The sequence below is a fragment of the Homo sapiens genome, chromosome 18 (assembly GCF_000001405.40).
Source record: "Homo sapiens chromosome 18, GRCh38.p14 Primary Assembly".
NCBI classification, from domain to species: Eukaryota; Metazoa; Chordata; class Mammalia; order Primates; family Hominidae; genus Homo; species Homo sapiens.
In genome coordinates, this window is record NC_000018.10 from 2,528,578 (window position 1) to 2,645,058 (window position 116,481).

Here is a 116,481-nt window from a genome sequence, read left to right on the forward strand (position 1 = left end):
GGTGAGCAGGTGAGGCTCAGAGATGTCAGTAGGCTTTACTAGGATCAATAATAAATTGTGGCAACTTCAATCCAGTTCTGATTCTTAACACAGTTATTCCACTATACTATTTTCTCTCTGAATAGGTATGCCTGATTCTTTAAAGAATAGCACTCTACTCAATTAGATTATACTATCCCTGGATGATCAAAACCCAGTTAGAGAAAAAGGCACTTATTCCCATAAGTTCTTCCAAGAACTACATTGCTTTATCTGCAATGAAATGGCAAGACTTATTCAAGAAGCTGTTTCCAGTTATTGGCCCATTTTCCAGCCCATTCTTTATAATAAGCCTCCTTAAAAGAGTGATTTATATTCATTCTCTTCATCTTCCTTCCCTCTATTGTCTCTTTAATTCACTCTAGTTAGGCTTTTATCCCACTCTTCCAGTAAAATCACTCGTGTCAAGGTGACCAATAACGTCTCTCTTGCCAAATCTGATGGGCATTCATCTTACGCCAAACATATGCAGCATTGACACAGTTGATTACCTCCTCTTTGTTTAAGCATTTTCTTCAATTGGCTTCAGAAATTTCCATCTGTTTCTTGCCCTCCCATATACCCTTCCTTTTCCATCGTCCCATCTTTTCGCATCTTCTCTTTCTAACTTCCTTACCTGGGGTGGAAGAATTAGTGGCAGGCAGAGGTGGAGGGGTGAAGAGAAAGTATGTGAAGCATCTTGGCAGCCTGCCTACTGGTGTCCAAGGATGTGGGACATGAAGCAATGAGTGAGGGGCGCTACGTCAAGCATGTTTTCAGCATACCTAACAGCACCCAAGAATGCAGGGCCCTGCAGGAGGCAGGAAGGATGATCTCACAGCAGCTACCCGCACAAAGGCACACTGGCAATTTTCCGCAGATTGAGCTACAGATTCCATTTATCTCCGATCAAAACCCAGGAGGCTTTTTTATAGACACTGACAATCTGATCCTAAAATTTATGAGGAAGTTCAAAGTACCTACAATAGCCAAAATGACTTTGAAAAAGAAAAAGAAAGTTTATGGACTTATCCTATCTGATTTCAAGGCTTACTATATAACAGGAGTAATCAAGACTCTGGTGTTGAAAGACATATAAATTAATGGATTAGAATAGAGAACTCAGAAATAAATCCACACAATCATAAGCAAAAAAAAAAAAGAAAAAAAAGAATGACTAGGCGCAGTGGCTCATGCCTCTAATCTCAGCACTTTGGGAGGCCGAGGTGGGCAGATCACCTGAGGTCAGGAGTTTGAGACCAGCCTGGCCAACATGGAGAAACCCCAACTCTACTAAAGATACAAAAATTAGCCGGGCGTGGTGGCGCATGCCTGTAATTCCAGCTACTTGGGAGGCTGAGGCAGAAGAATCGCTTGAACCTGGGAGGTGGATGTTGCAGTGAGCTGAGATCGCACCTTTGCACTCCCGCCTGGGCTACAAGAGCGAAACTCCATCTCAAAACAAACAAAAACAAGAGAACCTAGACTTAAACCTCACACCTCATACAAAAATAATTCAAAATTATTATGGATTTAAATATAAAACATGAAATGTTTATAAAATAGGAGAAAATATTGATGACCTAAGGATAGGCAAAGAGTTCTTAGACTTAACACCAAAAATATAATCAATAAAAGGAGAAATTCATGAATTGGACTTCATTGAAATTAAAATCTTTATTCTGTGAAAGACCCTATGGGTTGCACATGGTGGCTCACGCCTGTAATCCCAGCACTGTGAGAGGCCAAGGCAGGCGAATCACGACGTCAGGAGATGGAGACCATGCTGGCTAACACAGTGAAATCCTGTCTCTACTAAAAAATACAAAAAATTAGCCAGGTGTGCTGGCGGGCACCTGAAGTCCCAGCTACTCAGGAGGCTAAGGCAGGAGAACGGCGTGAACCCTGTAGGGGCGCTTGCAGTGAGCCGAGATGCGCCACTGCATTCCAGCCCGGGTGACAGAGCGAGACTCCGTCTCAAAAAAAAAAAAGAAAGAAAGAAAGACTCCATGAAGAGGATGTAAAATTGGTGAAATCGGAATAACTTCTGTGGGTGATACCAATGTGTATTTCCCAACTTTGATATTGTACAATGGTTATACAAGATGTTACCATGAAGAGAAACTAGATAAAGCAAGACCTCTCTGTATGTACAGTATTTCTCCAACTTCCTGTGAATCTATCGTTATTTCAAAATAAAACTTTAAAGCAAACAAAAGACATTGTTGTGAACATTAAAAGGCAAGTCTGAGGCTAAGAGAAAATATTTGCAAAACCGATTAACTAGAGAATTTCATCAAGTACATATAAAGAGTACTTACAATTCAAAAATATAAAAACCGAATAAAACACAGGCAAAGATTTGAACAGATTCTTCCCCAAAAATACACAGATGTTAAATAAGTACATGAAAGGGTGCTCAAAATCATTCTCACTAGGGAAATGCAAATTAAAACCACAATGAGATATTACTCCCTCTAGTAGCTAAAATGTAAAAGACTGACCATTGTAAGTGTCGACAAGACTGTGAAGGAACAAGAGAGTTCTCATTCACTGCTTGCAGGGAATATAAAATAGTACAACCACTATGAAAAACTCTCTGGCCTTTTTTTTTTTTTTGGAGATGGAGTCTCACTCTGTCACCCAGGCTGGAGTGCAGTGACATGATCTTGGCTCACTGCAACCTCTAACTCTAGCCATTTCTTTAAATGTTAAACGTGCATCCTTCGAGCTGGAGCTGCAAGGTAAAAATTAAAAAAAAAAAAAAATTTAAGGCTGGCCACAGTGACTCATGTCTGTAACTCCAACATTTTGGGAGGCCGAGGCAGGCAGATAACTTGAGGTCAGGAGTTCAAGACCAACCTGGCCAACATGAAATGCCATCTCTACTAAAAATACAAAAATTAGCCAGGCATGGTGGCAGGTGCCTATAATCCCAGCCACGTGGGAGGCTGAGGCAGGAGAATCACTTGAACCCAGGAGGCAGAGGTTGCAGTGAGCTGAGATTGTGCCGCTGTACTGCACTCCAGCCTGGGCAACAGAGCGAGACTCCATCTCAAAAGAAAAAAAAAAACTGTTTAAACTTAGACCTACCATATAACTTGACATTCCACTCTGAGGTATGTACCCAAGAGAAATGAAAGTATAGAGTCACACAAAAACATACACATGACTATTCTTAGACACTTTATTTATAATAGCCCCAGACTAGAACACAAATGTCCATCAACAAAATTAAAGTAGAAAAATTCTCAGAATGGCCCACATCTTAATCCCCTCCCCTTTGATTTGGGTAGAACCTGTGACTATGAAGAAATATCACTCTCATGATTATGTTACCATATATGGCAAAAACGAGATTATCTGATGGGCCCAATCTAGTCACAAAAGCTCTTTAAAAATGGAGCATTTTCTCTGGCTGATAGCAGAAGGCAAGTCAGAGAGATTGGAAGCACAAGAAGAATTTGATACACTCTTAATGACTCTGAAGATGGAGGGGGCACAGCCTCCAGTTGCTGAGAGAAAGCGCTGCTGACAGAAAATAAAGAAGCAGGGACCTCAGTCCTACAACCACATGGAACTGGATTCTGTCAACAACCTGAATGAGCTTGGAAGCAGACTCTTCCCCAGAGCCTTCAGAAAATGGCCCAGCCTGACCAGACTTTGCTTTGGGCCTGGGAGACTCTATGCAAAGAATCTAGTAGTCTGCCTGTCTTACCTAGTGTTTTTGTTTTTGTTTTTGTTTTTTGATACAAGGTCTTCCTCTGTTGCCCAGGCTGGAGTGCAGTGGCATGATCTCAGCTCACTGCAACCTCTTCTTCCCAGGCTCAAGTGATCCTCCCACCTCAGCCTCCCAAGTAGCTGTGACCACAAATGCACACCACCACACCTAGCTAATTTTTTGTATTTTTTGTAAAGAAGGGGTTTCACCCTGTTGCTTAGGCTGGTCTCAAACACCTGAGCTCAAGCAGTTCGCCCACCTCAGCCTCCCAAAGTGCTGGGACTACAGGTGTGAGCCACCATGCCTGGCCCTAGTGTTGTTTTAAAATGACTATGTTTGTGGTAATTTGTTACACAACAATAGAAAACTGTTACATATTTTGGTATCTGGAAATGCAGGGATGTAATAACAAATATGTAAAATATGGTTCTGAATTGGACAGAGGGGCAGAGGCTGGAAGGATTTTAAGGAGCATAATAAATGTCTCTAAAAGACTTAGTAGAAATCTGAATGTTAAAAATGCTGCTGGCGAGGGCTCATGAAGAAGTGAGGAACATGTCATTGGGAACTACAGAAACAGAAATCCTTATCATGCAAAGGCAGAATACTTAGCAAACTTACGACCTGCAGTTGTGTGGAAAACAGAATTCAAAAACAATGAATTTGAATATTTAGCTGAGGAGATCTCCAAGCAAAGTGTTGAGTGTGCTGCCTGGTTTCTTCCTGCTGCTTTTAGTAAAATACAGGAGGAGACAAATTGAGAAAAGAAATGATAAGGTTTCAAGACCTGCTGATTTGGGAAATTCTTGGCCTATCCAGGTGGCAAGAGATGCCAAAAGTAAAAGATTGTTCTGAAAACATGTTATAAAGAAGAGGCTGGGCTCTTCGCTGACACCTTGGAAAACCAAAGGGTCAGAGTGTTCAGCCACATAGAGTATCCTTCCAAGAGATTAAAAGTGTTCCTAATAAATCTGCTCAATCAATACAGAGGACCTATAGGAAATTTAAGGGCACTGGCCCTCAGCCATCTCAGCAGAAAAACAGAGGGATTATCTTGAAAAGATCTGTGGATTTGGCTCTAGGGAGGGAAGAAGGGAGGGGAGAGGAGGGAGGAGAGGGAAATGAAGAGAGAGGTATAGATATAGATATCGATGATATAGATAGAAATTTGTTCTAAGTGTTCTAAAAGAAGCATGCAAAAGGCTCACTTTGACAATAATTACCTGTGCTATAAAATAGGAGGTTTCACAGAGGTTACAGAGGTGGAAAAATAATTTAGAAACTCTTTGGTACTTTTGCATATTTTCTATAAGCCTAAAACTAGTCCAAAATAACAGTTTTTTTTTAAAGTGGGTCATGAAATTAGAGGTGTTGCCAGGAAGACTATAATTTTTTTTAAAATGAGCATATACAGAATACCTGCTAGGTTACTAGGTCCTATGCTAGGCACATTCAGTTATTTCATTTCATCCTCAAAATAATTCTATAAGGCCCAAAGATTAGCCTTCTTGTTCCTTAGAAAAGGAAGTTCAAGATAATATAGTTTAACTAATTGCTGAAAGTCACTCAGAAGCTAAATATATCCAGACTCAACATGTAGATCTAGCTGATCTCAAAGTCTAGCTAGTTTTTTCCTGGCAGAGAAAGTACCATGAGCAAAAGCATAGGCCTCAATCAGGTAACAGCATATAGTCCAGTCTGATTAACATTTAGGGAACATGTGGACAGTGTTGGGAGAAGCAATTTAAAAGCAGGTGGGGAACCATGTTTTTCCTTAATGATATTGACTAAAAACAGTTTTAATACTGCAACCACTCTATTTGCCTTACCCATCATCCAAAGGTATCCCATTGTCACAGCTACCCAACAACCAGGCCAACATCTCATCTGAGAAAATAAATTAAATCGTTTTCCTCATGCTCTCCACTACTAGATATCAATGTGTTTGTATATGGCTCCAGGGACTTGGATGGATACTGAAAAATCTAAGAGGTCCCACTCAAGTTCGCAGAAGCCCCAGGAGGTCTAGGTTAACCCCCCTAAGAATATTTAGGGGGAAAAGGCTGGTTGTGAAGTTATCATGGTAGTTCTGACTTATTTTCAAGCTGGTGCAGACTGGTCAATAGAGCTGTGAATTTAAACAAAACCCCGTCTGGAGTTATGAGTTGGCCCATATATCCAAACACTGGTATCAGATCACCATAAATTATCTACACTTGTGCTTACCTTACTTACTCCCTTTTCTAACTATCCATACAGCTTCAAATCCAGGTGAATATTTTGCAGAAGAGCTTCCTTAAAATGTGAGCTTAAAATGGCTCATCTGATTGAGTTGTTGAAATACAATGGCATGGTAAAAATGCTTATGGCTTATGTCAAAGGGTTTAGCAGCCCATCAGATTCTAAGTGATTCTGAGTTGACTGAGGCTATCAGTTCAACTAATGTCACTAAAATCTCTAACAAAAAATACTGTGTTAATAACACAAGAATGATGATGTGGTATATTGAGAAAGGTATGTTTGGGTGATTATATATGAACCATTCTACATTTGCCCCAGCCTATACAATGAACCTCTCTGATTAGTAGCTGATGGACCTACTATTAAGATCTCAAGTTCATTAGCAAACATGATATAACAAAAAGTGCCTTAATTTAGGAACCAGAATAGAATTCAAGTCTTGGTTATTAACCTTATGAGTAGCCTCTGTGACCCTATTCCCTCATTATACCTATACCTTTGTAAGATTGTTTTGAAGATAAAGTGAAACAATTAAAGTAAAAGAACTCTAATAACCACAGAACAGTGCCAATAGTGCTGTGGTGCTTACCAAGACATGGTAGGCCAGTGGTGCATGACATGAATCAAATGAGGTAAATCGGACAGCATCTTCAGGGAAGGGAAGGTCCTTTGAAGTGATTATAATCCTCTCAATCACATCAGGAGAAAAGCCAGCATCTGCCTGAAGCTGAATACATAAAAGTGCTCAAAAGATATGTGTAAGTTTGAGATGGTAAGATTTGGGGCCCATGATTCTCTTGTGAGAATGAGTTTGCATCATAGAATTTAGAGGACTAGAACAGGACAAGGTAAAGAGAGCCTGCAGCAAGGACAGAGCAAAGGCAGATCTAAAGCTAGGCCCAGATCTAGATCCAGACTTATATCCCCAGTGTCACAGACTAGGCTGAAGGCCACTGGCCCATGGTGATGTTGGCCTCCCTCAAAGGTTGGCATTCAAGAGAAGAAACCTATCCCATTGGTGCCTTTCAGACCATCTGAAGAAACAGGACTTCTTTACTTGGTCTGTGCCTTATCAACTGGAAAATCCCCTGGGTGGCAAATAAAGATCAACTTCCTAACACCTGCAGCAAAGTGTAACACATCTATTTTGAACCAAATTTACATGGCATGGGCCTGAAGTCTCTGAACATAGAAGAAACATAGAAGAAACATCATCGCTAAAAGGTGACCTATTTAGCACCTGTGGAATTCAACAAAGAGCAATGTAGAGTAGCTACACAGCTTAGTCAACATGGCAGGAGGCAATCAAAACACAAAGCCCAAAGCCACATGTGGCCCTTGTTTTAATTTGTTTCTTAGGCAGGACCGCAATAGGAAAGGAGATTTCATAGCTTCCTCATGTATGAAATCAGGTGCAGGTTCTGAACAAGAAAAAGATTAAGAAAAAAAGGATGCTTAGACAGAAAAACTGTATGGGCAGTTTAATAATGCTCAGGCAAAGGGATGGAACTAACATTTAACTTCCAGTGCGTTCCCTGATTGAGAGTCCAGACTGTGGTAAGAACTTTTTGACCTGAAATTTAAAAACAAAACAAAAAAAAAAAAAAAACTTGTCACATTTTTGGAGTGCTTAAAATATTCCAAGCACTATTACAAGTGCCTTGCATGTATTAAGTCATTTAATCCTCATAACAACTCTATGAGGTAGTATTATTATCACCTATATGCATGAATGAACACCAAGGCCTAAAGATTTAATTAACTTGCTCAAAGCCAAAAGCCAGTTGGGTTCAAATCTACACAAGCTGGCTTTAGACTGCACTGACTGTGCCACACTGTACCGCCTTAGGTACAAAAAAGATCTTGTGTCTACAGTGGCCAAGAGAAAAAAAAAAAACTGGGTCAAACTTTGACTAGAGGGTACAAATAAAGGCTGAGGAAGAAAGGAGGACAAATGATAAAAAGATCAGGTTTTTTAAAGAGAATCTGTTTCTAAGAGTAGTTGTGATTTTGTGTGTTTTGTATTCTGTGATTTTACTCTGCCGGATCTCATGTAGAAGGGTGAAAGAGTCAGAGAAAGGCCAAGAATTCCAAGGATATGACGTTATGAGGCACAATTCCCCCAGTTTCTTGAGTGGTGTTAGCAGTTAAGCACACAGAAGCAAAAGAGCTCGAGGGGGAATGCTAGAGTGTAATCCTATCACTTGAGAAATCCTTAGTCATTTGCTCAGTTTTCCACGTTTTTACATAGAATACAGCATGGGCTATGGAGTCAGGAAACTGTGCATCCTAGTTCTGACACTTGCTGTGTGTTTACAGACAAAATAGTCCCCTGGGCTTCAGCTTTCTCAACTATTAAATGAAGGTTGTATCTATCTCTCAGGGTTATACGAGGATTAAATGCAGTAAGTAGAAAGCATACCGGAGTAACATACACTACTCAACAAATGTTAGCCGCACCCCTTTGCCTAAGCATTATTACCAAGAGTCCTAAAAGACCTTAAGCCTGTAAAAAGAATGTGATAGAAAAAAACCCCACAAAATTCTTACAAGTTATAAAAATAATATAGGAAGGTCTGAATGAAAACGCTCTAAAATATGTAAGTCCAACAGGTCAGTTGGCTAAACCAACTGTAGTAATGAAGTCAAAGTTTGATGTTCATCTTCCTTCATTTTTGTTCTACAAGGTATGTTATTAAAATTTGCAGACTCCTTTGTTTAAAAGGAGCCCAATAATTAAACTGGTGTTAAAACAAGGTCCAGAGGTTTCACAACTTCGGAGTAAAGCTAAAACTAGTACTCTTGCAACGTGAATAATAGACTCATTGAATTAAGATTCTCTCTTTTTTCTTTCAGTACCCGTGTTTATGATGCAAAAATAAAAGTCCAAAAACTTGGTGAGGATAAAATGTTCCCACAAAGTATATAAAATCTATAAATACCAAAAGAAGCTGGAAAGAATTCAAATGAGATCATGAGAAGTTTGCTTCAAGTTTAATACCTTTTTCCTTTTAAATAACAAGTTAGAATAGCTCCATAAATACAAAATTAAGCCTCTGATACTATACTCACACACTCAAAGGATGAACAAACTTCAAAAATAACATATTTTTCTTTGACAAAATCAGTAAATTGGCAAGCTTGTCAAAGAATCATTTCAGTCTAACATTTTACTTAGTGGATAAATATTTGTCAACAATCTGTAAATAGTATAAATGCTTTTCTCAAAATGCTACGTGAAAGAAGCCAGGCACAATAGATTACACATTGCATGATTCCATTTATATGAAATTCTCAAACAGCAGAACTAATGATAGAAAGCAAACCAGTGTTTGCCAGGGGCCAAGGATAGGAGCAGGGGATTGACTGCAAAAGGAAAAATGAGAAGTTTTCAGGGTAAAGAAAGTGTTCTGTATCATGATCACTGTGGCAGACAGACAACTGTATATATGTTTTCAAAATTCACTGAATTTGACACTGAAAATTGGAGAATTTTGTGAAAATTATACCTCAATTTTTAAAAAGTCAATACATAATAAATCAATATGCATTTCAAAGAATCATTTCAGTCAAAATATTTTACTTGGTAGACAAATATTTATTTGTAGAAAATCTATAAATAATATTTTTTTCACAATCACACTGTTTACTTGCTGCCATGTTTATTATAAGGAATAGCTTTTCATTTTCTTCTAGAAAAACAAGCAAAACCAGAAAGTGCTTGGAAAGTGACCTTGAATGCAATTTAAAACCCTACAAAAATGCTGTATAAACTCAGTATACTAATGCAGTATTTGGCAGATCTTTGAATATTTTCTCCAGAACATAACAGTATACCAGAGGTTGCAAATTCAGGTCATACAAGGGCCAAGTGGATGACATAAGTGAGCAGCATGGTGGCAGTGGTACTGTGGCAAAGTGGAGAGCACAAGGCTCTTCCCAAGTGAGCCACCACCGCTTGGTCCTGCAGACTGATGCCAGGAAAGAACAAAGGCCTCTGTGTAGCCAGAGCCTCTGATGTTTAAAAAGAAGCAGAAATCTGGACTTTAATGTGAAATAGCCCCATTTTTTAGAATAATGGTTCTAAGTGTTTTTTACAACACTGTATGGGTCACACAAAACACATCCATAGATAGGATTAAGACCTCTGGTCCACGGTGTATGTTTTCTGAACTTTTTCAATAGCATGGTCTTGCCGTCTTTATAACTGCTTACCACTTAATTTGTATAGTCTAGAATAACATAGAATGTTAGTGCAACTCAAGTAAAATTCATCTTAAAATTACATGAAGGCTAGTCACTTCTGGTCCCTTACTGAAAAAAACAAGTCCTGTTTATATTCTAAGAATATGGGTTGGTAACAAAATAAAAAAATGACTTAGAATTAAGGGAAAAGTGGTGAGGAAACAATGAAGAAACCACTACTTTAATCAAGATCATAGTCAGCTTCCAGACTCCACAGCAATAAAATAATCCACATGCTGAAATTTGAGAACTTCATTGCCCCAACTAGTCCAACCTGGCTGTAAATTTCGAGCAAACAACTCCAAATATTCCCCATCTGGCTTGATGTAGTCTTTTAAAACCTCTGTTTAAAAAAGAGAAAAAACACAAAAATTATTATTGAGGAAGGAATCCACTTCCTTTTAGCAGTTAAGAGTAGAAACAGAGAAATATTTCATTTTGTTCTTAAAAGACAGCAAATTAATTTCAAGGATTTCATCACAGGCTTTACTATTTATAGTTAGAAAGCCATTTAAAATAAGTACCCTTGAGACTGGGAACAATATCATCTGAACTTCCATAGTCCTGGTTTACTGGTTTCATTTGTAGATGAGAAATGAGGACTTTAACACCTACTAGGTGACTTTTCAGTTTTCCAATACTGCTGATATATCTCCTGAGTATTAACTTTATTTATTTAATTTTTTTTTTTTTTTTGAGACAAGAGTCTCGCACTGTCACCCAGGCTGGAGTGCAATGGTGCAATCTCGGCTCACTGCAACCTCCACCTCCCGAGTTCAAGCAATTCTCCTATCTCAGCCTCCCAAGTAGCTGGGATTACAGGCACACGTCGCCACTCCCAGCTAATTTTTTGTATTTTAGTAGAGATGGGGTTTCACCGTGTTCCCCAGGCTGGTCTCGAACTCCTGACCTCAGGCAATCCACTCGCCTCGGCCTCCCAAAGTGCTAGGATTACAGGCAGGAGCCACCGCACCCAGCCAATTTATTTTTAATAAATATAACCCATACATGAAAAAGAGCTCTAAAAAAAATTGAAAAACAACCCATTTAAAAAAAAAAAAGACAAAAGTCTGTCTGCAATATAAACTTTAATAAAATAATAATAAATGAAGAGCTGGATAGAGATAGAAATACTGAGAACAAATAACTAACATTTAAATAACTAGCCCCCTTAGCAGTAAATTGGTAGCACTAAAAACATTTCTTCATTTTCAAATTATAGATCCTTCTTTACCTAAAATTTCATCATGGTACTTCCACAGTTAAGTATTCCTTGTATTATTCAATGTATTAATAACTACTGAACATTGTATTTTGTTGGGGAAAGAGCTGTAGGCTAAAGAGCTGTTGTCTACACTAAAAGAAAAGAAGAACACAGAAACTTTTTGAAAAGCACATGTTCACTCAATTGGATGACAAATACTTAAATCAATTTAATCTTGATCATGCTGCTGGTTAGCTATGCTAACCACCTAATAGGAATTTGGTATAAAATTCAGATAAGAAAAATCACTAGAAAAGGTAAAATATGGTTCATAATTGCTATGTAAGATTGCGCTTGGAAGAAATCTATCAAATTTAGGAATGATAAGGGTTCTTTAGGAATACTAGAGACAGGTAAGGTTTAAAAGAGAATATATCAAATATTTTAGGTTTCATCATGTTCTTCAGTTGCTCTCACAGCAAAATACTTGTTCATCTGTCAGAAAGTACTGGTCCTGTTTAGCAAAAATCAAAGAAGAATTAAAAGGTTTCACTGTCTATAATTCAAGTGAACTCAAATTTGGGCTTTGATGGGTTCTAGGAGATACTGGCACGAAGGCTTCTAACCCTTTCCTAAGTGCATAAATTAAATGCTACTAACCTTGAAAGAGAAAGATTTCCCTAGAGTCTTGGAGGAAATAACCCCACATGGAAGAACTTTTCCATTTTCTTCCCATGAATTTAACGCCTCACCAGCCTCAGTTCACTTTAATGTGGTCTCAGGTTACGCTGAAGAAAGGTTTTGTTTGTTTTTGTTTCATTTGTTCAGATTTTTGGTACGAAGATGTTAGCAACCCTATTTTAGAAATTTAAACTGGAGTCAGCCAGTCAAAAATGTTTCCTCTTCTGAGCACCCACTATAATCAGTGTTATAAAACTTAAACAAAGGAAGCAGAATATCCATGTTTTATGAGAGTTTACAATCTAATGGAAAATAATGGCCAGGTACTTGGATGGAGTGGAAAAATACATACAACCTAAACCCATTTACTGCCATCCTATTTTCTCAATGTAGTAAGTTTTTGCATGGTTCTTTTCCTTTCTAGTTAAGAAAAACAGAATATTAAGTTGTGTTTTTATAATGTTAACTACAATTATTTTATTTCAAAATAAGGGAGAAGAAATAAAGGCAAATTAATAAAAATGGATTATTCTGGTTTTTAAATATTAATTTAAAAATAAATGTGAATGTATAAATTTAAACATGAGTATGACACATAAACTTCAACAATTACATAACATCTGGAGTTAGTAAAACACACTTTAACTAATGGAGCGGATGCAATCTGTGCACAGCTAGTCATTTCGTTTTTGCTCTGAAAGCATGGGGCAGGAGTAAGAGAGAAGTGGCCCAAACATCAGTGCATATAATCCCATCAACTAAACTTCACTCTTCAGATGGAAACTGTTAGTATGTAAAGCAGTAAAAAGAAGTGGAAATTCCTCTAAGGTAAAATGTGAAAGCTAAAATTTTGATTTAAATACTTTATTTCATGATTTTCCTACCTTAAATCTTCAAACAATATCACTTTATAATGTTAGGTTGTAAACCATAGCTATTGATAGCTTATCTTTCAATCGGAGAAAATTTCAAAACTTATGCAAATGTATCATTTTGAAATGCCATATGCTACCAATGTGGTCTCCTACATTTTGCAACAGAAATAACCAATTAAACTTAAAAAAAAAAAATCAGGGTGTTTCTAAATACAAAAGAGAAAACATTTCATTTTATTAATTTGCATAAAACAGTTTAAGAATATTTAAATGTAAAAGCTGTAAGCATTATATACAGAATATATATCATCCCAAACCCCTAGAGTTATGATTTCAGGGTAAAATATACTGCAGAAATCTGAGAGATGCTTTCTGAAATATATAGAAACATGAACTATACTAAAAATATATACAGTAACATGAACTCAAAAATAAAATATTACAATATTTCCTATCACTACTTAACCAAAACATAAGATTTTATATATATATGGAGTTATTCAGATGTTTCCTCCAGAATCTAACTTTTGTCTTTAAATGTTTTCAATGCTAAAAATGTGTTTGTGCTGCTCTCTACTGGGAATGAGGAAGAACTGCATTTCAAAGATATAAGCTGTAATGCTTTAGGGCAAGACTCATTTTTTTTTTCTTTTATTATTATACTTTAAGTTTTAGGGTACATGTGCACATTGTGCAGGTTAGTTACATATGTATACATGTGCCATGCTGGTGCGCTGCACCCACTAACTCGTCGTCTAGCATTAGGTATATCTCCCAATGCTATCCCTCCCCCCTCCCCCCACCCCACAACAGTCCCCAGAGTGTGATGTTCCCCTTCCTGTTTATTCACTATTTTAAAACCTGTCTCCTGAGGCTCATCTTTAAATATAACTTTATTTTATTTTAAAGGAATTGACAAATAGTTTACTATCATTTCAGAATGAAAAGTTTATGGTCTTAGCTTTTGAATTTTTAAAAGAAAAAAATAAGGTTTGAGACAAACACTAGCTTTGTTACCAAGTGATAAATAAAATTCAAATGAGAGGAATACATATACATATATAATCAGGTATTACTAGTGCCAAGTATAATTTTTTTTTCATGAGGAACAATGCAATCTCACTTTCACTTGAGTTATATATTAAAGCATTAAAGGTCTATGACAGTCCGAAGCATAAGGCAATCGATTATTCACTGAGAATCCTTCTTAGTCAAAGAATGGATTATCAGGTAGACATCTGTATATGTCTCAAATGAAGTAATACTATAAACACCCTTCTAGAGGCTGGGTGCGGTGGCTCATGCCTGTAATCCCAGCACTTTGGGAGGCCGAGGCGGGCGGATCACTTGAGGTCAGGAGTTTGAGACCAGCCTGGCCAACATGGCGAAACCCCGTCTCTACTAAAAATATAAAAATTAGGCATGGTGGCACACATCTGTAGGCCCAGCCACTCAGGAGGCTGAGGCAGGAGAATCACTTGAACCCAGGAGGTAGAGGATGCAGTGACCCAAGATCAGGCCACTGTATGTGACAGAGTGAGACTCCATCTCAAAAAAAAAAAAAAAAAAATTAAAAAAGGACCCTTCTCCATAAACTATTTAAGATAACAGAAATCCTAAGTGCTAGCAATAAAAATTCTCTAGGAATTTGTATTCACTTTCTCCATTTCCCAGGTCATAAACTGCCTCATATTCTGCAAGGTAACATAAGCTCCTGTAGTTTTCCTGAGTGGTAACTTGTAGCAGTTTTTTGTTGGTAGAAATTACCAAACCAATAAAATATGTATTCCTGAAGAAATCCTTTGAAAAGTAAACTTTGAATATCAAATTCAGTATCTCTCAAGGACTTATATTTCTATGTTTTTAAACTCTGACTTGAAAAATTTAGCATTCATTGAGCTTCTATCACATGCTACGGAACTTTAAATATAACTAATTCTCACAACTCTAGAGGACTAAATATCATTATTCCCTCTTTAAATGAGGACTTTGATACAGAAAAATATTTGAGTGACTTGCCCAACTCCCAGAGCCAGGATTCAAAATCACATTAGTCCATTTCTAAAGCCAAATTCCCCACTATTCCCTGCTGCATAGTTTCATTGAATGATAAACATTATACTAAAGCATTAAGACTAGTGAGAATTTGCAGGCTGCAGCAATTACCTGTCAATGTTCCAGAAAAGCAACACTACCTTTAAAAAAACGTAAAACTGAGAGCCACTAACCAAATATCAAGGGACTTCTGTTTCTCTGACTACTATTCTGAGTTCCTGGTTTTAGAACAAGCAAGGGATACAGCCCCGGTAGTAAAATAAAGGGTCTAGCTGAACTGCATCCTCAGATGCCCATCAGCATTCTTTGTGTCAGCCCAGTGATGGGAAGCAACTGATAGCAAGGGGAATCTGAAAAATGGTATAACTGGAAAAGCTGAGTAACATAAAACTAATCTATTCTCTATTTCATAGAGATAGGCAAATTCTGCTATGAATTCTGCTATAAAGTTTTAGAATATTCATTAACAACCTACGTCTGACTTAATTTCCGAATCTGTAGGCCGTTTAAATACTAAATGTACACTTTTTTTCAAATTTGACAAAAGTGATAACAATTCTATTTTATAAAAACATACCAGCAAGCGGTGGCTTATGTGAGTGAAGAGTACAGGGCACGCTGACAATTAATTTGTGGTCTGGAATGGGGAGCACGTTTACATCTGCATTCCTAATTAAACAGAACAAGAAAGTAAACTATATTTTAAAAAACAATTTTCTATACATAAGCCACAGCTGCATTGATTTTTGTTCTCTTTCTGTATCTGATTTTAACACAAATTTTACAATCAATGAAAGAAATTAACAATTTAAGTATTGAGACATTCCTATAATTTCATTTTCTATAATAATGACAATTACACACTAGATAAAACAAAATATAGTTTCCTGTGCCATACCATCCATTCTTTTCTACACTGGACCATTTTCAGAGTTTCAAAAACATAAACATTTTAAAAAGTCAATGATTACTAATCATTTTTAAAAGCGTAAAAATTAATACATGTATACAATTTTGAAAAATCACCTTTCCTACCTCAATGGTAGAGCAGTTTTTTCTTGAACCCTCCCCAGTATAAGACCTTCGTAGGGCTTTTTGTGTGGAGAATCTAATGGGAACACAAATTCTCCTGAATTGGTTATCTGATAGGAAGGAGCCAACAAAAGAGGGTTATTTTTTCCCATCACTATAGAGCTTCCACACACACACAAAAGAAATTAAACCTCCAGGCTAGTGATATTCAGTAAAAATACTATGTGAGCCACATTTATCATTTTAAATTTTCTAATAGAAACACCAAAAGAAGTAAAAAAAAAAATGCAATGAAATCAATTTTAATTATATATTTAATTCAGTCTAACATACTTGAAATACTGTCATTTCAATATGTAATCAATTCAAAAAAGTTACTGAGATATGTTACATTCTTTCTTTTGTACTATGCCTGAAATCCAAAGTGTATTTTATACTTAACAGTACATTTCAGTTTGGACTAGCCACATTTCAAGTGCTGAAGTGTCACATGTGTTAGTGGCTACCATATTAGACACTGCTTCTATAAGAGATTTTTATTAAATATCATATAAATATTTCAAATATAACTTCATTATCATCTTGCACATAAAACAATCTCTACTCTTAACTAAAATTGATTCCTGGAAACCATGTCATCAGTAATTTATTAGTTCATGCAAATAAACTAATAAATGAATTACTAATGAACTAATAAATGAATTGCAATATGACTAAGTAGATCATAATAACACGTTTCCCTTTAGTTACACGAGATAGTATCATTAAACATTGTCAAAGCCAAAATTAATAAGGATAGAAAGTGGGTGGTTGATAGACAATACCTAGTCCAGAGACTGGCCCTTGGCATTATAAATTCAGAAATTCAATTTCACATTTCACCCTGGGATGATCATACTCTCAAAGACTCATTTAAGCTAATCAAACTAAAAATAATTTAAAATATCAATTCATTAATTTACCATGGGAATATACATTTTCACTGTCAGAATACTGATATCTGTGAAACTCTTTATCCGATATCAATGTACCTAAACAACCAACTCAGTAATCAGAAAGTCTTTTATCTCCTCTAGGGCCAATCAGACACAGCATATCCTACAAAAAGTGCTGTATAAATACTGGCACGTTGGGTAGTTTTTATACTCAATGCACATTACCCCTCCTATCATAACAATATGTATAATTGCCTAATAAATGCTTCATATAACATAATAGATGATATTTATGTTTTAAATTCTGGTCTTATCATACCATCTCTTAGAACTGATAACTACTACGGATTAATAATCTTAGTTTCTATGTATTAACATTTTACTGGGTTTGATTTCAAAAGGTGACCTCCTCCTGACTTTGGTCCCAGTTTCTGACTATAAAAGAACTATCATAATAGGCAAGACGGAACAGGGTAGTATACTCCTATCACGGTCCTATACCAAATCAACCAACACTAAGACCAAAGTACAGCATGAAAACAAAGATACAACTGTAAGTCTTTGTCAAGTCCCATAACATAGGTATAAATAAACAATATACACTTGTCCCCCCTTATCCACAGTTTCACTTTCCAGGTTTTCAGGTACTCATGGTCAACCACAGTCCAGAGATAGGTAAGTACAGTACAGTAAAATATTTTGAGAGAGAGACCACATTCACATAACATTTACAGTATATTGCTATAATATTCTATTTTATTATTAGTTATTGTTTATCTCTCTATTTATAAATTAAGCTTTCTCATAGGTATGTATGTATACAAAAAAAATTATATATGGGGTTCAGTACCATCCATGGTTTCAGGCATCCATTAGGGGTCCTGGAATGTATCCCCCCAAGGATAAGGAGAACTACTGTACACAGCTTTTAGAAGATATTCCAGTAGATGAAAAAGTATACACAAAGCCATAAAAAGTACAACTCCACTGTGTCAAAAATGAGTATGCTTGCAATATAAACATTAAACACTAAAATAATAGCTTGGATTATCTTTTCAAAATTTAGAAAGGCGTTTATAGAAATCATCTAAATAGTCAATGTATCTTTAAAAGGAAACCTGATGAACTCTAAATTGATGCCTTATTTTTCTGTATTTTTTGGTAATCTTGTAGCATGCAGAGATATTAAAGATCATTCAACCAATTCTAGAGTCCAAATCATTTCTTTCAAAAATATGCACAGCAGCACAAAAGGCACTGAGGACCTAAGTTAAGATTTAGAGCATAAAAGGTTCTTGGTTCTGGCATCTTCCCATCCCCTCTACAATGGGTTACTTTGCTATTCCTTGCCCTCATCCCCCACAAAATAAGAAAAAGAAATCACAAAGGGTGGTTGAAACTGTGAGTATATAAAGGGAAGAAGATGAAGAGTAAGACTATTTCTATGTTTGGTGATACACAATTCCCCAAAGTTTTTGTTTGTTGTTTTTTAAACTACAGACAAAATCAGAGCTTTTAAAAATTTTATCCTGATATCTTCCAGACTGACTTCCCAAAGCCAGCAGTTTGAGGCCCCATTACAAAAAGACATACAAAAAAAATATAGCCTTGAGAATAAAAATATAAAAGTGGTAAGCAGCAAAGCAAAAGTCTGAATTAGCCCATGTTGAAGGAGTACAGCAGTGACATGTTGAGCATTACAAAGTAGATGCTACCTTTATGTGACTTCTATCAAGCTGTATTAACAAATAAGCTAACTTCTGAACTTACTTTTACCCAGTGCCACTCAGCAACTACCTCCACAGACCAAGAGGGATAAAGTTCTTCCTTTATAAAACGTAGGTGCTTCTGTCTATTGGTCACCCAAGTAACAAGAAGACAGTTTGGAGCAGCCAATTTAGGGATAGGTATTTGCTGTATTTGCAGGGGTGACAAATAACTGTACCTAAAAATAAACGGAAAAAAGGATGAGCAAAATTCACTGCAAAAGAAGAAAACTAAGCAGGGATAAGACATGCATAACACAGACTCCACAAATGCAAAGCTCTTACTGCTATTTATTTGTGTAGCAAAATATAAAGCCACAGTGACACCCAGTGGACATATTATTACACACAAGACAAAAATCACCTTTTTTTTAACTAGTTTAAAATCGTCAGGCTGTATTTTTTTTTAGTCACTTCTAAATGCATTACATTTCAGTAATTTTACTATTAACAATATTTTTTTCTCCAATTCAAAATTAAGCAAATATTGTTGTTTAGATCCCATACTCTACGTTACACAGGAGCCCTGTCACAGTGAGTCTTGAAACGAGTCTCTCAATAACCTAAGTCAAACCATACAAGCCTTACCTGGCACCAAATCAGTGTTGCAAAATTGGTAATGCTAAAGCCAATCTATTCCAATGAAGCTTCTCCTAGCCCTAGAATCCTCAAACCCTGCACAAAATGCTGACTCCTTCACAGGGAGTCATCTCACCTATCCTCATCTCCACCCCACTGCATTTGCAACCCCTAATCTATCATCTTGCTTTTTGCCTTCTCAGTCAATTCCACTGGGTTCTCTAAAGCCCTCATATTTTCATTTTGTAAAACAAAATCTATAATCTTGTACCTCCTGGCCATAGAGTATAATGGCTAGTTTGTCCTGCAAAAATACTACTTGCTCTACAATACTCAATCAAATGAATATGGCCCCTTCTCCAACATTCAGTGGAAGGGGAGAAGTCATTATTCTCCTGGCTCCCCCATTGCTGCTTCTAGGCTATAACTCATCCACCTTTGCAAAAAAAAACCCTGTTCTCTTTGAGAGGTATGCTATCCAGCTATGTTAACCTCTACTGTTCCTCACTGAATCCATTTCATCCTCAACATATTCAATAAGGACTTAAGCTCTGAGATCCCACTACCTCACCAACACAAAACTGGCCACTATTCTGAACAATTTCAAAGCACAATCCATATAATGTATATACTTCAACTATTCTTCACCTAAACAAATACAACTGCCTTCATCCCACTTCCATAATCCACTCCAATGCCATAACCTGGACCCTGTCATCACTCACACTTGCTCCTTCTCTGAAACCATAAACATCAATCTCTGGCAATAACATGCTATGCCTCACCTACTCTTTGAGCTTATCTAGCAGCTTATTCCTGATTACACTTGCTCTTCTTCCCCGTGGACCGCCAATCGTTTCATTGTCTTCTCACTAGCACTCTCAGTTCCCATCCTCCCTTTACCCTTCAACCTCACAGTTCCTGCAAACCTCCCATCTTAAATCAGTATCACAATTTTATTCCACTTGTTTGTATAGGGAAAATCAGATGAAGAAAATGCGGAAGAACTGGGTATTAAAAGTTTATAAAATCCATTATCAGGATCTTAAAGTACTCATCAATTCTTTTACTCATCCTTGGTCAAGTACCACAAACCCTCACCACTCTTCAGATCCCTTGACCAAACTCTCTCTTAGCAGGTAAAGTTAACTCATACATCAGTAAAACTAAAGGCCGCCAACCTCCCTCAACTACCCAACCCTAACCCCTCTCCTTTATATACCTTTACTTATCTATTTCCATACATTTCCTCTTAAAGGAAATGGCATGATTTCACCTATTAAAGCTTATCCCTCCGGTTGTATTCTCTTAGTCCCATATGCTAGTATCTTGTAATACCAATTATCCCCTCCTTCTCTATTTTCAACTTCTCTAGTAGTTCTTTACCATCAACCTACAAATATGATTATCCTATCTCATTTGAAAAGAAGATGAGAAAAGGAGGAGAGAGGGAGGAGAGAGTAAGAAGAGGAGAGGAAAAGGTGTGGAGGGGAGGAGAGGAGAAAGAAGAGGACAGAGAATACAGAAGAGAAATTCCCTCAATTCCATCACCTTCTATCTACAACTAAGCTAAGGACTTGTATGCAAATCCTACTTTATCTCCTTTATTTTATTCCTTAGTTGACTCCAATGAGACTTTTACCACTATGCCTACTCTGAAAAAAGTAAATGACTTCCTAATGGCCAAATGCAACAAACATTGGAATCCAGCTCTAGCATGTGACAACTGTATGTCAGGGACAATCAATAAGTATTTCTTAAAACAAATAGGGCTGGGTGTGGTGGCTTATGTCTGTAATCCCAACACTTTGGGAGGCCGAGGCAAGTGTATCACCTGAGGACAGAAGTTTGAGACTAGCCTGGCCAACATAGTGAAACCCCATCTCTACTAAAAAAAAAAAAAAAAAAAAAAAAATTAGCCGGGTGTGGTGGCAGACACCTGTAATCCCAGCTACTCAGGAGGCTAAGGCAGAAGAATCACCTGAACCCAGGAGGTGAAGGTTTCAATGAGCCGAAATCATACCATTGCACTCCAGCCTGGGCGACAACAGCGAAACTCTGTCTCAAAAAAAATAAAATAAAATAAAAATAAATAAATAAATAAGCAAAAGAATTCAGATCTCAAGCACCCAAGTTTCCTGCCATCGAAACAAGTGCTCTTCCCGCAGACTAGTATTTCTCATAATCGAAGTGATGAAGGAACTAATTTTGCTACAGTATGAAGAATGTCAGGTCAAAAATTTGAAAGTACATGGTTTCAGTAACTGCAGATTCCTTGATTGCCTTAATTTAATTGGGTTGATTTGTGTGGAGAAAGAGGAAATATTCATATCTCCTCTTCTAGCTCTAATTTCATGGAAATCACTGAGCAAATTCTAAAATATGCATATTTATGTGATGCAATGGAAAGTATGCAAAAAAACAGAAAGAAAATGGTGAGAATGTGGAAAAACTAGACCCCTCATTGCCAGTGGGAATATAAAATGGTGCAGGCACTGTAGAAATTAGTTTGATAGCTCTTCAAAAATTTAAAGATAGAATTACATGGTGTAGTAATTCCACTTCTAGGTACACATCCAAGAGAACTATTAATAAAAATACATCACCCAGAGTTAGCCAAACTGCAAAGTTTGAAGGTGCAGTCCTGAAGACACCTCACTTCTAAAACCAACTGCAAGTTAAGGTAGTTTCCAAAGCCACCCATAGGATCAAAAATTTGCTAAACTAACAAAACTTACTGAAAGCTTTTATATTCATAGTTACAATTTCTCAGGGGTAAGGATACAAATTAAAATCAGTCAAAGAAAGAGAGTCAAAAGATACTGAAGAAGTATGACAACTGAACATGTATAATCCAGACTTTTATTTGCTACAAAGGACATTCCTGGGACAATCAGTGTAGCCTGAATAATGTCTGTACATAATAGTGCCAAATCAATAAGGATATTATATCAGCCGGGCGCGGTGGCTCACGCCTGTAATCCCAGCACTTTGGGAGGCCGAGGCGGGCGGATCACGAGGTCAGGAGATCGAGACCATCCTGGCTAACATGGTGAAACCCCGTCTCTACTAAAAATACAAAAAATTAGCCGGGCGTGGTAGCGGGCGCCTGTAGTCCCAGCTACTCGGGAGGCTGAGGCAGGAGAATGGCGTGAACCCGGGAGGCGGAGCTTGCAGTGAGCCGAGATCGCGCCACTGCACTCCAGCCTGGGCGACAGAACGAGACTCCGTCTCAAAAAAAAAAAAAAAAAAAAAAGAATATTATATCAATGTTGATTACCTATTTTGATAATTACATTATGTAAAACAATTATCTTTGTTTTTAGGAAATACATACTGAAATATTCAAGGCTAACTTACCCTTTCTCTTAATTAATTCATTCTCAAGTAACTCACAAAAAAATTATATAAAGATATAGATATCTGCACACACAGAAAACAGATACATGAATTCTTTGTATGATTCTTGTAACTTTAAAAGAAACAAATCTGGCCAGGCATGATGGCTCACACTTGTAATCTCAGCACTATGGAGGCTGAGGCAGGAGGATCGCTTGAGACTAGGGGTTCAACCTGGGCAACACAGCAAGACACTGTCTCTACAAAAAAAATGTTTAAATAGCCGAGTGTAGTGGCATACACCTGTAGTCCCAGCTACTCAGGAGGCTTAGGCAGCAGGCACATCTGAACCAGAAGTTTGAGGCTGCAGTGAGCTGTGATTGCACCACTGCATTCCAGCCTGGGCAACAGAGTGAGACCCTATCTCAAAATAAAAAAAAAGAAGAAGAAGAAAAAGGAAAGAAAAGAAACAAATCCTACTGGCACAGCTCATAAACAAGAAGCGTAAGAAAGGTGAGGATCACTGAGGAGAAGAAGAAATTTCATATGAAGTTTAAGTCAAGGAAATTGGAATTTTTTCATCTAGAAAACTGAAAAGTAAGAGACAATGTAACTGAAGACATTCATTAGAATTGAAAGGAAAAGGCCAGGCACGGTGGCTCACGTCTGTAATCCCAGCACTTTGGGAGGCCGAGGCAGACAGATCATGAGGTCAGGATTTCGAGACCAGCCTGGCCAATATGGTGAAACCCCGTCTCTACTAAAAATACAAAAATTAGCCGGGCATGGTGGCGTGCGCCTGTACTCCCAGCTACTCGGGAGGCTGAGGAAGAAGAATCGCTTGAATCCAGGAGGCAGAGGTTCCAGTGAGCCAAGATCGCGCCACTGCACTCCAGCCTGGTAACGGAGTGAGACTCCATCTCAAAATAAAATAAAATAAAATAAAATAAGGAATTGAAAGGAAAAAATTGTTTAATGCTATTGAAAGGAAATATCACCTTAGTAAATAACTTATCGCCCTAAGAAGTAACATAAACTAAAAAATTAAAAACAAATTTAAGAATGAATTAGACAAATTCATTCATAACACTTTATTAAGGAAAACTAGAAATATCTTGGCACATATTTCTAAACTTTAGAATTTGATATCAAAGAAGACAAATATGTTGTCCTTTGGTGTTAACAGAAACAGCCCTGAACTGCTTCTGGCATTAATAAATGCACTACTTTTGACATTCTTACACTTATATATAGTTACAGTTCAAGAGAATTAACTAGTTAAGGAAATTAAGCTGTTAAAACTATTGAAAGCATTTTAGTAGTTTCAGATAATCTATATCATAAAGTAATGTCAATAGTATATTAAACTATAATGTACAAAGGACTACAGTTTTTTTAGAAAGCAAATGCTTTCATTTCCACTTACCTATTACTTCTTTTAACTGATTTGTTCTGCCATGGTGGATCTATCACAATTACATCAAATGTTTTCCTATCTGAAAACAAAGATACAATTTCAGAAAATACCTTCTCTATGTGATCACTTTAAAAACTAAACATGTTCTTCAAAACTCAAGTGATTTCACTACGGACACGAATATAATGGAATGCACCAAAGGGATCTGTATATAGCATTTATTCAAACAGAGTAATTTATCATTAAATATTAGATGTTTCCTTTACCTCTAGAATTGTATCATAATGTTACCTATTGCAATTGTTGCAGAGACTATCTGCAGATGACTACAGCTCAGTAAGCTGAACACTAATGATCTGTGAATTCCCTATGCGTCTTGGCAGCCATATTAATATAGTTCTAAGAAATCTAGGTCTTTTTTTTACTTTTTATTTTAAAATAATTTCAGCCTTTACAACTGACTTATTGGCCATAATAAAACTTCCCCAATTATTTACTAATGTACTTTTTCTGACCCAGGATCAAAGCCAGGATCAAACATTGCATTTAGCTGCCATCCCTCCTAACTCTCCTCCAACCTGGAAAAGTTCCTCGGTCTTTCTTCGTCTTTCATGATTTTGAAACTTTTAAAGGCTACCAATTATTTTATAGGATGTCCCTCAATCTGGGTCTAGTATTTTCTCATGATTAAATTTAGATTACTTATTTTTTGCAAGAGGACCACCAAAGTAATGCCTGCCATGCCCTATCAGTGCAACATATCAGGAGATAAAGGATGTTAAAGAGTCTTTGGTTAAAGTGTTGTCTGCTGAGTTTCACCAGTTTTTCCCTTGTAATTAACAAGTATCTTGGGAGGAGATACTTTAAGACCATGAAAATATCCTGTCTCATCTTTTCATCCACTATTTTGACATCCAATTATTATGGTGTTTGTCAGATGGAAATTCTCTAGATCCATCATTCCATTCATTTATTAACTGGAATTTTACTGTAAGGAAGAGCTGTCCTTTCTCCCCCTTTTATAAACATAGGTATATTTTTGTAAATGTGTACAATCTCATAAGTAATCAAAAGAATGCAAATTAAAATAAAGAAGTGACACTTTTTAAGCTATTAGAGTAACAAAGATCAAAAAGAAGAGAAAAAATGTGCATGCATAGAATGGTTTTCTCATTAATTTGTTATCCTGTCATTTACTCTGAAGAATTTATGGCACTGCTACATGGATAACCACTCAAGTGTAAGATGGCTTGATAGCAATTAAAAGAAGCTTTTCATTAGTAAGTTGTGTTGTAGTTGCTCAGTAACTTAAAATTTTGCTATAAAATGTCCAAATAACAATAAACAGCACATTAAATTCAATCTGATCAATATACCTCAAAATGACCCTAAGCAGCAGGTATTATCATGTCCATTTTATAGATTGGAGACTGGGGCTCGGTTTTGTGAAATGAATACCCCAAAGACTCACAGTTAAATAAGCTTCAGAATCTAAAGTCAAATACAGGTCTGTGTGACTGCGGACTTCAATATTTAAATTTTTTAACTTTGTACGGAAATGTTTCAAGAAATTTTAGACAATGAGCTTGAACACTAGCCTAAATGGTATCCTTTATACAAGGCTAGGAATGATGTGGGAATTGATATTCATAACTGAAGTGTTTCTACTTTGCTATGAAAAAAAGTTAAAAAAAAAAGTGATTTGGTTAAACACAACTGCATACCGAATTCCTAAGTACAGAGAAGTAACTATATTTGTTCTCTTAGAAATTAGCTTTTGACTCTTTATTCACAATATTTATTTTTTTAAAAAAAGCAAAAGTCAGCACCTTAAAATTAAACCTAAGAGACAAATAACCCAAGGAAAAGTGTCTACCCTATCCTCATAAATGCTGACCCATCTTCAAATTTCAGACTAGCTCTTAACTTTTCAGCCCACGGAAAAATTATCTTTTTCTAATAACAAACACAATAATTACTTACAGTTTAGAAGTGGTTGCATACAAGAAATGTCAGATAAAAGAAAACTGCTTTTCGGTGGTAGCAGGTATTTCTGTCCCATTAAAGTAATCACTTTTGTAAAGCTAGAGTTGTTTTCAACAACTCGCAAAAATAAATCCTGTTCTGTAACAGATGTATCCTCTTCCACCAATTGTAATGTCTGATGTTCCATTTCATTCAGAGAAGGCAAATGCTTTGCCATTTCACATAATTCTGACAAACTGCAGGCGTCAAGTGGTAAAGTAATGGGCTTACTACCCTTGTCCTGTTTTTCAAAAAGTGGATAAAGAAAACCACTTTTGAGACCTTCCTGGATCAACTGTAAAGATCCATCCAAAATCAGCTCCCTGATCTGTAAGAGAATTTTAAGTACATTAAAAGAACGTTGACATTAAAAAAGAACATTGACTGTGCTTTGAATATCTGAGTTTATAAACTGAAATCAATATCCTTAACACTTACAGTAAAATAATTCTGTACTACAATGAAAAGAATGTGTGAGCACGCCTTTGAACTGCTGTTTCCCAACTGCAGAGTGAAACAACCCTCACAAATTCACTGACAACTAAATAACCAAATACATGTAAGAAAATATATCCTCAAACATGTATAAGGTAAATTTGATAATCTGAATGTTTCTAGAAGAAAATGGGATTTCTAATCTATAGGGATTGCATGAGGAAGTATCTGCTCTTCATTCCTTTGGGAGGAGAAATACATCCATAACATGCTAAATTATAAAAGGAGGTCTCAGGGCTGCCAACCTTTCAATAGAGGTTGAGTGGTAGCATATTACTCCTATATAAGAAAAAAATCATCATCATCTTCTATAGGGAGAATTAAGTTTAAATCACAACACTTAATCTTAGATTTCTCTGGTTATCTAATTTTAAAATAAACATACCTTTTCTTTCACAAAACATAGCTTGAATTATAAAGAAAAACATAACTCTATAAAACAAACATATAAACAAAGTTTTATAAAAATACAACTAAAATAATTATAAAAAATAAAACCCAAGTTCCCCTTCTGGACAAGATGGAGTATCATGGATCAGATTTACCCTTTCATCTGAAATTACTTTTTTTAAATGCACAAAATATGTTTGTTTGTTTTGTTGGTTGGTTGGTTGGTTGGTTGGATGGTTGGTATGTTTAAAAAAAAAAAAAGGCTTTCAGACTTCAGATGCCATGCAGTGTAGAACAGTGGTCCCTAAACAGCAAAAACAAAGGACCACTCCAGCTTACTGCCTTCAGAAAGTTCCCAGGCACAGGGAAGACACATGCAGAGTCCAATAGTCTCTCTGAGTTAAGGAGATGGAGCTTGGAGTCTAGAAAGGCCAAGGAAGGTGCCAGAGAGGAGACAGCACAGACAGAGCTCCTAAGAGCTGCAGGGGATCTGCCCAGAATTCCAGCCGAGTCACGATCAACACATGCATGGGATGAAACTACCAAAGGCAAGGAAGGAAGAACCAGATGAAATGACCCGAGGAAACAATCCTCAGGGCTCACCCAGGGCTGAGAATAGTTAGTGCTCCCCAATGCCAAAATGGAAAACCTCATAACTCACAGAACATCAGGCAGACAATTCACAAGGGCATTGCCTCGGCAATTGGGAAAAAAAAAAATAGCTTTAGACCAAAGTCTGCTCTGATCATAACTAAATGAGCTTAAAGAGAGTCTCAGAAAGATCAACCAGTTGCAAAGAAACTTTTTCTGAGAAAAAAGCTCAAGAATATTTAAACAAATATGAAAATATGAACTACCCAAAAAGCTAAAGTAGAAACATCTTACAAAAAATTTAAAATTATCAGGAATGTAAAGAAGCAGAAAAATTTATTATAAAAGGAAAAAATCACCAAATGGAAACATAGGAATGATACAGATGATAAAATTAGTAGAAAAGGTTAGGTAGGTTTACTTGCAGTCCAAATAAAAATATTGGGAATAAAAGTAAAAAATGATATTAAGGTATTTATACTATATTCATATGATCAAAGATGTAAAGGAAAAAAATGAGCATATTAAGAAGTGACATAGAGACATAAAAAAAGGACCAAATGTGTCCAAAATGAAGACAGAAAAAGTATTTGAGGAAATAATGGCTGAAAATTTCCAAATTTGCTGAAGAGGATGAGGAGGAGGTGGGGGTCAGGGGAGGAGGAAGAAGAGGAGGAGGAGGAATCCGCACTATGTAACATCCTAATCAAATTGCTAAAAGAAACAGTGATAAAGAGAAATGTTCAAAGCAGTGAGAGACTTCCACTGGCTGGAACAACAAAGAGAAACAGTAGCAAGAGCTTTTAAAACATTAGGCAAGGAAGGACAGTAGCCCTAAGCAATGGGAAAGAAATCGATAGCCCCAGCAAATTGCCTGGAGAGAGTTTCCAGGCCATAGAAAGGAAGAATCTGAGCAGAGCCTGGAAGAATCCCTGAGTTGAGGAGATGGAACTGAGAGTACAGTTAACAGTTCACAGGACAGAATATCAGAGAGGAAAGGGCTCCACAGAGAGAGAACTCAGGAAATCTGCAGGTAGGCACACTAGAGAAATTTACCTATGTACTGATCAGTACAAGTGTGTGAAGGAACTATCAGAAGCTGGGAAAATGAGTACCCCAAAAATTTAAAAAATAAAAATAAAAAAAGTATCTGATGCTCCCTAGGGCCAAGAATAGTGCCTGTTTCCACCACTCAGATGGGAACACCTCATGATTCACAGGGCAACTGGGAGACAATTCATCCTGAGTCTCTGAGCAGAGGCACTGACAGCTTTTGTTCCAGAAAAAATTTCCAAGGATATGTATACAACATGGAAGATGGAGTAGTGTCTCCCCAAGGCAGAGGATAGACTTGTATGCTGTCCAGGTTAATAAAGTCTCCCTCTGGGGCAAAAGGTCAGACAGGTTTGTTTGCAACCCACTTAAAAGATGAGAGTTCCCTAAGCTTGGGATCCTTAGCTGTGAATCAAAGAATTGCTGCATGCATAGGAAACCCACTGCATGCACAGCATCTAACTATGTTGATTGCCACTGTCCTCATGTGACATGGGGTGCAAAGGGAGCCTGTGAGCATAAAGCACATGCTGTGCCAGGAGCAGTAAAATCCTTTGTCCCTGACCTAGGAGTCTCCTATCTTCTGCTAGCATCCATGAAACTAAAGCAAGCTAATTTGTTAGCTTCCAAATAGGGTAAAATTTCAGACACTTCACAGTTCTTGACAGGGGTACTGGGTAATTAGACCGATCTTGCATCAGTATAGGGGCATAATTAGCCTTAAACACTATTCTAAACCAACCCAAAAAAATCTACCCAGCAAGTGAGAAATTAATGCAAAAATCTCTAAAGACACAGAAGTTCTGAAAAACACTATCAACTAACTTTATCTGACATTCATAGAACACTGCCTCTAACACTGCATCTGACATTCATAGAACACTGCATCTAACAATTTTTGGAAAGAATATGTATAGACAATACATATTCTTCCCAAAAGCATATAATACAGGCACAAAGATAACTCGTATGCTGGGCCATAAAACAAGGTTCTAGAAATGTAAAAGGACTGAAATCCCAAGCGTATGTTCTATACCCCATTGGATTTAAGTTAGAAATCAAGAACAAGAAGACACTGAGATAAACTCATTACCTGGAAATGAAATAGAACACTTCTAAATAATTCATATAGGTCAAAGATGAAATAATAAGGAAAATCAGAAAATAACTTTTTATTGAATCAAAATGAAAATACAAAATATCAAAATACGTGGAAGGCAACCAAAGCAGTGATTTAGAGGGAAACTTACAGCTTTAAGTGCTTAAGTTAGAAAAGAAAAAAAGATGTAAGTTAACCGACATAACATTCCACTTTAAGAAAATACCCAAGAAAATTAAAAATTAAAAAAGTTAGAAAAAGAAGAGCAAAGTAAACCAAAAGAAATAATAAAAAAAAACACAGAAGTCAATAAAATGGAAAACACAGAGACAGTAAGGAAAATTAACTAAATTAAAAGCTTGTTCTTTGAATATTTGTAAATCATATATCTGATAGGGGGTTAATATCCAGAATATACAAAGAACTTCTAAAACTCAACAAGAAAAAAAACAAACAGCCCAGAAGATGAACAAAGGATACAAACAGACATTTCTCTCAAGAAAATATACAAATGGCCAACAAGCACATAAAAAGATGCTCAACATTACTAACCATTAGGTAAATACAAATCAAAACCACAATGAGATACTACTCCACACCTACTAGGATAGCTATTATCAAAAACAAAAGTGTCGGCAAGGATGTGGAGAAACTGGAGCCCTTGGGTATTGCTGGTAGGAATGTAAAATGATAGAACCACTGTGGAAGGCAGTATGGTGGTTCCTCCAAAAATTAATCACAGAATTACGATAAAATCCAGCAATTCCACTTCTGGGTATATATCCAAAAGAACTAAAAGCAAGAACTGGAATAGATATTTGTACACCTGTCTTCAGAGAAGCATTATTCACAACAGCCAAAAGGTAGAAACTACGCAAAAGTCCATAAACAAATGGATAAACAAAATGTAATATTTACATAAAATGGAATATTTTTCAGCCTTAAAAAGGAAAGAAATTCTGATATATGCTACATGGATGAACCTTGAAGACATAGTGAAATAAGCCAGATGCAAAAGGGCAAGTATTATGTGATTTAACTTACATGAGGTATAGGCAAATTCACAGAGACAGAAAGTAGAATACTAGTTACCAGGCAGCAGGGGAAGGGGGAGTGGGGAGTTACTATTTAATGTGTAGTTTCAGTTTGGATGTGGTAATGATGGCATGACACTCTGAATGTACTTAGTGCCACTAAATTGTACATCTAAAAATGGTTAAAACAGTAAATTTTATGATACGTATATTTTACCTATTTAAAAAAACCACAAATTACTAATAAAAGCAATGAAAAAGTTATCATCACCACAGATCCTACAGACATTAAAAGAAAGCATAAGATAACATGACTTCATGCTAACAAATTTGACAACTAGGATGAAATGAACACATTTCTGTTTTTTGTTTTTTATTTTTTCGAGAGGGAGTCTCTCTGTCACCCAGGCTAGAATGGAGTGGCATGATCTCGGCTTACCGCAACCTCCACCTCCCAGGTTCCAACAATTCTCCTCCCTCAGCGTCCCAAGTAGCTGGGGTTATAGGTGCCCACAACCACACCTGGCTAATTTTTTTATATTTTTAGTAGAAATGGGATTTCACCATGTTGGCCAGACTGGTCTCCAATTCCTAACATCAAGTGATCTGCCCACCTCGGCCTCCCCATAGTGCTGTGATTACAGGCATGAACCACCATGTCCAGCCTGAAATGAACACATTTCTTAGAAAATAAAACTTGTGAAAACTGACATCAATAGAAACAAAAAACCTGAAAATCCGGTTCTCTATTAAAAAACCTGATTTTGTTACTAAAAACCTTCCCCCATGACAATTAAAACACAACACATCGGAACGTACATGATGTTGCTAAAGCTGTGCCCAGAGAAAAAGTCTCATCATTAAATTCTTCTATCAATAAATAAAGAAAAAAGAAAAGAGGAAAAAAGTAAAGTTGCCAAAAAAGTATCCACCACAAAAAGCAACACACTGAGATGGTTACAAAGTGGGGGTTCTATCAAACTTTATCAAACTTTTAAAGAACAAATTATCCCAATTATTTTTCTATTGCTCCAGAAAATTGGAAAGTAAAAAGAAGGAAAACTTCTAGCTTCCAACACGAGAGGGCTAATAAGTTCTCCAGCGTGCAAACATCCTACATATTTACATATATAATTATATATAAGGCCGAAGAAGTAAATATATCAGACCAATCTCTCTTATGACTGTCCCAAATAAAACATTAGCAAATAAAATCCAGTAGAGGCCGGGCGCAGTGGCTCACGCCTATAATTCCAGCACTTTGGGAGGCCGAGGCGGGCAGATCATGAGGTCAGGAGATTGAGATCATCCTGGCTAACACAGTGAAACCCCGTGTCTACTAAAAAAATACAAAAAATTAGCTGGGCGTAGTGGCGGGCGCCTGTAATCCCAGCTACTCGGGAGGCTGAGGCAAGAGAATGGCATGAACCCAGGAGGCAGAGTTTGCAGTGAGCGGAGATGGGCCACTGCACTCCAGCCTGGGCGACAGAGCGAGACTCTGTCTCAAAAAAGAAAATCCAGTAGAACATTTTAAAAATAGTAACATCATGATCATTTGGAATATATTCTGCAAATGCAAGGATGGTTAATTGAGGAAGAATCATAGGAAAAATCTATTCAGTCTCCTTCAATAGGATCAATAGGTTCATGGAAAAAAATTTTTAAAAAAGAAAAAAAAAATCTGTTCAATCTCCATATATGCCTAACATGTTATTTCCAACTCAGTTGAAACCCAGTATTATGCTTAATGATGAAATTATCCCCCTTGTCAAGCACAAGACAAAGTAAATATGCTCACATATATTACTTATGTTTATTATGCACACAAATATTCTTTAATATTGTATTATAATTTCCACCCTACAGAATTAGAGAAGAAATCAGAAACATGATAATTGGAAAGGTATAAGTAAAATTACTACTATTTGAAAGAGTTCTATATCTGGAAAATCCAAGAGATACAACAACAAAAAATTACTACAACTTAACAAGAAACCTGCAAGGCCTTTATAAAGAAAATTTTACACAACGACAAAACAAAACGTGAGCAAATGGAAAAATACATTCATGTTTTGGGGCGGAATCACCAACATCTTAAAGATGTCAACACTGCCCTAATTTAATTTAGAAATTTAACTTGATGCCATAAAAATGGCAACAGGTTTTCTAACTAGATGTTATCATTGATCCTAAAATTTATATGGGGAAAGAAAACAAATTTATTAAAAAGAGGAGTGATGAGAAAAGGATGGGGATGGGCAGGACTGGCACTACCGGATAGTCAAACCTCTAAATCTGATTCAGCAAATATTCTGTCCTACTACTTTTTAAGAGTTTGATTCCATTCTGCAGCACATTTCATAATTTGTATTTATGATTAATACAAGTATTTAGCAATTAGAATATACATGAATTCAAGAAATTCTATTCTCTAATTTCATGTAAACTTTAAAGTGAAAGTAAATCTTATTAATTTTTTTATAGATATAAATACCCTGGATTTTCCTGGTATTTCTGCAGTTAACCTTGCAAGTGTCATTTCCAGAAAATAAGTGTATTTCCAAAATTAACAGATAAACTGCTCACATTGAGGGATTTAACATTTGTGTATTCAGCTGTCTTCAGAACATTTAAAACCCAATGTGTTTACGAAAACCACAATAAGATACCACTTTATATCCGTCAAAATGGCTATGATTAAAAAAAAGGGGGGCAGGGGCTGCATACAGTGGCTCTTGTCTGTATTCCCAGCACTTTGGGAGGCCAAGGCAGGAGGACTGCTTGAGCCCAGGAGTTCAAGACCAGCCTGGGCAACATAGTTAAGACCTTATCTCTACAAAAAAATAAAAAATTAGCTGAGCGTGGTGGCACATGCCTGTAGTCCCATCTACTCAGGAGGCTGAGGCAAGAGGATCACTTGAGCCCAAGAGTTCAAAGCCACGGTGAGCCATGACTGCACCACTGCACTCCAGCCTGGGCAACACGGTGAGACCCTGTCTCAAAAGAAAAAATGAAAGTTAAACATAAAAGCTAATCCAACAATTCCACTTCTGGGTATATACCTAAAAAAAGCAGGGACTCAAAACAGATACTTGTACACCAATGTTCACAGAAACATTATTCATAATAGCCAAAATGTGGAAACAACCCAAATGACCATGAACAAATAAATGAATAAACAAAATGTAGTATATACAAACAATGAAATATTATTCGCCCTTAAAAAGGAAATTCTGATAAATGCTACAACATGGATGAACCTTGAAGACATTATGCTAAATGAAATTAGCCAGATACAAAAAGATGAACATTGTATGATTCCACTTATATGAAATATCTACCATAGGCAAATTCACAGAGACAGTGAGTAGAATAAAGGATACCAGCAGCTGGGGGACGGGGGGATGGGGAGTTATTAAATAATGGTAGAGTTCCAGTTTGGGATGATGAAAAAGTACTAGAGATGAACAGCAGTGGTGTGGTACAACATTGTGAATGTATTTAATGCCGCAGAATTTTACACTTAAAAATGGTTAAAAATGGAAAATTTTATGTATATTCTACTACAACAAGAAAGAAAGGGAAAAAAAACCCAGGGTTCTACCATCACATTAATTCAACAAGACCGAATTCCAGACTGAATTTTGCCATTTCAAAGGTGCTCCATGGAAAAAAAAATTAAGCTTAAAATATTTGTGTTCATTCTGTTTCTTCTCATTTCTTTAACTCTCTGATCTCATTTATCGCTATGTTCTAGAAACATATCCTTCACATTACTCATGCTCTCTTCTGCCACTCTCTTAATATATTGTTTTATCTAGACAATAGGATTTTATAATCTCTAAAATCTCTAAACTTAACCAATATAGCATAAGTTTACTTTGTTAAATATTTAAACTAATAGAAGTACATGAAGTTTCAATAAAAACTGGTTTAGGCTGGATGCAGTCGCTCACTCCTGTAAAATCCTAGCACTTTGGGAGGCTGAGGCTGGCGGATGGCCAGAGCTCAGTAGTTTGAGACCAGCCTGGCCAACATGGTGAAACACCATCTCTACTAAAAATACAAAAAATTAGCAGGGCATGGTGGCACACGCCTATAATCCCAGCTACTCAGAGGAGGCCAAGGCATGAGATTGCTTGAACCCAGGAGGCAGAGGCTACAGTGAGCTGAGATCACACCACTACCACTCCACTCCAGCCTGGGCAACAGAATGAGACTCTGCCTCAAAAAAAAAAAAAAAAAAAAGACAAAACTGGTTTAAACTGTGCATTACTATAAAATTAACAATAAATATATTAAGTGCTAAGCCTGATCAAAATGATTGCTTGATTTTGAAAAAAAATCCTTATTTATGTTGTCCATTTATTTTCTACTACTTCACATTAATCTTCCAATGTGATCAATGAACATTTTACACTTACCTTTGTATGGTATTCCATAGCATCCAATTCACCTTGATTGAAAACAACACATCTTTTACGCTTCTAAAGGGTAGATCAATTACAGGGGAAAAGTTATGTTGCCATTAATATTTTGCTTTTTCATTATAACATTATTTATGTCTTATATCTGTCTAATAATAATTAATAATTAATAGTAGTAATTGTCTACTGAGGTCAAAATCAATGCAAAGGGTATGGAGTGAGGAGGTAAGCTTTCCCAAAGTAAATTAAAAACAACAACATAAACAAAATGGATTGTAAAAGGTCACCTCAGCTTTATCTGCTATTAATAAGAACTAGTTCTGGCCGGGCACGGTGGCTCACGCCTGTAATCCCAGCACTTTGGGAGGCCAAGGCGGGAGGATCACGAGGTCAGAAGATCGAGACCATCCCGGCTAACATGGTGAAACCCCATCTCTACTAAAAATACAAAAAAAAAAAAAATTAGCCAGGCATGGTGGCAGGCGCCTGTAGTCCCAGCTACTTGGGAGGCTGAGGCAGGAGAATGGTGTGCGAGACTCTGTCTCAAAAAAAAGAACTAGTTCCACATGATAAAGTGTAGCATCAGCACCCATGAAATACAAGGAAACTATGACACCGTATGAAGTTACCAGTGCCATCTATCACTTTATATATGGTATAGTTATTCTCAATTTCCTTTATTTCTGAGAAGAGAAACTAGCCAGGTGCTATCATCAAAAGAAATTCCAATGTGCTTATGACTGATGAGGGTTAGGTATGAATCAGATTTATATTGACACTGTTCTATATCTAACAATATAGAGTAAGGACTTAGTACTTTTTATGGCTGAAACTCCAGTGCTTACCTTGTGTCAAACTCTTAGCATGCTAACAATAAATGTCTGTTGGCTAAATAAATAAATGGACTTAATATTGTATAATTTGCTTTAGCATATCAGAAGGTGTCATCAAGATTACATTTATTACATAGGTTCATCTATTTTTTTCCATGTTATAAGAAATTTACCCAACCTGAGAGATTAAACATTAAAAATTAATGCCCATACCCTGTAAACTATAAAGTCCTTTACAAAGGCTTGTTATTATCTGAATTACTTATATTACAACATACTATTTTACTAAGACCTCGGACAATGCTAAATATTTTCTTTTCTGTGTGTGACACGTAGTAAATGATCAATAAATATTTGATGAAAGGAAAAAGGGGACTGGGCATGGTGGCTCACACCTGTAATCTCAGCACTTTGGGAGGCCGAGGCAGGTGGATCACCTGAGATCAGGAGTTCAAGACCAGCTTGGCCAACAAGGTGTCTACTAAAAATACAAAAAATTGGCCGGGTATGGTGGTGGACACACATAATCCCAGCTACTCGGGAGGCTGAGACAGGAGAATTGCTTGAACCTGAGAGGCAGAGGTTTCAGTGAACCGAGATCACGCCACTGCGCTCCAGCCTGGGAAACAGAGCAAGACTCCGTCTCAAAAAAAAAAAGGGGGATCAACACATGAACACACAGAGGGGAGCAACAGATACTGGGGCCTACTGGAAGATGGAGGTCAGAGGATGGGAGGAGGGAAAGGATCAGGACAAATAACTAATGGGTACTAGGCTTAATACCTGGGTGATGAAATAATTTGTACAACAAAACCCCATGACACAAATGTATCTATATAACAAACCTATACATGTACCTGTGAACTTAAAAATTAAAATTAAAATTAAAAAAAAGAAGAATATGCACAAGAAAAAAGTCACAATATTAAAAAGTTCCATTTCAGAAAATGTATTTTCTTTATTACTTTCCTTATTCTAATTCTCAACAAACTTTCGTATTTAATATCTTTCTTCTTCACCGAATTATAAGATCCATCAGGGAGGGATTATGTTTATCTTGTTTCATCACTCTGCATACAATGGCACATAGAAAGAGCTCAAACGTTTGTTCGGTGAGTAATGAATGTTAATCCTATCACTAAAAAAGAAAATGTTGAGGCCGGGTGCAGTGGCTCAAGCCGAGGTGGGCAGATCACGAGGTCAGGAGATCAAGATCACCCTGGCTTAACACAGTGAAGCCCCGTCTCTACTAAAAATACAAAAAATTAGCCAGGCGTGGTGGCAAGCGCCTGTAGTCCCAGCTGCTCGGGAGGCTGAGGCAGGAGAATGGCGTGAACCCGGGAGGCGGAGCTTGCAGTGAGCTGAGATAGCACCACTGCACTCCAGCTTGGGTGACAGAGCAAGACTCTGTCTCAAATAAATAAATAAATAAATAAATAAATAAATAAATAAATAAATAAAATAAACAAATAAATAAAAATAAGTAAAAAAGACAATGCTGATATCAGATATCTAAAATGGACTTTGTAAAATCACCTCTAAATTCCTGAAAGAGATAAAAAGTATTAAAGCATAATTAATTTGATCCTGTATGGCATTCCCAAAACTCTACTAAAAGATTGCACCAGTGTGAATATACAAATACATATACTTTACAAACGGGTATATTTACCACAGGAGCTTTCTACTTGTATCACTAGAAACTTTTAAAACAATCACCCTTCTTACAAACTTTTATTACGTATCTCCAAGGGATAGCTCTCTAAAAACCTCCGAAATACCACTTACTGCTTAGAAATTTTGTAGAAAAACTTTTTTTTTAAAGCAAAAACAGTTGTAAACATATTCAATTAATACAAATGCCTAATCAAGAAAAGGGTTTTGGGGGAGTTTTTTGTTTGGCTTTTTGTTTGTTTTTTTGCTGTCTGGGTTTATTTTCTTTGCTTAATTTACAGAGAATTCACTTCCCAGCCAACTTTGCTTATTTTTGAAATACTATGCAATTTGGTCTTCTAAGAATAGTTGAAGCTAGAAAAAAGCTACAAATTATTTCAGATATGCTAAAGCCTTTTTGGGTTTTACTGATTCTTCTTTATACTTAACGAATCACCAGATATTTAAGACATTTAGATAATAAATCTCAATTATGTTTTCTGGAGAAAAATAAATATTTCTTAAAACTTTCTACCTTCCCAATAATAGAAATGGAGATTTCTTTTTTAACACCATTCATCAGATCTTCCTTTTCATTACTTTGCTGGCATTCTTTATGAACAGCTGGAGTTATATAAGGTTTGGTGACATCAAACAGTTCAGGTCGAAAAACAAATTTTCGTGTGAACATTTCATAATTTCCTCCATCATCATTCTCTGGCTTAGTGGAAGAGTCAGAAGCAATAAATGCAGCACAGACTCCAGAGGAGGACACAGAATCCATTTGAAGAGACTCAAAGTGAACAGAAGTAGTGAACTCCTTTTTACGGCAACAAGGTTCATGATGCTGGTGAAGTTGATAGTTTATCTTGTTGATAAAAGAAAGATGATCCAGTAACCACCCAGCTGACAACTGGTGTACCACAGACATTCCCTTCCTTTAAAAAAGCCTCTGGGAATTAGGAACTAGAATGAAAATCCAACTTTCCAGATCAGCTTCTTAAATATCTTGTATTTCAATAAACATACACTTCATACACACAGATAGATTTGATATACAAGTACAAAAACCTGACATGCACATTGAAGAGAATTTATCATTCATGATGTTAATATATACAGAAATTCTAAGGAAAATTGCAATGTTTTAATATAAACTTTCTTTTTAATTTCAGAGTTGATAATTCAACATTTTCAGCCAAAATTTGGCCAAAGGGGGTTAAAACCTGATCTTATGTCTGGAATCCCAATGTGATCCTCCTGTCTTCCTGGGCCCCCCACGACTTCTTGCTTTGGTCCTTGGGTCTAGCCACTAGGTCCACATCCTCCAAGTCAGGAAGTCATTGAATCCTTAAAAGGACAAAGTAGCCTGTAAAAGCAAAGAACACTACATTAGCTACGTGAATTCACCCTTTTTAATGAGATAAACCTATCTAGAGAGGGGCATAGAATTTCAGAAGGTGCTGTTAGCAGGTAATCCCTCGTTTTTGCAAACTACACTTGTCATAGTAAGTCAGCCCATTCTCCAGTATCATCTTCCCTACTTAATCACTACTACCAATGGAGTAATAAGGTAAAAAGAAAAAATTGTTCTAGTCAGAGAAAATGCAATTTTACCAGCACATCAGAAGCACTAAACCCTAGCAAAACCGCAAGGTTAAGAGTCTAGATCTGTAATTGGTTCTGAGCAGTACCCCTTGGATAACTAGGTTTCTCAGAACTAACCTTTTTTCAAAAGATGGATTAGAGTTCTAGATATTGCTTTCTAAATCCAGTGCAGTGGAGAACTTAAGAGGGGACAGAATAAGAAATAAATGAGTGCTTAATGGCACAATTAATAATCACAGCATTTAGATTCAAATTTCTAACTCCATGAGTGAGATTATGATGTACATTGGTTTTCATCCACAGTTCCTGGCTCACCGCCCCTGTAGCCTTACTGAGTGCAGGGATGAAGGCTGAGTTGATCACCAGTGACCAATGATGTAATCATTCATGTCTGTACAATGAATTTGGGAGATGTGACACTATCTAAAGATAGAAATAGTGTCAGAAATGAATTAGAGGGAAGAAGGGGCGAGCCTAAGAGTGACAGTGACACATGATGGCAGTCACCACAGGCTCAGGAGTAGGAGTACCTCTCAATTTCCAACTGTTGGAAGAACCTGAAGGTTAGAAAGGAGTGGCTGGGCATGGTGGCCCACGCCTGTAATCGCAGCACTTTGGGAGGCCGAGGCGGGCAGATCCCCTGAGGTCGGGAGTTCAAGACCTGCCTGGCCAACATGGTGAAACGCTGCGTCTACTAAAAGTACAAAAATTAGCTGGGCTTGGTGGCATGCGCCTGTAATCCCAGTTACTCAGAAGGCTGAGGCATGAGAATCACTTGAACCCAGGAGGGAGAGGTTGCAGTGAGCCGAGACTGCACTACTGCACTCCAGCCAGGGCAACAAGAGTGAAACTACGTCTCAAAAAAAAAAAAAAAAGGGAGTATGAGATGGCACAGATAGCTAGAGTCTAGAAGATGATAAAGACATGACACTTACCAAATGGACAGGGATGATAATTGGGCCTTCAAGAACAATTTACAAAAACTGAATATACAGCTTTAAAATAGAATGTGGACCTAAATACCCAGCAGCACTCCCCTTTGTAAGATGTGTAACAAAAATTAATGCTATTCTAAAGGAGTGGTGGACTCAAGAGCCATTTCAGTGCTAGCTAAATAGCAGAATTCAGATAGCATCAAAGTTGTCTTGGAAGAGGTTGAACAGCTAATGACATCTAAAGAAAACATGAAACTCCCTCAGCAGCCTGAAAGACACTGTTACAGTAATTAATCAAAAAGAAAAACCATAGTCCCTTTTCCCCACACCCATTCAATTTAAGCAGTCTTCATTTTCAACAGTAGTAAATTTTCTAGATACATCTTGTAGACCTCACAGTACTAGAAAGGATGCTCCTATTCAAAAGAAATGTATCTTAAGATACTGTGAATGATACTAACTTTTTTGTCCATTTGAATTATGTAAGTTGTGCTATAACAAATCATCCTGTCAAGCGACAGGATCAAGCAAGTATATTTAAATTGATTCCCATCATAACTGGTGGGGTACATCTAATTCAACTGTGGAAAGACCACACAATCACCTTGCTTCTCCTTACATGGCCTGGAGTCTCCGCCTTCTCCCCCTACCGCTCTCCCTTCCTCCCACCCCCACCCACTGCAACAGCCCTCTAGCCTGGGAGGCTTGTTAGAGTAGACGTGAAGATCACAGCCTGTGGGACCACTGCTGAGTGTGTGGGCACTCAGTTTAAGTATTCAGTGATGCTCCTTCCAAACCACTGTCCTGTCCCCACCTCTTCCACTCCCACCCTTGGCCAAAGCACAGATCATAAGCCCTCTGCTCCGCTCCCCTCTGAGATTCGCCTTCCATGAGGAATTCAGGGCTTTCCCCATATCTTCTCTTCCCCACCTTTATCAAGAGATGCTGCTCCCTCCCCGTCAAGTCTCTTTTTGCACTGTCACCACCCAACACTTTCCACGACACTTCTTTGCTTTGACCAGAAGCCATAAGGTAAGGTTGGAAGAACATTTATTCACTCTCCACCAGCCTAGGAAATTAATAGTGGGTCCTCAGCCCTGCCACCTTCTGCTGTTATCATCAGCCTTTTAACTCAGGTTTTGATATGGTGAAAAGAGTCACCAGGGTTATTCAGACACCCCGGCTGTCAGGGTCCTTGGTGGTTAAACCTGGGAAAAGGCCACATGAAGACAACTGTAAGCACACATGATCCCTCTGAATTGTTTTCTTTTCCTGCAATTGTGCTTGCTCTTAAAAATTGAAGTTTTAAACAGGGCTCACATGTGATCATCCTTCCATCTATTGGAGTCTAGCTTGAAATGTGACAACCGGAACCAAAAGAACCTTGAATTTGGTGCCTACTTTGGTTTTGGTGCTGCTGCTTCTCAAGATCCTCAGCAGGGATTAAGAAGTTGGGGTGCACAGCAGGAATATCAGGAAATTGGCAGGCTTGACTTCCTGGCAAATTGCTAGCAGGACCACTAAATGCTGAACTGTACTGTGAATGTATACCGAAATACAAGCAATTATTTCTGTACTAAAGGTGTTTTTAATTTTGTATTTGTGTAAAACCACCTTTGGAAGCAGCAACTATCTAGTCAGAAAAGCAAATGATGTTTCCATTAATCTTTTCTGGGGAAAACATTAGTGCTAAGGATTTAACAATCTGTAGGTAAAGTTTAACCTAACAGTATTCCACAAGGAGACTTTTTATTATCAGACGGTTGCCTAATTTTCATATAATTTTTATATTAATATAATCCTTGGTTCCTCCCCATCCCCTTCATAGGCCACAGCTGAGGTGAAAAGGGTCCTGGAATGGCTAGTGAGAGCTAGAAATTCAGACGGGAAAATTGAAACTCAGAGCAGAAAGGCAAGCTGCCCAAAAATAACAACGCTAGTTAATGGCACAATTGCTACCAGACCCAAGTATCCAGACTTCCTGGAGCTGTGAGATCTTTCATCACCACCACTCTCCAGGTACCGGGCAGTGCCTGTTTCTGGATTCAAACTCACAGCAGCGAGGAAATCCTATTTTAGCAAAGTGATCTACTGTTACTGTTGTTAGTGCACCCCTCTCCTGCGTCTCTGCTTCACATCCACTCCCTCGCCGCCCGCCCCCAAACACTTGGATTCTTCCTAGCCTCTCACAGGTCAGCCACCACCAGAGGACCGTGAGCCTCCGGCAAGTGATCAAATACTGAGCCCGAATTTCGGCAGCCGTACCAACGCAATCCTGGGAGCCCATTCCACCCACTCCGCAGCCCCTCTCCCACCTCACCTCTTCCCTTGTCAGAAAAGCGGACGCCGCCTTCCCAGACTCTCCTCATGAAAACAGCACCCATCTAAATAGTGATCATGAAAAATGCCCCTTCCAGTCCACAGAGAAAAAGCTTTCTCCTTTTCTAAGAGTCCATGGGCGCCGCCATGTTGCTGTACGGAAAAACGTTTCCAGGGCGAGTTGAGCGTTCAGGGCACTCCTCGGCGCTCAAGCTGCCCACAGGTCTTCCGACCTAACTTTAGGGGTCGTGCCAGTCTTCGTAGAGACGGCCACACTGGCCCACAGACCCCAGTTCCTGGGGTGACGCAGCTGGGCGCGACCAGCACGCAGCCTTCCAGCGACGAGGCGGTCGCATGGAAGTTACTGCGCGCGTCGTGCGTAATGACGTCAGCGCCGGCGGAGAATTTCAAATTCGAACGGCTTTGGCGGGCCGAGGAAGGACCTGGTGTTTTGATGACCGCTGTCCTGTCTAGCAGATACTTGCACGGTTTACAGAAATTCGGTCCCTGGGTCGTGTCAGGAAACTGGAAAAAAGGTGACTGAATGACATCGGATTAACTTTGTTTCTGCAGAGCTGTTCTGGAGGAAGAAAGTGATGGCGCCAATGACTTAAATTTAGAGGTCCTGAGGCGATGTTTTGGTGTTTGTTTGCTGTTGGGAGAAGCCTCGAGGCCAAAACTGTGCGAGGCGCTGGTTTCACGGGATCTATTAAATTTCTAGTGGCAACGATTTCCCAAGGAGGAAAGGGGAGGGCCTGGGGGACACTGATGAGGAGTGGAGGCTCGGGAGAGGAAACGGGGAAGAATTGAAGGGGGCGGAAAGAGATGGACAAGAGAGGACTCGTTGGGTGGGTTGCGTCTGAATACTAGTGTAGCTTCTTATGGCCGTGTAGGACTGCGTGTAGAAGTCTTCATCTTAAATCATGAGAGCTACATTCTAAGTGGAGATTAAACGTGGACACACAGGTGTGAGTGGAAAAGTTGAATAGATGAACAAGCGCATATTGAAGAGGAAATAGGCGGCCAAAATCAAGAAGAGTCTAATCAGTGTAAAAGACTAAGGAGTACCCAGAGAAGTAAAAGGATTGTCACCTTCCTGAAAGCCAGGGCAGGACCTGAGAAGGCTGGGTGCAGAGATGAGACAGGATCAAAAGTTTTGTCAATCATGTGTATCCTAGGAGACAAATTTTTTAGCAGATGTGAAGGGAGTGACCTGTTAATGTGGTTTGTAAATGGAGGCAGCCTATAGACCATTTTATGGACCGGATGATTTATCCTTGTTGAAGGGGAGATTGATGCCAAAAGGGCAGTAATTGAGGAAACAATGGGTTAAGGACAGAGCAGGAGAGATTGACATTAGGAAAACAGAATAATTCCATTCTCTGAAACCAAAGAAAAGGAAACATTTTGAGGTGAATAAGAGAATTTGAGGTAATTTTTTTGTCTTCCTATTGAAATAGGCACAGCCAACAGCAGTAATGTGGTCTGGGTAACAGACAGGGCTTTAGCTACCACGGATACCCTTGTGAAGGCAAAAACCGTAACTTACTCGTCTTTGCATCTCCTGCATTGCCTAGCACACTCCCCTATATATATAGTGGGCAGTTAATAAATGTTTATGTTGAATATTTTTAAATGGAATTAAATAGATGTTCCTTGCAAATGAGAACTTCAGTGTACATGAACAAAAAAGAGATACCCCAGGGGAAAGATGATGATCTTGAAGAAACAATGAAACCTGACTGTCTTTCTGTTTAAGGATAAATAGTTGCTTAATGTACCATCTCTGTCTGGAAAGTTTTTTTTAAATACTGAATTCGTGAATGTAGGTCATAAGCATGAAGCGCAGTTCAGTTTCCAGCGGTGGTGCTGGCCGCCTCTCCATGCAGGAGTTAAGATCCCAGGATGTAAATAAACAAGGCCTCTATACCCCTCAAACGTGAGTATTTCCCTTGTGGTTCTAATTTGCATGCTTTATCATCTTAGGCAAAGAAATCATAAGAAATAGTTAATATAAAGATGTAATATGAGTGATGTCTTGGTGAATCTTGTCTGTTCCCAGGGGTACCTAATTTTGGATCAATGAAATCTAAAAGTGGGCATGATACTCTGCTAGGTGTTGTTTGTGTCATTTGTTTCACAAATTTCCAAAGCCAAATGCTTTACCAGGCACCCCCTAAAAGGACTGTTAATTCTTGTTCAGTACTCTCTTATTTTTCTCTTTTATTCTAGAGCTACTTGTTTAAGCAGGCTCTGTGCTGTAACTTAGAGTTCACTGAGATATTTCCAATTAGCAAAGCTTCAATCAAATCAGAGCAAAATTATTTGCTCTCATAAGGTATAATATAGTAGCAGCCTACAAAACACCACTCCTCCGAACTCTTTCCTCAAGATTTGCTGGAAAAATATCTGAAAGAACCTGCTGTCATAAACTATAGTTTTTCATTATGAGTGATTATCTTCCAGATAAGAGAAGGCTATTTGTAAGCCATTGTAGAGCTGTATAATTCTTCTCTAGTACCGAGGTACAAGTTACTTGCTAACTGTTTTTAAATTACTTGGATTTACATAGTATGAGCCTATGTTACTTTTAGAAATTTGAAATATTTATATATTTTTCCTTTTGAATACTGTAAACCAAGAAAATGTTTGTGCTGTTATACATTACTTATACCAAAAAAAGTTATGCCTTTAATTGTATTAGAAGCTAAAAGGTCACCATTGTCAATGTTTTTTTGCCTGCAGTTTAGATAATGTAATAAGTGCAGCTACATTCTAATACAGAGCAGGCTCTAAAAAAAAAAAATGTAAATGTGGTTAAGATAATGGAAATCATAATGTAGATAGGGTTTTTGTTCTGCAGAGAAGCAAAAGACTTAAATCTGCATAACAAGCCTTACCTTTGACCATTTTGTCTTAACTGGACTTCCTACCTACACTTTTCTTTCTCTTGGTAAATAAGTGAAATAAGCAGGGAACAGACAAACAGCACATGTTCTCATAGGTGGAAGCTAAAAAAGTTTATCTCATAGAAGTAAAAAATAAAATGGATGCTAGAGGCTAGGAAGCATAGGGAGAAGACGGAAATAGGGAGAGATCTGTTAAAGGACACAAAATTATAGCTAAATGGGAGGAATAAGTCCTGGTGTTCATAGCACTGTATAATGACTATAGTTAACAATAATATATTGTATAGTTTTAAATAGCTAGGAGAATATTGACTGTTCCCAACAAAGAAATGATAAATGTTTGAGATGATGGATATGGTAATTACTCTGATCTGATCACTGTACATTATATGTATCACAGCATCACTGTGTACCCCATAAGTAGGTACAATTATGTGTCAATTTTTAATTTTTTCTGTTAATAATTTAAAATCAGAAAGTAATAATAATAATGATATTTAGGCCTGAAAGTATGTTCTGTGTCTTTGGGCTACAAATTTTCTATCTTGTACTTTACCTTCAGGGTTTTTTTTTAACCTTGTTTTTACTCTTTGGAAATGCAAATTTAGGGTAGAAAATGTTTAGATAGTTATTAAAAATGAGATGAGTAAAACAGACCCTGCTGAGGTTAAAACGAAGACTAAATCTACCAAAGGGTACATACACCAGAGGGACCTCTGCTGGTCCCCCAACATTACAAGCATTATAACTTATAGTACCATGTTTAGCCCATCCTATTTATAACAGCTTTCATGACTGCTAAACATTTTTATGATTTTTGAATTATTTTTATAGCTAGTGGGGAAGAGTTGTTGGTTCTAATATATTTCTAAAAGTTTCTTGAGCTAATTTTAATTTTTATTTTAAAGAGTTGTTTTCTATTTTTCTTAAAGCAAAGAGAAACCAACCTTTGGAAAGTTGAGTATAAACAAACCGACATCTGAAAGAAAAGTCTCGCTATTTGGCAAAAGGTAATTATATTTTTCATTAGCTCTAATAAAGGGATTCTTATAGCCATACGTTGTTGCCCTCAGAGAACAAATACATTAGATGACATGGTTCCTTTCGAGAGAAAAGTTATAATCTAGTTTTCCTCTGATTTTAAATGGTTAAAATTTTAGTTTACATCTGCTGTAGACAGTGTAGCTAACACATTCAGACCACTATTTCATTGTTACAAGTAAATAGTTGATTGAAAATTCTATACCTAGCTTTCAGACACGGTGGAGTCATCGCATTTTAAAATAAGGAGTGGCCAGGCATGGTGGCCATGCCTGTAATCCCAGCGCTTTGGGAGGCTTTGCTTGAGTCCAGGAGTTCAAGACCAGCCTGGGCAACGTGACAAGACCCTGACTCCACATTTTTTTAATTAGCCAGGCAGGCATGCAGACCAGGTGCAGTGGCTCACACCTGTAATCCCAGCACTTTGGGAGGCTGAGATGGGAGGCTGAGATGATCTTGAGTCCAAGAGTTCGAGACCACCCTGGGCAACATTGCAAGACCCTGTCTCTACAAAAAAAAATTTTTTTTAATGAGCCAGGCTTGTAGACCGGGTGTGGTGGCTCACACCTGTAATCCCAGCACTTTGGGAGGCCAAGGCGGGCAGATCACTTGAGTCCAGGAGTTCAAGACCTAGCTGGGCAATATGGTGAAACCCTGTCTCTACAAAAAATACAATGATTAGCCGGGGGCAGTGGCACATGCCTGTAGTCCCATCTACTTGGAAGGCTGAATCAGGAGGATCAGTTGAACCCAGGAGGTGGAGGTTGCAGTGAGCTGAGATCATACCACTGAACTCCACCTTGGGTGACAGTGAGACTCTGTCTCAAAAAGAAACTTTTTTCAATTTAAAAATTAGCCAAGCATCATGGTGCACGCCTATAATCCTAGCTACTCAAGAGGCTTAGGCAGGAGGTTTACTTGAGCCCAGAAGGTCGAGGCTCCGGTGAGCCAGGTTAGCACCACTGCACTCCAGCCTAGGCAACAGAGAAACACCCTGTCTCAAAAAAATAAATGTAAAATGAGGAAACATTATCTAGTCCAACATTTTAGTCATTTTTACAGTCTAAAAGATTAATGAGAACTCCACAGAGCTTTTGTTTTATGGGCTATATCTGTCAAAATTAACCATAGTAGAAATTAAAACTGAGAAAAATTTAAAATATGCATTCAATTTAAAATAACAACCCATTACATGGTAACATAAATAACATGTTTTCAACTTTTAAAAAACATATTTTCAAAAATAAAACAATTTCAGTAAGAAGAGTGACATTGTTTTACGTTTTTGCAAATCTCTTATGGCTTAATAGCAGACAGCTAGATTCTAATACTTGCTTCTGCATTTAATCTGTTACAATATCATACATCATGTTACCAGCCTCTGGAAAACTCCACTGTACACTTGAGAGATTGAAAATGAAAAGAGCAAATAACATCTTAGTTTTATCATAAAAATAGTTTTGACTGCTCAGTGATCCTTAGACAACACTTTGAGAACAACCATCTATCTGGAGTAGGTCAGTGGTTGTCTAGGCTGCAGGTTGGAGAAGGATTAACTGTTAAGGGGCATAAGGAGACTTTGGGGGATGATAGAAATGCTCATATTTTGATTGGCATAAGTGACACAAATGCGTTTATTGTCAAACTTCATCAAACTGTATGCTTTAAACAGGCGCATTTTATTCTAAACAAATTATGTCAATAAAATAGATACCTTTAAAAAAAAGTTCAACCCCAAAATTAAGACAATAAATTATGTTGTTGTCTCACCAAAACAAAATATAACTTTAAGACAAACCTGTTTCTTCCATTCTTTTGAAAATATTTAGAGATGAAGTACTTGTCACCTTTTAAAAAAGTCTCTGCCATGAAACCAATTTGGTTTCATTGGTTTAAACTTCCATTTTTGGTATTTATTTCAGTTGATGAAAAATCTTAAGGTATTTTTGTAATGTAATTCATCTCAGAGCTAAACTTTAGAGATGATAGTAATTACAAAATCTAATATTTGTGGAGCATTCCTATAGGCCAGACATTGTTTTAAGTGCTTTATCTATATTAAATCTTTCAATCAATCCTCAGAACTGCCCTGTGAGAAGGTACTGATACTGTCTGCGCTTTTTTTTTTTTTTTTTGAGATGGAGTCTCGCTCTGTCGCCCAGGCTGGAATGCAGTGGCGCGATCTCAGCTCACTGCAACCTCTGCCTCGCCAGTTCAAGCAATTCTCCTGCCTCAGCCTCCCGAGTAGCTGGGATTACAGGTGCCTGCCAACACGTCTGGCTAATTTTTTTGTACTTTTAGTAGAGACGAGGTTTCACCATCTTGGCCAGGCTGGTCTTGAACTCCTGACCTCGTGATCCACCGCCTCAGCCTCCCAAAGTGCTGGGATTACAGGCATGAGCCACTGTGCCTGGCCAAGTGTGTGTTTATTCTTGCCTCGTTTTACATCCTTATCTTTAACTGCTGTAACCTCATATTTTACTCTTCGTTATTTGCTCCTTTTCTCTGCTTTAAATAAGAGAATTCTGTTTAGTTATAAGAACGTAATGTTTGATGTTGATGTTAAAATGCAAAACTGCCTTGAAATAATTTAGACTTGATCACAGAAGCAAATAGTTTTAACTGGCTGTTTAAAAATATATTTCCAGAACTAGTGGACATGGATCCCGGAATAGTCAACTTGGTATATTTTCCAGTTCTGAGAAAATCAAGGACCCGAGACCACTTAATGACAAAGCATTCATTCAGCAGTGTATTCGACAACTCTGTGAGGTACTTTAGGATTTTAATCTAAACTGTGATTGTTGTCATAGGTATTTTCCAATAATTTTCCATTACAAAACGTTTGGTGGTTCATAAAAATTATTGTAGTTTCTTACAGAAAATGGTTATGCACATAATGTGTCCATGAAATCTCTACAAGCTCCCTCTGTTAAAGACTTCCTGAAGATCTTCACATTTCTTTATGGCTTCCTGTGCCCCTCATACGAACTTCCTGACACAAAGTTTGAAGAAGAGGTTCCAAGAATCTTTAAAGACCTTGGGTATGTATATTTCTTATTAGTTTAGAGACATGACTGGCACACAGAGATGAAACAAATTAAATCAATTTGTAAAAAGTTTGAGTTACAGAAATAATATGTTTTAAGATGACCACTGTGGGCAATATATGTAGGATAAATTGAAGAGAAAAAAAGCAACTGCTTACAAAAAAACAAATAAAAATTGCTAGTGGTAGAAGCAAGAAGGATTAACAAATTGTTAGTAACTGATCAAGTTTGATGATGGGTACAGACGGATAAAATCCACTTTTCTTTGTTTAAAAAAAAACTACTCGTAGATTATTACAGAGCAACAGAAGACAGAATATAAAGCCCTGAACTGCTGAAGTGACAGAGAATAGAAAAGACAGACTGGATACCACAGATTTTACAGAAGCCAAAAACAAAAAAAAACAGGATTCACGCCTGGTGAAAACAGAGTGTGATGAAATTGAAAGTGGGAAGAATGGATTTGGAGGTGTACATACATGTCATTTATTGGGGGTATATTGAATTTGAGGGAACAAAAGATGTTTTGGGAGAGTAGTCCAGCATATTGGTTGTATAGGTCAAGTTCTGCAGCTTCGGGGATAGATGTACAAAGTAATCTACAGAGAAATACACAGAGATAAGATGACTAAGGATAGAATCCTAACATATCTTACCTCTAAACAAGTCAAGACTGAGTGTGTATGTGGAATTTTTTAAATGTAACTTCTTGATTAACCATTATCTTTACTAAATTATAATAACATTAAATTAGCTTATGTTTTTCTGATTTCTCATAGGTATCCTTTTGCACTATCCAAAAGCTCCATGTACACAGTGGGGGCTCCTCATACATGGCCTCACATTGTGGCAGCCTTAGTTTGGCTAATAGACTGCATCAAGGTATTTGATTTGTTCTTTTGAAATGTATACATGGGAAAGGGTTTTTTTCCTCAAAAAAAATATTTTCTCTCCCAGTCTTTTGACAGTATTCTCAAAGTCTGCTTCAGAGTTTTCATTTTTCAAAGCACATTTGATTTTAAGTTTTTCAAACTATTATCACAAGGTAAAAGGAAGAAAGTACCAATTGATAAGGAGATTATTTATTATCATGAGGTTTTACAACTCAAAAAAATGAGTCAATAGGAAATTCATTTTTTATTTTCCCTCATGAAATTCGTTTTTACCCTTTTTAATTAAAATCCATATTCACTGCAAGAAGTTTGGAGAATACAGTGATATAACCATAATCTCCAAACTCAGACAATAACATAAAATGTTTCCTTGTGATATTTTGTTTTGTTTTGTTTTTTGTTTTTGAGAGGGAGTCTCGCTGTGTTGCCCAGGCTGGAGTGCGGTGGCATGATCTCAGCTCACTTCAACCTCCGCTTCCCAGGTTCAAGAAATTCTCCTGCCTCAGCCTCCTGAGTAGCTGGGATTACAGGCATGCACCACCATGCCTGGCTAATTTTCTATTTTTAGTAGAGACGGGGTTCCACCATGTTAGCCAGGCTGGTCTCAAACTCCTGACCTCAGGTGATCTGCCCGCCTCAGCCTCCCAAAGTGCTGGGATTACAGGCCTAAGCCACCATGACCGGCCCCTTGTGATATAGTTTAAAAGTGTGTGTTGCTGTGCAAAGTACTATATGTATGTTTTTTAAACTTTTGATACATACCGACAAATTTTTCTCTAGAAAACTTGTACCAATTAAAAGCTCAACAATGTTTGAGCATACCCATTTTTCCAAACTGTTAGCATTGTTGTTTTAAAATCTTTATCAATTTAGGAGGTGAAAAATAGCTTGTTTATATATAAATGTGTGTGTATATGTGTATATGTGTGTATGTATATATATTTAAACAATTTATGTTTTTATATGGTTATTTTTCTTTTAACTTGCTTGTACATGGTTTTTCAGGCAAGTTTTATTTCACCTTTGCTTTTTGCCATGAATTTGAATCTTTATATATTAAACTTACTGATGGTTTTAATAGTTGGCAACACAACAAGCAAAAAAAATTGACAGCTAATTTTTTCTTATTTACATTTTTTGTTTTTAAAGGTGAATTTTTTACATTTATTATAATATCTACTCTTCTGATTTTTTTTTGTGTTGATTTGCAAGGGTGCCATTTTGCAAGTCAAAAATGGTCGAGTCAGAGAAATTAGTTCCTCTCTATATGGTGCAAGCAATTTTTTTCTCTCTCTCTTTTTTTTTTTAATTTCATGTGCTGTTTTATCTGTTCAGAAATGTGAGTTTTTATCTAATTTAATGCAGTCTCTCCTTTTGTAGCTTCTGAGTTTCCTGTCCTACTTAGTGCTAGAATTCCTAAAGCTAATACTGTTCCCCTGACATTGTCTTGGCCATCAGCAAGGCTTTAACTAAATGAAGGCAGGCACTGGGTATATGGATTTTGACCCAGGAGCCATGCTGGTACATACAGTACCACCCATTGTCAAGAGAGTAGAATTCCAATGCCATAGCCCATTAATAAAAATCCAAGTTTCATTGGACTTTATATATAACATTTATGCATTCAATTTGTCTCTCCCCGGTGATGCCCATGGACATTTGATAACTACTTTTTTGGTCTCACCATCAGATTTTTTTTTTTTTTTTTTTTTTTTTTTTTGAGACGAGTCTCACTCTGTCGCCTGGGCTGGAGTGCAGTGGCACAATCTCGGCTCACTGCAACCTCCACCTCCCAGGTTCAAACAGTTCTCTGCCTCAGCCTCCCGAGTAGCTGGGATTATAGGCACCCGCCATCACATCCGGCTAATTTTTTGTATTTTTAGTAGAGATGGGGTTTCACCATCTTGGCCAGGCTGGTCTCAAACTTCTGACCTCGTGATCCGCCCACCTCAGCCTCCCAAAGTGCTGGGATTACAGGCATGAGCCACCACGCCCGGCCCTCCAAGCCCATTATTTAAGTTGGAATCCCCTCCTTTTTATATTGCTTTGCATGATGTGATGTATTAATCCGTGAGAGACTGCAGGTTTCTTTTTCTAATTTTCTTTCTTACTTAACATAAGCCTAGAAATTAAGCCACATTTAGGAAGGCCTTTTTTCCTCCCCAGTGTTTTTTAAAAACAATTTTACAAATTTTCTCGTAGTATTTTGTATGGCTTCTTTGTGCTGTGTTTAAATCTTAATTCATCTCCAATTTATTTTAGTATAAGAAAGAGAAGGCCTTCTTTTTTAAATAATTCACTCATGTATCACAGTCCCATTTATGGAAAAACTGATATTGGTCGGGCACTGTGGCTCATGCCTGTAATCCCAGCACTTTGGGAGGCTGAGGCAGGTAGATCACCCGAGATCAGAAGTTAGAGACCAGCCTGGCCAACATGACAAAACCCCATCTCTACTAAAAATACAAAAATATTAGCCGGGTGTGATGGTGCATGCCGTCCCGGCTACTTGGGAAGCTGAGGCACAAGAATCATTTGAACCCAGGAGGTGGAGGTTGCAGTGAGCCGATATCACACCACTGCACTGCAGCCTAGGCAACAGAGCAAAACTCCATCTCAAAAATAAATAATATTTTCCCCACAGTTTTGAACTGTCACTAGTATGTTCTTAATTAAACCTATTTCTCTGATCTTTTTTTTCTATCCCTGCTTCATGACCATACTAATTCCTGTCACTTTCTAATATATTTTATCTAGAAGATGAACATTCTTACTTCTTTTCACAATGTTAGCTATTGTCGTATCCTCACTCTCTAAATTATTTTTTCAGATTTTAACAAAATCTTGTGATTTTGTTATTATTGACATAACATTGAATTCATGATATATAAGGGGAAATTTCCATCCTGTCAATATTTAATCTTGTCATATGGGAAAGTGTTAAATCTCATTTGTTCATCTTTTTTGTTCCTTCATTAAGATTTTGTTTTTGTTTTTTCGTTCTATGGTGGTTTTTTGTTTGTTTGTTTGTTTGTTTGTTTGTTTGTTTGTTTTGAAACAGAGTCTTGCTTTGTTGCCCAGGCTGGAATGCAGTGGCATGATCTCAGCTCACTACAATCTCCACCTCCCAGGTTCAAGCAATTCTCATGCCTCAGCCTCCCAAGTAGCTAGGATTACAGGTGCCCACCACCACGCCCAGCTAATTTTTGTATTTTCAGTAGAGACAGCGTGTCACCATGTTGGCCAGGCTGATCTTGAACTCCTGACCTAAGGTGATCCACCTGCCTCAGCCTCCCAAAGTGCTGGGATTACAAGTGTGAGCCACCATGCCTGGCCATGTAGTTTTCTTAATATCAAACAACATATTTTTTATCAATGCCATGTGTTTTGTTACTATGATGAACAGACTCTCTTTTTTTAATTCTATTTCCATGGTGATTATTACTAAAAGAGTTTTTTGTGTTTACTACCCTTATTGAATTGCTTTATTACAACTACTGTTCTCAGTTGATTTCTATTACTAACCACTGTTTTTAAATTAAATATTTTTCATTGTATCGTTTAGTATGATATATTCAGTAGAAGATAATGTTTTGCATGTTGAAGTTTATTCACTTTTATCAAAGAATGATCTTTGAAGGTTATCCTATGCTTTTGCAGGATGTATTGAGATTATTCTTGTTATCTTGACCTATTGATCTAATATGTTGATTTCCTAATGACCTCTATTTGTTCATTGTTTATTATTCATTTGTTATGCTCCTAAATTGTTTGTTCATGCTTTGTAAATAAACTTTGATTTCCTATTTCACTATGCCTCCTTGCACAGAACTTGGCACATAATCAGTCCTTATTACAGTGTCTAAGTGATAATAATTTAGCTAAAGTTACTAAGTCTTCTCTACTAAGGACCATAAATAGGAGGGTTGCATACACTTCAGGAGCGTCTTGTTAGCCTTTTGGTTAGTGATCAAAGTGGACTTGGACCTGACTTATCCCAGATCCCTCTGTGTCCTTTTCCTCCTCTGATGTTTCACAATATTAAGAAGTGGTGTTAGAGTGGAAAACGCCACCTTTCAATGAAAACATGATTCAAATCTATACTTTTTATATCTATAATTACAGGTTGAAACTATTTCAACCAGTCTTCCTAGTTCACAATTCTTCAGTCCTTTCAGTAGTCTTTTCTATAGCTCTTGGGGATCTGTATGTCCCTGTGTAAGACTCTCCTTGAATCTTGCAAAGTAGCAAGAGTTTTCATAAGGCCCTTGGCAAGGTGACAGAAGCTGTCTTTACCCTGATGACAAGATATAAGATTCTGTTCCTTATCTTGGGTTCTGCCCTACATGTCTTTCAGACATTATTAAATCTGTGTGTTGGCCGGGCGCAGTAGCTCATGCCTGTAATCCCAACACTTTGGGAGGCCAAGGTGGGTGGATCACCTGAGGTCAGGAGTTCGACACCAGCCTGGCCAATATAGTGAAACCCCGTCTCTACTAAAAATGCAAAAATTAGGCATAGTGACAGGTACCTGTAATCCCAGCTACTCAGGAGGCTGAGGCAGGAGAATCGCTTGAACCCAGGAAGCGGAGGTTGCAGTGAGCCGAGATCTCAGCCACTGCACTCCAGCCTGGGCGACAGAGGGAGACTCCGTCTCAAAAAAAAAAAAAAAAATCTGTCTGCCACCTGAGGCCTTGTCGAAAAAAGACAAGGTAGAAGACCCAGTTGTTAGAGCTCTTCTGCATCCGCCTTAGATAAACAAAGAATCTTCTGAATGCCTTTAGAATAGGAAAGGGGTAGCAGGGCAAACAACTCTAGGCTGAGGACATTGTCTCCCTGAGAAATCCTGTATGCGAAACCCCATTCTTCTTTTATGTACTCCTAACGCATAGTCCTTTTCTTAGAAGTTAGTATTCTTATACTTAGTGTTCATTATACTATTAGATACCTATTGATATCTTGGCCAGGTGCAGTGGCTCATGATGCCTGTTATTCGCTGCATTTTGGGAGGCCAAGGCGGGTGGATCACCTGAGGTCAGGAGTTCGAGACCAGCCTGGCCAACATGGTGAAACCCCGTCTCTACTGAAAATATAAAAATTAGCCAGGCATGGTGGCTCATGCCTGTAATCCCAGGTACTCCAGAGGGGGAGACAGGAGAATCACCTGAACCCAGGAGGCAGAGGTTGCAGTGAGCTGAGATTGCACCACTGCACTCCATCCTGGGTGACAAAGTGAGACTCCGTCTCAAAAAAAAAAAAAAATACATATTTATATCTAGATATCTCTATATCAAGATAATAGATATTAATAGATAATATATTTATATCTAGTATATCTGTGTTTATATCTACATTTTTATATATTTATAGTAATTTCATTTAAATTTTCTATTTTTTCATGTTTTAAATGTTATGTTTTTAAAAGAAGATATAAAAACAGGCATTCCAAAATGGAATTTCTATGCCTTAAAAACCTTTAACTATTTTCCTTTTGGCTTGTCAATTTTAACCATCTGAATGTTTTGCTATAATTTATGTTATCACTTGCAGTTTAAACTATTGTATTTCTAAAGATTTTCTATTGTAAAATTTCATCTAAAGTTCATATTGTACATACTGAAGGAGTTACTCGATTAACATTTGAGCACCAGAATTGAGCTCAAAGAGAAAAATTATTATTGGCTCACCTTTTATGTGGCAATTCTGTTTTGGATTCTTAGTTAAAGTTGCATTAAAATGTGTATATTTGCACTTACTGGGTTAATAACAGCATAAAGGTCAACATTTTTCTCTGTAGAACAGAAGTAAATATAGAGTCCATCCTTTCTAGATCCTGAAGAGTTTAGTTACTAAACAAAAGGGTTTTGAAATTATCGAAAGGATACCTGCAAATTGTTTTATTCGAAAGAAAGTCAAAAGTGTTAATGTTCAATATAATAACCTATCAAAAGAGACTTTTAGTTACACAATAATGTAAATGCTTCTAAAATTGACACTGAAAACAGAATTTGCCAAAAAATGAAAGTTGTGTTTTTCAGATCAACTTGCTTTTCTTGCTTGTGTACTAATTAGATACATACTGCCATGAAAGAAAGCTCACCTTTATTTGATGATGGGCAGCCTTGGGGAGAAGAAACTGAAGATGGAATTATGCATAATAAGGTACCATGTATTATCATAAACTGTAATAATGAATTGCCTTGATATTATTGTGTCACTATTGGATTTAATACAGATGCCCCTCGACTTATGATAGAGTAATAAACCGACTGTAAGGTGAAAATATCATGTCAAAAATGCATTTAATACACTTAACCTGCCAAACGTCATAGCTTGGCCTAGCCTACCTTAAACATTCTCAGAACAATTAAACTAGCTTACAGTTGGGCAAAATTAATCTAACACAAAGCGTATTTTATAATAAAGTATTGAATAGCTCTTGTAATTTATTGAATACTATACTAACAGTGAAAAACAAAAAGGTTGTATGGATACTTGAAGGATGGTTTCTACTCCATTGCTTTTGCACCATCAGAAAGCTGAAAAATCTGAAGTCAAACCATCGTTAAGTCAGGGATTGTCTGTATATTCTTCTGTAGAGTTGTTTTTTTGCTTCCTGAAAACATTATAAATTTGTTTTTTTTAATATTAATGGATCTGTTTGAATCACATTATAATTTCTTAAAAATAACTAGGCACAAAAATTTGAAAATTTTAACTAAGTAAAAAATGGAAGGGGATTGGAATTAAATCATAACATGTTATATGTTATAGACGTAATGTTTCTTTTCCTCCTTTATGTCGTGGAATGAAGATATCAGTATTGGCAACATTATTTTAATGTAATTCTTTGTCAACACAAAACATAATAGGTTAAGTCTTAAGATATTGCACGTGGATAGGTTGTTTATTTTGTTTTGACCTTTTTCATTAGACATATTGCCCCTTAGCCCAGAGTCGCCACTTCCAAAAGTGGTTGAGATAAAGGAAACATTAAGATTATACATTAATACTTCCTAGCATACATAAAAAACTAGTCATCACATGGGCCACTTAGAAGAAAAACTATTCTCTGTTCTAATTCTAACCTTCATTCTTTGAAACTTTTGTCACAAAAGAAAAGTGGAAATAATTTCAGTCCCATCTTTTATGACTGCCTGGGATGTAGTTCAAAGATACATCAACTGACTAGTGTTGGCATCATTGCCTTTTTCTTTTTAACAAAAAATAAACATGCGCCTTTACTACTTCAACAATGATCCCAGTTGGAAAGGCTCCTAGAAAACCTTTGATCCCACCCTTGAGAAAATTATCCTCCCACATTGCAATATGTATATTGGGCTGCCTCTAATTACCCCTCAGTTTTCACCCAAGTACATTACAACATCTATTAAGTATTAAATGTCTTGCCAGACACAGTGGCTCACACCTGTAATTCTAGCACTTTGGGAGGCCGAGGTGGGCAGATTGCTTGAGCTCCAGAGTTCAAGACCAGCCTAAGCAACATGGCGAAACCCCATCTCTGCAAAAAGTACAAAAATTAGCTGGGTGTGGTGGTGCGTGCCTGTGGTCCCAGCTACTTGGGAGGCTGAGGCTGCAGGATCACTTGAGCCCAGGAGGTCAAGGCTACAGTGGGCCAAGATCATGTCACTGTACTGCAGCCTGAGTGACAAAGTGAGACCCTGTCTCAAAAAAAAAAGTGTTAAATGTCTTGACATCCATCCTAAAGGTTAAAAAATTATTCTTGCTCTCTGAGCTATTATAGCTATTATTTCAAATGACAATATATAGAGAAGCACATGGGAAACTATAAAGTACTCTTTGTAATTAAAGAAAGTTGTCAGAGTATCTGGCTTCACAAGTTTCCGATACTCAGCTTTGTGAGTCCACAAACTCGATATTTTTAAACCTATAAGATCAAAATTGACCAAGCTTAAGGAAACTGATTCAGTCTTAACCAAATTCACAGCAACTGATCTGAAGGAGAATGAAAATGTATTAATTTACCATCAGTGATACACCTTTCCAGTTACAGGAATACTCAGACTGCCTATTCAGGGTACTCACTTCAAGGTCACCTTAATAAGCAATGAATTAGCACAAAGGGAATTGGTTTGTCTTGAGGGATATTTACTTCATCTAAGGTATGGAAAATTCTGATCATCCATTCTTGCCTTCTCATAAAGTCTACATTCTCAGTGACCAAAACATCTCATGAATGCAAAATATAGTGTTATTTTCTCTTGGATAAATGTTAAGAATTCTAGTATTGTACTGTTTAGATTGCTACTCATCATGCAATTCATTTTTTAGCCTGAAGTTACAATGTAATTGTAGCCTTCATTAATTACATTTGGGTTTTTACAATTAGACCTTATCAATTCAATTGGACTTAGATGATCAGCAGTTTATTTAAATTTTTCATCAGGTGCTTTATTCCTAAAGATGATTAAGTTTGTGCATTTTATGTTGAATTACATTTATTAATAAGCTTCCCTGTTTGTTTGACCTTCTCAAAATTCTGAAGGTATGGCTGTTTTTAAATATTGCCTTTATCCAAATTTAAGTGTTATTTTATCCTCATTATTCATATTTAGAAGTAGCAGACTAAATAAGTCCATATAGCATAATTATATAGCCTAGGTTTTTGTCTCTTATTTATAGGTTCATCTGACTACTTAGTATTTCTGACTATTTTTTAAATTCAAATATAAATTTCCACCTAGAAAAGTGAAACAGACCAAATAGAGAATCATAACTTTGTTTCTAAAATCTGCTTAACCCCATAGTTGTTTTTGGACTACACCATAAAATGCTATGAGAGTTTTATGAGTGGTGCCGACAGCTTTGATGAGATGAATGCAGAGCTGCAGTCAAAACTGAGTAAGTGTTCTCGTTCTTAGGGTGCTTGCTTTTGGTCATTTCACTCTGCTCATGGAGTGGTAATTTATTTACCATATCCAGTGTTCATATGAGCTACTTACTTTAAATGTATCTGGATGCCTACTGATTTTTATCTTTGTGGTTTCTTTGGTGGAGAGAAGTTAAACAAAAAGAATACTAGTGTTGGAGCCAGACCTGAGCCATAACATCTTACTGTCTGTGGCGCCTTAATAAAATACTTGACCTCCTGACAAAGTGTAGCAGCAGTAGATGACAGTATAATAAAGTCATAATATACCAAACATGCTACCAGAAGCATAGACAATAATTAGCAAATGCTATTCCTCTTGGGGGATAATATCCCTACGTTGTCCTTGCTTACTATTTGAGAAATTAAAGCACCAATTAGTCAAAAGACCTAAGGTCTCTTTCAAAATTTGTGGCAAAAAGTTAACAAGACATTATACTTCCAAATATGTAAGGAAAATCTTTTTTTTTTTTTACTCATTTACAACCTAGTGACATACAGTATTTACTAGATAACTCTAAAACATTCCAGAGGTATTATTTTACATTTTCATTCTTTCTATTGAAATAGTCTTGTATATAAAATGCCAAAATGGAAGGTAAAATAGATAAATGGAGGTGAAGCTATTCCTCCAACAATGGAATCAATCACTTTGCCAGTATTATCACAAAAGCTGAAAGCATTCCCTTATAGTCCCCTGGGATTGTATCTTCCTGAAGAGTAACCAGGACAATTTCAGCTTGTTCACATGGGAAAGGGAGCAAAATAAATGGCTTTGTTTTAAGAGAGGAAAATTTAGAGTGATCTAAGCATCTAATGAGTAATTTGATATTTCTGTATATAATTAACCAAGCATAAAAACTGCATTCATTTATTCAAATAAATATTTTTTGTATACCTACTATGTGCCAGCCACCATTTAGGCACTGAGGATACAGTAATGAATAGGATAAAAACCTCTGCCCTTATGAGCTTACATTTTAGTAGACAGAAAGAGGAAAATAATGAAATGAGCAACTTTAAGTCAAATGGTGATAAGCGCTTTGGAGAAAAATCAAGCAGGACAAGGAGAGTCGAAGTACGGTGGAGTAATGGAAAGGGTTTGCTGTTTTACAAGGATGGGATGTACTTCACTAATAGTGTTTTGGGCAGAGACCAGAAGGAAGTGAGGGAGGGAGTAATGGTGAAAACTTGGGAAAGAATGTTCTAGGCGGATTTGAGGTCTTAAAAAGCTTTTGGATTTTGTCTCCAGAGGATTTATTTAATGTGGATGCTTTTAAGCTGGAATCATTAGAAGCAAAAAACAGAGCATTGAATGAACAGATTGCAAGATTGGAACAAGAAAGAGAAAAAGAACCGGTTAGTAAACATGTTTACACACTTACTTGAGAGCTCTTTTAGACTTTTGGGTGTCCTTGGATATTAGCTGTCTTTATCAAAATTTTAAAAAATAGATTAACAAATTAAGCTTCTTAAAAGTTAAATTTTCACCTAGAAACTCCCAATGAAAACATGTTTGGTATCTGTGGAGCCTTGTTTTCCCTTGCGGTCTATCAGTCTTAGACTAATGGTGCTCTGGATATGATGAAAGATTCTTACCTACTTACATAAGATCAAAAGTACTTTTGAACAAAGGCCCTGTGTTATATACCTCTAGGGAGCATTAGTCACAAGAAGCCCTGAGTTTTGGAGGTAGTGCAAAAGGAATGGTTAATAAATGGGTTTATATAGTATATTGTATCCTGAGTTTTCTAAAAGCTAAATATTAATATCCAGTTATCTAACTTTATTTTCTGCATTATTAGTGAAGCACTCAAACTGTTGTTGTAAAATACCAGATTTTAAATATTTGTGCTTTTTCAACCCTAGCAATTGTGGTTTTTTTTTTTTTCTATTTCAAACTGACAGTGTAGTCCCCTTTTAGTTCTTTTGACTTCCTCTAAAAATGAAAGGAAAACTCAAATCTACCTTTCTCTAAAATAAATTTAAATAATATTGCTTTACTTTAAAATAAAATATGGAATGGTTATTAAGAATAACTAAAGTTATATTCTTTTCTCTTAAAGAATCGTCTAGAGTCGTTGAGAAAACTGAAGGCTTCCTTACAAGGAGATGTTCAAAAGTATCAGGCATACATGAGCAATTTGGAGTCTCATTCAGCCATTCTTGACCAGAAATTAAATGGTCTCAATGAGGAAATTGCTAGAGTAGGTAAGCAGAGCTAATGCTAAAAGACTGGGATGCGAACCTGTGTGGGATTTGTCACATGTAAAAACAGCTTTGTTATCCATATCTTTTGTTGTTCTGTGGTACATGCTTAGAGCAGGCTACCAAGTTTTCAGTGTGTTTCGTATTTGTTTCCTAAGGCTGCTGTCACAAATGATCACAAGTTTGGATGGCTTAAAACAACAGAAATGTATTATCGCACAGTTCTAGAGGCTGTTCCAGCAGATCTGCATCCCTCCAAGGACTCAGGGAGGATCTATTCCTTGCCTCTTGCAGCTTTTAGTGGCTGGCAGCATTACTGGGCTATGTTCACATCACTCCGATCTCTGCCTCCATCTTCACATTGCCTTCTCCTCTGTGTTTGTACTCTACTACCTGTGTGAAATATCTCCCTCTGCCTCTATCTTATAAGGACATTTGAGATGAGATTTAGGGCCCACCTGGATAATAATACAGGGCTCTCTCTTCATCTCAAGATACTTAATCACATCTGCAAAGACCCTTTTCCCAAATAAGGTAATTTCACAGTTTCCAGAGATAGAACTTTATATATTTAGGTGGCCATTGTTCAACCTACTACTCCTTACATGTTTTCAAGCATTTGGCTTTTTGAAGCCAAGAAGGACCCAACCTAAGAAAACATGCTGCCTGAATATAGAAATATATAAAAATTCTATACAAATATATACTGTATTCCACTTTGTGGTTAATAAGCCAGATAAACCAGATTCTTTTGTTTTTTTTGAGATGAAGTCTTGCTATTTTGCCCAGGCCAGTCTCGAACTCCTGGGTTCAAATAATCCTCCCACTTCAGTCTCCCACGTAGCTGGGACTATAATAGGTGGGCTCCACCATGCTTGGCTCTAATAAGCCAGATTCTTGATGTCTGCCTGCCTCAGTCTGCTATAACTGGCTATCCTCCATCACTACCGCCTAAGCACCTCAGCAGCTGAAACTGATTGAAAATCAAAATTAAAGCTGCAAGTACTACAGTTCTCGGGGAAAAGAGCAACCAAAGAAAGCTCTTTTATGTCTTATGTCTTGTAAGCTTACTTTCATAAACACAGCAATCTTAATCATAAAATTCTGTAAAACACTATGGCACATGCAATTGCTTGATTCTTCTGCAGTGCCTGAAGGAGAGTAAAGAAAGGTATCTGCAAGTCACAGAGCCACTGGGCTGTACTTTTAAAAATAAATTTATTGACAACTATACTGTTTTCCCAGGACTTTGCCTACTTCTGTTTGTTTCTTTTGGGATTTTGCTGGCTGTGTCTGTCCCACATGGGAGTTGTATACATGGCCCTTAGGATATTTGATTTAACTCTTAGTCTATGGAGTATTGATTGTCAACTCAAGACTAGTAATTACCAGGGTTATTTGCTGAATCTGTTTTTTTTTTCCAAATAACTCTGATTTATATATATATATTGGATTTGCTCTAAACCAACTCTTTAAATATATTAACTACTTTACACTTGGCCCCTAATCAATGTCCTTTGTTTATTCTTCATGATGACAAAGAAGCTTGGACTAAATTATTATTATAATAATTTTTATAATGCAATTAATCAATACTTTTTTTTTTTTTTTTTGAGATGTAGTCTTGCTGTGTCACCCAGGCTGAAGTGCAGTGGCACCATCTCCGCTCACTGCAACCTCCGCCTCCCGGGTTCAAATAATTCTTCTGCCTCAGCCTCCTGAGTAGCTGGGATTACAGGTGCACGCCACCATGCCCGGCTACTTTTTTGTATTTTTAGTAGAGACGGGGTTTCACCATGCTGGCCAGGCTGGTCTCAAACTCCTGACCTCGTGATCCACCTACCTCGGCCTCCCAAAGTGCTGGGATTGCAGGCGTGAGCCACAGCACCCGGCCTTTAATCAATACTTTCTAATACTAATACTTTATCTTTCTTGTCAGCATATGATCAAGAGAATTGTCATACATCCTTCTTGTTCTTGTGAGAACTTTTTCTGATAGCTGCAAACTCAGTAGGTGAGAGAGAAATACTTAATCATTTGCCATTCCAGAGTGATTTAGTTTGAGACATTAATTTTATAACTGTTAATCTAAGATGTTTTTATTCTATGAGTGTTTGAACTTTCTTGATTATGTAAAGCCATTCATGGCATGAGTGGATGAGACATATTTAAATTTTATTTTGTTTTTGTTTTATTTTGTTTTTTTTTTTTTGAGAGACAGAGTGTCACTCTGTCGCCCAGGCTGGAGTAGAGTGGCTCAATCTTGGCTCACTGCAACCCTCGCCTCCGGGGTTCAAGCAAGTCTCCTCCCTCAGTTTCCCAAGTAGCTGGGACTACAGGAGTGCACCATCATGCCCAGCTAATTTTCATTTTTTTTAGTAGAGACAGGGTTTCACTATATGTTGGCCAAGCTGGTCTCAAACTCCTGACCTCAGGTGATCCACCCGCCTCAGCCTCCCAAAGTGCTGGGGTTACAGGCATGAGCCACCACACCCAGCCATAAATTTTATAGATATTATATGTTGTGGATTTTTTGTGCAGATGCCTGTGATAAATGCATAAAGTTTTACTTTATCTAACCATGAATTTGCTTTAAGTTCACTGTGTTGCAAATAGGTTGTAACAAACCAAGATACCAAAATACCAATCCTCTCCACCCTTAGGATGACTCTCTTGACCCCTTAGTCATCCTCATCCTTTTGTCCCAGCCTGCTATAAAAATGCTAATCATGTTCAATATAGGCCATGAGTCACAGAAGGTTGGAAAACACTATTGGTAAACAGAGAAAGCAAAAACCTGACCAGTTTGGTATGGTTATCACTGAAAATGTCAGTAAAATATGAATAAACTCTGGTGTGTGTGTGTGTGTGTGTGTGTGTGTGTGTGTGTGTGTGTCTTTTTTTTTTTTTTTTGAGTCAGACTCTTACTCTGTCACCCAGCCTGGAGTGCAATGGCACGATCTCAGTTCACTGCAACTTCTGTCTCCTGGGTTCAAGCGATTTTCCTGCCTCAGCCTCCCAAGTAGCTGGGACCACAGATGTGTGCCACCACGCCTGGCTAATTTTGTATTTTTAGTAGAGACAGGGTTTCACCATGTTGGCCAGACTGGTTTCGAACTCCTGACCTCAGGTGATCCACCCGCCTCTGCCATAATAAGTCTTATCTCATTTTTTCACATAGTATAAATTATATTCTTATGCAGGACTGCGTTAAGATCCAGTAGTTCTTAAACAATGTTACCAAATAACCACATATCCCAAAGGCAGACAGTCTTCACAGTGTACTTTTACCTCATTGAAGTTGAAGCTGTTCCTTTACAATATTTTTCCACTTCAATGTGAAGTAGACTGTTAAGGTTTCATTAGGGGTTTAATTATGTGTCCTTTTAAAGAAAAAATGGTTTTGACAATTCTTCCACAATTCACAGTTCTCAGACAATAACTTTTTTTGTAAATCATATAGTCCAACTATGTTTTGAATAACCAGATGCTCTTTAGTAGACGAAATCTCTCAATGCAACTGTAATAAATAAGCATCTGTATCCTGATTCTTATTTATGGCATCTCATCATATACCAGTATATCCTGGAACCAAAGTAAGATGATTTTCCTGTGGATTTCCTACAATCCACTTATTTGTTTTAAAACAGAATATTTCCGTCATTTATAATTTCTGTTTGGATGATAATTCTGACCACCACCTTTTTATGACTGCTTGAAGCTAGCTTATTTTATTTTATTTTACTTTATTTTATTTTATTTTCCGGGAGTCTCACTCTGTCTCCCAGGCTGGCGTGCAGTGGTGCGATCTCGGCTCACAGCAGCCTCCGCCTCCCAGATTCAAGTGATTCACGTGCCTCAGCCACCCGAGTAGCTGGGATTACAGGCATGCGCCACCATGCCCAGCTAATTTAGTAGAGACAGGGTTTCGCCATGTTGGCCAGGCTGGTCTCGAACTCCTGACCTCAGGTGATCCGCCTGCCTCAGGGCTTCCCAAAGCGCTGGGATTACAGGCGTGAGCCACCGCACCTGGCCATTGAAGCCAATTTAATCAACTATTACATACTCTTCAAATTTGCTTTAAAGCAGTCACTTTACTAGAAGTAACAAGTGTACTGGCTTTCTTCTGTAAACTGTTGGTAACCACAAGAAGGCAATCTACCACAGCTCCAAGCTCTTCTATCCTCACCAAATAAGCTACAAGTTCACTTGTACTTCTCTTAAAAGTTAAAGCTACATTCAATGAGCTTTTTCAGAAAAAAATCAACAGTTTTCCTGCTGAACAAAATTTTGGCCATTGTTTCATGGTCCTGAGAAACCTTAGAAAAAAACCCACTATACTGTGATGATGGGTTTTCTGTTTGGGAAGAACCAGAATCACTGGAATTAATCAAATATGTGTGACTCAACTGTCATGGCTTAATTTTTCAGGCAGGTAGCCTGCACAAGTCAGTTCATTTTCTCATTTGCCGTGGCACAATCCCCACTTCTAGGCAACTGTTTTTTCTGTAACAAGAATTTAGAAAGGGATGATTAACTTTCTGAAATAGACTGCCTTATGTGCTTTAATCTGGGCTTTTCACACCTTGTCCAACTGTTCTGTTTATGTAAGCAGCCACCTGTCTTGGAGACTTCTTAACCTTCTTCATGTTGTATTAGTGAAATTAGAGATCCTTTTTCTAGGAAGGTCAATGGAGGGATCCTCGATATTACAAAAGTTCCATTTTTTTCACATTGTGAGTTTCAAATGTCATATTCTCTTAAATATTGGCACCTTGGGGTATCATGGAGCCTCAGCCTAGAATGTCCCTTTGTCCCCATGCAGGGCCATTCAAATGTGGATGCATGCATGAACCCAGGATTCTTAATGGCAGTCATTATTTATGAAGCCACATTTTTTTTTCATGTAGTACTTTTTGAAAACCATTGCAAGCTAATAGGGAAATAAGTTTCTTAACATAAAACTTTAATTGTCCTATCTTCCAGAATGTTATAAACAAAGTAAGATCAAAAGAATTATCTCAAAAAATGAGAATATACATACATATGTATATATATGACTTTGAAATTTATATATATATATGAGACTTGGAAATTTTTATATATACTATAAAAACATATATATAATATATATAATATATATACACACATATATATGACTTGGAAATTTAGATATCTTAGCTCTATTACATGATGGCATCTGTTTCTTTGTAGGAATTGAAGATACATTAAAAATTTGGTTTTTTTCCAACACAGAACTAGAATGTGAAACAATAAAACAGGAGAACACTCGACTACAGAATATCATTGACAACCAGAAGTACTCAGTTGCAGACATTGAGCGAATAAATCATGAAAGAAATGAATTGCAGCAGACTATTAATAAATTAACCAAGGACCTGGAAGCTGAACAACAGAAGTTGTGGAATGAGGAGTTAAAATATGCCAGAGGCAAAGAAGCGGTATGTCATACCATTTCCAGAGTGGCAACTCATCATAGCTGACCTTTCTGAAGGTCTGTCCCAATTAAGAAGAAGTCAGTGGGTAGAGTAAATTGGCTTAAGAGGTAAAACATTAGCATTGACATTTTAATGAAACACTCATCCCTTTATGTCAATTCAGTAACATCCCAATTTCTCTCAAATTTAAGATAAGTTATATTTCATAACCCAATGAAAAAGTAAACAAAAAAGTCTCTAAAACTATGAAAATAATGTTCATAGGTCCCACTCCTTTTACTCTGTAGAAGAGGAAATGAGTCCTTCATTCACCTATTCACTACTTAAGCATTAAGATTGAACATCCGCTGTGTGTCACTTATGCTAGGCATAGAGGAAATAAAGATAAAACATTGGCTTTCCCCTCAAAAACTTCCAACTGAGTTTGCATTTACTCCCATGAAATGAGACCTCTAATAAATGTTTGGTGTACAGGGTACTGAGGAAACATATAGTACACCTAGCCCAAATTTAGTGTACATGGTGTGGGGAGATGGCTGAGAGGTTTTTAGAAGAGAATTTCTTAAAGAGGGAACAACTGAACTGAATTGGGAAGTATAGGGAAGGGTTAGCATGGCACAGCCTACAAAATGGGAGAAAATTTTCGCAACCTACTCATCTGACAAAGGGCTAATATCCAGAATCTACAATGAACTCAAACAAATTTACAAGAAAAAAACAAACAAACCCATCAAAAAGTGGGCGAAGGACATGAACAGACACTTCTCAAAAGAAGACATTTATGCAGCCAAAAAACACATGAAAAAATGCTCACCATCACTGGCCATCAGAGAAATGCAAATCAAAACCACAATGAGATACCATCTCACACCAGTTAGAATGACAGTCATTAAAAAGTCAGGAAACAACAGGTGCTGGAGAGGATGTGGAGAAATAGGAACACTTTGACACTGTTGGTGGGACTGTAAACTAGTTCAACCATTGTGGAAGTCAGTGTGGCGATTCCTCAGGGATCTAGAACTAGAAATACCATTTGACCCAGCCATCCCATTACTGGGTATATACCCAAAGGATTATAAATCATGCTGCTATAAAGACCCATGCACACATATGTTTATTGCGGCACTATTCACAATAGCAAAGACTTGGAACCAACCCAAATGTCCAACAATGATAGACTGGATTAAGAAAATGTGGCACATATACACCATGGAATACTATGCAGCCGTAAAAAATGATGAGTTCATGTCCTTTGTAGGGACATGGATGAAATTGGAAATCATCATTCTCAGTAAACTATTGCAAGGACAAAAAACCAAACACCGCATATTCTCACTCATAGGTGGGAATTGAACAATGAGAACACATGGACACAGGAAGGGGAGCATCACACTCTGGGGACTGTTGTGGGGTGGGGGAGAGGGGAGGGATAGCATTAGGAGATATACCTAATGCTAAATGATGAGTTAATGGGTGCAGCACACCAGCATGGCACATGTATACATATGTAACTAATGTGCACATTGTGCACATGTACCCTAAAACTTAAAGTATAATAATAATAAAAAATAAGTAAATAAAATAAAATAAAATAAAATAGCAAGTGGGACAGAGCAAGAGATGAGACTCAAGAGATAAGCATAGACCAGAGGATGAAGACTCTTCTTGTTTAGAAGTTTGGACTTTATCCAGAAAGCCCTAAGAAGGTCCTAAAATTTTTAAACAGGTGTGGTTACATCTCAGAAAGATCTTATTTCTGATAAGGTGAAAATCTGTGGCAGCAATCTAATAAGAAATTACTATCATTCTCTAAAAGATAGTAAGGATTCGGTCCGGATGCAGTGGCACACGCCTGTAATCCCAGCACTTTGGGAGGCCAAGGCAGGTGGATCATCAGAAGTTATGACTTCGAGACCAGCCTGGCCAACATGGTGAAACCCCGTCTTTACTAAAAATACAAAAAGAAGCCAGGTGTGGTGGCACCTGCCTGTAATCGCAGCTACTTGGGAGGCTGAGGCAGGAGAATCGCTTGAACCCGGAGGCGGAAGTTGCAGTGAGCCAAGATCCCACTATTGCACTCCAGCCTGGGCAAAAATAGCAAAACTCTGTCTAAAAAAAAAAAAATAAAGTTAAAGACAGTAAGGATTCAAAGAAGTAGGTAGATTCTGACAACTTAGAGGTAGAGCGAATGAAACTTGATGAAAGAGGGAGGAAGTGGTTGCCCTGTCTGGCTTGGGTAATTGGGCAGGTGCCACTCACTCAGGGAGAGAAGAGAAGGAAGAAGTTGTGAGACAGGAATGGGGATGGATGTGTTATATCCACGTCCAAGTGAAAATAGGTAATAGGCTGTTATATATATGGGTCTGGACCTTGGCATGAGAGAAGCCAATTATTCAACTTAATTTCAATGTTATGGGTAATACATTACCAATTTAGCCAACATTTAATGTATAAGTAATAAGCCCAAAATTTAATGTATAAGTAATATTGCTTTTGAGATCTAATGCATTTTTGGAAATTGCAAATTGGTTAAGCAAGTTCCAACGTGTGCTCTTACCATTGCATTCCTTCACTCAAATTGATTTTTATGGATGGGTAATAACAATGAGAAACGAAGTATGTGTTTAATGGAGGAAGCAGATTAAAAACAAGTTGCCTAGACTCTGCAAATTCATTTATTCAATCTAATATTAAGTATCTACTATATGCCAAGCACTGTTCTAGGTGCTGAGGATAGAGCTGTTTTCATGGAACTTATATTCAGAAAGTGGAGATGAACAAATATATGTCAGGTAGTGATGATGGCTATGAAGAAAAATAAAACAAAATAAGCATTTAGAAGAATTAGGGTGCTATATTAGGGGAAAGCCTTTCTGATGACCTTATTTGAACAGAGCCCTGAAGGAAGAAGGAAGGAGAGCAGGAAATGTGAAATATATTACTAAAATATTTTTATCAATACAGTTAAAATAACATTTTCAGACATAAATGATTATATTCTACTTATTTTGGATACATGAAATGTTTTAATTTGTACATTGACAAAACTAAGATTGGTTTGTTTTACATGTTTCGTAATTTCTTTATCTGGCACTTCAAAAAGTAAATTTTAGTTAATATCTAAATATGGACTCTTATTCCAAGCTGTCAGATAAATGGAAGATAGTAGTACATTACACACCAATTGATAGTCTTAATTATTCTGTAAATTTAAGTGTTACTAAAACCTTATCTTCTTTGTATATTTTAAAACTGCTACTCTTACTGCTAAAGATTACTGAATTAGTAAACTACTAAAAATAGGTGTGATATGTTTTGTATAAAATTTTAGAAATGTCAATTGAAAAAAACATATGGAATGGGGCTGCTTTAACATGTCTTATGTGTTCTGTTCTTACAGATTGAAACACAATTAGCAGAGTATCACAAATTGGCTAGAAAATTAAAACTTATTCCTAAAGGTGCTGAGAATTCCAAAGGTTATGACTTTGAAATTAAGTTTAATCCCGAGGCTGGTGCCAACTGCCTTGTCAAATACAGGGCTCAAGTTTATGTAAGTAATCATGACTACTTTTAAGATTTTTTTAATTCTGTGATTGGTATCTCTAAGAGTTTGAACTTTGGCTTGTTCATAACCCAGTACTAAACAAAGGAATAAAACACTGAAACTGTATCTTCTTTCTTCTCGGTCATAGAAATCTTCTACTATCCAGTAAAAAAAATTGATTACATATAAAATAGATGCCAGTACTATAAAGACAAAGAGGGCCTAACCCTTACTGTCAAGTTGCTAATGATCCCCCCAGAGGAGAAAGACATAAATAAATGCTATATATGTGCTTAATTAGAAGTCTTTACAAGTTATAGTGAAAAGATCAGTTCTTCCCATGTAGCAAAAAAGACTCTGGAGATGGTAACCGTGGAATGAAATCTTGAAAGATGAGACATATATGGGAAGGGTCTGTAGAAAGAATTCCAGGCACAAGGGCACACATGAAGGCATAAAATGTATTAGAGTACTAAGAATACTGGTAATCAACAAGGAGAAATTGGTGCCTAATTTTAAAATATGGCCAAGGAAGTAATTTTGGGAAGAAAATTTTTAAATAGCTCTATTGTAACTTGTCAGTTATTTATAGATTTTAGTATTTGAGTTGCCCCTAAAAATGCCAATTTTCAAAATACTTCAGTTTTGAATAGGAGAATGTTTATTAAAGTCAAAAGCTATACATTTTTCCCTTGAGAATTATTCATTTAACAAGTATTTATTGAGTGCATAGTGTGTTCCAGACCAGCTACATATTAGAGATAAAATATCAAGAAACATACATCCCTACTTTACCAGAGAGAACAGTTTGTGAGTGGACAGACATTGATTAAATCAAGCTATAGTCATTTTCAATAGAAAAAATACATCCAGTAAACATTTAGTCTATTACTAATCTATCTATAGATAGGCAGGCAGAGTTTGCTCACCACTGTTTTGAGTAGTTTGACATGGCTGGTGCAAGAAAATAATTACATGAATCACATTCTTGTAGAAAAGATTACACAATGCAAAAAGAAGAATGAATATGCTCGAGGAGAAATTTTGATTTCATCTCTAGAAATAGTTTTACATAATAATAGAACAATAAAATAGAATCAATAAGGTACAAAGCCAAGTGTTATAAGTAGTACTTGGTGAAAAGTTCTTTAAGAGATTTGAGAGGCCGGGCAAGGTGGCTCAGGCCTGTAATCCCAGCACTTTGGGAGGCCTAAGTGGGCAGATCACGAGGTCAGGAGTTCGAGAGCAGCCTGGCCAATATGGTGAAACCCCATCTCTACTAAAAATACAAAAACTAGCCGGGTGTGGTGGTGCACACCTGTAGTCCCAGCTACTCGGGAGGCTGAGGCAGAGGAATCGCTTGAACCCGGAGGCAGAGGTTGCAGTGAGCCAGGATCACGCCACTGCACTCCAGCCTGGGCAACAGAGTGAGATTCCATCTCAAAAAAAAAAAACAGAGAGAGAGATTGAAGAGGCCATTGCATCTTTTGCAAGGAGCAGGCCAAAATTAAAACTCAGCAATAACTTCAAAAGACCTACTTAAAACATAATGGCATATGGGATTTTATTTCAGCATAATGAAATGTTTTGGAACTGGAGGTGATGGTTACTGTGTTAAATGCCACTGAATTACACGCTATAATTTTATGTTAAACTTTATGTTTATTTTATGTTGTATGTTTAATTGTATGTTAACGTCATTTTAACCTAAGTATTTCAGTTTAACCATTTTAAAGTGTGAATTTCACCTCAATTTAGAAAAATGACAAGCAATGAAGTGCTGTGTTAAAGTCAGTAGAACAGAATAAACATAAGAAATACAGGCAGAGAATCCTAAGACTAAACAGTTGAAAAGGATTAAGAGAAATTGATACTTCTGGATAACATAGCATAAAAATACAACCTACATATGAATTGTTTTCAAAAAAAATACTGCAGTAAACTAAGTGTACTTGTAAAATGTTTAAATAATAGCAATGAATTTCCAGGATAGATGAGCAAATCTTGAATTTTGCAAGTATTCAAAACCAAAAGCAGGTTATAGTCTACACTTACAGAAATTTGATTAAAAACTAGTTTTGTTTCTGTTTGACAGTATATTAGATTTAAAATGTTATAACTTCAGTTTTTCTCCAAAAGTGACTCCTCCTATCACAGTGTGTAGATGCTTCAGGAGGGATATTTTGTAATTAAATGTTATATGTCACCCACATTCCTATGTATTTTATAGGTACCTCTTAAGGAACTCCTGAATGAAACTGAAGAAGAAATTAATAAAGCCCTAAATAAAAAAATGGGTTTGGAGGATACTTTAGAACAAGTAAGTAATAAAACATAAAAAGTCATAAAAAGTGAAAATTAGATTTTAAAACCTAAAATTAAAAGTTATTTATGGTTTCTGATTGCTAAGGAATTAATTTTTTAACAAAACTATGAAAAAATGAGAATTGGGTATGCTCTCGACAGAAATATTTGAAGTAACTTATTAAGACATTTAAACATCCTAGCCTTCACACATCACATATGATGAAGCGAGATGAAACTAAGTAAATTTTCCTTTTTTTAATAGAGAAGTGTCTCTAACTTGAGATAATTTAATATTTTTATACTAAAAGAGGCTTCAAGTGGCTACCTTGAAAGTAGGCAAGTATAATTACGGCGTTAGAAGCTAATTAGCTGTGATAGATTAAGAGGTTTCTTTTTACCAAGTTTTTGGATTCTGGATCATGGAATTTCAGGAGAACTCAAATTCCTTTCAAAGTCTATTTCCAAAAGTGAATTTCAGGTAGTCTCTGCTTCTGAGATCCTTAATATCACCTATATCCCTGAAAAGGAAAATTCTATTATTGTATTTAGTAACCTTTAAAGTAAACATTGTTAGTTAAGAAAAGTTAAGCTACTTCTCAAATGCACACACAAAGGATTTCATTTATAGGACACCAAGCAGTTAAAGGAAACCCCTTGTTAATTCAGCTCTTCAGGAACTACTGTGATCTGGCTAATAGATTTCAAGATATAAAATGAAATTTTATGTTTTCTCAGAAGAGAAGCTTGTTTATTTTTTCTCAATCTGGAAACAAAACCTATGGCATTTCACAAATAATTATGCTAGTAACCCACAGAAAGACATTTTTCCAATATTAATAAATTCTATCAAGACTTACTTTGTATTAGAATTTTTACATTCTCAGAAAAATAGAAAAATTTGTAACATTAGATAAGTGAAGAGTTTGATCACATCATACTATTATTGCTGTAATTCGCAGTTTCTAAAATATCTATGGAGAAAAGATGAGGAATTTGCTCCCTGGGACTGCTCCCTGGGAATGATGATTATTTGCAGTGAAGTCTTCCTTTAGCCTGCTTCATTTTGATTTCTGTTTTTTGCTGTAATGGGTACTAAAACCTGGAGATTCTCAAAAGGTATGAATTCCAAACAACAGGAACTTCATATCTAAAACATCTTTTAGACTGTCTTGAACTTTTTAAAGGCTATAGATGGGGGAAAGTTATAAAATGGCTACTATAGACTAGGACCCATGTTAGTGTCCTAGAGATAAATACATCCTTCAGGCACTCCCATATAGAGAAAAAGGCTGACATAGGTACAGTTATGCTCATCAGATTTTTAGGTTTACAAAACCCTTTGGGCTACAGGAAAACATGGCTTAGAGGGGATGCAACTGAAAATGTTAGGAGACTTAAACCAATGTATACTAGAACTAGAGGGAAGGAAACAGGTTTAGGAAATGTTAAGGAGGTAGAACCCAAGGATTTCATGGCTGCATGTGCAAGCTTGAGGAGAAAGAAGTATCAACATGACTTCCATATTTTTGATGTGGGCAACTGAGTGAATCATAGTGCTATTAACCTAAAGGAGGAAAACTTAAAGTAGGGTGTGGTGAGATGTTGAGCTTGCTGTCTGTAGGATATCCAGGAGGAAGCAGAAGCTATAGATTCAGAGTGTAAGAAGGAGATCAGGGCTGAAAATACAGATTTGATGGTCATTAGAGCATATGTAATAGTTGAAGCCATATATGTGGATGAATGTGGAGGGGAAAGTGGCAGAGGATTGAATCCTAAAGAGTAACAACATTTAAGGGACCGGCAAAGGAAGGAGATTCTGGGAAAAACTCTTAGAAAAAGTGGACAAAATTAGTTGGAGAACAACAGAAGAGAATATGTTTATACATATATATATATATATATATATACACCTATGTAATATATATAAGCCAAAGTAGGGAAAACTTTTCAAGAAGGGAGAGATCAGTAATGTCATACAGAGACTAACAACTAAAATTGTTTTTCCTATTGGACAAGTAGTTTAAGTTAAGATGGGATGGGGTAAAATGCAACTGGAAATAATAAAGTTTATAAAGAAATTAATAAATTAGAGTAACAAAACATTTAACCTGAAAAGTATTTTAAAATAATTGCCAAAACCATTTAAGAAAAAGCAGGAAAATATAAAATGAGAAATAGTTTATAGAGATGGTGGAAATTTATTTGAATTATGAAGTAATATAGTATAAACAGAAATTTATGTTTAAAATTTTTTGATGAAATGGATTGTAACCTGAACAATAGAAATCCCAAAAAAGTCAAAATATGTAAGTAACCAGAAACCAAAGTGAAAAAGAGAATTTGCTCTTCAAAAGACTCCAATAACGGATAATTTCATAGGTCACTGTTTTCAAATACTGAAGACTGGATGATTTCTGTGACATGTAAATTATCATAGAGCATAAAGAGACCTAATTCATTTATAAGGCTAATGTAGGCCTCATACCACAACATGACAAAGATATTACAAAAAGAAGAAATTAAGCTAATCACACTTATGAATATGAATGTAAATAAAGGTTAAAGTTAAATATTTGAAACTGAAATTTATGCAGCAAATATTTTTTGAGTGCTTATGTGCCTAGTACTGTAATAGATGGTGATACTAGTACAGTGCAGCATCTGCCTTTGTGAACTTCATTTTAAGTGGGAAGATGGGCATGAAAACAATTTCTTCTATCATAGCTTTTTGTAATGTGAATACAGCGCACTGTGGATTCTCATAATACACTTAAGTACAGGCTCCTTCTGAGAGAAGTGATAGCTGGGCTGAGTTGTGAATAACAAGTAGGTGTTGGCCAATGGATACACAGAAGGATGCTCATGTTCATCCACATGCATGCACACACACATACACCTTGAGGACCAGAGACCAAGGAGTACAGCATGGACCGGGCATAGTGGCTCACGCCTGTAATCCTAGCACTTTGGGAGGCCAAGGCGGGTGGATGGCTTGAGCTCAGGAGTTCAGGACCAGCCAGGCAACATGGCAAAACCCAGCCACTACCAAAAATATAAAAATTAGCTGGATGTAGTGGCATGCACCTGTAGTCCCAGCTACTCTGGAGGCTGAGGTGGGAGATTGCTTGAGCCCTGGAGGTGGAGGCTGCAGTGAGCTGAGATTGTGCCACTGCACTCCAGCCTAGGTGACAAAGTGAGACCCTTTCTCCAAAAAGAAAAAACAAAGAGCACAGCATATTAGTAAATTACCATGAGTGTAAGTGAGATAAGGGAGAAGCCTGGAGAGACAAGAACCTAATTATGAAGGGGCTTGCCTTACTGGTTGAATTTTTTTGTATTCTTTAGGCAGTAGAGATCAATGAAGATTTATAAGTAAGGAAATAACAATAATTATTGTTATTTTAGTAATTTCACACTGTTGGCCTTTTGAAGAATAGATGAGAGGTGCATGAGACGAGACCATGCAATTAAGAGACCTATCAATATCCTATACAGTGAATAGTAAATGGTAGGGACCCAAAGCAAGGCTATTACAGTGAAGACGGAGAAAGGAGATTTAAAGATGGAAACAACAGTTTGGTTGTCCATTTGTATGTGAAGGTCAAGAAAGAAATCAAGAATGCCCAGGTGTCTTATCTTTGGCAGATGGGTATGTGGTGATGTTCTTTACCTTGATAAAGAATATAAAAGAGAAGTATATAGAAGAGAGAATTGTAGGTTGGGATATGCTGAGTTTCAGGTCTCTGGGGCATCAAAGTGGAGAATGTCCAGTAGGCAATTGGAGTCGGGCGGGCTATATGTATGTGTGTGTGTGTGTGTGTGTGTGTGTGTGTGTGTGTGTGTGTGTGTGTGTGTGTATGTACACAATGGAAATGTGTACTTTGGGACTCAGAAAAAAATGTTTAAGTAATTAATGCAGCTTTAGTAATGCTGACATGGAAAGTAGAAGCTGCTCAGAGATGAGTAAACATGCTTTTGACCAACCATGAGAATCAGTGGAAGTTCTGGTTACTTGAGTATCTGTTGTTGTTATTACAAGTGAATTTAAAACAACTCGTTTAACTTGTTAGTTACTGCAGATATAACATACCTTTAGAAAAAGTTCTTGGTGTTAGATCTGGTTTTGAGTTCTGGGCGTATGCTAGTTGTATATGTCACTACCCTGTGTTTTGTAGCAAATAATAATAGCTTCACTAAATTTGAACCCCTAAATTTTTTTTTAATTTCATATGTGTGTAGAATTATCCTTTAAAAAAAAGTCAGCTATTTATACATTTTACTCTTTTGTGTTTCCTGCAGGAAACAGTTTCCTCTTGGTATAGCTGAAGAACATTCTCTATTAATTGCTGACATCAACTGGTATCAGCACTTGCCAACAGGAAATGAACTTGAAAAACACTTTTTTCTTTCAGTTTTGGTTTCAACTGATCTTAAAGTTCAAGCTTTAACAAGATTAAATGTGGTTACCTTATTACTTTTTGAAGGAATGCATGACTATAATAGCAAACATCCAATAAAATTAATACAAACAATTCTTTTTTAACATTTTAGAAAATGAACATACAAATGAAAAGCTAAATAGCTGTAGTAGATATAGTCTAAATAAAGCTAGATTTCAAATCCAGAGGCAAAAATTATTTATATATGAATAAATTGATATAACAATATTAATAATATATAATATATATGAGAGCTTAAAAAGCACTCCCACAACAACTAGTGGAAAAACAGATATTAACATCGTTAACTTTGAGGTTTCTTTGAAATTAATTTCTCTTTGGAGAATAATAAAGTTTTTGGACAAATGATAAGTGAGAGTCCAAAAGGACTAGAAGAAATAACATTGTTCAGTTAGTTGATTGATAATATAAAAACTCTATAACTTGTTAAAATATCTTTGATGTATAGTTATGATTTCTCAACCAAAGTTTTATTTCCCCAGTTGAATGCAATGATAACAGAAAGCAAGAGAAGTGTGAGAACTCTGAAAGAAGAAGTTCAAAAGCTGGATGATCTTTACCAACAAAAAATTAAGGTAAGAACTTTGCCACAGTTTGCGTAGGTTATCAAAAGCTATGTCATGATTGCTTGATGAGTCACATATTCTGACATCAAAATCAAAATCTTTAAGCTATATATATCCTATAATTTGTATCTTGGGTTAGTTTTCTCTGCCAAAGTTTATCGTAAGGAGTCATTTTATTTTGTTCTTTAAAGGACATTTTTCTGGATTAGGGCTGTTTTACCATAGAAAAGGAACATTTACTTTTCCTTTATCTGGTATTTTATACTTGCATATGACTCAGTATCCTTGCAAAACTAAACAGAATCTCTCCTACCTTTTTGTAGAGATTTATTGTTATGTACTGCTAAAGCCTGAACCCCAATAAGGTCTTTTGAATATGTAGTTGCCCACCAAGAGTCATTGTAAACTGACTATCCTGGTCAAATTCCAAAGACTGTTTACGTGCAATCTAGAAGGTGGGTAAAATAAAAAGACTGATTCTTCAACATTCTACTGTCTGACCAGCATTTTACTTAAAGTATTCAGATGACTCTATTCATTACCACTTACACAATTCATGTGAAAATTTTAACTATGCCAATATTTTTTACTTATGTCAACAAAGTATTAGGAATTGAAAACTTTTCTCTTTGCCTGTGTTATATTTAGGACCTATTTGTTTTCTTAAACGGTGTGAAATGTTTAGAAAATATACCACATAATATGATCTAAATGTGAAATATAAGACATTGGTAATCATTTTTCTTTTTTCACACATCCTCCATGACAATGCTTGAGTTTACTCTCTGACGCACTTAAATGAAAGGTTTTATGATACTTAATCTTCACAAACCTTAGAAATGATTAATTTGGGCTACTTTGCCTGTGCATAGTTAATACATCTGTGAAATAAGGACCTAGATAAGGCTTCCTTGAAGCTCATGGGAAAAAATCTTAATTAAAATATTATAAAATTTCCTGTTGTTCAGACTGGAAAATACTGCTGAATGAATCCTATGCAAGCTTTTTGAAAAGGTCACATTTGGTAAATACTTCCAACTCACCAAAAAACTAAAAAACTTCACTACTGAATTCTAGTCAGTTGACCTTGGCGCCCTAAAAACTGAACCAATTTTATTTAGTTTCTGCATCTTTGAGAATAAAGTGACTTTTTAATTTTTTAAAGGAAAAAGTATTTTTTGTTCATAATATAAATACTCATTAGAAACAATAGAGACTCGAGAGAAATGTATAAAATGGGAACTGAAATGTACCTTATAATCCACCATAATCCCATCACTAGAAACAATGGTTAAAGTTTAGGGAGTGTCTTCCAGATATACAAACATATATTTTTTTAATGGTACCAAATTATACATAGTTTTTCATAATCTGTCTTTCTCAAGAAAAGATATCATGGATATCTTTTCATACAAATGTAGAGAGAGCAATCCTTCTATTGTGTTTTTATTTTACATATATACATAGTATATATATATATATATATATATATATATATATAACTTATTTAGCTAGCCCCTTATTAATTTTTTCCCTAAATTTTCAACTGACCAATAATGTTGCTGTGAATATCTTTGTATATCTTTATGTATTTTTCCATTCCTTCCCTTTGATAAATTTCTGAAGCATCGAATTAAAGTTTATATATATTTTAAAGCTTATATATATTTTAAATTTTAATAAATATTTTCAAATTAAAAAATAATAAAATCACCTTTTTTTTTTGAGACAGTGTCTCGCTCTGTCGCTCAGGCTGGAATGCAATGGCACAGTCTCAGCTCACTGCAACCTCCACCTCCTGGGTTCAAGCGATTCTCATGTCTCAGCCTCATGAGTAACTGGGATTACAGGTGCATGCCACCATGCCCAACTAATTTTTGTATTTTTAGTAGAGATGGGGTTTCACCTCGCTGGCCAGGCTGGTCTCAAACCCTTGACTTCAAGTGATCCACCCACCTCAACCTCCCAAAGTGCTGGGATGACGGGCATGAGCCACCATGCCCAGCCGCATTTGTTTTTATAATACAGGATTCCCAAAGGAGCACTTTAAAGTCTCTTGCATGTAAAACAGTAAGCATCTTGAGAATACAAATGATGCAACCTGATTTTATTTAAGTGCTTTTTATAATTGTTTTAAATCCACCTAGAGTATACAGAATGTGAATATCAAGAAACCCATAACCGTGACTTTATCCTGATAGGAAGCAGAGGAAGAGGATGAAAAATGTGCCAGTGAGCTTGAGTCCTTGGAGAAACACAAGCACCTGCTAGAAAGTACTGTTAACCAGGGGCTCAGTGAAGCTATGAATGAATTAGATGCTGTTCAGCGGGAGTAAGTTTATCTCACCAAGATTTATACGTTTATTTTCAGATTATTAATTTAACAGTTCCATAAAATTAGATCTATTTTTATTTGCTTTAATTTATAGTATACAGCTATTTAGGATGGAAAGAATGGTATATAGAACTTAAGTACAACTGCTTATAACTCGAGAACTTTCCCTATCAACAGATACATTCTGTTAGTATTAGAGTTACTGTCCACCAAGAAATCATTAATCGTTAGATCTAGTTAATACATGGCTTTTAATCCCTGAAAACAACATAAAAAATTTTAAATCAATTCAAATAAATTTGGCTGTTAGTGAATTTTAATAAAATTCCACTAAGCTTTAATAAATTCCACTGAGCTCATGTTTTTATTTCCTAGAAATTATGTATATTATATAGTAAAATGTAATTATACTATAAATTATAGTCAGTCTACTATAACACAGCATATGCCTTCCAAATAGTTACCATGCTGTGCAAAATCATGCCATAAAAATCACAGGACCTACGGGAAAACTGATATTGAGGCACAGCACTAAAATTTCATCAGTAGTTAGGCTCAGTGGCACACACCTGTAGTCCCAGCTACTCATGAGGCCGAGACAGGAGAATCACTTGAGAAGTTCAAGAAGTTCAAGGCCATCCTGGGCACTATAGCAAGACTCCATCTCTAAAAAAATTAAAAACTCCATCAGTAACACATATAAACAAAAGATAAGAATCAAACAAAAATGTTAGCACAATGATACACATACTTAATGGCTAAGAAATACATAATGCTACAATAAATATGGGACCCTTCATAATAAAAAGACCTCTAGTTTGATTTGAGAAATGGGCATTCAGAAGGCTGCAGACTGAATTACTGTAAAGAGGTAGAAAGTGGGTTATCTGAAGTGGGATGGAAATTGCACCATCAGTACTGGATGCATGTGGCTCATTACATATGCAGTGCACTGAGTAGCTGCTGTACATTTGATGTGTGTGCTTAGATGTGTGTATTCTTTTGCATCTGGATTCAGCTGGGTGCGGTTTTCTGCATTCACCAGGTATTTCTCAGGAAAGAAACTGGCATAAGCAAACATGAAATTTGCCAGATTGCGCTCATATTTCCAAACAAACACAACAGAACTGCCTATATATTTTGTTGTATTTCTTAGAAGTACTTTATAATCAAATTATACGTTGTCAGGATCTCGTCCTTCTCAGTTTCCCTCACAATTTTTAAAACTTACATAGGAAAAATTTTAGCCACACTATATAATAACTACAACTACAAACAGTGGCATCCTTTCTTTAAATAATTTTCTGTCTCTGTGTATATAATGCTCTTGAGCAACTTATATAAAATCAATATACTGAACAGTTAATCCATAGGCTCCGTGTACATTTATGTAAAATATACATTTTTTAAGTCTTAAGTTGCCCTCAAATAACTGAAAAATTTTCTATTTTGAGATTGCAAGTACAAGCCTTGTGAAAGTCATTTCTCTTCACTTCTTTATTTGTAGGCCAAGGGGAGAAAACTCAGTTGAGGTTTATTTGGCCTGCAATTTTATTGGTTTTAATTTGAATTTGAATTCCTATAAGTAAGACTTCTACTCCCCCATTTGCAAATTTTTGTCTTGCCCAGAAAGCATTTGAGTTTACAATCCCTTTGGAGACTCAGTTACAACCCTTCGCTCCAAAGCTTTATATGTTAAAACATGGTGCTCTTTTGTTTTGTTGCTTGCAAAGGATCTTTGAAAATGTTTATATTTCTCTTTTAATTATTGATAGTGGGACCTCTACAAATTATACATATAGTATGCAGCACATAAATCAATCACAGTTTGGTTTTTTTGAATGTGGAAATGGGAAGTGAGCTAACTAGAACGGATGTATTAATTTTTTTCCTGGACAACTTAAACAAGAGTTTTTGTTCTACAGATACCAACTAGTTGTGCAAACCACGACTGAAGAAAGACGAAAAGTGGGAAATAACTTGCAACGTCTGTTAGAGATGGTTGCTACACATGTTGGGTCTGTAGAGGTAAGTATGTGATGGTCTTTCCTACGTTCTAAGAAAGGTTTTTAAAACTTTGATACATTTCTGCTTTCTTCCATATAAATTAAATGATGAATTTTATTTCTATTTAAAGTATGATCTGGCAAAAATTTATCAGAAGAATCTTGTCTAGTGATGTGGCAACGTGATGCAGGGGAACACTTGAGCATTTTTTTTTTTTTTTTTTTTGAGACGGAGTTTCACTCTCATCACCCAGGCTGGAGTCCAATGGCATGGTCTCAACTCACTGCAACCTCCACCTCCCAGGTTCAAATGATTCTCCTGTCTCAGCCTCCCAAGTACCTGGGATTACAGGAGCCTGCCACCACGCCCAGCTAATTTTTGTATTTTTAGTAGAGACAGGGTTTCATCTTGTTGGCCAGGCTGGTCTCAAACTCCTGACCTCAGGTGATTCACCTGCCTCGGCCTCCCAAAGTGCTGGGATTACAGGCGTGAGCCACCGCACCCAGCCCACTTGTGCATTTTATAAAGTAATCTATTGTATTTGCATAAACAACATATGATGTTATGTATTACACCAACAATGTATAATGATGCTATGCCAGGCCATGTTCTACATACTGAAAACATATTAGTACATTTGAAAACTTATCGTACATTTAGGATTTCATTAAGCTTAAGATGAAAGGGCATATCTTATGATGATCGTTATTCCTTTCTGTGATTTCATATAGGCACAAAGTAAAGTATTTCAAAAGTATGAGTTTTATTTACCTCATCCCCACTCTTCACACAGCTAAAGTTCACCAATAAAACTATCCCTCCAACCTGCTGCACAGAGCCCCAGAAGCTAAGATAAATTGCTGAACTATAAAATTCTTGGTTAATTTATTAGGTGATAATATATTTCCAGTTGAGTATGGTTTAAGAAAAAAATTCACTTTATCATATTAATAGACTTCCATTTATTGAAAACATGAGCATGTGATACCCTACTACCCATCCTCTCCCCTGAAAGACATTGAACTGCTGCTTTCTTGGTGCCAATGGTCTTCACTTTTTAGTGTGAAGAACTAAGAAAAGCATCCTAGATGCTATGTCAGAAAACGTGGGTTCTACCCACTTTCTAATTCAAGCACTAAGTGTTTCTATAACCTTGCCTGATCCTTTTCAGCCAGTGTTATTCATCTGAACCATAGGACAAAAAATTATCTGAGTGATATGTTCTCATTTTCCCAATCATAGTATACAATAATTCTATTCTAGATGCATAAGAGAAAAGTTTATTCATAGCATACAATTGATGGCTTAGGTTGACAGAGCCTGTTTTTATGTGTCATTTTACATCTTTGAGTCCTTAGTTTCTTCATCTGTAAAAATGAAGCAGTTGTGCTAAACAGTTGTGAACATCCTTAGCACCTCTGACTTTCTTTTCTTTCTTTTTTTTTTTTTTTTTTTTTTTTTTTTTTTTTGAGATAGCCTCACTCTGTCACCCAGGCAGTAGTGCAATGGCGCGATCTCGGCTCACTGCAAACTCGCCTCCCAGGTTCAAGGGATTCTCCTGCCTCAGCCTCCCAAGTAGCTGGGATTACAGGCATGTGCCACCATGCCCGGCCAGTATTTGTATTTTTAGTGGAGACAGAGTTTCACCATGTTGGCCAGGCTGGTCTCAAACTCCTGACCTCAAGTGATCTGCCCACCTCAGCCTCCCAAAGTTCTGGGATTGCAGGCATGAGCCACTCGCCTGGCAGTGATTTTCTATTATCTGCAGCTCTATTGTCTGTCCTTTGTTAATTCAGTAGTAACTTATCACTAGGGATTTGTGTGAAGTAATCACAGTTATCAATGTTTTAATCAGTTAACATAAAGCTAGATTTGAAAACCTAATGGTAAGTTACTATTATTTTTTAGTTTCTGTATAGTTTGGTGTTATTAGGAAAATTAGACCAAATTCAGCAAGCACTAAGCGCTTACTTTGCACTATGCAAAATTTATGATTAATCAGTATAAATTCTTAATAGCTTTCATAAAATATGGAAGAACCATAGAAAGTCAAACGAGTGTGGTTCCAATAAACAATATTTGTTGAACAGGATCAGGCAAAATGAGGAAACTTTACAATGAGTAATCAAGTTGGACTAAAGAAAACAGAGAGGGGGGTTTAGATCTAAAGGTACTTTTAGATGGAATATTTTTCTTGTGGGACAAAGTGTTTATTTGAGCAGTTCCTGGTTGGAGCCCCATAAAGGTCTCACATGTGGCTTGATGTTCTAGACCAGGGGTCAGCAAACTACAACCTGCAGGCCCAATTGGGCCTACAGCCGGCTTTTGTAAATAAAGTTTTATTGGAGCACAGCCACCTCATTTGTTTTAGTATATCTTTGGCTGGTTTTGCACTACAGTGGCAGAATTGAGCAATTGTTAAGAAAACCATCTAGACTGCCAAGCCTAAAGTAGTTATTATTTGATTCTTTACAGAAAAACTTTGCTTTTCCTGTGAGACACAAAATCACCTTTTTTTTCTTTTTTGGTCTGTTTAGGCATACCAAGAATTATTATAAAGCTGTAATAACTAGCACATTGTAGTATTGATGCAGAAAGACCAGTCTCTGTGATTAAGAGTACAGAAATAGATGCATGAGCATAGACATGAAATATATGTGAGAGAGGCAGTATTTCAGAATAGTTGGATAAAATGAATTGTTCAATTAATGAAGTTGGATCCCTACCTTAAACTCTACACAGAAATCAGTTCCAGATGGATTCAGAAATTAATGTGAGGCTAACTTTTTTAACTTTTACGAGAATTATAAGAAACTATCTTTATACTTTAGGGGTTGTAAATGAGTTCTTAAATTAGACACAAAAAGCACAAACCACAAAAAAATTATTTACAAATTTACCTTTCTTAAAATTAAGATCTTCTCTACATCAAAAGACACGGAAAGAGAGTGGAAAGACAAGCCACAAACTGATAGAAGATGTTTTTTAAAACACAACTGGTAAAAGATTACCATCCAGATATACAATGGCCTTTGAAAAATAAATAAATGGACGAAAGATTTGAAGGGGCCCCGAAAATATGTACATCTGATATGTATCAATAAAAATAATTATTTTACTTGAATGAGAATTTCACAAAAGAACCAAGGTGGCCAATAAACATATGAAAGTATATGTCATATTCCACACTTAAGAAATTGGCAAAAATTTAGTTTGATCATTACCAAATGCCAGCAAGGATGTGGAGAAATGGGAGTTCTAATTTACTGCTAGCAACTATGTAAATTGATAAAATAATTTTAGAAAACAATTTGGTGGCTGGGCACAGTGGGTCATGCCTGTAATCCCAGCACTTTGGGAGGCCAAGGCTGGCGGATCACAAGGTCAGGAGATCGAGACCATCCTGGCCAACATGGTGAAACCCCATCTCTACTAAAAATACAAAAATTAGCTGGGTGTGGTGGCACGTGCCTGTAATCCCAGCTACTTAGGAGGCTGAGGCACGAGAATCGCTTGAACCCAGGAGGCAGAGGTTGCAGTGAGCCGAGATCGCACCACTGCACTCCAGCCTGGCTACAGAGCAAGATGCTGTCTCAAAAAAAGAAAGAAAGAAAGAAAGAAAGAAAGAAAGAAAGAAAGAAAGGAAGGAAGGAAGGAAGGAAGGAAGGAAGGAAGGAAGGAAGGAAGGAAGGAAGGAAGGAAGGAAGGAAGGAAGGAAGGAAGGGAAAGAAAGAAAGAAAGAAAGAAAGAAAGAAAGAAAGAAAGAAAGAAAGAAAGAAAGAAAGAAAGAAAGAAAGAAAGAAAGAAAGAAAGAAATAAATTTGGCAATCCGAAAAACCAACTTTCACTCTAGGTATATTTGCCCTAAAAAAAATATTTACACTATATGCTAGGGGGCTGTACTAGGTTGAATAGTGCCCCCCGCAAAAGTCATGTCTATCCTAAATCACAGAAGGTGAGCTTATTTGGAAGTAGGATCTTTGCAAATGCGGTTGGTTAAGATGAGGTCATGTTGGATTAGGGTAGCAGTTGGTTAAGATGAGGTCATGTTGGATTAGGGTAGGCCCTAAATCTAGTGACTGGCATCCTTACATGAAGATCGTGTGCGGACAGAGGCGGATGCTGGGGTGAAGCAGCCGCATGCTAAGGAACACCAAGGACTGCCAGGAGCCGCCAGCAACTGGGGAGAGACGAAGAAGGATTCTTCCCTAGAGCCTTCAGAGAGACCATGGCCCTGCTGACGTCTTGATTTCAAACTTCCGGCCTCCAGAGCTGAAAGAGTACATTTCTGTTGTTTTAAGCCACCTAGTTTGTGGCAATTTGTTACAGTATCAGTATTTGAAATCGCAAAAAAATCAACAAAAACAACAAGAAAAAATAATGTGGCATGTTAGTTTCCCATTGCTAATGTAACAAATTACCACCAACCTAATGGCTTAAAACAACACAAATTTGTCATCTTAGAGTTATTAAGGTTAGTCTAAAATGGGTCCAAAGGGCTGTAATCTTTCTGGGGCCTTTGCCAGCTTCTAGAGGCCACCTACAGTCCTTGGCTTGTAGCTCCTTCCTTTATCATTAAAGCCAGTGCATGGCATCTTCTCTCCTCTCTGCCCTCTGCTGCTGTCCTTAAATTCCTTCTCTGACTCTGACACTGGTGATTTCCTCTTCTAAGGACCCACCTGGATAGTGCAGGATAATCTCCTTTTCTCAAGATCCTTAACTTAGTCACATCTACAGTTTCTTTTGCTATGTAAGCTAATAGTCACAGGTTCCTTTCTGGAATTAGGGCATGGACATCTTTGGAAAGGCTATTACTCAGCCTACTATACCTGGGAACAAACAAAACTTCATTACCAGCAAAATAAGTAAATGTTGATATATTCATTCTAGAATACTATGCAGTACATTGAATAAACTGCAGCCATATGTAGTAACATGAATGAATTTTAAAATACTATATGAAAAAGTCATAGAACATTATATTTAATATCATTTGATAAATACGAAGGTGAAAACCAGGTACTATTAAGTCAATATATATTTAGACATGTGTGTGTAATAAAGGTATAATATAAAGAAAAGCAAAACACCATTCAGGCAAGAGGCTATATCTTGGGGAGAAAAAAGAAGATACAATTCAGAAAGGGCACAAAAAGAGAGCCTATGTGGTGAATACAAATATATTCTTTTTACTTTTTTTTTGGAGATAGCATCTTGCTCTGTGACACAGGCTGGAGTGCAGTGGTCCAATCTTGGCTCACTGCAACCTCCACTTCCCAGCCTCAGGTGATCTCCTGCCTCAGCCTCTTGCATAGTTGGAATTACAGGCACACACCACCACACCTGGCTAATTTTTGTATTTTTAGTAGAGAGGGGGTTTTGCCATGTTGGTCAGGCTGGTCTCAAACTCCTGACCTCAAGTGATCCACCCACCTCAGCCTCATAAAGTGCTGGGATTGCAGGAGTGAGCCACCATGCCCGGCCCTTTTTATTCTTAACTTAAAAATGTTATCCTCTTGTTTGTAAATTTTACAATTAAACATTTTAAAAGAAATTAATTTTTTTTACTTTAACAATTGTTAATTCTCTTCACTAGAAACATCTTGAGGAGCAGATTGCTAAAGTTGATAGAGAATATGAAGAATGCATGTCAGAAGATCTCTCGGAAAATATTAAAGAGATTAGAGATAAGTATGAGAAGAAAGCTACTCTAATTAAGTCTTCTGAAGAATGAAGATAAAATGTTGATCATGTATATATATCCATAGTGAATAAAATTGTCTCAGTAAAGTGTATTTTTCTCTCTCATTTCTTACTAATTTCAAATGGTGAGAAGGCAAGGTAGTATGATTTAAACCAGAAGTCGGCAAAATACAGGTTGAGGATCCCTTACCCAAAATGCTTGGGACCAGAATTGTTTTGGAATTGGGTTTTTGGGGGTTGGGTTTTTTGTTTTTTGTGTGTTTGTTTGTTTGTTTGTTTTTCAGATTTTGGAAATCTTGTGATATCTTGAGGACAGGACTCATGTCTAAACATGAGATTTATTTATACACCTTATACACATAGGCTGAAGGTTACTTCATACAATATTTTTAATAATTTTGTGCATGAAACAATTTTGACTGAAATCCTTCATGAGGTCAAATGTGGCATTTTCCAGTTGGTGTTATGTCAGCGCTCAAAAAGTTTCAGATTTTAGGCTGTTTGTGGTGGCTCATGCGTGTAATCCAAGCACTTTGGGAGGCCAAGGTGTGAGACCCTACAAAAAGTTTAAAAATAAGCCAGGCATGGTGGCACCCACCTGCAGTCCCAGCTACTCACGAGACTGAGGTAGGAGTCTACCTTGAGTCCAGGAGGTTGGGGCTGCAGTGAGCTGTGATCACGCCACTGCACACCAGCCTGGGTGGCAGAGCAAGACCCTATCTCCAAAAAAGAAAAAAAGAAAAGTTTCAGGTTTTGAAGCTTTTTGGATTAGAGATGTTCTCAACCTACATCATGTGAGCCAAATCCAGCCGCACCCATTTATTTTCATATTGTCTATGACTGCTTTCTTACTACAGTGGCAGAGTTGAGTATATTCCAGAGAGACCATGTGGCCTGCAAAGCCAGAAATGTTGAGAAATGTTTACTGTCTGACCCTTTACAGAAAGTTCGCCGATCCCTTGTACAAATTATACAAAGGTTGATACTAACTAAACTTTTTAATGACTCTAGGCATATAGTACAACCCACTCCTGATCCAGAGCCCTGTGGTTTTCTGGCTTCATGCCATCTTTACTCCGAAACAGAAGAATACAGAATGTGAGAAACAGAAGAAATAAAAGAGTTCAACCCCCTCATTTTAGAGATGGGAGTTTATTTCTAGAGAAGCTCTGATTTCCCTCAGATTACACTTCTTAGTAGTGCTACAAGCCACAGTGGAACTTATTTGAGCTGGTGCACAATCCTGGGTACAGCCACAGGAGCCATGACAAATGAATATTCAGGACGTTAGAATGTGAGGTTTAAATTTCTGTTCTTTCAAATGTGAGTCAGAATGAAGAACATAAAAAGAAATGTAAGTAAAATACAATAAAAACTTGGAATGGAATTACAGCAAGGCTTTATGAAGAGAAGTGCATTTAGAATGGAATGAAAAAGAGGTTACAGTTTAGGGATAACTAATAATGACAAGCGTAGTAGTTACCAATGTATTGAAAAATCTTGACTTCTGACATCTAATAGAACTTTCTTCTATATAAATGTTCTATCTGCACTATCCAGTGTGGTACCAGCCACATGTAGTTATTGTGCACTCAAGTGACACATGAAGAAAGAATCTCAAAGATCTGAATGGACATTTCTCAAAATCAGACATACAAATGGCCAATGGGTATGTGAAAAAATGCTGAACATCACTATTCAGAGAAATGCAAATCAAAACCACAATGAATACCTCACGCCAGTTAAAATGGCTTTTATCAAAAAGCGAATAGGGTTCCTGGCAAGGATGTGGACAAAAGGGAACCCTCCTCCGTTGTTGATGGGAATGTAAATTAGTGCAGCCACCATGGAAAACTGTGGAGATTCCTGAAAAAATTAAAAATAGAACTATCATATGATCCAGCAATCCCACTGCTGGGTATATATCCAAAAGAAAAGAAATCAATATATTGAAGAGATGTCTGCACTCCCATGTTTATTTCAGCACTACTTACAATAGCCAAAATATGGAATCAACCCAAGTGCCCGTCAATGGATAAGTGGATAAAGAAAATGTGATATATATACACAATGGAATATTCCACCGTTTAAAAAAATGAAATCCTATCATTTGCAGCAACACGGACGGAACTGAAGGTCACTGTTAAGTGAAATAAACCAAGCACAGAAACACAGATATCACATGTTCTCACTCAGATGTAGGAGTTAGGAATGTGGATCTCATAAAGAATGGTGGTTACCAGAGGCAGGGATGGGTAGGGGGAGGGAGGGATGAAGAGAGGTCAATAAATGGCTACAAAAAAATACAGGTAGATAGAAAAAATAGACCTAGTGTTCGATAAGTCAGTAGAGTGACTATAGTAAAACATCTATTGTATATTTCAAAATAGTAGAGAATAATTCAAATGTTTCCAGCATAAAGAAAAGATAAATGTTTAAGGTGATGGATGTTCCATTTACCCTGATTTGGTTATTATACATTATATTAATAATACCAAATATCACATGTACCCCAGAAATATGCACATCTATTATGTATCAATAAAAAATAAAATTGCCACAGTCATAAATGAAATCATATTCTTCGCAACAATATCGATAGAGCTGGAGGCCTTTATCCTAAGTTAACTGACTCAGAAATAAGAAACCACATACCATATTTTCTCATGTATAACTGGGAGTTAAACATGTACACAGGGACATAAAGATGGAAATAATAGACACTGGGGACTCCAAAAGTGGGGGAGGATGGAAAGGAGCCTAGAGTTGAACAATTACCTATTTTACCTAGAAGCCCCACCAATATGCAATATACCCGTGTAACATACAAGTAACCCTTGAATCTAAAAATTGTTAAAAAAAAAATTAAAAAGACTCAAGATCTTTGCCACTCACAACCTGGTACAGAAACAACAGCAGCATCACCATCACCTGTGAGCTTGTTAGAAATGCAGACTCTGTTTTAAGAGACAGAGTCTCGCTCTGTCGCCCAGTCTGGAGTGCAGTGGTGTGATCATAGCTCACTGCAGTTTCAAACTCCTGGTCTCAAGCCATTCCACCACCTCAGCCTCCCAAGTAGCTAGGACCACAGGCTCATGCCACCACGTCTAATTTGGTTGGTTTTGTTTGTTTGTTTTTGGTTTTTTTTGACACAGAGTCTCACTCTTATCACCCAGGCTAGAGTGCAGTGGTACCAAATTGGCTCACTGCAACCTCCACCTTCCAGGTTCAAGCAATTCTCATGCCTCAGCCTCCCGAGTAGCTGGGATTACAGGCACGTGCCACCATGCCTTGCTAATTTGTGTATTTTAGTAGAGACAGGGTTTCACCATGTTGGCCAGGTTGGTCTCGAACTCCTGACCTGAAGTGATCTGCCCGCCTCAGCCACCCAAAGTGCTGGGATTACAGGCATGAGCCACCACATCTGGCCTAATTTTTTTTTTTTTTTAGAGACAGGATCTCACTATGTTGTCCAGGCTGGTCTCAAACTCCAGGAGTCAAGCAATCCTCCCAACTTGGCCTCCCAAACTCTAGGATTGCAGGTGTGAGCTACTGTGCCTGGTCCAGAAATGCATACTCTTGATCCCACCCCAAACCTACTGAATCAGAATCTGTACTTTTTATAGTGTATTAACATAAACTACATATTTAAAGTTTTCATAAGTGTTGACATCTGTATCTGTAAAACCATCATCACAATCAAGCTAATGAACATATCCATCACCACCAAGAGTTTGCTTATAGCCCTTTGCCATCCATTCTCACCCCCCACACCACACCAATCTCCAGGAAAGCACTGATCAATCACCTTTCTGTTACTACAGACCAATTAGTAAATTGGTAACAGAAACAGTAAATTGAAAACAAAGAAATTTACAACTTTCTAGAATATTACATAAATATATAATGTAGTATGTATACTTCTGCATGGCTTCTTTCACTCAGAATAATTCTTCTGAGACTCACACATGTTCTGTGTATCAATAGTTTATTCCTTTTTATTGTCAAGTAATATTCCATTATATGAACACGCTGAGTTTGTTCATCCATTCACCTGTTGATGGTCATTGTGTTGTTTATAGTTTTTGACTATTACAAATAAAAAGCCATTATGAACATTCATGTATGAATGTTCATATGGACACATGCTTTTTCATTACTCTTAGTTAAAAACCTTGGAGTGGAATAGCTAGTCCGTATAGCATAGACGCAAATTTAACTTTTAAGAAACTCACTGGTGGCTGGGCGCGGTGGCTCATGCCTGTAATTCCAGCACTTTGGGAGGCCGAAACGTGTAGATCATCTGAGGTCAGGAGTTCAAGACCAGCCTGTCCAACATGGTGATACCCCATCTTTACAGAAATACAAAAATTAGCCGGGCATGATGGCGGGTGCCTGTTATCCCAGCCACTTGGGAGGCTGAGGAGGAAGAATCGCTTGAACCCAGGAGATGGAGGTTGCAGTGAGCCAAGATCACACCATTACACTCCAGCCTGGATGGCAGAGTGAGACTCCATCTCAAAAAAAAAAAAAAAAGAAATTCACTGGCTTGTCCAAAGGTAGTATGTTATCTCAATTGATTTTTCATATTCAGTTACAGATCAAACTCCTTGTTCTACTCTTTCCCTCTTCTCACTACTACACTTGATGAGTGGAAAGAAGGAAGGAAGGAAGGAGAGAAAGAAAAAGAAAGAAAGAGAAAAAGAAGAAAGAAAGAAAGAAAGAAAGAAAGAAAGAAAGAAAGAAAGAAAGAAAGAAAGAAAGAAAGAAAACTCACAAAATATTTGTTTTCCAAGTGGTTGTACTATATTATGTTCCTACCTGCAGTGAGGGTTCCTGTTGGTCCAAATCCTTACTGACGCTTTGTATGATAGGACTTCTTCCAAACTGCTCATTACTTTAAAACATTTGATGTTTGAGCATGCTGCTTGTCATAAAGTTCTGTCTTCTACTGGACCAAAATCTGCCTCTTTGTAACTTCCTCTAGTTCCATGTTTTTACCACTGAGTAGTTGGGTTATCGCAGTCTAATTCCATTGAGGAACATCAATTATCTTTATTTTTTATTATCCATCTTATGTTTGATTCTATGTTTCATTAAATCAATTTTTTCCCAATTGTTTTAATCTCTTTGTCATTTTTCCTCACTTTCAGTGTTGTTATTTAAGTCTTTCTTCTATGGAAGTGTTTTTTAAATTTTTATTTAATTTTAAATTTTGGAAGAATTTGACTTTTTAAAAAGGTTGCAAGAGTAATTCAAATTGTCCCCCTCATACAAATTCTCTTGCTAATATTTCACTACAAACATTTATTTATCATTCTCGCTCCTCTCCTTTCTATTTATTTATTAATATCTGTTTTAGAGATAGGGTCTTGCTCTATCGCTCTGGCTGGAATGCAATGGTGTGATCATGGTTCACTGCAGCCTCGAACTCCTGGGTTCATGTAATCCTCCTGCCTCAGCCTTTTGGGTAGCTGGAACTACAGGTGTGCACCACCACATACAGCTAATTTTTGTATTTTTTTTTTTTGCAGAGACAGAGTCTAGCTATGTTGCCTGGGCTGGTCTCAAAATCCTAGACTCGGCCGGGCGCGGTGGCTCATGCCTGTAATCCCTGCACTTTGGGAGGCCGAGGCGGGCGGATCACGAGGTCAGGAGATCGAGACCATCCTGGATAACATGGTGAAACCCCGTCTCTACTAAAAATACAAAAAATTAGCAGGGTGTGGTGGCGGGCAACTGTAGTCCCAGCTACTCGGGAGGCTGAGGCAGGAGAATGGCGTGAACCCGGAGGCGGAGCTTGCAGTGAGCAGAGATCATGCCACTGCACTCCAGCCTGGGCGACAGCGAGACTTCGTCTCAAAATAAATAAATAAATAAAAATCCTAGACTCAAGCGATCCTCTAGCCTCGACCTCTCAAAGAGATAGGATTAAAGGCATCATTACTGTGCATAGCCTTTTCTCTTATCTTGACTCACCTGTAAGTTGCAGACATGATACCTTTTTAACTTCAAATAATTCAGTATATATTTCCTTAAAACAATGTCAATCTTATATAATCATAATACAATTATCAAAATCAGGAGATTAATATTGGTACATTACTACCTAATCTACAGAAAGTACTCAAATGTTGCCCGTTGACCCCAAAATGTTCTTTATTAGGATTTTTTTTTCCTGGTGCAGGATCCAACCCAGTACACACATTGCATTTAGTTGTCAAATCTTTTCCTTTATTTTTATATTTTATTTTATTTTATTTTTGGAGACAGGATCTCACTCTCACCCAGGCTGGGGTGCAATGGTGCAATCTCGGCTCACTGCAACCTCCGCCTCCTGGGTTCAAGTGATTCTCCTGCCTCAGCCTCCCAAGTAGCTGGTATTACAGACACATGCCATGACGCCCAGCTGATTTTTGTATGTTTAGTATGGACGGGGCTTCACCATGTTGGCCAGGCTGGTCTCGAACTCCTGACCTCAGGTGATCTGCCCACCTCGGCCTCCCAGAGTGCTGGGATTACAGTCATGAGCCACCGCACCTGGCCCAAATCTATTTAATCTCCTTTACAACTGGATGAGTTTCTCATTCTGACTTTGACTTTTATGACCTTGGTATTTTTGAAGAGTCATTTATAGAATATTTCTCAATTTTCGCCTAATGGATCTCATGATTAGATAGGATATCCACAGAAGTGATGTTACATTCTTTTCAGTGCATCCTACCAGAAGGTACATGGTGTTGTTAACTTTAATCAGCTGATTGTGGTGGTGTCTGTAAGGTTAATATGTTCACCTTTGTAATTAATAAGTATCTCACAAGGAGGATACTTTGAGACCATGTAAATATAATATTTCTCATCAAGCTTTTACTTAACATCTGTGTCTCTTGAATGAATTATTACGCATTGGATGCCAAAAAATGATTTTTAAATTTCTATATTCTTTCTATAATTCTTTCTTATTAACTAGCATTCTACTTAAGGGAGAACTTTCCCTTCCCCACCATTTATTCATTTATGTCAGTATGGACCCATGGATTCTTATTTCATTTTCATTTTATTTTTTTTGAGATGGAGTTTTGCTCTTGTTGCCCAGGCTGGAGTGCAATGGCGCAATCTTGGCTCACTGCAACCTCCGCCTCCCAGGTTCAAGCAATTCTCCTGCCTCAGCCTCCCGAGTAGCTGGGATTACAGGCATATGCCACCATGCCTGGCTAAAGTTTTTTTGTATTTTTAGTAGAGATGGGGTTTCTCCATATTGGTCAGGCTGGTCTCGAACTCCTGACCTCAGGTGATCCGCCCACCTCGGCCTCCAAAAGTGCTGGGATTATAGGCGTGAGCCACTGCGCCCGGCCTGGATTCTTATTTCAATCAGTGGGTTGTAATCTGTAACTATCACTATTTATTTTTATGTTTAAATCGTCCCAGATTTGGCCAGCGGGAGCCCATCAGGCTGGTTCCTGTGTCCTTTTTTGACATTTCTCCATCATTCTTTGAGCATTTCCTTAATTTCTGACACAATAGGATGTTCCAGTCCCATCCTGTATTGTCCATGCCCCACCCCTGGAATCAGCCAATCCTCCAACAATCCCTGGTTCCTTTTAGTGGACAATAATGTTTAGAAACCAAACTCTGGGTCAAACAGAGTGGCTGATGCCTGTAATCCCAGCATTTTGGGAGGCTGAGGCAGGAGAATTACCTGAGCCCAAGACTTCGAGACCAGCCTGGGCAACATAGAGACCTCATCTGCACTTTAAAAAAAAAAAATTATCCAGGATGGTGGCATGCTCCTGTAGTTTCAGCTACTCAGGAGGCTGCAGTGTGAAGATAGCTTGATACTGGGATATTGAGGTTCAGTGAGCTACGATGGTGCCACTGCACTCTAGCCTGGGCAACAGAGCGAAACCTTGTCTCAAAAAAAATAAAAATAAACAATCTGGGCACATATGTGCCCATTGTTCCTAAGGCGCCACTGCTTTCAGGCCCTCTCCAAGGACAGAGCTAGAAAATAGAAGTATGCAGGCTGGGCATAGTGGCTCACCCCTGTAATCTCAGCACTTTGGGAGGCTAACGCAGGCAGATCACCTGAGGTCAGGAGTTTGAGACCAGCCTGGCCAACATGGTGAAACCCCGTCTCTACTAAAAATACAAAAATTAGCCAGGCATGGTGGCGGGTGCCTGTAATCCCAGCTACTGGGGAGGCTGAGGCAGAAGAATTGCTTGCACCCAGGAGGCAGAGGTTGCAATGAGCTGAGATCGAGCCACTGCATCCCAGCCTGGCCAACAGAGCGAGACTCTGTCTAAAAAGAAAAAAGAAGAGAAAATAGAAGTATGTAGGTACATACACACATCTATATTTATATCTCTATCTGTATCAACATATTAAAAACCAGGAGTTCATATGGATATCTCCAGCTTTAATCCAACACTACGTGAGTGCTTCATCATGAGGACCAGAGCATAAATCTCGATAAGCAAGAATTCACTGGCTTGGGGGCACTTTTTCAGAACACAGGATTTAACACCATGGCAAGGACCCCAGGGGATGGGGGCAAACTCACTACTGAGGTGACTCATAACAGCACATGTAAAATGATGGCTCTCAGTGAGGTGGAAATGGCTGAGTTGCCCTGGCAGAGAGGAGAGGAAGAAATGGAAAGGCTGAGGGAAGTGGGCATGCTGGAATGCCTCTATCATGTAAAGCCAGAAGACCCTCCAGAGGACCATGTTCCACAGGAAGGCCTTGAGGACACCCCATCAAGGCCATCAGCCCTGGTGAGAGGGGCTGCAGCATCACCAGGAAGCTCAGTGGTGTCTCCTCTGCAGGCTGTGGGAGGTGGGAGAGGCAGGTGCAGAGTGCAGCTCATTAACATCCACGTGCATGACGGAGCCCCGAAGTAGCAAAGGCCGGGAGGCCGCCCACAGTGATGGGCAAGGCCAGACAAGCTCTCAAGGGAGGCTTGACCTGAAGGAAATTATGCAGGTAGTTAATAGGGATAGTGCCCATAGGGGCAAAATAGAAGGGCAGAGCTGGGGCAGAGCTGTGTTAACTCTCCTGCCCTCTGTCACAATTTAGTCCAGAGACCTAGAATGCCTGGACATCACACTGATCCCACAAGGGCAGGATGTTTTTTAAATCTTTAAAAAAAATCAATAGATTATTTTTAGAGCAGTTTTAAGTTTACAGAAATACTGAACAAGGGTGTTTTTTGGAGTGGCGGGAAAAAAGCAAAAATGGTGGAACACGGACCTAAGGGCAGTCACTCCTATGAAAGAATCACAATCTCTTGCTCAGTTCCCAGATCTGAGCCATTTTCAGATCTGAAACTCACTGACTGAAGATGTAGCTGACTTTCTAGGAAAAAAAACCCTAACAACACCATGGCAAGCGCATACTGTGGCAATTCCCCCAGTTCTTTTTTGTTTTTTTTTTTTGAGACAGTCTCGCTCTGTCACCCAGGCTGTAGTGCAGTGGTGTGATCTCTTCTCACTACAACCTCTGCCTCCTGGGTTCAAGCAATTCTCTTGCCTCAGCCTCCTGCATAGCTGGGACTACAGGTGCACGCCACCATGCCTGGCTAATTTGGGAGGCACTTTAGGAGGCTGAGGTGGATCGCCTGAGTTCAGGAGTTCGAGACCAGCCTGGCCAACATGGTGAAACCCTGTCTCTACTAAAAATACAAAAAATTAGCCAGGCATAGTGACGCACACCTGTAGTCCCAGCTACTCAGGAGGCTGACGCAGGAGAATTGCTTGAACCTGGCAGGCGGAGGTGGCAGCGAGCTGAGATCGCACCACTGCACTCCAGCCTGGGCGACAGAGTGAGACTCCATCTCAAAAATAAAAGAAAAAAGAAAATATGGTATATATACACCATGGTATACTATGCAGCCATAAAAAAGAATGAAATCGGCCGGGCGCGGTGGCTCATGCCTATAATCCCAGCACTTTGGGAGGCCGAGGCGGGAAGATCACAAGGTCAGGAGACTGAGACCATGCTGGCTAACATGGTGAAACCCCATCTCTACTAAAATACAAAAAAAAAATTAGCCAAGTGTGGTGGCACATGCCTGTAGTCCCAGCTACTCAGGAGGCTGAGGCAGGAGAATCACTTGAACCTGGGAGGCAAAGGTTGCAGTGAGCCGAGATCACATCACTGCACTCCAGCCTGGGTGACAGAGCAAGACTCCATCTCTAAAAAAGAAAAGAAAGAAAATATGGTACATATACACCGTGGAATACTATGCAGCCATAAAAAAGAATGAAATTATGTCCTTTGCAGCAACATGGATGCAGTTAGAGGTCATAATCCTAGGCAAATTAAGGCAGGAACAGAAAACCAAATACCACATGTTCTCACTCATAAGGGGAGCTAAACATTGAGCACACATAGACATAAACACAGGAACAACAGACACTGTGGATTACAAGAGAGCGGAGGTAAGGAGTGGGACATGGGTTGAACAAATACCTATTGGGTACTATGCTCATTACCTGGGTGATGGGCTCCATAACCCAAACCTCAGCATTACACAATATTCCCATGTAACAAACCTGCACATGTACCCTCTGTATCTAAAATAAAAGTTGAAATTTTTAAAAGATGAGAAAAGAAAAGCAGCCTCAGCAGGTCCTTTAGGAGGTATCCAGAAGAAGGCATTGTTATCCTAGGAGATGACAGCTCCATGTAGGTTATTGCCCCTGAAGACCTTCCAGTGGGACAAGATGTGGAGGTGGAAGACAGTGATATTAATGATTAGCCTAAGCTAATGTGCATGTTTTTGTCTTAGTTTTTAACAAAAAAGCTTAATTTTTTTAAATAAAATAGTTAAAAGCTTAGAGAATAAGGATATAAAGAAAATACTTTTGTACAGCTGTACAATGCTTGTGTTTTAAGCTGTGTTATTAGAAAAGCCAAAAAGTTTTTTAAATTGAGTTTATGAAGTAAAAATGTTACAGCAAGCTAAGATTAATTTGTTATCAAAGAAAGAACATTATTTTTAATAAATCTAGTGTAGCCTAAGTATACAGTGTTCATAAAGTCTACAGTAGTGTGCAGTAGCATCCTGGCTCTTCCCTTTCACTCACCACTCACTCACTAACTCACTCGGAGCAACTTCCAGTCCTGCAAGCTCCATTCATGGTAAGTGCCCTATACAGGTGTACCATGTTTTTTATCTTTTATGCCATATTTTTACTGTACCTTTTCTATGTTTAGATAGATTTAACTACAGATACTTACCGTTGTGTTACAATTGCCTGCAGTACTCAGTACAGTCATGTGCTGTACAGGTTTGTAGCCCAGGATCCACAGGCTATACCACGTAGCCTAGGTGTGTAGGTGATACCTACATTGAAGACTTAAAGGATTCAGGGGTGAAAGCTAGGTGATACCACTAGGTTTGTGTAAGTGCACTCTATGACATTCACACTATGATGAAATCACCTAATGACACATTTCTCAGAACAGATCCCTGTCATTAGGTGACTCATGGCTGTACTTGGGTGGTTGTAGACTGCAAAGGGTATTAACAGACAGTTGTAGGACAACTTGACATAGGATCTGAGTTGTCATTGACCAACAGCACCACCCACAACCCCTCTATTAGAGTAGGGTTTGTGAGAACTAAGTAGTTCAAGGAGTCTTGGCTAAGAGGCCTGGCTCATAGTATACCCACTGGGTCTGTAGACCCACCCAAGGGCCAGTTCCTTGACCCAAACTGCAAAAATGAAAATTGGTATACTTGGGATTTGGAGTACACCCACATTGGGTCATTAGGCTGTAGCATAAGAGCTATTATAATGAGGAACGCCTTATGGAAACTGCTGAAGCTGCCTGCTAGGCTAAGATAGTAAATTAAATAACATCAGATACCAGGAAGGCAGAGATCAGCGCCATCATTAAAGACTTAAAGGATTCAGGGGTGATGAACCCTGTCATATCTCCATCTAATTTACCAATCTGGCTCTTTCAGAAAGTGAATGGGCCCTGGGAAATGGAGACTACCCCAGACTAACCCAGTAGTAGCCTCATTCCCAGTTCCTATACCAGATGTGCTATCAGTGCTAGAGCACCTTTTTTTTTTCTCCAAACATGGTGTCAAAAAAATTTTTTTTTTGAGATAGGGTCTCAATCTGTCACCCAGGCTGGAATACAGTGATGTGATCATGGCTCACTTCAGCCTCAGCCTCCCCAGGTTCAGGTGATCCTCTCACCTCAGCCACCCAAGTAGCTGGGACTACCGGTATGCACCATCACACCCAGCTAATGTTTTGTATTTTTTGTCAAGATGGAGTTTCACCATGTTGCCCAGGCTGCTCTAAAACTCCTGGGCTTAAGTGATCTGCCTGCTTTGGCCTCCCAAACTGCTAGGATTACAAGCGTGAGCCATCATGCCCAGCCTACTAGATCATATTAATAAGGCTTCAGCATGTGGTATATAACCATTGATTTGGTGAATATATTCCTTACCATGCTGGCTGATTTTAAAAGATAGAACAGTCTGCATTACTGTGAGACAGACAACAATATTCATTAATAGTCATTTACAGTGTTTGTCACAGGCTATGTTAAGTCTTCTGCCATAATACATCAAGATACCTGGATATCAAATATATCGAGACCACCTGGACAATATACCAATACATTATGTCGATGACATCATGCTGATTGACAGGACAACCAAGAACTGGGTAGTCATACACACATGCTCCAAAGGATTGGAGATAAACCCTATGGAAGATTCAGAGACCTACTGTTTCATTGTTTTTAGGGGTTCAGTGGTTGGGGCATACCAGGGCATCACTCCAAAGTAAAAGACAAATTGCTATGTTTTGCATTCCCTACCATAAAAAGGAAACACCATGCCTGGTAGGCATCTTTGATTTCTGAAGAAACATATTCTATACCCAGGAGTATATATTGGCCCATATGCTGGCCAAGAGGCCATGGCTGTTCACCTTGAGTGGAGCCAGGAACAGGAAAATGGCCTGCAGCAGGTCCAAGCCATGGTGCAATTAGCTCTGCTTCCTGTTTCATAAAATGCTGGAGACCTTAGCGTGTTGGCAGTGTCTGTGGTAGGCAAAGATATGCTAGGGAATTCCAGGGATGGATCTCTAGGGTTCTAGAGTAAACTTATGACAGAAAACTTATGCCATGGCTGGGGTAGAGCCATGTGTATGAACACATGGGAGTGGGCACAAAGTGTGAAGAATTTTGTATCACATGTTAACACCCACCAGAAAACATCTACAATGGAAGAGGCACTGACAAAAGCACTCAGCAGTTGACATGGATAGAACTGGTGTGACAGGCACGTGGGTGGAATGGCCATGCTACCAGAGATGGAAGCCATGTGTAGGCCCTGTAGCAAGAACTTCCACGCACAAAAACTGATCTAGTTACTGCTACTTGTAAATGTCCATATTCCCCAGCAGTAGGGACCAACACTGAGCCCCAGATACAGCACTGTCCTTTGAGGAAACCAACTGGCTATTTGGTGGCAGGTTGACTCATGAGGCCTCTTCCACTCTTGAAGGACCAGCACTTCATCCTCACAAGGATGGATTACTATTCTGAGTAAGGGTTTGCCTTTTCTGCCTGTAGAGCCCCAACCCTCACCATTACCTGGGGTTCATGGAATGCCTGGTCCACAAACATGGAATTCCATACACATAGCATTTGATTAGTGAAGGAAATACAGGAGTGAACCTATGACCATGGGATCCACTGGTCACATCATGTACTTGCCTTCTAGAATGTTGGAACAGACATCCAAAGGTGCAACTGAAATGCCATCTTCCAGGAAACTCTCTGAAGGAATCATTCCATAGGCTGCAACACGTGTATTAAATCAGAGACTCTTTATGGAGCTGTGTCCCCAGTAGGAAGGATATGTGGGAATGGGAACTGAGGAGTAGAACCAAAGTGGCTCCATTAGCATCACTCTGAATGACCCACTGGGGAATTTGTGCTTCCCATCCCCAAACATTGCCTTTTTTTGGCCAGGCGTGGTGGCTCACACCTGTAATCCCAGCACTTTGGGGGGCCGAGGTGGGAGAATCGTTTGAGCCCAGGAGTTCAAGACCAACCTGGGCAACATAGTGATATCCTGTCTCTACAAAAAATTTAAAAAAAATTATCACACCTGTAATCCCAGCACTTTGGGAGGCCAAGGCAGGTGGATCACAAGGTCAGGAGATCAAGACCATCCTGGCCAACATGGTGAAACCCCGTCTCTACTAACATTACAAAAATTAGCTGGGCATGGTGACGTGCACCTGTAGTCCCAGCTATTCGGGAGGCTGAGGCAGGAGAATCGCTTGAATCCGGGAGGCAGAGGTTGCAGTGAGCCGAGATCGTGCCTCTGCACTCCAGCCTGGCGACAGAGCAAGACTCCGTCTCAAAATTAATTAATTAATTAATTAAATTTAAATAAAATAAATAAGTAAAAATTAGCCAGGTATGACAGTACATGCCTGAGGTCTCATCTACTCCAGAGGATGAGGTAGGAGGATCGCTCGAGCCCAGGAGATTGAGGCTTTGAGGCTGCAGTGAGCCATGATCACACCACTGCACTCCGGCCTGGGTGACAGAGCGAGACCCTGTCTCAAAAAAAAAAAAAATTGTTTTAACTTAACACTTCTGTCTTTCTGTTCTCTATCTTACTAAATGTTTGCTTTTTTCTTTACTAACCCACTCCTTCTGCTTTGCTTCCATTTATTTTGTTGTTTTTCCCCCTAAATTTTGATTACATTCTTAATTCTTTTAAAAAAATAAGTATTTAAACCTATGAATTTTCCTCTGGTTTCTACTTTAGTAGCATATCACATTTTTTATGTGCTGTGTATTCATTTTCTACAGTTTCAGTTAGTGGTTTCTCTCTGCTGTAAGAACTGTTTAAAATAGTTTTGAATTTCCACATAGAAGGAATTCCCACCCCACACAACCCCCAAACTTTATGAATTCCTAGTTGTATTGCATTGTAATCACAGAATGCTGTCTTCACTATTCTGCTTGGACCTTGCTGAGGTTTTTCTTTATGGCCTAATAGTTTTAGTGAGTGTTCGTGGGCAATGGAAAGGAAAGCATATTCAGATTTCAGGATGTATACATTGGCATGTTATCAACCAGATCTATCTTATCAATTACTAAGTTCTTCTGTGATTTATTTATTTTTTATCTACTTGATCACTGACAGTCTGAGAAACAGAAAGGTTAAATATATCTACCCAGTTCTTCTAGCAAATGGCAAACTTCTCTAGTAAATGGCAAAATCCAAATTCAGGCAATCTGACTTCAGTTCTTAACTACTATACCATGCTGGCTTTCATCGGTATTTGTTAGATTTTTCTTCATATGTTGTCACTTGGGGTCAAACCATTCAGGAGAAAGGCAGATCTCCCAGGGAAACAACTTGAAATCAATAAAAAGGATTGTGAGGACATAGGAGTTAGCAAGATACTCAGGAAGTCAGTGATATGGTTTGGCTGTGTCCGCACTCAAGTCTCAACTTGAATTTTCTCTCCCAGAATTCCCACGTGTTGTGGAAGGGACCCAGGGGGAGGTTAATTGAATCATGGGGGCAGGTCTTTCCCGTGCTATTCTCCTGATAGTTAATAAGTCTCACAAGATCTGATGGGTTTATCAGGGGTTTCTGCTTTTGCTTCTTCCTCGTTTTCTCTTGCCACCACCATGTAAGAAGTGCCTTTCACCTCCCACCATGATCCTGAGGCCTCCCCAGCCATGTGGAACTGTAAGTCCAATTAAACCTCTTTTTCTTCCCAGTCTCGGATATGTCTTTATCAGCAGCATGAAAATGGACTAATACAGTAAATTGGTACCAATAGAGTGGGGCAGTGCTGAAAAGATACCCCAAAATGTGGAAGCAACTTTGGAACTGGGTAACAGACAGAAGTTGGAACCATTTGGAGGGCTCAGAAGAAGACAGAAAAATGTGGGAAAGTTTGGAACCTCCTAGAGACTTGTTGAATAGCTTTGATAAAAATGCCGATAGCGATATGGACAATAAGGTCCAGGCTGAGGTGGTCTCAGGTGGAGATGAGGAACTTGTTGGGAACTGGAGTGAAGGTGACTCTTGTTATGTTCTAGCAAAGAGACTGGCAGCATTTTGCCCCTGCCCTAGAGATTTGTGGAACTTTGAACTTAAGAAAGATGATTTATGATATCTGGCAGAAGAAATTTCTAAGCAGCAAAGCATTCAAGAGGTGACTTGAGTTCTGTTAAAGGCATTAAGTTTTATAAGGGAAGCAGAGCATAAAAGTTTGGAAAATTTGCAGCCTGACTATGCAATAGAAAAGAAAAACCCATTTTCTGGGGAAAAATGCAAGCCGGCTGCAGAAATTTGCGTAAGTAGTAAGGAGCCTAATGTTAATCCCTAAGACCATGGGGAAAATGTCTCCAGGCCATGTCAGAGAACTTCACGGCAGCCTCCCCCATCGTAGGCCCAGAGGCCCAAGAGGAAAAAGTGGTTTCGTGGGCTGGGTCCAGGGCCCACCTGCAGTGTGCAGTCTAGGGACTTGGTGCCCTGTTCCCAGCCACTCCAGCCATGGCTGAAAGGGGCCAACGTACAGCTTGGGCTGTGGCTTCAGAGGGTGGAAGTCCCACACCTTGGCAGCTTCTGCGTGGTGTTGAGCCTGCAGGTACACAGAAGTCAGGAATTGAGGTTTGGGAATCTCTGCCTAGATTATAGAAGATGTATGGAAACACCTGGATACCCAGGCATAGCATAGCCATAGCAAAGGCAGAAGTTTGCTACAGGGGTGGGGCCCTCATGGAGAACCTCTGCTAGGGCAATGCAGAAGGGAAATGTGGTGTCGGAGCCCCCACACAGAGTCCCTACTGAGGAACTGCCTAGTGGAGCTGTGAGAAGAGGGCCACCATCCTCCAGACCCCAGAATGGTAGATCCACCGACAGCTTGCACCATGCACCTGGAAAAGCTGCAGACACTCAACACTAGCCCATGAAAGCAGGTGGGAGGGAGGCTGTACCCTGCAAAGCCACAGGGGCAGAGCTGCCTAAGAGCATGGGAACCCACCTCTTGCATCAGTATGACCTGGATGTAAGACCTGGAGTCAAAGGAGATCATTTTGGAGCTTTAAAATTTGACCGCTTCCCGGATTTTGGACTTGCATGGGCCCTGCAACCCCTTTGTTTTGGCCAATTTCTTCTATTTGGAATGGCTGTATTTACCCAATGCCTGTATCCCTATTATATCTAGAAAGTAACTAGCTTGCTTTTCATTTTACAGGCTCATAGGCAGAAGGGACTTGCCTTGTCTCAGATGAGACTCTCAACTGTGGACTTCTGGGTTAATGCTGAAATGAGTTAAGACTTTGGGGGACTGTTGGAAAGGCATCATTGGTTTTGAAATGGGAGAACATGAGATTTGGAGGGGCCAGGGGCAAAATGATATGGTTTGTCTGTGTCCCTACCCAAATCTCAACTTGAATTTTATCTCCCAGAATCCCCATGTGTTGTGGGTGGGACCCAGGGGGAGGTAATTGAATCGTGGGGGGGGGGGTCTTTCCCATGCTATTCTTCTGATAGTTAATAAGTCCCACGGGATCTGATGGGTTTATCAGGGGTTTCTGCTTTTGCTTCTTCCTCATTTTCTCTTGCCACCGCCATGTAAGAAGTGCCTTTCTCCTCCTGCCATGATTCTGAGGCCTCCCCAGCCATGTGGAACTGTAAGTCCAACTAAACCTCTTTTTCTTCCCAGTCTCGGGTATGTCTTTATTAGCAGTGTGAAAACGGACTAATGCAGTCAGGCAATTCTCCGAGAAGCTGAGGAATGGTGCAAAATGGTAACGTGACTAGAGCAAAAGGAACTGCAAACTACATGGAATTTTGGTCAGTGAAGTTGCCAAGGGTTGGTACAGTAAGCAAGCGTGTGGTGTGGCGGGGCAGGAGATATGTGGGTAAGGTGGGAGGGTAAAATGCCTCATATCAAGCAACTGAGTGAGCGGGGGACAAGTCCCATCAACATTCTGTAAGAGGGTTATCATAGTGGAATCTTTTCTCCTCTACATACCTTGAGACCTCTGACTTGGGAGAAAGATATCATTTGTTCTGAAGCAGGAGACTCCACCCACCAGAAACTTGCAGGTTTAAGAAACAAATGGGGATGGCCCCTGAGTTGTTTGCCTATTAAGGGGAGGTGACAGCTCCTTTGTGGAGGAGGGGAGGGTAATGGGTAGCCCTCCATCGACAGCTCTTTCCACTCCTGAGAAAAGAGGAAAACATCAGTGCTGAAGAAGCCAGTCTGTTTGCTAGAAGACATGGTTCCACCCTAGGGAACTCGAAGAGGATACAAACTAGACCAGTGTCCCAGCAGAGGGATGGAATGGTGGGGAAAATTACTCCCTTTTTATCTTTCAGCCTTAGAAGTAGGAAGAGGTTCTACTCTCTACAAATTAGAGACTAAGTTAGTTGCCCAGGCACTTAAGAGAAGTATATTGTTCACAAAGATAAACAATGCAAAATTCCATCAAAATGCTGGGAGACCAATGAAATGGTTGTAAAACGGATTCCCTAGGTATCTGACAGCTTTGGAGTAGGGAAGATGAGAGTAGGTCTATTGGAGAGAGTTGGTTTTCTAGGCACCAGGAGGGTCAAGGGCCAAGTTATTTGGATCCTTGAAAATGAATTTTAGATCTACTCTCACACCCGCATCTTCATGCCTCACATCCTGGAAGAGAGATATGGAGAAGTCAAACAGTTGGTTACTCAAAATTGTCCATTTTCAGGAGAGGGAGGAAAGATGTGGAACTGAGTCAGGCTAGAAACAGAACTGGCTGTAGAGGCCTGGAAAGGGCTGGGAAAGGCTGGCACTTCCACCAAAATCCCCTGATGGAGGGTGACGAGTAGGACAGACAAAAAAGTCGCCCGGCAGTGGATGCTCTCAATCTGTGCATGGAAAGGAAGGAGTCACTGGGTAACCGGGAGCCAAGAACAGCATTATCCTGATGTCTTTCCTTAAGGCAACCTCTATCCTGGGGCAAAGAGAAGGAACTTGGGGAGTTCCATCAAGTAGGTATAGTAAGCAAGGGTGTGGTGTGGTGGGGCAGGGGATGCTATACTATAGTTTAGCATTAATTATGTTTGGTTAGAAACATTGTTCTGTTGGCCTTTCTGTGTCCTGTTGAAAACATTGTTTATCACAGCCTAACTGCTGGCAGAGTTTCTCAAGCCCTGATTAGAATGCGGCTTCTAGGGGAAGGGAGGGTTAGGAGACTTCAATTCTATGGGACAATCACTCTGAGAATTGAAAATGCCACCCAGAGATAATAAAAGCCAGTTAAAGCTCACCAACCAAAGAAAAGACCACAGGTCTTACCTACAGAAAATAGTTGCATGACTGTACTTGCTGTAGTGAGGAGGAACTGGTCATGGGATATCTCAGAAACATGGAGCAAGGAGGGGCTTTTTTTTTTTTTTTCCCGAGACGGAGTCCCTCTGTTGCCCAGTCTGGAGTGCAGTGGCGTGATCTCAGTTCACTGCAACCTCCGCCTCCCAGGTTCAAACAATTCTCCTGCCTCAGCCTCCCGAGTAGCTGGGATTACAGGTGCATGCCACCACGCCCAGCTAATTTTTGTATTTTTCGTAGTGACAGGATTTCACCATGTGGTCAGGCTGGTCTCAAACTCCTGACCTCAAGTGATCTGCCCGCCTTGGCCTCCCAAAGTGCTGAGATAACAGGCGTGAGCCACCGTGCCCAGCCAGGGAGGGGCTTTTTATAGGGTTTGGCCTTTGTTCGGTGATTCTAAGAAGGAATGGTTAGTCTTTTTTTTTCCAACTACGGTACAGCATTAATTATGTTTGGTTAGAAACATTGTTCTGTTGGCCTTTCTGTGTCCTGTCGAAAACATTGTTTATCACAGTCTGACTGCTGGCAGAGTTTCTCAAGCTCTGATTAGAATTAAGGGTCCTGTTTGGGGAAAGTAACTGCATAGAAGGCCATAGAAAAGGCTCAGTAGGACTGTAGTTCCAGAGGAGCACTCTGTGAAAATTTCAACCACAGCAGAGGAAAATGGGGACTTCGACTTGTATGGAGATAGGAGGCTGCTCGGCCGCTGTGAAAAATCTAAGGGGAGCCCTGCATCAGATATCCAGAAGCTGTTTCCTGCATTTCCAAGGATGCTGTGCCCTGTAAGAAGATTTAGAGATGTGTGAGAGACGTAGGGACGTGAGGAGAGAACAGCAAAATTATATAAAGTGTAAGATATTGTGTACTTCCCCTTCCTGTTGTGGTTGGCTTTGAGCTAGAACACCTTGAGGATTTGGCTTTGAGTTACAAGCAGTTAGTTTCTCTTAGGCTAGCAAAGCTGGAGACAATACACAAGTGTATACTTCCTTTTCTTCTGAAAAAGCAACAAGGTTGGATAGATTTAGTTTTGCACATGTGAGGCAAAAACATTCTCTAAAATGAAAAGGGTTGACATAACAGGGAATCTAAAATGTTCAGTGTTTGTGTGTGTGTGTGTGTGTGTGTGTGTGTGTGTGTGTTTACTTCTTTATTCTTTTTTGAGAAGCTTTCTTTTTTTTTTTTTTTTTTTTTTAGGTTTACATCACCGGAACAGGAGGAGGGACACACCCAACAGCTGTAGAAGCAGGAAATATCTAATACAAAACTAAAGTACAAAAACATGAAAACAGAGTCTTTGCGCATATTTTGTTCCTGCTGACTGCCTTGAAAAAGTCTACATTTCCTATACATATGATTGGGAATGGGGAGGGCTTGGTTCTCCTTGTGCAACATATTCAGCATGATTTAGGCAGTTTTATCTCTGCAAATTTATTGTTTCCTTTGGAGAAGTATTCATTTTCTAAATCACATCTCAGAAGTATCAAGAGTTATGTACCACAGGACAGCAGGGGGCAATTATAGAAGTCAGATTCACGTCAAGCCAGAGTACATTCTGTGAGGAGGAACTGACCCAGGCTTGGCAAGTGTCAGCTTGAATTAACCTTTTTTTTTTTTTTTTTTTTTGCCAGGAGTCTCCCTCTGTCGCCCAGGCTGGAGTGCAATGGCACAATCTCAGCTCACTGCAACCTCCACTTCCCCAGTTCAAGTGATTCTCCTGCCTCAGCCTCCCGAGTAGCTGGCATTACGGGTGCGTGCCACCACGCCCACCTAATTTTTGTATTTTTAGTTGAGACAGGGTTTCGCCATGTTGGCCAGACTGGTCTCAAACTCCTGACCTCAAGTGATCTGCCCGCCTCAGCCTCCCGAAGTGCTGAGATTACAGGCGTGAGCCATCGTGCCCGGACTTAAATTAACTATTAATAGGGATATTTAGAACTGAAAAATACACATTTTGAGGAATGTGACAAAAAGTGTCCTTATTTTTCATAATTGATATGGTTATGGATGGCTAATGACCTGTGTGCTATAGGATCTGTGTATCTTGTGTGGGGATGCTGCATTCTAACTCTAGAACCGGCCAATTGCCTTGTAAGGGGAGGATGAGTAATATAGTTTTAGAGAAGAGATTATTTCTCTCTAAAGAAAGTGAAACTTAGATAAGAAACAGAAATTTAGCCCGGGCGTGGTGGCTCACACCTGTAATCCCAGCACTTTGGGAGGCCGAGGCAGGTGGATCACGAGGTCAGGAGATAAAGACCATCCTGGCTAACACGGTGAAACCCCGTCTCTACTAAAAATACAAAAATTAGCCGGGCGTGGTGGCGGGCGCCTGTAGTCCCAGCTACTCCGGAGGCTGAGGCAGGAGAATGGCGTGAACCCGGGAGGCGGAGCTTGCAGTGAGCCGAGATGGAGCCACTGCACTCCAGCCTGGGCGACAGAGCGAGACTCCGTCTAAAAAAAAAAAAACAGAGAGCGAGAGACTATGTTTTTAGAACAGTTTTAGGTTCACAGCAAAATGGAAAGAAAGGTACCTCCTGCCCCCACACATGCCAGCTCCCTGGTTTTCAACATTGCCCACCAGAGAGCAGCATGTGTTACAATGAGGGAATCTATGCAGATACATCATAACCACGGAATGTCCGTAGTTTACATAAGGGTTCACTCTTCATGTTGCACATTCTTTGGGTTTGGACAAATGTATAAGTGACATGTATTCACCACTATGGTATCAGACAGAATAATTTAACTGCCCTAAAAATCCTCTGTGTTTTGCCTGCCCATCCCTCCTCTTCGCAGCCCTTGGGCAACCACTGATCATTTTCCTGTCTCCATAGTTTTGCCTTTTCCAGAAATGTCATATACTTGACATCATTCAGTATGTAGCCTTTTCAGATTGGCTTCAATATATTCTTTTCTATATCCATCACCTTTTTTGTCCCATTTGGTTCAGTGTTTCTCAAAATGTGGTGTTTGAACTATCTCTGTCAGAACCACATGAAAGTTGTTAAAAATATACATTCTCAGTCTCATATTTGACTGATTCAAAATATTAATATCTGGGTGTGGAACCTAGGAATTTGTATTTTAAACACACAGTACAGGTTATTCTTACACATACTATAGTCTGAACACCAGCAAAGTCTCTACTATGCTGCCAGGAATTAAGGTGGGGACGTATGTTCATAAAAGGTGATAGTGGCCGGGCGTGGTGGCTCAGTCCTGTAATCCCAGCACTTTGGGAAGCCGAGGCAAATGCATCGGCCTCCTGACCTGAGGTCAGGAGTTCGAGATTAGCCTGGGCAACATGGCAAAATCCTGTCTCTACAAAAAATACAAAAATTAGCCAGGCATAGTGGTGGGCACCTGTAGTTCCGGCTACTAGGGAGGCTGAGGTGAGAGAATCTCCTGAGCTCAGGGAGGTGGAGGCTGCAGTGAGCTGTGATTGCACCGCTATACTCCAGCCTGGGCGACAGAGTGAGATCCTCTCCCAACCACAAAAAAAAAAGTAATAGGATTTACCAAAAAGGAGCTGGCAGTGATAGCAATAGAAAGGGACCCCAAAGGGAAGATCGGGGCTTCAAAGTCTAGCTATTCTACAGAGCCCATGTGTAACATGTGTAAATTCCCCATCTATTGCCAATTGTATAGTTTTAATTTGATTGATATTGCAGGAGCTAGCGATTTCCTGCAGACTTTGACTCTTTCTCTCTGGAGAAGCCTAGAAATACCTTATGTATTATTTGACAACAGATGAAGCCTGAGGTTTTCATCTTGGACTACCGTTAAATCCTTACGAAAGTGACCTTCTTTGAACTAGACAATACCTCCTGTAACCATTTTAGTAGGATCTCCCTTGAGTTTCAGTTCTACCTTCTCCAAGTTCTACAAAGACTCCTCATCAGTATTTCATGTGGAACCCAAATGAAAGGTTGGGAATTGCTGATCAGTCTGCTGTGTGGCCTAATGAGGCCTGGACACCTGAGTGATGACACAGACACACAGGAGCCCCAATAATAATTTATACTTGCTCTTTGTCACACATGCGTGCCATGCACACCCTACTCTATGTCTCTGTATGGTCAGTCCCTCCTTCCCTCTCTCTTTTCCTTCCCTCCATATGCCTTATGCCATTGCTAATCTCCTATAGAAGCAAAACTCACGCTTTGTTCTGCTTCCAGTATGATTAAGCACATCACATACTATAGATAGGAACAAAATCAAACCACTTCACATTCTCAAGAAAAACTTAAAAGAATAGGGTCATCCTGACTGGTTCTGGTCTCCAAAATAATAAACTCTAAAAAATTTGCAGTGAGCCTGGATTCTCTAAATAATGCTGTCCCTGACTTTTGCTATGCTGATATGAATGATCTTTTTCTTTTTTTTTTTTTAATTTTTTGGAGACAGGGTCTCACTCTGTCACTTAGGCTGGAGTGCGGTGGCACAATCATGGCTCACTGCAGCCTCGACCTCCTGGGCTCAAGCGATCCTGTCATCTCAGTAGCTGAGACTACAGGTGTGTGCCACCATACCTGGCTAACGTTTGTACTGGGTTATAGAGAAGGGGTTTTGCCATGTTGCCCAGGCTGGTCTTGAACTCCTAGGCTCAAGTGATCCACCCATTTTAGCCTTCCAAAGTGCTGGGTTTACAGTTGTGAGCCACCATGCCTGGCCAACATGAATGATTTTTGCATATATGATACCTGTATGAGTAAGTGGCTTTTTTCCTCACCTTCAACAGGCTGATATAAATTTAGTGCCCTGATAATTTTGTCTTTCTTTCCATTTGAATACTTGTGTTTTCAATTTGCTGAGCCACTCTTTCTGGCTTCATCAGAAAGAAGTCTGACACCCTTATACTGACAGCAAGTTAAGTTTCTCTTTCCTGGTCTCTTTTTCTTCTGTTTTTAATTTTCAGAGTAGAATTAGGCTTTTTAAAATAATACATATTTTTAAACTGACAAATAAAAATTGTATATATTTACTGTGTACAACAGGATGTTTCAAAATATATATACATACCCTACTGGAGTGGGTAAATCAAGCTAATTACCATATGCATTACCTTATATACTTATTATTTTCATTATGAGAATCTCTTTCCTCTTCTAAATGCGGAAGTCTCCTGAGGATCTCTGTGGCACTCTCTTCCAAGCCTTTGTACTGTGCTCTTGGGAATCCCTTCTATTGCAGTAATAGCACTTCTCTCCCCCAGCTCAATGAAAGCATCATCATCTACCCAGTGACCTAAACCCTAAACTTGGGAGTCATCTGTGATTCCTACCTCTGCTCACTTTTTTTTTTTTTTAATACAGAGTCTTGTTCTGTTACCCAGGCTGGAGTGCAGTGGCACGATCTCGGCTCACTGCAACCTCTGTCTCCCGGGTTCAAGCAATTCTCTGCCTCAGCCTCCTGAGTAGCTGGGATTACAGGCACCTGCCACCACACCTGGCTAATTTTTGTATTTTTAGTAAAGATGGGGTTTCACCACGTTGGCCAGGCTGGTCTTGAACTTCTGACCTCGTGGTCCACCCACCTCAGCCTCCCAAAGTGCTGGGATTACAGGTGTGAGCCACTGTGCCCGGCCAATGAATGAATACTTCTAATAAAGTGTCACAGTTATTTCTGTTTTTTGCCTGTTTTTTTTTTTATTTTTAATCTGTCTTTTTAATCTTGTGTTCAGTGCTCATTGAATTGCCCTTTGTTGCATAGCTAGCTAGAAAGGGATTAGGTTTGGCACCTGGGAGCACAAGTCCTCACTCCCAGATCAATTTACTTGTCCCTAACACCATGTTGCCTCTTTAATGCTCTGCAAATAAAAATATTATAACACACCCCTCCTCTGAGTGCTTCTCTAGGCTCACAAACCACAGTTTCGGTTTCTTTTCTGATAATCAGTTTCATTTCTTCATAGTCACATCTCTTGCTGGCAAGCATCACGTTATTTTCCAGCAGCATGTTTCAAATATTGAAATCCCTCATCCTTGGGGAACTATAGCTGTTTAATTATTTAAAATAGCATGAAAATAGGTGTTTCAATCAACCACAGTATTTAATGTTTCTGGTAATAGATACCATCTGAGAAGGAGCTCAGTATATTTACTGATAAAGCACTTTGCCTCCAACTTCTAATTGACCAAAACAAGGTCTATTAAAACTGAAATTCAGAAAAAACTTAACTAATTTTGCCCAAATTTCAAACAATACTAACAAACATTAGAATTTATTTTGAACTTGATTTATGGCCCTCATCAGACTATGATAATTTTTTCAAAACAATGATATATCTTAATATTTCAGCATTAAGTCCTATACATAGTTTCAGAGGATTTCAAGGAAAGTTGAGAATTTGTTGTGAATACATATATAAGACATAGAGAAAGCTGAATTAATGTAAAAATGGCTGAGTTCATATTTTATGAACCCCGGATGAGGTTATTTGTAGTGTCCAAGCTTTGGAGCCAAATAAACTTAGATTTCCTTTTTTTTTTTTTTTTTGAGACGGAGTCTCACTCTGTCGCCAGGCTGGAGTGCAGTGGCGCAATCTTGGCTCACTGCAACCTCCATCTCCCAGGCTCAAGTGATGCTCCTGCCTCAGCCCCCAAAGAAGATGGGGTTACAGGCATGAGCCACCACGCCCAGCTAATTTTTGTATTTTTAGTAGAGACGGGGTTTCGCCACGTTGGCCAGGCTGGTCTCGAACTCCTGAGATTAAGTGATCCGCCCACCTCAGCCTCCCAAAGTGCTGGGATTCCAGGCATGAGCCACTGTGCCTGGCCTGATGATTTGTCCTTTACATCTCAGTGTCCTCACTTCTCAAACAGCAATATTCATCTAACAGAATTCGTTGAAATAAGTGCCTTGCTCACTCAATGAATGACAGTTATTATTATGACAACATTCACAGTAGAATGTCAGTCCTTGGTGGATAAATCAGGGTTTTTAGTTACAAGGAAAAGAAACCACCTCTGGTTCCTTTAAAAGTAGAAATATTATTTGTGGCTAGGAAATTGGGTAGCCTGTGGCTTTGCTGGGAGTTTGGCCAATCTGACTTGAAAGCTACATAGTCAGAAGCATAGCTAAAATCATGAACTGGTTCCATGGGGATACCACTGCTACCTGTCCCTTGCACAGCTAACACTATTCCACCCTAAGGTACATGTGCCTCTGTTGCCTCCACAAACTGGATACTGGTGCTGCTGCCCCATCAATCTCTGACAGACTGAGTCCTATTCATGTGCATACATCTCGACTGCAGGGGAGACGGGAAAAAGGAGCATCTGGCCTCCTTCAGTGGGAGGTGGGCTCTGTCTGCCCCTCAGATTTATATGATGGGGAATCCCCCAAACATCAGAAGGGACTGAGATGCTGGACAGCCAAAAACATGCAAGTATGCACAATACTTCCCCGGGAGCCACAGATTTTGGAGACTGGCTTAACTACTATCTTTTTCATATACCCCGCATTTGATCCATTAATGCATCTGTCAGTTGCGCCTTAAAAATCTGACCCCTTCTGCTCAGCTCCACCACTGCCAGCCCAGCTCATGTCCTCGCTATCTTGTGCCTGGATTATTGAATCAGTTCTTAACAGGTAGGCTGGCCTCTGCATTTGGCCCCTGACAGTGTATCTTCAATAGAGCAGTCAGAGTAGTTCTCTGTAAAAATATTTCAGACCATAACACACCTCTACTCCAAGTCTTCCAACACATCCCATGTCGTTTGAGGTGAATGCCAAAGTTATCACAATGGCCTCCAAGGCCCTGCATGATCTTTTCTTCCCATAATTCCCACTCTTCCCCATTGATCTCTCTGATCGCCCCCTCTGTAACTATATCATATCATCCTGCCAAAACTCTGATCTTTGCACTTGTTTTTCCCTCTGCCAGGAACACTTGTCTCCTAGATCGTTACACAACTTGCTCCTTTACTTCCTTTAGCTTTCTGCTCAACTTAAGAAAGATGTCTTAACAATGTCACCTTATCAGAGAGATCTTCTCTGACTTTATATCAAAGTGTGACCATCCAGCCCCTAGCACTCTGCATCCTTAATTTTTCACCACAGCACATTGATCTCCATCTGACATTCTGTATATTTGTTCATTTTTTTCTGTCTCCCCCTATAGAATGTAAGCACCATGAAGATAGAGACTTCTATTTGTTATCTCAATTTCTACACAATATGTGTTTGCTGAATGGATGAATGATGATAGATCTTTCGTAACTGTCACTTTATCATCTAACTAAGGTATAAAGTATGCACAAAATGGTGTCCCTTCTTTCCACTCTTGCCAGAGTTTTATTTTTAGGATAGATCTTATTATGCCATACCCACTTATAAAAATTTTTTATTGCTTCTGACTGCCAAGAGCCATGCTTCTCAATTTGGGATACAAGGGGGTGAGGAAATCACAGGATAAAGCCATACATTTTTCTAATCCAGAGAGTCAATTTTACTTATAGAACCTGGGGCCAGGGGAGAAGTTCCCAATTTTATTTGTCTTGAAAATTTCTGCCACATGTGTGTATACATGCAAGTGAAATTAGCAGAATCATGTTTTCCTATTTAGTTCAGTTGGGTGAAACCCATGAAAAGCCAAGAAGGAGAAAATTTTCTATAAGCAGTGAGTGATTTAAAAAGTTGGTCTTTCTGTGTTGTTAGGGAACCTGGTCTATTAGCGCTGTAATTGAATCAGAATGCACAGGGTAATTATGAACAGTATGAAATATCAAGGGTTGTGGGATCTGATAATGAGGTTGATGTGGAAATAAACAGCAGCTTTCCAACCACAACTAAGCATTTGGTAAGCAATTTACAAAGCAATACTAGTCAATTTAGAAAGCTTATGATGTACTCAGGTTTTTACTGAACCTCAGGTATTACTATTATGGAAACACAGTTGACCATAATTCTAAGTGTCTCTTGTGTGAGAAAGCACTGAGCAAAAAGAGGAGGAAATTATCACAAGTGATACCTAAAAAACAACCACATATCTTTAAGGCAGCAATGGCATAAAAAAAAAAAAACAAAGCAAAACCAACTACATGACACTCCGGAAAAGGAATAAGATGAGGTGGTTTGCTCCAGTGGACATCAAAATATAATACAGCTAGAGTAATTAAGGAA

The 116,481-nt window shown here is 38.3% G+C and overlaps 2 protein-coding genes, 1 non-coding gene and 2 pseudogenes across 9 annotated transcripts, besides 8 other annotated features; 3 read left to right on the forward strand and 2 right to left on the reverse strand.

The window, feature by feature from the left end:
* Nucleotides 6,999–7,538: an enhancer, noted in NCBI's record as "OCT4-NANOG hESC enhancer chr18:2535575-2536114 (GRCh37/hg19 assembly coordinates)". NCBI's record gives its function as "activates a minimal SCP1, AML or CMV promoter by ChIP-STARR-seq in primed H9 embryonic stem cells {active_cell/tissue: H9 hESC(primed)}" and the evidence as "EXISTENCE:reporter gene assay evidence [ECO:0000049][PMID:30033119]".
* METTL4 (methyltransferase 4, N6-adenosine) lies at nt 8,953–42,928 on the reverse strand. 7 transcript variants are annotated; one of them, XM_005258133.4, is made up of 9 exons: nt 42,572–42,928; nt 38,935–39,077; nt 35,220–35,282; nt 26,092–26,461; nt 24,118–24,187; nt 18,778–18,952; nt 16,076–16,182; nt 15,618–15,709; nt 8,953–10,568 (listed from the first exon to the last, which is right to left on the reverse strand). In XM_005258133.4, the coding sequence occupies exons 3-9, from the start codon at nt 35,235–35,237 to the stop codon at nt 10,423–10,425; spliced, it is 978 nt and encodes a 325-aa protein (XP_005258190.1). In that variant the 5' UTR covers nt 35,238–35,282; nt 38,935–39,077; nt 42,572–42,928; the 3' UTR covers nt 8,953–10,422. The 7 variants fall into 7 exon arrangements, with proteins under 7 accessions (XP_005258190.1, NP_073751.3, NP_001295330.1 ...); NM_022840.5 differs by having other exon boundaries at nt 38,244–39,077; XM_047437741.1 differs by lacking the exon at nt 8,953–10,568 and adding an exon at nt 12,090–12,284 and having other exon boundaries at nt 38,244–39,077.
* Nucleotides 26,781–26,915, forward strand: LOC124904380 (small nucleolar RNA U109). The gene has a single exon (XR_007066493.1). It is a non-coding gene; the product is annotated as a small nucleolar RNA U109 (small nucleolar RNA).
* Nucleotides 40,198–40,545, forward strand: LOC100128926 (ubiquitin-conjugating enzyme E2 variant 1-like; annotated as a pseudogene).
* Nucleotides 42,021–42,943: an enhancer, noted in NCBI's record as "NANOG-H3K27ac-H3K4me1 hESC enhancer chr18:2570597-2571519 (GRCh37/hg19 assembly coordinates)". NCBI's record gives its function as "activates a minimal SCP1, AML or CMV promoter by ChIP-STARR-seq in naive H9 embryonic stem cells {active_cell/tissue: H9 hESC(naive)}" and the evidence as "EXISTENCE:reporter gene assay evidence [ECO:0000049][PMID:30033119]".
* Nucleotides 42,021–42,985: a biological region, named in NCBI's record as "NANOG-H3K27ac-H3K4me1 hESC enhancer GRCh37_chr18:2570597-2571519".
* Nucleotides 42,826–42,985: an enhancer, noted in NCBI's record as "active region_13023". NCBI's record gives its function as "activates an Ori minimal core promoter by ATAC-STARR-seq in GM12878 lymphoblastoid cells {active_cell/tissue: GM12878}" and the evidence as "EXISTENCE:reporter gene assay evidence [ECO:0000049][PMID:35858748]".
* On the forward strand, nt 42,980–88,058 carry NDC80 (NDC80 kinetochore complex component). Its single transcript, NM_006101.3, has 17 exons — nt 42,980–43,106; nt 44,400–44,509; nt 46,412–46,489; nt 49,169–49,292; nt 49,392–49,564; nt 50,350–50,452; nt 56,536–56,625; nt 59,253–59,346; nt 60,627–60,733; nt 61,441–61,585; nt 66,839–67,044; nt 70,442–70,594; nt 72,819–72,908; nt 77,838–77,930; nt 80,123–80,253; nt 82,182–82,284; nt 87,860–88,058. The coding sequence occupies exons 2-17, from the start codon at nt 44,409–44,411 to the stop codon at nt 87,995–87,997; spliced, it is 1,929 nt and encodes a 642-aa protein (NP_006092.1). The 5' UTR covers nt 42,980–43,106; nt 44,400–44,408; the 3' UTR covers nt 87,998–88,058.
* Nucleotides 60,557–61,756: an enhancer, noted in NCBI's record as "MED14-independent group 3 enhancer chr18:2589133-2590332 (GRCh37/hg19 assembly coordinates)". NCBI's record gives its function as "activates an origin of replication core promoter dependent on BRD2, BRD4, P300/CBP and CDK7 cofactors, and independent of MED14, by STARR-seq in HCT116 cells {active_cell/tissue: HCT116}" and the evidence as "EXISTENCE:reporter gene assay evidence [ECO:0000049][PMID:35650434]".
* Nucleotides 64,903–66,376, reverse strand: KATNBL1P3 (katanin regulatory subunit B1 like 1 pseudogene 3; annotated as a pseudogene).
* Nucleotides 107,939–108,118: an enhancer, noted in NCBI's record as "active region_13024". NCBI's record gives its function as "activates an Ori minimal core promoter by ATAC-STARR-seq in GM12878 lymphoblastoid cells {active_cell/tissue: GM12878}" and the evidence as "EXISTENCE:reporter gene assay evidence [ECO:0000049][PMID:35858748]".
* Nucleotides 108,709–108,758: an enhancer, noted in NCBI's record as "active region_13025". NCBI's record gives its function as "activates an Ori minimal core promoter by ATAC-STARR-seq in GM12878 lymphoblastoid cells {active_cell/tissue: GM12878}" and the evidence as "EXISTENCE:reporter gene assay evidence [ECO:0000049][PMID:35858748]".
* Nucleotides 113,155–113,364: an enhancer, noted in NCBI's record as "active region_13026". NCBI's record gives its function as "activates an Ori minimal core promoter by ATAC-STARR-seq in GM12878 lymphoblastoid cells {active_cell/tissue: GM12878}" and the evidence as "EXISTENCE:reporter gene assay evidence [ECO:0000049][PMID:35858748]".

What these genes read in the sequence shown, in the direction of transcription:
- METTL4 (NM_022840.5), bottom strand. Translation starts at nt 38,639, where the DNA reads ATGTCTGTGGTACACCAGTTGTCAGCTGGGTGGTTACTGGATCATCTT. An exon ending in TCAGTTAAAAGAAGTAATAG is followed by an intron (nt 18,953 to 24,117) that starts GTAAGTGGAAAT and finishes GTTTATTTTTAG; the next exon opens with GTACAGTTATTTGTCACCCC. An exon ending in AAAACTGCTCTACCATTGAG is followed by an intron (nt 15,710 to 16,075) that starts GTAGGAAAGGTG and finishes CTGTTTAATTAG; the next exon opens with GAATGCAGATGTAAACGTGC.
- NDC80 (NM_006101.3), top strand. Translation starts at nt 44,409, where the DNA reads ATGAAGCGCAGTTCAGTTTCCAGCGGTGGTGCTGGCCGCCTCTCCATG. An exon ending in GTCTCGCTATTTGGCAAAAG is followed by an intron (nt 46,490 to 49,168) that starts GTAATTATATTT and finishes ATATATTTCCAG; the next exon opens with AACTAGTGGACATGGATCCC. An exon ending in AATACAGGGCTCAAGTTTAT is followed by an intron (nt 70,595 to 72,818) that starts GTAAGTAATCAT and finishes TGTATTTTATAG; the next exon opens with GTACCTCTTAAGGAACTCCT.